The sequence below is a fragment of the Magallana gigas genome, chromosome 5, assembly GCF_963853765.1.
Source record: "Magallana gigas chromosome 5, xbMagGiga1.1, whole genome shotgun sequence".
NCBI classification, from domain to species: domain Eukaryota; kingdom Metazoa; phylum Mollusca; class Bivalvia; order Ostreida; family Ostreidae; genus Magallana; species Magallana gigas.
The window spans coordinates 25,317,264-25,456,016 of record NC_088857.1 but is presented as its reverse complement, the minus strand read 5'-3'; the positions used below and the strand labels follow the sequence as shown (position 1 = coordinate 25,456,016).

Here is a 138,753-nt window from a genome sequence, read left to right as displayed (position 1 = left end):
TCTCGCACTGACCATGAAAGTACAACTTCAGACCGTAAAAAGTTATATAATTATGTCAATTTCACGTGTTAGTTCCAGTCAAAACGATGTGTATTGCCTCAAATGTTTATTTTAAGAGATAAATGCGGCTGTTCCTAGCACCTCCCTAGCACATTTTCACTGCGTGTTTTCACATAAAATATACCGAATAGCCTAACGTGTAGTAATAATCGTATTAAATTGCCCGTATAATATTAGGAACATGATTCAAAGATATTATATAAATAAGTAAAGAGTATTAAAAATCCAAAGAAAAATTTTGTCGTCTGCATGTGATTCCTTTGATCGATACACATGTAAACATTAGTATAACAAAATAAATAGTGCCTGTTTGGGAGGATAACAGTTGAAATTAACACCCCTCGAAAACCATTGTTAACCTCCGCTTCGCGTCGGTTGACAATGGTTTTCTCGGGGTGTCATTTTCAACTGTTACCCTCCCAAACAGGCACTATTTATATAGTGTTACCCGTTGCTAAGTGTGTTGCTAACGCTGAGGGTAATAGAACGGATTGTCAACTGTGTCTTAACCAATCAGATTTCAGTATTTAACATGAAAGTATAATAAATATTATATATTTATATGTTCACCAGTGCTGGCTATGCCGAATCATTGTATACTCCACATAAAATGTAATGTCCGCCATAATGTGTACACATGCACTTCCAGGCGCTCTGGTCACCTACCAGCTGTCTGTTTAAACAGTAACATTTTAATTTAATTATGCAATATTTTTTGCTCATGCATGGATCTAGAGGGGGAAAATTTAATCTTATTAATTTTATATAATAAATTTTCCAAAAATATGCCTCGGACCCCCCTCCCCTCCCCAATAAATATAATTAACTCTCGACCACCTGCCCCCCCCCCCCCCGAAAAGTTGCGTAGGCTGTTGAAAATATTTTCTTAAAAGTTCGTCTTCTGCCTCAGATGTCTTTTTATACAGCTAAAATCGTCTTTAAACGATAGAGAGCTCCACAAATTATAAAAAGGCGAAGGCGAGATTGCGAAGTTGCAAAGGCGAAGGAGCTATAATACATGTAGTATCGCTCCGCACTTCGCACTTTCGCCTTTGCATCTTCTCCCTTCGCCGTCGCATCTTCGCACTTTCGCTCCTTCGCCGTCGCACCTTCGCCTTCGCAACTTCGCATCTTCGCGCTCGTCGTCGTATTGTCATGTTGTAAATTTTGAATTTACTGGGTGGGTGTAAATACAAAATTTACAACATGACAACTAATTCAAAATTTACAACATGACAGTATCTTCTCACTTTTGCTCCTTCACATCTTCGAATTTTCCCCTTCGCAACTTCGCACTCTCGCATCTTCGCCCTATAGGCGAAAGTGCGAAGGTCGAAGTGGCCCCATCGGAACACCATAGTTCTCAGAAACTAATTGACCTGTTAATCCGCATTTTGTTTGAAATCATCTTCATACAATTGAGAATCAAAAGTGAAACATTATGATTCCCGAGGATTGGGTGTGGTCACAATAAGAGGTTGAAATTTTAGAGAGAAATGATGCAAAACATTGTTCTCATAATCTATTTGTAATCATTATCATAAATTTTAGACTCAACTGATAAAAACTATGGTCCCCAGTGTTCAGGTTTGGTCGCTCAATTTTATCAAAAACAAAAAAAAGGGATTAAAAAAATGTAAAACACTGTTTTCAGAAACTAACTGACCTGATAATCAGAAACTTATGTAAAATCATGCGTTTCTGAGCATTTAATTGAATACTGTAGATACAAGACATTGATTGTTTAAATGTAATAATGTTGCACATATTTGGAAATTACATGTAATAAAAACATATTTTTGTCTATTGATATAAAATGATTTGGAGACTTGTCATTTTTTGGTTTTTATATGGAACAGAATGATAAAGTTGAATATCTTTGAAATTAGGTTACTTATTTCTTTTACAGCATAAAGAATATATGAATACAAAATGTACTGTAAAATTGAATCTATAAAAAAAGATTGTAACAAATCTGCTACTTAGCATAAAACATGATCTTATTCAATACTCTTCATCGATCAATGTTGCCGCATGCTGGTGAAATAAAACAACTATCGTATATTTTTTAAAATTATCAGGTATTTTGTAATGAAAACTTGTATATATTCAGTTTCTTAATTTTATTATAATATAGCAACAACTATGAGAAAACGGTCTCTGATAGCATTGTCCATGGGGAAGAGTTGTGAATAACTTCATTAAAACAACAACGGAAATGTATACACGCAGAAACTCTTTTTAATTAAAATAAGATTCATTTAAACAATAGTTAAACAATTTGATTTTTTTTCTCAGTTCAGTTCATTTATTCGCTCAAAACCATTTCAAACATATGGTACATGAGGACAAAAATAACATTAAAATATACATATAAATTGGTCAGAGGTAAACATATATTAATATAAGGGTTATAGAGTTAGGAAAAGTTATACAAAGTGAAACTCATGGAGGACAGACTACCTCGTATATCTTTGTTATAAATATATCTCAGCATCTTCATGTTACATGATGTCATAAGATACGAAAATTTTAACACATTTGGTCTAGCCGAAAATGTTTTGTCTATAAACTTGTTCCGGACTTGTGATATTGCTACAAATTTTAGCATCTATGTTTACTGAATAAAATATCGACGATAAAAAAATCGCGTTTTTCACCAAAAAAAAAGAAGATGATCGTCAAACTATTTTAAAAAAATCCTTCACTACCTACAAAAAAAAAAACCCCGTTTAGAGGGTGTTTGAATCATGCGTATAGTAATCGCTTTTGTTCTAATTACTGGGCTTGAACATCCTTTTAAGTTAAACATTATTTATATTTTCTGATTTTTAATTCTTTCAATATGATTATAATAGAAAATATTTACAGATAACGGTAAAAATTTTTTTTTTTTTAAAAATCCGCAAGTACCATGTCATGTCATGTTCAATAACACTATCACCGACATGGTATGGGATCATGTTGTAATGTTTAGAAAACTATTTAAGAGATAAACAAAGGAGAAAAGTCAGTAAAATATATCGGAGTATGCATGCAATGCTGTAAAGAGACTTGGACACACATTACAGAGGTTAGAATTCTTTGTTTTGTAAACAAAGCTTGAGTCCTATTAATGTTCACATATTTGTTGTATTGGTATAAATTTCAATCTAATGTTGTTGCTTGTTGTGATGAAATTATTAATGAACCCACTGTATCAGTCTATTAAGTTATTTTGATAAAGAAATTTCTTTACTTTACAGTATTTGTAAACAAATATAAGACTCGAGCTTTGTTCTTCTTCCCTCTGTATCTCGCTTGTAACATGACTTCTTTCATTCAAACTTTGGTGAATCATTCAAAATACAAAAATAAACCATTTTATACATAGAAATCAAAAATAAAATGTGTCCAGGTCCCTTTAAATGTAAAATAACTTTATGAAAAAAAAGTACTTTGTCGTTTTATTATCTGGGTGCGGGGAAATTGACAGCACTTGTATGTGGAGGGTAATCGTGTTCAAGAATCCAGACATGTAAGCTTGTAAATCCGAATATGTAATCGTGTTGGTGTGTATGTCTGAGTATGAATATGTGTAATTCTGACCGTGTAACCTATAAAACTCGGGCATAAACACGTGTAAGATTTGACTCAGTTCCTTCGCATGATGCACAATTCGCAGCTTTATTGCTTTCATCAGTTAATTAAACCTTCAACTTTGCACACTTTCAATCCGTAGTTTCTGCATTTGTATCTTCAGACACGGCAATAGCACATCTGACGTAATGTAAAGTCTACAAATTTGTCGAATTTTGACATGACCTTATATGGCAAATGCTTTGCTGCGGGGAAACGGCATGCCGTAATCGCCGGAATGGATAAATCATAAACATAATATTCAGCTTAACTGTTGCAATAAGCTTTAAATGAAGGACACTTATCTATTTTATATCGAAAATACCGGTATTATTTTTAGAATTTTTATTTAGTTATGATTGAAACTGGACCAAACAGGAAGAGGGTCATGCACATAAAAATCGTCGCCGATGTGACGAATGCGCTAATTTCTGTAATTTATTCTCATGGTATTGTATGATAAGGGTTAAAAAGAAATGCCTAATATCTTATTTCTCTAAACTAATTTGACATGTAATTTAAACTGGAATATAAGTAAATGCGTACTCTTTTCTAGAAATGAGACGGATCAAGAAATTTCTTAAGGGGGTAAATATATTTTGAGCGGCATGAGGTTCGGAGACCGCCGTGAGGTCTCATGTTGTAACTCCATTGCTTCTGAATTCTAAGAATTTTTAGAGAGAATTTTTAACCGGGTTTTTCGATTATTGAAAAAGTGAAAATGGCGGGCGGGTGAGTGGCTGCCAAAAAGGTACCCTTATTATACCGATAACTCCTCGTACAGTTTTTGAGATAGGAAATTGTTCTTTTGCATAACACTTATACATAAATCAGAGGTATGCAAATTGCTAGGATTTTGATTTCTGATAATTTGTCAAAAAATATCAGCTGTTGAACTTAGTCATTTTTTGGCAAATACATTGCATATAGAGTACCCCATTTCTTTGGATAGGTAGTATTTATCAATTCAGGATTGACAAATGGATTATAATATGGATACTGTTCACACAAAAGAAAACCCGGTTTGCTGTTACATTGACAGCTTTTCTCTTGTTATTTTTCTGAATTAGTTAGAATAAACGACCTGCAAAGATTTGGTAATTTTTTGCCGAAAAATGTATGTAACTATACATGTATTTATACTTTTTTGGAAAAATTTCCAAGATTTCTCAGTCGAAACACCCCTGTTAGCTTATCAGGTTTAAATACAATGCTAAAAAATGTGTTTGTATTGCAGCAAGCCCGGATGATAACGTTAAAAATTGTGCGATGTATTCCGAGAGTATTCCGAATGGAGAAAAGATGTAAACATTCCCCATTATAAATCTCCGTAAGGAATCTGTTTTTATTCCTGTGAATTTTTCCGAGTGAAAGATGATAATGTGTCAATGAAATTATCTTGGAAATTATCCCATTCAACTATTTCAATTGCACTTCTTTCACAGGTATGTGTATTTTAATTAAAAAATCGTCCAAATATGCTGCATAAATATCTTGGGACAGACTATAGTTGCTTATGGCAAACAGTACATGTTCACAATTGGCTGTAAAGCTGTATTATAATAGCTCTCCGGGATTTTTTATCAACCAATTTCACAAAGTGAGTCTGTATTGAACCGACATTCAGGACGCAATGCTCATATTCCGTAATAATTGCTTGAAATTTTAAAAAATGCCAATTTTCACCTGCATGATAGGCTTTTTTCCCTACATATTGCTGACAATACAAAATGAAACATTTTTAAAAATAATTTATACACATTTTAATTTCACGACAGTTAACCTTATCTTTGGAATTTTTATTTATTTATTTTTAAAGGGCGCTTCTTATGTCTCATATTAATCAAAATCTGAAAACCAATACATGTCTTTATATTCTTTGTTTTTCTTATCGATAACTTTCCGAAAAATAGTACTTTCTAAGAAAAGTTGTTATCCAAAGATATTATGATTATAGACCATCCTTATATTTTTCTTATATTTATTCCGTCCATATTCCGGCGATTACGGCATGCCTTACCTGCAGCTAGCCTTTTTCTATCGGTGACGTCACTGTTTCCATATATGGTCATGTTAAAATTCGACAAACTTGTAGACTTTACATTTGTTGATTTGCAACATGTCAGCCATGATATTTCAGAAAACGGAAATACAAATGCAGAGACAACAGATAGAAAGTTTGTATTATAGTGGCAAGTTACATGTAAATAACAAACAGCATTTTACGGCTGCAATTAGCATCTGCAGGAAAAATTAGATTGAAGGCCTGCGGGGTCAACTCTAAAGTGTTCATCCCTGAGTTTTATAGGTTACACGATCAGAATTACACATATTCATACTCAGACTCACACACCAACACGATTACATTATTCGGATTTACAAGTTTACATGTCTGGATTTTTGAACACGATTACCCTCCATACTTGTACGCATCTGTCCTTATTCTTTTTTTAGAACTGGGCAGGCATAGCCTACATCCATGTAGGGTATGCCTGCCCACTTCTCAAAAGAGAATAATCTGTCCTTTTTAGATTACCGTGGCCGCCAGTAATTGGGACTTTTATTTTTATTTTCTAAAACAATTTTTTAGGAGTAACCCCCCCCCCCCGGGTACGTTTTCTCTTGGGTACGTTTTAACGCCTCATCTATTCGAGACAGCGATGGATTTTTAAAAAAATAATTTATTGACAGAACATATATTACCATTTTAAAAGTTAATTGCGTAAAAATTAGTTTTTATATGCAAATATATAAACCGCAATTAATAATCCAATTTTTTTTATTGGGGGGAATCAATTTGATCAGGGACGTATATACTAAGTATAGTTAGTATATACGTCCCTGATTTGATATTACCCCTAGATCAAAACGCGAGGTAAGCAATATTTTTATTTCACGATTTGGCGACATTTTACAACAGTTCTCGTATATTGGAAAGAAAATGAAATCCTAGGGCAAAAATACAAAAGTTATTGGGGAAATGTGAAAATTTAGGGCTTTTTCAACAAAATCTCATAGGGTCCTATTGTAAAAATTAATAACTTTCGAAACGACCCCCTAGGAAATCGGGCTGGTAAATGATTATGCATCTTCCCAAGTCAAGGGTTTCTGAGCCGGAAGATGATGATTATGTAGTTACCGTATAAAATTTGAATCTGAGAAATATATATAAATTATCCCCAATATTTACTTAAGCCATCAAACTAAAAAAAATGTTCTATTAGTAGCTTATAATATCAATTAATGCTTCTTTAGGATTTTCTTGAGTCCTTTTTGGTTTCTTTTGGGTCCTTTTGGGTAAATCGATGTATTAGGAACTCTCGTTCAACCAGACGCTCGGCTGTCTCCGTATATCTCCGACGCACTCGGAACTACTCGGATGTCTCGCACACTCGACATTTGTATGGAGCGTAGCGGAATCAGCCGAGGATTGCCGATTGTCTCCGACGAGCAGAGAGAGATTTACGGAGACTGCCGAGCGTCTGGTTGAACGAGACTAGGAACTTTGACAATTATACTTCCGGCTAATGTCTCTGAAAAATGTAAGCCACCCAAGAATATATTCATCTATAATATTGTCATTGATGTTCTTTAAGAAGTCATTATTTTTAAAGATTTTTTTTCAAATGAAATATTCTAATTTTGTTTAGTATCAATGAAAGTTGTTATTAAATATTTCAAAAAAAATATAAACATTGAAGTTATTCCGCGAATTTCAGGGACATAACTCATGTTGACTTGTGTCATGTGACAGTCTTACAAATACTTTTCAAATGGGTTTTCTGAGTCTGAATTAAAGCGTAGGTAAGTAATTAAATTGATTCGTTCATTCCAGAACACTTATGCAAGTTCATAGAAGATATGTTATGTACAGTTGATCAGCAATCATCATAATCAATGATAACATGATATAGTACTCCTTATAGGAGAAATTTTGTCATATGCTATACAGTAATTGTTATACTTTGATAATTTTTACACTATTCTTTGGCATGTCTTTCTCTTGTAATTGTAATAATATGCCATATACTTGTCTGCTCTGGACTCTGAATTAGAAATAAATGATGATCTATCTATCTATACTTGATAATACGGATAGCGAATCGTTTACCCCATAGGTATACAGTTCGTACCAGGACGATTCTGCTCCGTAAGACTTTGCACCCCTGAAATTAATTCCAGAGAATATAAATCTTATGTCTAGAAAACTATACATTATGCAAATATTGACGACAAGAAATATATATCGTATACTTTTAGAAAATATATCCTTTTCCACCCTGTGCGATATAAGGCCTAAATAAAAAGTTGTGGGTTTAGGGTAACCCGCCAATGCATCGTTGCATCATTATATCAAAACATAATTATAAAAATGACTAAACAATTAATGCACTGGTGAGAAATAGTGCTCGACGAAAACTGGTCGCACGTCAGTAGGGATGTGATATTATTACTTAGGCCAAAAAAAAAATATGTGTGTTTCCGGTTTCCCGACCGACCCTATTTTTTATGCGCTGACCCTAACACTTTTTATTCCAAATCCAGATTACCAACCGTAATTGGTTTAAACAATAGAGTCTTACAAATCAGAGTTCAAAAAACAATTACAGTCAAGTCGTACACAGACCAACTCGTATACAGGTCTACTCGTATGCAAACATTTCCGCATAAAAAACCAAAAGTCAGCTCGTATACAAGGTATTTTTGAGTGATTAACGTTAGCCTATACTAATCACCGTTCTAGACAATGAAAGTCATCTTTTGCTGTAACATATTATATAATATTCTCTTAAATACATCATCTGTTGTAAGAATATTTGACTCATGACTGGCGTGCAGCATTTGTTATATTTATTATCATATTTAATATTTGACATAAATTATATAGGCATATGAAATTTTTGTATACGAGTTGACTTTCGGTTAAACACACTGGGAATTTTTGTATACGAGCTGATTTTTGGTTGTTTATACGGAAATTTTTGTATACGAGTTGACCTGTATACGAGTTGGTCTGTGTACGACTTGACCGGACTCCCAAAAACGCTTGTAACTATTCAATAGAAAACACCACTTATCAAAGCGTTTTAAAGATTTCTAAGTGCAGATTGACAGTATGGATGAAAGTTATCCTTGGTTATTTTAGCTTAATTATCAATGCAATAAATAGTTTCATAGGGCAGTGATGTGTTGAAAATTAATATAAAGATGTACAAGAAAAAAGCAGAGGCAAAGTTTTTTTTTTATATATTTCTGGGCGTGGAGACTGCAGACATCGTAAGTCTTTGAATAGGCCCAACAATCATTCACATATTATAAATATGACTTTAAAATGCTGCAGTTCAATTGCAAATGAAATTTTCAAAATTAGTCTTAAACCATTAATCATGTATTCATTTCTTTTGGAATTATTGAAAAGATTTAATTCTAAGGCTCTCGTCTGATCAACCAGAATTTCCTCTGTTTCTGAATTCAACACTTACAGTTACGATATTAATGTTTACTGTTATGTCAGTTGACCAGGAAAATAGAACTACTAACCAATTTATGATATATTTGTGGTAATGAGTATTATACTCTGTTAATTTATAGTGGCTGTCATATTTATATTTTCTATTTACATGAAAATAAAATCTTCGTATACATTCTAAATAAACCTTAGATTAAAGAAAGCTTTAATTCTGTAACAGTTGTCTCTATCCACGATTGCTCCACCTGTAAAATACATTTTCTTATTGTATAGAAAAATCATATGCTAGGAAAGGGAAAAACTTAAAAGCTCATTTATAAAAAAAAAAAAAAAAAAAAAAAGCCGACCTACCTACCCTATTTTAAAATTTGATGAAATTTTTTGGCCTTATTAGGTTTGTTAGTACTCGCTGACTACAGAAATATATTGGGTTGATCAATCTCATAGATGGCAAGGCGAAGCAATATCATACTATATTATACATTATAATATGTAAACGGTGGGACCGTTGGACCGAGCGCAGATTTAACACAATGCAGTTTGATTTTTGTATGATAAAATCTATTTAAAACGCACACAGTAGGATCCGCCTGCATGGTTGCCTACTCATACCATTCGTCAAAGTTAAACTAAATGTTGTGTGCTCAGTCTACATTGTGACGTCATATTTCAGATGTAAAACGTTCAAGTTTTGTCTTCGGAAATAGTTGAAGAGAGTTACGTGATTCCAAATTTTTTTATTTCTTCTTTTATTGTTTATCAATTTAATTCATATGAATGCCGCTGTAATAAAATTGCATACTTTGTTCAGTATCTAAAAGTTCCTTGACGTTAATGTTTTTATTTTCCATCTGATAATTTGATAAGACATACATAAAACAAGTTGTGTTTCTTGATTGAAGCACTATTGAAACTTATCTGGTTTCCTTTTTAATTTCTTTAAATTCAAATTTACTTCTATTGAAACACTGGAACTTATTTAATCGAGTTTAGGGGCAATAAACATCGATAAGTACCAGTCAATCAATGATCGAACTAACTTTTTAAAAACAATTTAAATGGCTGCCAATATGGCGGCGCCCAGGGCTGGAAGAAATTTTTTTTGGCCTTAGTACCCCTGATTCAACATTCATTTTTCACTGATCTCTTATATACACGTGTCACCATAAATCCTCTCTGCGCTCGGTAATATCATAGTTACAATATTGTGATGTATTATGTGATATGATATATCATATAATACTTTATTATATTATGTAATGATATTGTATAATGTGATCAAATACAATAATGTTTAATAAGATACAATGGCATATCAATATCGTATTGCATCATTATTTATCACAGTATTACATTGTATTATATGATATATATAGATTATATTACATGGCAATTTTTATATCACATCCTATATTGGCCCAAGGTCGCTGTATATCAGCCCGAGAGCCATCAGGCTTGAGGGCTAATATACAGCGACCGAGGGCTAATATAGGATGCGATATAAAAATTGCTGTGTTATGATTTTTATATCATATACTTATAGAAAATATCAAAGAAACAATAAATAACATCATGTAATGAATGATTATTGTTTACAAATCGCTCTGTGTCTAATTCCATATCTGATAAACTTCCCTGGAATTTTTGCGCCAGTAATTGTTTGTATACCAAGTTGACATCGACGTACTATTTGACGTCATACTCGGAGATCGGAGTTGAACGACGCATACCGAACTCTACGTCATAATAGCTGATGATTAACGGAAAGGGGTGTGATATAACATCCGAAGATTTCCAGAGATGGGTGTGATATAAATCTAATATGACACTCCTATGGTTTATATCACAAGGGTAGGCGAATTTTCTGCTTTTATCGCACAAGGCGGAAAAGGGTATATTTTCTATTAGTATACGATATATATTGTAAGAATCAGAGGATGCAATATTGTATTTTATATTATTGTATTGATAAACATTGTATCTTATAATACCGTACGAAATGAATATTATGATAATCATACAATCTTTTAACATATGATATACGATATTGTGTCAAAACAGTATCCATGAATTTCCAAGATCATTAACTATGATTTTCATATAATATGATAACAGTGGTCTCATTAAGGTGATGATTTGTCTTGGTGAGCTTTGTAATCTGTGATTACCTGTTTTGTTTCTGTTTGAATATACAGAAATTAAGGCAATCACTAACAAGTATGCAGGGGAGACGGTCGGAGTACCCAGAATATGGGGCTGTTAGGGAATATCATGATGATCCATATTACGGTTGGTATTAAAAGAAAATTTTTGTAAATTATATTAAATATTTTTAGCTCACCTGAGCCAAAGGCTCAAGTGAGCTTTTCTGATCACAATTTGTCCGTTGTCTGTCGTTGTCGTAGTCTTCGTCGTTGTTGTCGTCGTCGTTGTTGTAAACTTTTCATATTTTCATCTTCTTCTCAAGAACCACTGGGCAGATTTCAACCAAATTTGGCACAAAGCACCACTAGGTGAAGGGGATTCAAGTTTGTTCAAATGAAGGGCCACGCCCTCTTTAAAGGGGAGATAATTGAGAATTTTTGAAAATTTGTTGGTATTTTTCAAAAATCTTCTTCTCAAAAACTATTCGGCCTGAAAAGCTTAAACTTGTTTGGAGGCATCCTCAGGTAGTGTAGATTCAAGTTTGTTCAAATCATGCTCCCCGGGGGTAGGGAGGGGCCACAAGAGGGGGATCAAGATTTACATAGGAATATATAGAGAAAATCTTTAAAAATCTTCTTCTCAAAAACTATAAGGCCAGAAAAGCTCAAATTAAAGTGGAAGCATCCTCAGGTAGTGTAGATTCAAGTTTGTTCAAATCATAGTCCCTAGGAGTAGGGTGGGGCCACAATGGGGGGATCAAGTTTTACATTGGAATATATAGAGAAAATCTTTAAAAATCTTCTTCTCAAAAACTATTAGGCCAGAAAAGCTCAAATTTGAGTGGAAGCATCCTCAGGTAGTGTGGATTCATGTTTGTTCAAATCATAGTCCTCGGGGGTAGGGTAGGGCCACAATTGGGGGATCAAATTTAACATAGGAATATATAGAGAAAATCTTTAAAAATCTTCTTCTCAAAAACTATTAGGCCAGGAAAGCTCAAATTAAAATGGAAGCATCCTCAGGTAGTGTAAATTCAAGTTTGTTCAAATCATAGTCCCTGGGGGTAGGGTGGGGCCACAAGGGGGGGGGGGGGATCAAGTTTTACATAGAAATATATAGAGAAAATCTTTAAAAATCTTCTCAAAAACAATTAGGCTAGGAAAGCTCAAATTTGAGTGGAAGCATCCTCAGATAGTGTAGATTCATGTTTGTTCAAATCATGGTCCCCGGGGGTAGGTAGGGGCCACAATTGGGGGATCAAGTTTAACATAGGAATATATAGAGAAAATCTTTAAAAATCTTCTTCTCAAAAACTATTAGGCCAGGAAAGCTCAAATTTGAGTGGAAGCATCCTCAGGTAGTGTAAATTCAAGTTTGTTCAAATCATAGTCCCCGGGGGTAGGGTGGGGCCACAATTCGGGTATAAATTTTATACAGGAATATATAGAGAAAATCTTTAAAAATCTTCTTCTCAAAACTATTAGGCCAGGAAAGCCCAAATTTGAGTGGAAGCATTCCCAGATCATATAGATTCAAGTTTGTTTAAATAATAGTCCAGGGGTAGGGTGAGGCCACAATTGGGGATGAATTTTTACATAGGAATATATAGAGAAAATCTTTAAAAATCTTCTTTTTAAAGACTATTTGGCCAGAAAAGCTCAAACTTGTGTAGAGGCATCCTTTGGTAGTGTAAATTCAAGTTTGCAAAATCACAGTCCCTAGTGGTAGGGCGGGGCCGTGATGGCGGTTTGAATTTTTACATAGAAATATATAGAGAAAATCTTAAAAAAATATTCTGGGAAAATTTTCAGTCCAAAAGTCAGTACTTAGTGTGAAAGTACAGGTTATGCAGATTAATGTTTGATGAAACCATGATTCCCTAGAGAAAAGTGGGGCCACGAAATGGGGGTAGGGGTATATAGGATAGAGAAAAATCTTCTTACAGGTACAACAACAAAAGGGGCTTGGTATTTACCCAAAAAAAGAGGTGGATAAAAATTTGCAGATTTTCAATTTTTTTTTGCAAGATCTACTGTACTTAGTTGTCAAGATATTTTGATACAGTAATGCTAATTTGATCAGAATTTTAAAAGACAATTGTTGCTGAGGTGAGCGATGTGGCCCCTGGGCCTCTTGTTTAATATTTAGAAGGGTTTGTTATGTATTGTAATCTCATTAACAATGAAATCAAAATCTGTAATATGTATTATAGTTTTTTTATTTGTCTTTTTTTGCAGGAAAGGGTAATACCAAATTTTCAAAGATATGCGATCAGATAAAAACAAACATTTCAAACATTATCGTTGGAGGTAAGAACATGTCTGACATTTCATGCTCATGTTAATTTTCCTTAGATTTGAAAAATAAAAATATTTTACATAATTCATGTAGTTAATCTTAAGATTTTGTGTAATTTAGAATTTTAGAAGTTAATGAATATATATTTTTTGAAGCAAACTCCCTGGAAAAATTAATGAAAATGATAGGAACTGAAAGAGACAGTGTGGAAAGTAGAGACAAAATGTAAGTTACCAACTATCAGTTGTAGATCTATTCATTAATTCTTTCAAGCCATCATTTATATATGTCATTTATCTCATACATGTGGTGTGTACTATCCGCTTATTAACACCTTAAAGTTTGCTTTATAAATTACTTCCAGCCAGAAATATTGTTGACACTTCACTCGCTTTAACTTATCGCTTCAGTGACCTAGTTTTAGAAACTTAATTTACCTGTTTACCACATCCCTATATAAATTCTGCAACCAAAATTTGATTTAGAATAGGTTTTGATGAGTATCATAAAAAAAAAATTAGAAAGAAAAAATATTACAGTCAAACTTTGTTATCTCGAACTAGATGAGACTTTTTAAAAACTCATCTATCTGAGTATTTGAGATATCAAGGGTTAAATACTTAAAAGATAAGGGGTTGGGAATTACAAATCACTTCAACATATCCATTGTATTTGAGATATCAGTGTTCAAGATATCGAAGTTCAGCTGTATGTAGATATTCAGACTGATCAATGCAAATCATGTTAGCTATCAAGAATTCTGATGATTTTAAATTGAATGCATAGGTTTTGATTCTACTCATAAAATTTATTGTACAATTATACCCTACAAAACTCACCACCAGTAAGCATCCTTTTCAATGACTTTAATTTTGAATCGGTAATTTTATTTTGTTGTTTATCAAACATGAACAACTGTTTCAGGTACAGGTCAATTTAAACTATCTAGCATTCTCAACTTTGTGCATGTCAACAAACTTGACTTAATTCAGATCTTTAATATTAAGTGATATAGCTCTAAGAAGGATAAAAAATTATTTCAATCACTGTGATACTTTATGTTAAACCAGCTATATCTGGTAATTATCTCTGAAAAGTTGTACGAAATTGTATTGTGCAAGGTCACAATTAACGCATTACACAGCGATGCACCATCAATTATGTTATAAGAAATAAATTTATTATTACTGTACATTAAACAAGCTGTTGAAAAAAAAAATGGTAAGAAACTGCAGGGAACATATTCAAATCTTGGTTCAAGGAAGCCATATCTTCTTATTGTTCTCATTATGTGTGTAGTTATAGAAAATTTTGCTCAATAACAAAAAAAAAATCTAAGTTTCTTAAACAAGAGGATTGTTTTCCCCATTTTCAGCCATGAAGTTTCCACAAAGACAAACAAAATAGTGCAGGAAACAAGCAGACAGATGAAAACCATTTCTTCAATGACAGGCCTAGATAGGGTCAGTTCTAATATTTAAATTAACACAATGTATAGTGTTGGGTGATGGGGCGGTTAAGCTTATATCTTTAATATACCAGTAGGTCTGCATGCTCAAAAACAGGGCTGCGTTCAAAATCGTAGCTGCTACGTAGGGCTATGTAGTTGAACGGTTGACTAGCCTAGCCGCTACGTAGATATTCGTAGCCTAAATATTTTAAGCTAGGCATCAAATTCAAGATGGCCACCTTAGTTACCTCTTTGAAACAAACATGAAATCTATTTATATAGTGATATTTTGTTCATCCTTTAAATTAAAATGAATTTTAACATGCATATTCCCGCTTGAAATTAACAAATTATGTCAATATAATTAGTCTTTAGTTGAATATTTCCAACTTCAAATCTGAGACCTAGCGGTCCCTTCAATAGACCTAGATATCCACGACCTAGCGGTTAGGCTAGCTGCTACGATCTTGAATGCAGCCCAGGGCTTCATAGGATTTGATCCACCAACCAACCAAGTTCATTTCCTGATAAACTTTTTATTAATAACATTGTTATTTAATTCTACTGGTACTATACCAGGTATTTTCTTTTTAGAAAAAAGTCAAATACTGTTTTTATTAATAGTTGAGAATTTAAAAAAATAAATGTGTTTTTATTTCTAAAATGCTTTCTTTGGAATACATGTAAATGCATTGAGATCACCAGAATAAAGTCTCTCTCCCATGGTATGTAAGATCTAGGCCACTGCAACGTGAAATTGTGATGTTACCTAACATCAGTTGTTAGTTATTTTTGTCAGTAAAATAATAGATTTTAAACTAATAAGAATTGTTTATTTAAACAAATTTGTTTTTTCAGCAACAAAAATTTCAAGTGGACCGATTAAAGAATGATTTTCAAGAAGCTGTTCAAAGATTTACATCTTTACAAAAGGTACTGCCAATGTATGATTTTTAGGGATCAGAATATTTGGAAAAACTTTAAATTGGACTTTAAACTGTTAAATTATCTCTTTAACTGAGAGGGAGGAGGGAGAAATGGAATTGTCATTGTGTGTGGTATTTATCAGAAAGAAACTTGTAAGACCCATAAATAAAACTTCAGTATGGCATTCCAACTTGAATATTTAAAAGTTCTGATGATAGGTATGTGTGTCAAATATACATTCTGTATACAGGGTAATTTTTGTATTGTGTTATTTTCGCCCTTCAATTGCTGTTGGTTTCGCCCTCTCTTGAATTTGCCCAGTCAAAGTTTTGATTAAAGAGAGATGATTTGAGACATTGTAATTTGCCCAGTCTTCCACTTGCCAGCTGACAACGAGGGTGAAAGGTGCAAAAATAAAACTGGGGCAAATATTTCCCTGTATACATTACATGTATTATAAACAGTATGAATTGTATAAAATGTACTGAATGATATAATCACTTCAAGTTAAAGATAACAATAATCATTAAAATGTTGCTGTTATCATAAATAATTGAAACATAATTATGACATTGATTTCACAATCCATGCATATCCTATTTCTAGAGAGCAGCGGAACAAGTAAAGAAGACTTTTAAATTATCCAGCCAAAAACCCAAACCAAAGTCCAGTGGAGGCTGGATGGATGTGAGTACTTTGAACTGCAAAAAATATGAATATGCAGATATTATTCATCATGTACATTGATAAGTTTTATAGAATACACAACTTCTATAAACAAAACTGACTCCGACTTGTTGTTCACTACAATTCTACAGTTCTGACTATATATAACGCCTCTGTATTGTAATATCCATTTCACAAGTAGTTGTCCACTTGAACGTTAAAATGTGCATATTCTCCAGTTATGGTTAAGGAGAGTTTGCCTACTACTTATAATTACATTTATATAAAGGCCAATGGACAATGTCCTCGCTTCTCATGCTGCAACCCGAGTTTGATCCTTGTAATCGACTGTGGTTGTATGTGAAAGGGTATGGTTATCATCTGCTTGGACATGTGGGTTTTCTCTGGGCACTCCAGCTTCCTCGTGCATCAATGACCCCCTCGCGCTAACATCAGTGCCAATGATAGATATTGTAAAATAAATGAAGTTCAGGGTCAGATATCTGTTTGTAGGTTTGAACTTATTACTGATATTTAGAAATACACTGTTTTAGGATGATGATGATGAGGTAAAATTCCTAGAACAAGAACGCAAAAGAGAGGAACAGCAAATACAAGACCAAATCATCGAGGATGATCTGACTCTGATCCGGGATCGCGAGGAGAGGATTCGACAGTTGGAGGTAAAATATAAAGAAATAGCACAAGAACACCAGACAGCTAATTCATAAACATTGTTAAGAAGATTCTTTCTCCGCTTTAGTGTACATGATGCAAGACTTTTGTTTTGGTTGATTTTCGTAATTTATTAAGCTGCAGATAATGGGTTTTTTAAAAGTCAACAAAAAGCAAGCAGATCATGTCATTGTGGAATTCTACATTAACAAATAAAAATGTATGAACTAATTTTGAAAGTTTAACCTCATTCAAAGTGACCTAATAGTAACATTATTTTTATGCCCCCTTCAAAAAAGGGAGGGCATATTGCTTTGCTGCTGTCTGTCGGTCGGTCCACCAACAGTTTCTGTTCATTTTCTTCGCAGAAGATGAACATATTGAAATGAAGTTTGGTATACAGGTTTATCATGATAATATCTAGGTTAAGTTCGATATTTGGTACGATCAAGCAATTTTTGACAGAGTTATGGCCCTTGGACGTAGAAAAATTCCAGTTATTTGCAGTTTCTGCACATTTTCTTCACAGAGGATGAACATATTGATATGAAATTTGGTAAACAGGTTTATCATGATAATATCTAGGTCAAGTTTGATATTGGGTACAATCGAGAAATTTTCGACAGAGTTATGGCCCTTGGACGTAGAAAAATTCCAGTTATTTGAAGTTTACGTTCATTTTCTTTGTGGATGTTTCAAAGGGAGGGGGGTATAAGTGTTTCACAAACATCTCTTTTTTTTTTTTTTTTTTTGCTTTAGGCATAATTTTGGTAGCAAAATGAAAATGGATATTAACTATTTTGTTTCAAGAGTAGCTGTCATCAAAGATTGTATCGTCATTCAGTTTCAATAAAAAGGGCTCAGCATTCCATTTCTTTATAACCTAATCAACTCGGGGGCAAGTTTCTTAAGAAGTCTTTAGTTTTAGGCCTAACTTAAGTTCAAGGACTTAGCAGAAACTAAGTCAGATATATTTTGGGTTTTATTTGGGGGGGGGGGGGTTAGCTCATAGGCCACTAATGTTACATATTTATTCTCTTTAATTTCAACATTGTGTGTGAAGGTTCATTTGAAATAATTTTCAAATTCACTTGTACATTCTATTACATATCGCCTTTCGGCTCTACGAGGGTATCATGTAGCATTATCTCCGAGTGCAGCGAGGCGTTACTCAATTCAAAGAAGTTAAAAATGACCTGTGTGACGTAAACACACCTGTGGTCAGTGGTATATAAAGCACAGCTCCACGTGCCGAAATCATTCTTGAAAGCTTGTTTGTGACAACCAAAAATACATATCATTACATAGAATGACCCTCATCCTTTACATCCTAAAGGATGCTTGGAGGAGGGTCCATTCTTTAGAAAACATCATTTTCATTGGAATTATTAAAAGATTTTTACAATTGCATGATAAGCTATTTACTTTTTTAATGTGTTTGTATATTGCATATTTGAAAAACACATAATTCCTGAAAAATTTTTCCTTGCAGTCTGACATCTTGGATGTAAATGAAATTTTTAAGGACTTGGCAACCATGGTAAATGAGCAGGGAGAAACCATAGGTACAGTGTTTTAAACGTGTTGAATAAATTTGGTTGGCTTGTAAAGCTAACCTGCAAATTGTAGCTCCACAGGAATTTCGGGTTGCTACAGTTCCATTCTTACAAAAAACTGAATATTTATTGCGCACATAAGGTTGTAACCTTGGGAATGTAGCTTCACAATCCGTCAAGTCAAATATTGCGTGGAGCTTTATTTATGCAAAGCTCTATTGTTTTCACTATTAAAATTGGAGCAACAATTTTTTGTGATTTGTATGCCCATTTCCAAAAAGCAGACATTTTGTTTTGCACATGTTAATGTAACAGTTACCGGTAACTTTACAATACAATTAGACTACTGTAGATTCTTAATTGTATTGTAAAATTTTAATATTCGCGTTTGCGAGAAGCAACCCTCGCAGATTTTAAAACATCGCTTTTATTTTTCAGTTAGTTTGAACTATAGTAAATTTATAACCAAAAAAGCGATTTTATGTTCTCGCGATTTGATACAAAAAAGTGCAATCGCAGATTTAAGTACTCAAGTAAAATAAGGAATTTACAATATTAGACACTGTTTATATTTCACAGATTCCATAGAAGGAAATGTAGACAAGGCATACACAAATGTTGAGACAGGAACATCTCAATTGGCCAAGGCAGCAGAATATCAAGTATGTCTTATTTGTTCTGTCTATATTATAACATCCCTTATTGCCAAATTCAGAATTAAAGCAGTTATTTAAGATATAAGACAAACACTGTGAGAAAATGGACATGTATATTGTGTTTCAAATGCTTTTTAGCTCACCGTCAAGGGGAGCTTATGCTTCGGCGTCCGGACCTGGTTAAAGTTTTTGTTGCAGGTCCTGTATCTAAGCTGTTACTTGTCCTATCTTCACCAAACTTGCATGGATGATGCATCTGGACCTACTTATGGACTTGAAAGACTTGGATGCTGAATCTGAGTCCTAAATTTCAGATGCTGGAGGAGGTTAAGGTTGTTGGACCAGGTTAAAGTTTTTTTTGCAGGTGCCCTTTGATAGCAATATCTAAGTTACTGCTGGTCTGTATTTCACCAAACTTGCATGGATGGTGTGTCTTATGATACTGATGCACCAGATCGGCTTGAGTGCTGAATCTGAGCTATAGGTTTCGGATGCTGGAGGATGTTAAGGTTTTTGGAGCAGGTTAACGTTTTTGTTGCAGGTGCCCTTTGATAGCAATACCTAAGTTTCTGCTGGTCCGTACTTCACCAAACTTGCATGGATGGTGTGTCTTATAATACTGATGCACCAGACAGGCTTGAGTGCTGAATCTGAGCCATTGGTTTCGGATGCTGGAGGTTAAGGTTTTAAGAGCTGGTTAAAGTTTTTTGAGCAGGTGCCCTCTAATGATTATATCTTAGCTACTCCTTGTCCTAACTTCATCAAACTTGCGTGGATCTTTCGTCTTATGCTACTGATGCACCTGACAGGCTTGAGTGCTGAATCTGAGCTATAGGTTTCGGATGCTGGAGGAGGTTAAGGTTTTAAGAGCTGGTTAAAGTTTTTGAAACAGGTGCCCTCTGATGATTATATCTTAGTTATTACTTGTCCTAACTTCACCAGACTTCCATGGATGGTGCGTCTTATGATACTGATGCACCCGACAGGCTTGAATGCTGAGTTTGAGCCATAGGTTTCGGATGCTGGATAAGGTTAAGTTTTTTGGAAAAGGTCACATGTTTAATAGATAATAGTACTATTTCAAACTTGCATAGTTGATTAAACTGTAATATGAATGAATTGCAGAGGTAGCTTCAGATGCAGAGCTTGATCTCAATTATCAAGGATGCTAAAAAATATATCTTATATTAGTTATAACTGGTTCGAACATCACCAGACTTGCATGGATGATGCGTCTTATGATACTGATGCACCTGACAGGCTTGAATGCTGAATCTGAGCCATAGGTTTCGGATGCTGGATGAGGTTTAGTTTTTTTGAACAGGTCACATGTGTTATAGATGATAGCTTGCATAGTTGATTTAACTATATAATAAATGAAACGCAGAGATTGCTTCAGATGCAGAGCCTGATCTCAATTATCAAAGATTCTAAAGAAATCTCCTACCTCACTCCAACCTGCTAAATAGATAGATGTGTTTGTTGATAAATGATATAACATGATTCCTATAATATAGTATTGTATGATATGAAACAATATTATTTAATATGATACAATATAATATCATGTTATATTATAAAAAGTTATATGATATGATGTGATATTGTATCAATTTTTTTGATATTTTCTTATATGATATTGTATCATCATGATGATATTGTTATGTATAGTATTGTATATTGTGATACAATATTGTATAATATTATATTGTATTATTAATTTGTTATTTTATCACATGATACTATTACATAAGATATTTCAAAATATAATATTGTATCCTATGATACAATATTGTATGTTCTATAATATTGTATCATACGAAATTGTATGAAATGATATTGGTTTCTGCAATATAGAATTATATCACATGAAATTGTGTGGTATGATATTGTAATATTATATTATATCGTATCATACGATATTGTATAATATGATATCAGTTTATAAATAGGATATATTATCATATCACATTAAATAGTATTATATGATATTGTAATATATGTTATTGTATCGTATGGTACAATATGTATAATATAATATTGTATTGTATAATATTTTACTTATCACATAATATTGTATCATTTGATATGATACAATTTTGTTTCAAATTATATTGCATCATATGATACAATATCCTATTATGTATCAAAAATGATACAGTATCATACAATATCATACTATATTATTCAATATAATATCATATGTTTCAATGTTATGTTGTATTATGTAATATGATATTGTAATATAATACTATATTGTATTATATATTATGATATTGTATTATGTGATCAAATACAATCAGAATAATGTATAACACAATACAATGTCATATCATAAGTTACAATATCATATCTTATCATTGTTTATTACGGTATTTTATTGTATTTAATGATATTTATTGTAAATATGATAGGATGCAATATTAAATTTTATATTATTGTATTGATTAACATATGAACATTTGATTATCATACAATTTTTTAACAGATGATATATGATATTGTGTCAAAACAGAATCCATGAATATCCAAGATCATAAAGTATGATTTTCATATAATATGATAAAGGTGGTCTCATAAAGGTGTTGTCTCATAAGGGTGATGTCTCAACTCGGTGAGCTTTGTAATCTGTGATAACCTATGTTTGCTTTTGAGATAGCATGAATACCTATTTGTGCATTTTTATGGCAATTCTGACAGTGCAATATCTTTCTCTTTCAGAAAAAGTCAAGGAAGAAAATGTGTATTTTACTGGTGATCTTGGTGATAATCGCTGCTGTTGTGACTATTATTATTGTGGCATCCGTAAAGTCGTGAAATCCAAAATTACCACATATCTAACTGGAAAATTGATTTACAGAGTGAAAGGTTGCTCATACAAGCACATTTTCTTATTTGAGATAAATGTCTCAAGACATTGAAGAAGGCTTGTCAATGACCAAAGTGTGAAATTTATGACCTTTAAGTGAGAATTCTGGTTTAGAAGCTTGGCTTTATTTATAATTTAGGGAAAAAATCATTTGTGATTAAATTATTTAATATCATTTAATTCTCTTCTAGGATCAGTCTGTGTTACATTCTGTGTCTATTCTGTAAACCAACTGTTCTTCGCGACGACTTTATTTCGCGATTTATTGCAGATGAACTGAATTGCGACGACTATTTTTCGCAACCACACTCGTTTTGATATATAATCCATACGGCAAAGACTAGGTCGTGACCGAGAAACTCTCGCAAATCTCGCAAATATTTTTAGAACATGAAAAAAAATGGTTTACAGTACTTTCAACAAAGGTGTTATTCTTGGATGTTTTTCTTGTTCACATGCATTCCACTACGGTTGTCAATAATGAGTTTATTTTTAGGAAGTTTTCCCTCTCTACATCTTTCAAAGATAGTGCAATAGATTTAGCCTGCATGCATGCTGGCGAGTTCAAAATAGTCTAAAAGTTTCTCCTGTGGGTTATAATTCATTGAATGCAATCAAATATTTTAAAACTTCATTTATACATGACCATTTAATTTATTTTCTTGATCTTTCTTGTTTTTTGAGCAACGATTTTTGTACAACTATAAACATATTATAATTAAATTGCCATGATGTGAATTATTATAGGGTTTTATCATTCTCAGGTGATTGTTAAGGCCGAATGGGTCTCTTTTTATATTTTACAAAACTATTTCGTCGCTCGTGAACGGTAGTTCCTTTAAAGGGGCATGGTCACGATGTTGGTCAGATTTTATTTTTCTGTTTTTATTATATGCAATGCTTTAGGAATGCATTTCTAATGATGAAATGAAATTAAGGTGCCATTCGTTGAGTTTTAAGCAAGATACAGGGCTCACAATTCTTCGTCAAGTAAACAAGGCTCGTGCCCTGTTTTTGTTTACATACGTTCAATATACCAGTAAAAAATCTTTTTCAAGCAGGCTTGTCTATCTTATTTTTCATTTTAAGCATAAATAAACAGTTCCTAACGATTAACACATTCATTTTAGGTCTAAAACTGGAATTTTTACTTCAACATTCAAAATGTAAACAAACGCTTTGTTTACATAGCGAAGAATTGTAAGCTCTGTAACTCGCTTTTGACTCATCAAATGACACTCAAATTTTGGTGGCCTATTAAAAATGCCTTACTGAAGCAATGCAAACATTAAAATCGAAAAAATAATTTTTGACTAAAATCGAGACCATGCCCCTTTAAAATGTAATTTCCTATATTGTACATTCCTTGCTTTGCGCGAGAATTTAATTCTGCGACTCCACTGTTTTTATTTTTTTCAAATCGCGATAATATAAAATCGAGAGATCCAAATTTTTATCGTAGTTTCATTAGTTTACATCTGTTCGAAAGGGTGTATTTGTGCATTATTTAAACAATAAAATGCTTTCTTTGGTAATTCATTCGGGATATGAAGGGAGCGACATTGCAGAAAAAATACATAATCCGCGTTAGCGGGTTATGTAAATATTTTCTGCAATGATCGCTACCTTCACAATCCGAATGAATCATCAAAGAAAGCATTTTATTGTTTATATTAACACCTTTCTTTTAGCTGACTGATAAATTTATCATGAAAAGTAAGTAAAATTCACTAAATTACTGTTAATGTACGTAAGTACGTTAGCTAAAAGAAACAGCCAAATCGTCTCCTGTGAGACTTTGAGTCTGACATCGTCATGATTAGTTCGTGCAGTCCGTGATTTTTCCTAGGTCGCTGTAGGTTTGGACCAATCGATAAACAGGGGGTGTCGATATCTGTCCTGTCATTTTCTTGTCAGTTTCAGCCGCTGTAGATTTTGACCAATCGATAAACGGGGCGTTTAGATTTCAGTCTGGCTGTTTCTATACAGCTATGAATTAAATATAAGTTTCCGTAAGAAATAGAGGGAACAATACTTGGTAGATGTAAATATAGAAATTTAGATCTCCATCATATGGGCGCTTGTACTGCATGAATAGTGTGAATTAAGATACAAAATGTATATGGAACAATTTAATGTTTAACTTAGCAAACGCTTTTATAGCAACAAATAAAATTGAAATATATTGTTTTCTTCTGTTTCCTATGACGTTGACTGATTAAAAAAATTCACATGATTAAGAACATAACTTCTTCAATGAGAGTCAAGTAATGAAATATCTCTCTTTCAAAAAAAATGCAAGTACAATATATTGATACATGTACTATGAAATACTCCCTATTCTTAACTGATGGACATCTTTACTGATACACAAGTTTCAATGAGAATTCAAGTCATTTTTATTTTTATATCAAATAATGATGCACGCACGCAAATACACAAGAACAATGAAAGGAATGGTTTGCGTTAGATTAATTCACCATTTCAAATGAATTTTCTAAAGAGCCTTTTAAAAAAAATCAACTGATTAGAATATCGTCATACAGAATAAAGAAATCATTTATTTATTCGCACGGACATCGAAATCTTTGTTGCATTAATTTCACCATATTGTAGGTTGTAGAGCCGAACAAAACAAATTAGGATATTAATATTTTCAAAGAAATTATATACATCCTCCAAAAAAATGAATACGCGAATTTTGATTCTCCAGGCAAATATGGGTAAACTCCAATTGTAATGCAATAATACACGAAAAAATAAAGTAGGGATTGATGATGGGTTTTCTTCTTGATATGATATATGCATACATGTACGTTATGTGTTCGAATACTTATAACAAATTCGAACATGTTATATATTGTCATATTTTTCATTTATCTCACATGTTTAAAACAATGCTAAAATCATGCATAGCTAAACATCTGAAATACCAACTTTGGATGCTACATGTATTATCATTATTAAACGTGATTCAAACTTAATAATTAATCTATATGACGGGGAATTTTTCATTATAACAAAAAGCTGTCAGTGTACATGTTAGTTTTTTTTAAATGTAATGATAAATCAAAGTACCGAAGAACTGACGGGAGTTGATTTTCGTTTATATGATTATAGTCTCGTTCAACTCGACGCTCGGCTGTCTCTCTTGCTTGTCGGGGATTAACGGCGACAGCCGAGCGTTTGGTTGAACGAGACGAGAGTTCAATATTGCTTGGATCCATAAATTTTCCAGAAATATTTCTATACTGATACATAGTTTGATTGAATTTATTCTATCTTTAAATATTCATATGGGGTTTTATCAAACATTCTTGTGTCGAAAAAGTCCGAAAATTCATATTATAAAATTGTGCGTAATTCAAATACAGATTAGAAATTACCTGTATGGTAATTTTAATAAAATGCATATTTCTTTTTTATCAAAACAAAGATTTTAGTATATGCTGCCATCATATAATTATATATACAGAGAACATAATTAAATATGAAGAACTGGGCTGACTGAGAAACAATATTTCTGCCAGTCTGAACTTGATTATAGGTTTCATTTGGCAGAATATACTATTTTAGTCTTGAATATCAATCATCTTTATACATTTTATTCTTATCACATTTATCTAACACCTACATGTGACTGGGTTTTGGGTGAAAAATAAAGATAACTGATAACACTACAGCATTGCATATGAATTTATATTAAAACTCTTCAACATATTTTTTTAAATGAAAGATATATTTATAAACAACATTTAAATAATATACATGCATGTGGCATGGATGCACATTGAGAGCTGAAATATGATGTTTGTTAACTGAATTCTTGAATGATTTTTCTTATTTTAAAATTGATGCATTTGATCTACTTATACACAAACCATGTAAATCTCTATACCTTTAAATTGGTGTATAGTACGTACTGTAACTGGTATTATAAAATATTAAAACATATTTTAATTATCATGCGCTGTCAAAATACAAGTATATACATTGAATATAAAAACTGACACTGCAATCAAATAGCATAAAATTGTAATGGTAACGGTCATTTAATTGAGGGTTTTATGCAAGTAATCGTAATTTAATTAATTACTTTCCAAAGTAATTAACCCCATCCCTGTCAGTATAACCGTCCATCTGTCTAGCTGGCTGTCTGGTTGTCCATCCAAGATCACTTGTCTGGAGCTTATCTTTTCTCCCCTTGGTCAAATCTGGCTTATACTTTACCAACAGAGTTTTGTTGGGTAACGGTATTTAGTGACCTTAAATTAAGTTTCTAGGACAAATGTTAAGGTCATTGCAGAATTATGTTAAAAAAAACCTTGTCCAGAGCATATATTCTCTTACATTGGCCAAATCTAACGTATACTTCACCCACAGAGAGAGAGAGATAGAGAGAGAGAGAGAGAGAGAGAGAGAGGTAAGGTCATGGCAAATTATTTCAGGGAAAAGTCCTTGTCTGGATCACATTTATCTCCCCTTGGTTAATGAGGGCTCATACATCTCCCACAAAGTGAGTTTGGTGAATGGTTATGCATGATTTTTTAAAATGAAGTTTCTAGGTCAAGTGTCAAGATCAAATCAGGCCCTGCAGAAACCATTTGTTCAGACCATATATACTCTCCTCTTAGTCCTATTTAGCTCAAACTTCACATAAAAAGTCCTTTTGAGTAAATGTTGTGCAGTGACCTTGAAGTTAGTTTCAAGGTTAAACGTGAAGGTCATAGCAGATTTTTTAATTATCTAGTTTATTGAAAACTATTTTCAAGTACTAAATAAGTCCAAAATTTCTAATTACAGATGCCCAAAAAATACAAATGCTTCCTATGCTGTAAATTTCATGTACGAATAAGGAGACCAATCAAGCAGCCTTCCCTCAGACAATACGTATCCAAATTATCTGGACGAGATCCTGGAAGTGATGATGTCATATGTAATAATTGTAGAAGAATCTATTACATGTATAACTCACTAAAAAAAAAAATCATCTTCTTCCCTAAATCTACAAATATCAGATAACAGTGATTGTGATTTGAATTTGCATACAGCTAAAACATCAAACAACAAAAAGAGCAGTCCTAGAATAATTCAGCTGACGATCCCCTCAACGCATTTCTCTCATAAGTACTGTGTAATCTGTAGAAAGAAAAGCAACAAACGTGTGAAGTTATGTACCATACCACTGACGGCCAGAACACAAGCTTTTATCCACAACGGAATTTTCATTAAATCATCAGCCCGATGCTGTTCATCTCACTTAAAGGGACAGAATTTGCTGCAGAATTCACTAACAAAACTAGAAGCAAAGTATGACAATTCATTTTTCAATCGCACAGATTTAGTTGATCTTCTTGAAAATGTCCGTTTAACTTTAAAAAAGTCATCAATTTTGGACTTCGACAATCCTGAAAGTTTAACAGATGAGGAGTACTATAACCTAACTGGTTTATCAAAAGAACAGTTTGAGGATTTGGCATGCTCTGCATCATCAATTCGCCAATCATCAGTGCGCTCTGTAAGAACATGTGTGGCCATCTTAATGACAAAATTTCGAACTGGATTACCAAACCATATCCTTGGAACCATATTTTCCATGAAAAAATGTCAGATTCAAAGATGTATACACAGTGCTCGAATTTCCCTCAAGTATTTTGTCTCTCAAAATGTTGGATTTGAACATATTAGCCATGATGATTTTGTCGGAAAGCATACTACTCCTATCGCCAAAAACTATTTTGTGACGATAAAGATAAATCTGCAATTTTAGTCTTAGATGGTACATATATCTTTATCCAGAAAAGCTCAGATTACAAGTTTCAACGCCAGTCCTACAATCTTCATAAACATCGGCCGCTTGTAAAGCCAATGGTTGTTGTGGGTACAGATGGGTACATTTTATCGGTCCTGGGCCCCTACCTGTCAAATGCGAAGAATAATGACGCTGCAATAACAAGACATATGGTAACCAGAAACTCTGAGGGAATGAATGATTGGCTGCAAGACAATGACCTGTGTATTGTTGACAGAGGATTTCGAGATGTTGTTGAGTTTTTAGAAGAACGGGGTCTATCAGTAAAAATGCCTGTTTATTTGAAGAAAGGTTCCAAGCAGCATACTACAGAAGATGCCAATGCCAGTCGCCTCATTACAAAGATAAGATGGATAGTGGAAAGCATTAATGGAAGATTAAAACAGTGGCGCTTTTTTGATAAAGTTGTGTCCAATCATTATATTCCACATCTTGGAGATTTTCTGCGAATTGTAGCTGCAATATGCAATAAGTATCGTTCGCCTCCTGCTTCTTCACAATGTGATATACAACTTGCTAAAGAAATGTTGAAGAAGAGTAGACAGGGAAATCTAGTGAAAGCCATGGTTGAAAATGAGGGGTTATTAAGAAAAGAAGCATTTATACAGATATAGATAGCTCATCCTCTATCCTGAATGATTTCCCAGTGCTGTCAGAGGACAAACTGAGACAGATTACACTTGGTGTATATCAGCTAAATAAGCACCATTGTATGCAAGAGAGCATATGGATAAGGAAAATGCCTACCAACTGCAGGTTTGCAAAATCAAAGAAAATCTTCTAAGAGTGAAAATCCAATCTCGTCACTGCAACAATATTTCGCATATATCGTTTATAGAATACAATTTAGATGGAGAAATAACAGGATGGTATTGTACATGCAAGGTTGGAGCAAGAGTTGTAGGGTGTTGTGCACATATTGCCAGCATTATCTGGTACCTAGGATATCAGAGATTCCAGCAGCAAAATTCTGATTGTTTCGGTTTCTCTAAGTCTGTATTGGATGCGGATGATATTCCTGACTTTGATACTTTGTCTGAGTGCAGTTCGTCTGTAGAGGAATAGACCTTGAATCATTCATATTTATATGTTTAGTACAAAATGATTTAATTTCCAACATTCAATTACTATGTATCTTTATTCCGAAATTGACTAAAGGTAAACTGATAAATCTTGGATTATACGAACTGTCATATATATACTGTAGCATTATATGTCTCTAAATCTCCATCTACAATTGTATGCATTCATTTAAAATGTTGTTATTTAGTTTTAAAAAAAGATAACATTTTTTGGCCAACTCATGTTGTTAATCTCCTTTGTGGGCGGCTTGATTGGTCAGAAATGTTCATCTCTTTTTTAGCTCACCTGAGCTGAAAGCTCAAGTGAGCTATTCTGATCACATTTTGTCTGTCGTCCGTCTGTCCGTCTGTCCGTCCGTCCGTCTGTCCGTAAACTTTTCACATTTTCAACATCTTCTCAAGAACTACTAGGCCAATTTCAACCAAACTTGGCACAAATCATCCTTAGGCAAAGGGGATTCAAAGTTGTGAACATTAAGGGTCACACCCGTTTTCAAGGGGAGATAATTAGAAATTAATGAAAAATTTCGAGAAATTTTCAAAAATCTTCTTCTCAAGAACCAGAAAGCCAGTAAAGCTGAAACTTGTGTGGAAGCATCCTCAGGTAGTGTAGATTCAAAGTTGTGAAATTCATGACCCCCGGGGGTAGGGTGGGGCCACAATGGGGGGTCGAAGTTTTACATAGGAATATATAGAGTAAATCTTTAAAAATCTTCTTCTCAGAAACTAAACAGCCAGGAAAGCTGAAACTTGTGTGGAAGCATCCTCAGGTAGTGTAGATTTAAAGTTGTGAAAATCATGACCCCCGGGGGTAGGGTGGGGTCACAATGGGGGGTCGAAGTTTTACATAGGAATATATAGAGTAAATCTTTAAAAATCTTCTTCTCAGAAACTAAACAGCCAGGAAAGCTGAAACTTGTGTGGAAGCATCCTCAGGTAGTGTAGATTCAAAGTTGTGAAAATCATGACCCCCAGGGGTAGGATGGGGCCACAATGGGGGGTCGAAGTTTTACATAGGAATATATAGAGTAAATCTTTAAAAATCTTCTTCTCAGAAACTAATCAGCCAGGAAAGCTGAAACTTGTGTGGAAGCATCCTCAGGTAGTGTAGATTCAAAGTTGTGAAAATCATGACCCCTGGGGTTAGGTTGGGGCCACAATGGAGTGTCGAAGTTTTACATAGGAATATATAGAGTAAATCTTTAAAAATCTTCTTCTCAGAAACTAATCAGCCAGGAAAGCTGAAACTTGTGTGGAAGCATCCTCAGGTAGTGTAGATTCAAAGTTGTGAAAATCATGACCCCTGGGGTTAGGTTGGGGCCACAATGGAGTGTCGAAGTTTTACATAGGAATATATAGAGTAAATCTTTAAAAATCTTCTTCTCAGAAACTAATCAGCCAGGAAAGCTGAAACTTGTGTGGAAGCATCCTCAGGTAGTGTAGATTCAAAGTTGTGAAAATTATGATCCCTAGGGGTAGGGTGAGGCCACATTGGGGGGGGGGGTGTTAAAATTTTACATAGGAATATATAGAGTAAATCTTTAAAAATCTTCTTCTCAGAAACTAATCAGCCAGGAAAGCTGAAACTTGTGGGAAGTATCTTCAGGTAGTGTAGATTCAAAGTTGTGAAAATCATGACCCCTGGGGGTAGGGTGAGGCCACATAGGGGGGGGGGAGGGTGTTAAAGTTTTACATAGGAATAAAGAGTAAATCTTTAAAAATCTTCTTCTCAGAAACTAATCAGCAAGATGATTCTTTATAATTGTTAAGACTTTGGCTCCAGGACAATTCTTCGGCCTCACAAGAAGGTTCAGAGTTTGATGTAGCGAAATATCCCATATATAAACAATTGTAAAGGATCTTTTTGAGAACTGCAATACTCAACATGTGATATGACTATAAAATTGAAGCAGGCAGCTATTTTTTCATTAGAATCTTTTTGTATTACTGTTTTGGGTTATTGCCCTTGATTTATTTATTCTTGATTATTTTAATTAATGCATCCACTGTTAACCAATTATTGTGATGATTATTTTTATACAATAATAATATTCAATGTATATAAGTTCTTTGGCATAAGTAGTTTTGGGTTAGGCTGGATTAGTTTGTTTATTTTTGATTTCCAATTTTTAGATACTATGAATTATTTTAGGCCGGCACATATATAGGGACAGTGTCTATTGCTTTGTACCGAGCGACTGTGTGGGGTTAACTTGAACAGGTACAGAGAGATTGAGGGTGTTAACATCCCTGGTCTATCTAATCTTCGTGTTTTTCTAACCAACGATACAGAATGTGTGGTCATTTCTGCCCTGTATCGCATTAATACAAGTGTGCGGTCATACCTGCTTGTATTGGTGGTGATTGCGGCGCCTGCGTTAGGTTGAGCTGTTGGCGCAAGTGTGCGGTCATCCCTGCTTGCGTTATCTCTGCTTGCGTTAACGTTGGTACCTGTTGAGTTGCGTAGGTGTGCGGTCATCCCTGCCTGCGTAACGTTGAGTCCCTATATATGTGCAGGAGCGGTGATTAAAGTCTGCTCTTGTAAATATTGGCAGAAATCAGGGCTATCCGAGTTCCAAGGGGGAAAAATGGATTTTATTTATACAGGATCTACATGTATTAATGTACATTGTCCAGATTGTATTATGACTCCATTAAGCTGACTTTATCATACCGGTTGTTCCTCAGGTGAGCGATGTGGCCCATGGGCCTCTTGTTTAATATATACTATAGCTGTAACTTGACACAATTTGAAATGTTTTTCTTCTGTGTTTACTGTTCTGAAATTTTCATTTTGAGATATTTTTAAATTGAAGCTATATTTTATCAAAACATTTTGCATAGAAGTTCCTTTTTTAATATTCTGATATCAAATTGTTGTTTTTATAGAAAACATCACTTCTACTTAATTTGTAGTCTTAACAGAGACGCATGCTATTTTGGAAAACAACATTATTTTACTTCTAAAAAAAACCATTCAAATAAGTTGCCAAATTGCCATTTTTTTTCGTTTATCAAGGTAATAATTTTATAGCCAATTCATAGTTATGTTTATCCTTCATGGATGTCATGATTGGCAATGCATGTATGTTCATTTCTCGTTTACAGTGCACATATGTACATGTAATTGTTATATGTATTTGCTAATGTACATAAATGTACCATACATTCTGTTGATAGTACGATAAATTCTGTTGATTTTTACATGTACATGTAGCCTAGATTTTTACAATTTACATGTAGCCTGTTGTGAAGAATTATTTGATGTGTATACAACATGTGTACATGTACAATCACAATGTTGTTGACTATAATATGATTTCTTGAAACCATTACATTAATATGAATACTATATGTTATGTGTGCTTTTCAAATACTAGGTACCTTTTATACTTGTGCATGCTGTTTGTATTTGGGCTAGAAATATTATTTAATTGGTTACCGAAAAAAGTCATTGAATAAATGAATTTCTGAATTTAAATTCATTTTTTCTTTTGATGTGTTAATGTTATTGATAGTTTTAAATTTATTGTAACTACCATATAAGTAAAAGGACAAGGTGTTTCCTTTATCTATTCAATAACAGAACCCTCACTCATATCTTTTGAATTGCACGATTCTACATGTATATGTAAATCAAATGGTTACCAAGAAAATCCTCTTAGGTGTCGAGAACTAAGGTCAATGCTATGTTAAGCACAAACAACCTTACACATTTGCAGATCTATCTATATTCATATGGTTGCTATGGAATGTTTTTTGGTAACAGGAAACACAATGTAATGAACATTAATGTAAAAAAAATATGTTACATTATTTATTTAAAAGCTTTTTAAAGCTTTTTATTAACTTGTATACTTCTCAGAATGCAATCGGGCTTGAAATAGAAGTTATTTAGTTGGTTACTAAGGAATTCCATGGTTGCCATGGAAACGCTGAGTAAATAATTTTAGGCATTTAATGCATTAATTCATGTTGGTACTTCAATTAAATAAACTTATGCTAATCAAATAACAGTAACTTAAGATTTCCCAATTGAATGAAGAGATTTTTGTCTTGATTTAGAACGAAACCATGGTCACGTTTGTTACGTTGCTAGGCAACTATACTGAAGGGTTACCAAGAAAAAAATCCTACCATGTTGATTACTGAGGTCAGTGCTATGCATGGTAGTAAAATGAACATTTTTGCTGAGGGGGCAAAAAATGGTCCTTATCCTATCTTGTCCTTTGAGTGGAAGCATCCTCAGGTAGTGTAGATTCAAGTTTGTTCAAATCATGGTTCCCGGGGGTAGGGTGGGGCCACAATTAGGGGTTCAAGTTTTACATAGGAATATATAGAGAAAATCTTTAAAAATCTTCTTCTCAAAAACTATTCGGCCAGAAAAGCTCAAATTAAAATGGAAGCATCCTCAGGTAGTGTACATTCAATTTTGTTCAAATCATGATCCCCGGGGTTATAGGGTGGAGCCACAATTGGGGGATCATGTTTTACATAGGAATATATAGAGAAAATCTTTAAAAGTCTTCTTCTCAAAAACTATTAGGCCAGGAAAGCGCAAATTTGAGTGGAAGCATTCTCAGATAGTATAGATTCAAGTTTGTTCAAATCATGGTCCCCGGGGGAAGGGTGGGGCCACAATTGTGGGATAAATTTTTATATAGGAATATATAGAGAAAATCTTTTAAAAAAATTCTTATAAAAACTGTTTGGCCAAGAAAGCTCAAATTGGCGTGTAAACATCCTCAGGAAGTGTAGATTCAAGTTTGTTCAAATCATGGTCCCTGGGGGGAGGGCGGGGCCACAATGGGGGATGAATTTTTATATATAGAGAAAATCTTTAAAAGTCTTCTTCTCAAAACTATTAGGCCAGGAAAGCCCAAATTTGAGTGGAAGCATCCCCAGATCATATAGATTCAAGTATGCGTAATGGACAATGCACTCGCTTGTCACCGCTGCGACCCGAGTTGGATCCCAGTGATCGACAGTGGTGGTATGTGATAGGGTATGGTGGTCGCCCGCTTGGACACGTGGGTTCTCTCCGGGTTCTCCGGCTTCTTCCCACACCAATGGCCCCCTCGCGCTAACATCCGTGCCAACGAGAGATATTAATATAAGTTGCTTAAAACTTAATTATCAATCGTTGTGAAATAAATAAAGTTCAATTTTTTTATAGATTCAAGTTTATTTAAATAATAGTCTAGGGGTAGGGTGAGGCCACAATGGGGGATGAATTTTTACTTAGGAATATATAGAGAAAATCTTTAAAAATCTTCTTTTTAAAGACTATTTGGCCAGAAAAGCTTAAACTTGTGTAGAGGTATCCTCGGGTAGTGTAAATTCAAGTTTGCAAAATCACAGTCCCTAGTGGTAGGGCGGGACCGTGATGGCGGTTTGAAGAAAATCTTTAAAAATATTCCGGGAAAGTTTTCGGTCCAAAACTCAGTACTTAGTGTGAAAGCACAAGTTATGCAGATTTAAGTTTGATGAAACCATGATTCCCTAGAGAAAAGTGTGTGGGGGGGGGGGGGGGTATATAGGAATAGAGAAAAATCTTCTTACAGGTACAACAACAAAAGGGGCTTGGTATTTACCAAAAATAAGAGGTGGATAAATATTGGCAGATTTTCAATTTTTTTTAGCAAGATCTACTGCACTCAGTTGTCAAGATATTTTGATACTGTAATGCTAATTTGATCAGAATTAAGGCAATTGTTGCTCAGGTGAGAGCGATGTGGCCCCTGGGCCTCTTGTTTATGCTAGACCATGCTAGTGTTAATTTGCAACATATCCGCACACCTAAGTTTGCTGATGGATATATGAATTTCTTTAAAGCCGATAAACATCCCTGTCAATGTTGTTGAAGAGAAAATGTTCCCCTTTCATAGAACTTTGAATTAGCACTTGGTTCATTTCATTCACTGATATGGTGTAACACAACTTCTTATTTCTACAGCATATCGAGAAAATCGACATAATAAGTGAACAGAAACAAGTATGAAAAGGGGAATTAACTGACCAGAAAATCAAAGAGTTCGAGAAATTCTTTAGTTATATGGATAACCAAGACACATTGCGCACTGACACAGTTTAATTTGTTTTCTTCATAAAATCAAAGCCCAGGAATATATCCCAACTTATGATTTGCCTTACGTTGCTTATGAAACAAACACACACCAAGGTAATGATAGGGAGATAGGCATATATAAGCATGCCAATATTACCATGCCCAGCCGAGATGGGATTAAAAAAAATAAATGATAGTTGTTTGTTGCTGGTACTAATGACCTTAAGTTCTTATACCTAAAGCTTTTTTAGATTTGATAGCTTGCAACTGCCCCACAGGTTGCAGAACCTTTATGTGTGGATGTAAACGTGCCTACTTCCCGGGTAAAGACATTTGCAAATTTCAGATCACAATCTTATCATTCAAAAACAATTGTATAAATAACATAATTATATACTGTAGCTTAATAAGAGAAAACGGAATTTTTTTTCCAAATAAAAAGCTGGTGGAGTTTTTTCTATTAATAAATGTGTTCAAATTTGATTGTCAGTTACATCATTAGTATTGAAATTATGATATTCAAACATTTTTTCCATTTTTAAAGAGGCCTTTATTAGTCTATATAGAGATTAATGAAATTTGGCTACTAGTATACACCAATTTGAATTGCCATTTTGACAAAATTAACGTCATAATTAGACTATTTGCAGCTATCGCACCATTCCTCAACGCCACATAAGGAGAAGAACAATGTTTATTGCTTGAATATGTAGGACACCAAAGTGCGGTGGGACTCCAGTGGTCAGCACCAAACTCTGATGGTTTGATATTATAACTTTTTTACTCAATTCCGTTGGAAACGGAAGACCTTCTTGTTATTGTTTGTTTCTTTTTTCCCTTATTAGGGTCTTCCGTTTTCAGCGGAACACCGGAACACCGTAAGGCCTTCTCTTATTCTATTCTGTTGTTTCTTTTTCACTATTCTTATTAGGGCCCCGCTCTGCGGGCGCCCTATAGTGATCAGTCTGTCTGTCCGTCCGTCTGTCCATAAACTAATCACATTTTTGACATCTTCTCCGAACCACTGGGCAAATTTTAATTAAACTTAGCACAAAGCACCCTTTGGGAAAGGGGATTCAAAAATATGAAAATTAATGGTCACACCTTTTTTCAAGTTGAGATAACTAGGAATTATTGAAATTTTGTTCAACTATCTTCTAAAAAAACCATTAGACTAGGAAAGCTGAAACTTAGGTGGGAGCATCTTAGTTAGTGTAGATTCAAAGTTGTAAAAATCATGACCCCCGGGTGTCTCTAAGACCCGTGAGGCGGGGAATTTCCCCGCCTAAAATTGCCCGGCAGTTACTGCATTTCAAACACAATTTAGCTATAAGCTAGACCCCAAGACCCCCTTCTACTACTTCTTCTCAGAAACTCATTAGCCAGGAAAGCTGATACTTGTGTGGAAGCATTCTCAGAATAGTGTAGAATCAAAGTTGTGAAAATCATGACCCCCGGGGCTAGGGTGGGGCATCATGGGGAGTTAAATTTTTACATAGGAATATATAGAGTAAATCTTTAAAAATCTTCTCAGTACATTGTAACTCATCAGCCAGGAAAAGTTAAACTTATATGGAAGCATCATCCTCAGCTAGCGGAGATTCAAAGTGTTGTGAAAATCATGACTCCCGGGGCTAGGGTTAGGCCACAATGGGTGTCGATTTTTTGTACATAGGAATAGAATATAAAGGGTAAATCTTTAAAAATCTTCTTAAACACCCGATTGGCCAGAAGAGCTGAAACTTGTATTAAAGCATCTTCAGGAAGCGACTGGGTAGATTCAAGTTTGTTCAAATCATGATCCCCGGGGGTCACATCGGGGGGGGGGGGGGTATAAAGGGGGGAACAAACTTTTACATAATTTACATAATCTTTAAAAATCTTTTTCTCAGAAACGATTTGCCTATAAAAGCTGTGACTTTAGTGAAAGCATCCTTAGATAGCGTAGATTCAAATTCGTTTGAGGATCTAATTTTACAAAGGAAAACATTTTAATTCACAAAAAACTGAATTGTTTTAATATAAGGTTTTTCTTATATGCAAGCATTTGACAAATTTGTGATTCTTTAAAATTGTTTATACTTTGACCATTGGTCGATTTTTGGGCCTCACAAGGAGTTTGATGTAGGTTATATCCTATATATAAACTATTATATAAGATCTTGTTGAGAGCTGCAATGTTCAACATGTGATATGACAATAAAATAATCCTGTTAGAAAAGGGACTTGATTATGAACATGAGAATATCCAAGGGGAAATGGATTTTTATTTATACAGGATCTACATGAACCATACTACATTATACCAGATATTTTGTATAATGACTCCATTTAGCTGATTATTATTGCTCAGGTGAGCGATGTGGCCCATGGGCCTCTTGTTTTATTTTGATTTTCAACGTAACCTTCCAAAAATGGATATCTTGAGAAGAATTTTATGGTGGCATATCTCTGCCCCTTGTGTGCAAGTTATATTTCTATCGAGTATGTCGACATGCAAGATAATTATGTTGACATGCAGCAATTACTATGTTGACATGCAACAGAACTATGTTGACATGCAAGAAAATCGAAATCAAATAAGAATTACATGTATAGAAAATCTCAAATATCGCCTACATGTGACATCCAAGATGCTAAATGTTACTAATTTATGTCGACATGCAACCTATTTATGTTAACATGCGAGATATATATGTTGACATGCAACTTAGTTATGTTTACATGTTTACATGCTACTTATTTATGTCAATATGCAACTTAGTTATGTCGACATGCAAGATAAATATGTTGACTTGCAACATATTTATGTTGACATGCAACTTGTCTATGTTAGCATGCAACATATTTATGTAACATGCCACTTATAAGTTGCATGTCAACATATTCATATCGCATGTGAACATAACTAAGTTGCATATCAACATATTTATCTCGCATGTCAACATAACTAAGTTGCATGTTAACATAAATAAAAAGCATATAAACATATATAAGTTGCATGTCAACATATTTTTTTCGTATGTCAACATAACTAAGTTGCATGTTTACATTAAAGAGAAGCACGAGAACATACCTAAGTTGCACGTCGACATAAATAAGTAGCATCTAGCATCTTGCATGTCATATGTGGGCGATATTTGAGATTTCTTGTGATTTTTTATAGTTCTTATTTGTTTGCAAGTTTCTTGCAGGTCAATATAATTACGCTGCATGTTGACATAACTATTTTGCATGTCAACATATTTATCTTGCATGTCAACATGTTTGATGGAAAAAAATTGCATACTAGGGGCAGAGATATGCCACCATAGAATTTAGATTTGGAAAAAACTTCTTTTTCTTTGTGGGCTGGGGATCTGTGATACCTGGCTCACCACAAAAATGTCCTTCCCACTCATGTCATAGTTTGAAACCTTGTAAGTGCTGCCTTTAAAAACTTCATTAATTATCTTTTTGACATTATTAAATACATATTTTATACATATTGTTGACAATTTTATTCAATTAAAATCTGATAATAATATACTAGTAGTTTTCAAAAAAAAATCTTAAAATAATTTTACTGATCTCCCATTTTGTTTTCCAATCTCTTCTGTCCGCTGGATGGTAAAGGCAGAAGATCTACCGGAAGTGATTTTTGATAAAACGAATAAGTTTTCTTTAAAAGGAAGACTCTTCTCCCGTGTGTAAAAGAGCAAATCGAACCAGCCTAATGTGTAGCCTTATTTGTACCGCGCTGGGGTAGAGTGGGGTCACAAATTAGGGAAGGGGTATATATTTTTTTACATAGGAATCTTTAACAAGAGGCCAATTGGCCTTAATGGGCACCTGAGTAGCATATATATCCCATACACAAACTTGTCATGGAGTCTCATATATGCATCTAATTAATTAGGTTTCATACTGGAGTAGAAAAATTATAAATTTGTAATGACGACCACATTTCAAAAAGAACTGTGAAACCTATAATTTTGGTGAAAAACTAAAAGATCTGGTCTACAAAATCATGAATTCAGTTTTCCTTTCAGGTGTGTGGGAGTAAAGTAGATAATTTTTTAACGCTATATATATGCATTAACATCTATACATCCATTTTGGCCATGCCCTAGAGTCAAAACTCATCCTTGAGGGGACATGAAAATTAAAATTTCAGTAGATGACTTCCTGGTAAACATAATTATTATACCCCCGCTCCGAAGGAGAGGGGGTATACTGTTTTAGCCTTGTGTGTCTGTCTGTCTGTCCGTCCGTAACAAAAATTTCTGTCGCATTTATCTCAGCAGCTATTTATCGCAGATGCTTGAAATTTTTACACAGTGTTTGTTAAGGCATGCCATATCGTGGGATATATTTGGGAACAAAACGGACGTCAACTTCCTGTTAAATGAGTACTTTGTATATTTTAGCCAAAATTTTCAAACAAATTTTCCTCAAAGATTTCTCAGCAGCTATTTATCGCAGATACTTGAATTTTTTTTGTTTTGTTTTGTTTAGGCATGCCATATTGTGGGATATATTTCTGTACCAATCGGATGCCAGCTTTCTGTTAAATGTCGACTTTGCTTATTTTGCATATTCACATCAGAGCGGGGGTATCACTAGTGAGCATTGGCTCACATATATCTTGTTAGTCAGTTTTTTTATACAGATGTGTGAGAATAGAGAAAAAGATTTTTAAACATTATATGCATTTTAAAACATAAAAAAATCGTAACGATTGGCCTGGTAGTTTTCAAGAAGAAGTTAAAATTGTTAACACACGACGCACGACGACGGACGAAGACCAATTGCAATAGGTCACCTGAGTGACTCAGGTGACCTAAAAATCTTCTCAAAAACCAATTTGCCAGAAAAGCTGCAACTTAGGCGAAAGCTTACTCAGGCAGTGTAGATTCAAGTTTGTATCAAATCATGTACCCCGTGGGTAGGGTGGGACCTCAATGGAAGGGCTCCCGTGGGTAGGGTGGGACCTCAATGGAAGGGCTAAGTTTTTGCATTGGAATCTTTAAAATCTTATTCTTAACTAACAGCAAAAAGAGGTCAATGTTTAACTTGTGGTGGTATCGGACGCCTCTATATTGTGACGTACTTCCAATCAAAATAAACAATAAAATCAAGTATCATTTAATATTGTTTTTTGTTATACTTTCATGTTAAATACTGAAATCTGATTGGTTAAGACGCAGTTAATAATATTTTATATTACCCTCAGCGTTAGCAACGCACTTGGCAACGGGTAACATTAAAAAATGTTACATGCGCGAAAATTATGCGCGTACGGTTCGCTGTAGAATTCACGTTATTCCTATATAAAAGCAGTAAAATTTTCTTAGGAATTTTAAAAAAGACATTCAGTATAACAAAATAAATAGTGCCTGTTTGGGAGGATAACAGTTGAAATTGACACCCCTCGAAAACCATTGTCAACCTCCGCTTCGCGTCGGTTGACAATGGTTCTCTCGGGGTGTCAATTTCAACTGTTACCCTCCCAAACAGGCACTATTTATATACTGTTACCTAACAGCGTAGTGCAATGGGTTAGATGGTTAACAGCGAATCTGCAAGTCACGAGTTCAAATCACGCTGGGGTTTTTAATAATTTTTTCCTTTTCAAAATATTTGGTCAAATATTTTAAATTCCAAAACCATGATATTTTGATTATAATGTACTCCTATCTCCCTTAATATCGACAGGTCTCCAATACCACCGTAAGGATATGCTTGAAATCTTTTAAAATCAAGATCACCCCTGCGAATGTGTTCGGAATGTTTTCTTTATCGTTGCTAAGTATGTAATAAATCCAGAGGTACTCGAATGAAAGTTCACGAGACTTCACCGAGATTTGTTCAGTTCCTGTGAAATTTTGAGCGGAAGTATAAGTGTTCGGATAATATTCTCAAAATACGTAAGTACTGGTCGATTTTCATATCATATTCTACTTTGATTTATGTTAAAACATCAACATCTTTTTTAAAAGATGTATGTCTTATTTCACCATCTAGCTGTTTTTTTTTTTTTAAATCAAACGATGATATTCAGAACAGAGTTATCGTTCGTGTTCAACCACGTGTCGAGTGGTTAATAATTTAAACATTAGGTTGCTTAATAAAATCATAGCCATGTTTGATGCTTAATTGTGGTGTGCAATACCATTTTTAAAAAAAATTAATGGGTGAATGTTTTGCTTAAAAACTTATCGAGCCATTTTCAAGGAACATTCTGCATAAAATAGTAGAGTCTGTTTCACTATTGATGTTATTACTAGGTCAGGCGCGGATCGAAAATTAATTCTTAGAGGGGATCTCTACTACGCATGTTAATTGTCGCAACAGCAGAAAAAACTATTTTTTGTATTGTTTTGTTTATTTCTAGAACACATTTTATCCACCAATTAATGAAGATAGAGTTTAAAATCAATAAACCTCTAAAATTTATATTTGACTACAAGTGCCTAGATTCTCTTAAATAGACTATAAACACGAGGCACGATTTTTACTGCGAAACAGAAAGGGTCAAATAAAACCACGTGGTCTAAAATTTAAATGACAATAACATTCGCAGGGATGAAGATATCCTCTTCTAAGTTGTCTAGATACATTTTGTATTTGATACTCTAAAGCGTTTGTTGCTCGGTTGAGGCGTGGTCAAATCCAAAAAAAGCCCAAAGAGCTTTATGATAGATTTGGCCACGCTCCGACCGAAATTATCACCTAATAATATTCAAAGAATGATTCCTTATTTCCTATATTTATATTATTTCCAATTTGTACACTTTAAAACATTATTTAAAACTTTTATGTAGCACATGCTACACCCCTGCGAATGTTATTGTCATTTAAATTTTAGACCACGTGGTTTTATTTGACCCTTTTAGTTTCGCAGTAAAAAGTCGTTCCTCGTGTTCATAGTCTTTTTCATAGAATCTAGGTACTTGTAGTCAAATATAAAATCTAGACGTTTATTGATTTTAAACTTTATCTTCATTAATCGGTGGATAACATGTGTTCTAGAAATGAATGTGACAATACAAAAAATAGTTTTTTCTGCTGTTGCAACAATTAATATGCTTATTAGAGATCCCCCTAAAGGTTTATTTTTGATCCGCGCCTGACCTAGTAATAGCATCAATAGTGAAACAAACTATACTATTTTATGCAGAATATTCCTTGAAAATGGCTCGATATACTAAGTTTTTATGCAAAACAGAAACCCATTATTTTTTCAAAAAACATGGTTTTGCACCCAACAAGCTTCAAACATGGCTATGATTTTATTAAGCAACCAATGTTTATATTTTCAACCACTCTACACGTGGTTGAACACGAACGATAACTCTGTTCTGAATATCATCGTTTAATTCAAATAACCGCTAGATGGTGAAATAAAACATACATCCAACACGAATTTCATGTTTTAACATAAATCAAAGTAGGATATGATATGAAAACGACTATTACTTGCGTATTTTGAGATTATTATCCGAACACTTATACTTCCGCTCGAAATTTCACAGGAACTGAACAAATCTCGGTGAAGTCTCGTGAACTTTCATCCGAGCATCTCTGGATTTATTATATACTTAGCAACGAAAAAGAAAACATTCCGAACACATTCGCAGGGGTGTGCTATGTATTACTACGCGGCGCAGCCAATGCCGTTATTCGGTAATGCTACAAGACACGCCCATTTTGTGTCACTCATGGTTTACAAGTTATTGGGTTTTAGGGTTCCAAATTGATTCGTAATGTTATCGAGAAGGCTACATCAACGCAGCTACAATATTGCTACATGTACCGGTATTTCTTTTATCTTGCTTGTTACATTACATTCAAATTTGGTTGATCAATTAAAGTTCACAAATGGAAAAACTGTTTTAAGCTCAAGTAGAGGCTCATTACCAGATTTAAGAGAAGAACTTATTGAGGACATTTTTTTTTTTTATACATCTGTTTTACATCTCTATTTGTCACTTTTACCAGTTCCTGTAGATGTCTGATTTTACTATACATAAACAAGAACAACAAATCTCTTCCCCTATTATTTATTTATTCATCATCCTCAGAGCGTAAACGAGCATTAGGATTAGTCAACTTAATAGACAGCTGCTGGGCACGCTCCACGATGTCCTTCCTTTTCTTGCTGGAAACATTGTGGGCAATTTCTGCAGCAAAAGTCCTGTTCTGCATCAGAAGTACCTCTAATTCCTGAAAAATACAGACATCCAAGTGAATATCAAAGAATACATCCACGAATACATGTACGGTACTTTTTAGTATACCTGGGTAGTTGGGCTGAGGTTCAATTTTTAGTTAAAGCTACATCCTTTTTTTTTTTGGTTATCTCCAACTAGCTCTCAATTTTTACTGTTATTCTCATCACTAGAACACACTATCTAGGGGTATGAGGCTATAGCACTATTCACTCTCCACTACATTCAGGAATATAACCGTTGCGTGCAACATTGAAAACTGGTAAAAAATGACTGCCAGTACACAAATAGGGAATACATGAAGAGACCCCCCCCCCCCCTCCCCCTGGTTATTATTATTTTGGTAATAACTCAAATTTGGAATAAATTAGCCCTTAATTTAAAATTTTAGTGTTAATATTACTATTAGTTGGTAATTTGTAATTAGTTAATAATTCGGCCAAATTAATGCTAAAATAATCATAAAACCGTTTGTTTACAGTTATCTTTAAAACTTTATATATAATGGTTGTAACTGGGTCAAAGAGTTGGACTAATACCCCAAAAATACACTGAAATACAGAGACTAATAATTTTATTTGTCATTTAGCTAACAAATGTATGAATACAATAAGAATTAAATTTAACAAGAATAGAATTCCTGGGTCCCCCACCGGTCAAGCAGTATACTAGTATCGAGTCTATCGACCAAGGCTGATTTAGGAACTTGACCAAGGTATTAGTGGTATAAACATTTGGTATAAATTTAATGAAAATCCATTAAAATTTGTAGGCATGAGAGCACTTACAAGGTCAATTTTTGGATAAAACGGAGTCATTATTGTGGTCAAAGTCCCATAACTCCAACAAAAAGTTTCGACCAATGCTGATTTTCAAACTTGACCAAGGTAATAGTGGTATAAACATTTGGTATAAATTTAATGAAAATCCGTCAAAATTTGTAGGCATGAGAGCGCTTACAAAAAAGTGTGATGGACGGACGCACGCCCGGCATTTCTATGTCCCCGCTCCGCGTTGCGGTGGGGGACAATAAATTGGATCTAATTCAAATCAATAATGACACTTAACAATTCCTATTCTACTTGTATATATTTTGATATTATAAACTAACTTCATTGTGAATATTAGTGGGCCCCTATAAATTATTGTGGGCTTGTATAAATTGAAAAGTTGGGAGCCTACATGGCCCCTGGGTTTGAAAATGTTATTTGCAACCATGAGCCTTAAAAAACAATAAATAAAATCCGCCCACCCGCTCCATATTTTTTGCAAATCAGTGTGAGAATCTAAATATTAATTTTATGTGGCCTTATAGATATCCTCTATATACACACAATCATAATATGATTTACTTAACTTTCTTCAATCTTGAAAATTGTTTATCTTTGACTTATTTGTAAATAATCCCAACAAGATATATACCTTAACATTGTGAATAAGGAATTTCTTGAAACCATCGGGCATAACATGTCTTGTTTTCTTGTTGGATCCATAACCAATGTTTGGCATTTTGTATTGTCCCTTGAATCTGCGACGGACTCTGTTGTCAATTCCTTTTGGTTTCCTCCAGTTTGACTGAAAATAGATTATATCTTCAATAAATATAGGAACTTGCTACTACATGTACTGACAAATTCATGGCATTACATAAGGATAACTAAGATCCATGACCCTGAAATTTAAAACTAAAAGTAGTATGCAATTACTGAATTTCAATCCCGATGGAGTGACTCTAATATTAGGATCCACATTTAATTTTCATTCACCACTTCCTTCTTTGAACAATTAATAAATTGAAAAGCCCTGCTAAAACCTCCCCACTAGTAACCCCAGAATTTAAGTATAGATAAATTACTGCAGATCTAAAGTCTATATCTTTTTATCTGTAAATTCTTAATTTAAATGGCAAGGGACACCATCTGTAGTGAAAGGGATTAAAATTTGTGTAAAATCCTAAATTGCAAGTTTTCTCCAAGTAATTTTTCCTAAACGGTTACATATTAACAGCAAAATGACTACACGTTCTACAACTAACAAAGTCAGTTACTGTATGCAAGAGTGTTAATTTGATATATATCCTACAAAAATAGCCCTTTCATGAGCTAGTCTAGAGGTCAATACAATTATATTTTTATAAACATAATGAGAGTATAATGCAGAGGCATATTACATTAAAACAGCCTGGTCCTATTTTATTTCAAATTTAATTAAGCTACAATTCAATTGAAAATTGATATACAAAATTTGTTTACAAAACAAACTTAATACAAGGGTACCACATTATTTCAACCCTCATTAAGATTTGCTCCCAATGTTGAGGCAGGTATGAATGATGTGTTATGACTTCGAATTTTTCTATAAATAAAATTTGATTTCAAAATTGTTTTTGCGGATCAAAAAAATAATCTGCATGTGTACACTTCATCACTAATGTTTCTGAAGTTTGTTTTGTTTACAATTGATGCATAATATGGATTGAATAAATTCAATCAATTGGGGAACAAAACCAAATGGTCCCCTTTTCTATACACACCAATGAATTAGTTTTTGTGTGTTAATTCCCATTTAGGCCTAAAAAAAAAATAGGTTTGTTTCCGCTTTCAGGCTGAAAAAAATTAGGGTCGGTCGGTCGGCTTTTTTTTTTTTTCAATCTTTTTTTTTTCCCTCTCCATCTGTTCAATTGTGCATATTAAACCATTTATCTATTAAACTGGGTAAGATAAAAAAAACACCAAGTATTTGTTGTCATTATTTAAATGATGTGATGAACTTTTTCCTGTTTTGTTTACAATTGATGCATAATATGGATTGAATAAATTCAATCAATTGGGGAACAAAACCAAATGGTCCCCTTTTCTATACACACCAATGAATTAGTTTTTGTGTGTTAATTCCCATTTAGGCCTAAAAAAAAAATAGGTTTGTTTCCGCTTTCAGGCTGAAAAAAATTAGGGTCGGTCGGTCGGCTTTTTTTTTTTTTTTTTTTTTTTTCAATCATTTTTTTTTCCCTCTCCATCTGTTCAATTGTGCATATTAAACCATTTATCTATTAAACTGGGTAAGATAAAAAAAAAAACAAGTATTTGTTGTCATTATTTAAATGATGTGATGAACTTTTTCCCCGGCTGGTGGGAACATTTCTCGAGCTCAACTGGCACGACATGTGCTGCCATTTGTAAATACCAAACATCTACACAACACTGATGACATCTCAATAAGTTCTATAAGCGTTTTTACGACTTAAATTTGGAGGACACAATAAATTTTTTAATCGGATAAAAACGAAATTTTAACAAAAAACGGATAAAAACGGAAATTTACGAAAAAACTCGAAAAATTTTTTTGGGTCGGCGGGTTTAACGAGGCCGGGTCTAATTTGTTCTGCCCTAGATTTTTGGATGAAACTTTTTACATGAATTTCTACTGATATAATTATTATTTTAAGATTAAAAAATAAGACATTTACCACACCGTTTGTTTAGGGGGTCATCTCAAAGTTTGTTCATCTTTAACATAGGACCCTATGGGATTTTGCTTGAAATGTATCAATTTTGCATGTTTTTAAATTTTTTCAAAACTTCTGCCCTAGGGATTTCTTTTTCTGTTCTACATATTAAAGTTATTGCTAAAAGGCATCAAATTGTCAAATAAAAAAAACCTGTTACCTCCTGGTTTGTTCCAGGGGTCTTATCAAAGTTGATTTTTGCATGCCCAATTTCCCAGATTCGTCAGATAATGGCTATTTTTTATTTGACAAAGGCGGAAAAGGTGATCTTCTTAGTATTATTAAAACATTCAGACATATTTAAGTAATAAAAAATATATAACATCACATATTAAGGGTCATTAATATAAAATACATGGTTACTGTCTTGAAATATATGAATTAAGCTATATTTAGGCGGGTTAAGAAAACGTGACAGAGGGCTAGGCTTTCTGAACTCTCTTCACGTTTTCGACCCGAGCCCAAATATAGCGTATACTTCGAGATATTTATGTTTATTCCACAATATAACATTATTTTTACGCATCAAACGAGATATTTTCAACAATTTTCACTGAATATCTGCAGTTGAAACTATCGCGCCATGGCGTCAACCAAGCAAAAAGATGACGTCACAATACAAATGAAACGCTGCGCGAAAGCGTGCGTACTCGTTCTGTACTCGGCCTCGTTAAGTTAGGGTCGGTCGGGAAAGCGGAAACAAACCTATTTTTTTTTTTAGGCCTTAGTTGATATTTTTATTTACTTTAAATATTTTCTAATTGAAAAGAGACCGATTCTTGGTGTAAATTGGTTTAAATCAAGAACTTTTTGAAGATAATTGATTTGTATGGAAAATTGTTTGATACTATAACAGCCATAAAATCAGACCAAACAGCTTTTACATTTGCCAATTTAGAGTTAGAGGTTCAATGACATGAATGCAAAAATTTAATACAAAGAAGACAAAGTATCAGGCCATTGTCTCCCACCTCATTGAAATAACCCTGCCGATAAAATTTTGTTAGCAAAAATTCAACCTTTTTTACAGGGCCTAAAAAAAAAAGTTGTGTGTTTAGGGTAACCCGACCTAACCTAGAAAAATGCCCCGATCCTACCATTTTTAGATGTCTGTTTTTATCCGATTGTGAATTTTATATTATTTTTATTAAAAATTCTGTTTTTAAATATGACACAAAAAATCATTCTTAGGATTCATGCAGAAAAAAATATGATAAAACTAGACACGATCTCGTTGCGAGCAACGAGGAGGTCTTCCGTCTGATTTTAGAAATTGAGATTTATGTTCGATCTTGATTTTGCTATTTAACAGCTATACATGATTTAAAACAGGAAAAGAGGATCTTCATTTTAAGTGCCTGATACTATTTTGTTTCTGGTGTAAGAGCTTTGTTCAACAAGTGTTTAGAAATTCGTCACCGTTCTTGAGATATCTCAGAAAGAATATTTTAGGGGCCGGACCTTATCTCCTTATTGGGGCCGCTGAAAAAAAATTGTAAGGTTGCATGTTATTACATGTAGGTACATTATTTTGAGCATCTTTTCTTTTATACTGCATTTCAAAATATTTTTTCTTTTTGAGATATAGGTTATTACATTTTTGGACTTTTGACCCCTAAAAATCCTTAATTACTTAACACATGAGAAAAATCATTATAATGTTAGGCTACACAACTGTTAGATAAACATCTTTGCTTCTATAATCTATTACGAAATACCCCTCGGTAATGAACTATAGGAAAAAGACTTTAGAGCCCTCTAGGTCCCTAATATTAGGGGCTAGCCCCTTTTTCATGGTATCAAATGAAAGGTCATTTGATTATAAAGACATTTTGTTCAACAAGTGTTCAGAAATCCGTTACCATTCTTGAGATATCTCAGAAAGAATATTTTAGGGGCCGGTCCCTTATCTCCTTATTGGGGCCGCTGAACCAAATTTTTTAGGCTGCATGTTGTTAAGTACATCATTTTGAGCATCTTTTCTTTTATACTGCATTTCAAAATATTTTTCCGTTTTGAGATATAGGTGGTCAAAGTTTTGGACTTCTGACCCCTAAGAATCCCTAATTACGTAACATATGAGAAAATCGTTATACTGCTTGGCTTCATAACTGTAAGATAAACATATTTGCTTCTATAATTTATCACAAAATATCCCTCAGTAAAGAACTATAGTAAAAAGACTTTATAGCCCTCTAGGTCCCTAATATTAGGGGCCAGCCCCTTTTTCTTGGTATCAAATGAAAGGTCATTTAATTATAAAGACATTTTGTTCAACACGTGTTCAGAAATTCGTTACCATTCTTGAGATATCTCAGAAAGAATGTTTTAGGGGCCGGTCCCTTATCTCCTTATTGGGGCCGCTGAACCCAATTTTTTAGGTTGCATGGTGTTAAGTACATCATTTTGAGCATCTTTTCTTTTATACTGCATTTCAAAATATTTTTCCGTTTTGAGATATAGGTGGTCAAAGTTTTAGACTTCTGACCCCTAAAAATCCCTAATTACGTAACATATGAGAAAATCATTATACTGCTTGGCTTCATAACTGTAAGATAAACATATTTGCTTATATAATTTATTACAAAATATCACTCGGAAAAGAGTTATGGGTAAAAAACTTTAGAGCCCTCTAGGTCCCTTATTTGAGGGGCCAGCCCCTTTTTCTTGATATCAACAGAAAGGTCTTGTAAATATAAACTTTTTTTACATTACATGTTTTAACAAAATATTTTCCAGAAAAGAGATAAAGAGAGAAAAGCACAAAAATTCACGAGGCTTTTTTAATGTCAATTTTCGAGCCATAGCGAGCTTTGGCGCCAGTAGTGCTAAACATACAAAACAACAATCATGCAAAACTTCAATCTTTCCTTTACCTACCGTAAAAATTTGAGCTTGATATCTCTTATAGTTTAGGAGAACAACAGAAGACAAAATACCCCTATAAAAATTAGAAAAATCTCAATATCTCAAAAACGGATGTGACGTCATCAATACAAAAAATTTCCAATCAAGTTCAGACCACTATCTATCACATCCTAAAATTTGATTGAGATCGGCCGAGCCGTTTCTGAGAAATCGCGTGCACAAAAAAAGGAAGAAAAAAAATAATAATAACTAGACACGATCTCGTTGCGAGCAACGAGGAGGTCTTCCGTCTGATTTTAGAATTTGTTCTATCTTGATTTTGCTATTTAACAGCTAAACATGATTTAGAATTAAAAAAAACAGGGTCTACATTCTAGGGGGCCAGATACTATTTTGTTACAGGTGTAAGAGCATTGTTCAACAAGTGTTTAGAATTCTTCACTGTTCTTGAGATATCTTAGAAGAAAAAGTTTTAGGGGCCGGTCCCTTATCTCCTATTGGAGCCGCTGAACCAAATTTTGAAGATTGCATGTTGTTAAGTACATCATTTTTAGCATCTTTTCTTCTATACTGCATTTCAAAATATTTTTTCTTTTTGAGATATAGGTGGTCATAGTTTTGGATTCTTGACCCCTAATGACCCCTCATTACATAACACATGACATTATATTACTTGGATACATAATTGTAAGATAAACATATTTGCTTCTATAGCCTTTCACAAAATATCCCTCACTAAAGAGCTACAGACGGAGACTTTAGAGCCCTTTGGCCCCCTAATTTGAGGGGCCAGCCCCTTTTTCTTGATATCAAATAAAAGGTCATTTAAATTTTAACACATTTTTTTTAACAAGTGTTCAGAGATTTGTTACCGTTCTTGAGATATATAGGAAAGAACGTATTAGGGGCCGATCCCTTAACTCCTTATAGGGGCCATTTAACAAAATTTTGAAAATTGCATATTATTTAGTACATCATTTTGACTATCTTTACTTCTATACTGCATTTCAAAATATATTTCCTTTTTGAGATATGGGTGATCAAAATTCTGGACTTTTGGCCCCTAAAAACCCCTAATTAAGTAACACACGATAAAATCATTACATTGCTTGGATAAATAACTGTAAGATAAACATATTTGCTTCTATAACCGTTCACACAATATCCCTCAGTAAAGGGCTACAGATGAAAGACTTTAGAGCCCTTGGGTCCCTTAATTTGAGGGGCCAGCCCCTTTTCCTTCATATCAAATAAAAGATCATTTAAATCTCAACACATTTTGTTCAACAAGTGTTTATAAATTTGATGCCGTTTTTGAGAAATATAGGAAAGAACATTTTAGGGTTAGGCCGATCCCATAACTCCTTATAGGGGCCATTTAACAAAATTTTGAAAATTGCATATTATTTAGTACATCATTTTGAGCATCTTTACTTCTATACTGCATTTCAAAATATTTTTCCTTTCTGGGATATGGGTGATCAAAATTCTGGACTTTTGGCCCCTAAAAACCCCTAATTACGTAACACGCGATAAAATCATTACATTGCTTGGATAAATAACTGTAAGATAAACATATTTGCTTCTATAACTGTTCACAAAATATCCCTCAGTAAAGGGCTACAGATAAAAGACTTAAGAGCCCTTGGGTCCCCTAATTTGAGGGGCCAGCCCCTTTTTCTTGATATCAAATAAAAGGTCATTTAAATCTCATAACATTTTGTTCAACAAGTGTTTAGAAATTTGTTACCGTTCTTGAGATATATAGGAAAGAACATTTTAGGGGCCGATCCCATAACTCCTTATAGGGGCCATTTAACGAAATTTTGAAAATTGCATATTATTTAGTACATCATTTTGAGCATCTTTACTTCTATACTGCATTTCAAAATATTTTTCCTTTCTGAGATATGGGTGATCAAAATTCTGGACTTTTGGCCCCTAAAAAACCCTAATTACGTAACACATGATAAAATCATTACATTTATTGGATATATAACTGTAAAATAAACATATTTGCTTCTATAACTGTTCACAAAATATCACTCAGTAAAGAGCTACAGATGAAAGACTTTAGAGCCCTTTGGTCCCTTAATTTGAGGGGCCAGCCCCTTTTTCTTGATATCAAATGAAAGGTCTTTTAAATATAAATCTTTTTTGCATTACAAGTGGTAACAAAATATTTTTCAGAAAAGAGACAAACTAGGAAAACCATTAAAAATTACGACGTTTTTTTAGTCTCAATTTTCGGGACCAGGCGAGCTTAAACGCCTTTTGAGCATGACAAATATGAACGCCAAATAGCACATCTACAATCTCTTGTCTACAATCCCTGAAAGTTTGAACTCAATATCTTTTACCGTTTAGGAGGAGATCCCTGGACAAGCTGACCCTCTGAAAATCGTTAAAACGTCATTTTCTCAAGAACGGAAATGACGTCATCAAAATAAAAAAATGTATATTAAGCTCGGATTAATATCTATTAGATCTGAAAGTTTCACGAAAATCGGCTGAGCCATTTTCGAGAAATCGCCTGCACAAATTTTGTAAGAAAAAAAAAAATAATAATAGGGAAAAAGAAACCGAACGAAAACAATAAGGTCTTCCGTTGGAAAACGGAAGACCTTAATAATAGGGAAAAAGAAACCGAAGAATAACAAGAAGGTCTTCCGTTGGAAACGGAAGACCTTAATAAAAAAAAATCCCTACCTACCTAATCTAATTTTTTCATCAATGTTACCCTAAACACACAACATTTTTGTTATAGGCCTAGTTAGTTTTTTATGGTACAATGTTTACATGTTAGTTCGTCAAAAAATTTTTGTTAAAATTTGGTTCAATCAAAGAAAAGAAATAAACAATTCTTCTGTTAATTGAGATTTTTATTTTCATTTTTGTTGTGAAACAAATGAATCCCCTCTCCCTTGAAGGAAATGAACGGAAACTGCAAATAAATATATATTTTTTTTAATTCAAAGGGGCATAACTCTGTCAAAATTTGCTTGATCATACCCAAAATCAAACTTCACCTAGATATTCTTAAGATAAATTTGTATACCAACTTTCAATAGGTGAGACCTCTGTGAAGAAAATGAACGGAAACTTATGATGGACCAACTGACTAAAAGACAGCAGCAAAGCAATATGCATTCCTTTCTTCGAAGAAGAGCATTACAAGAGCTTAAATCTTCAATGGGATGTCATTTTCTAGTTTGCTCCTCTAATATTGAGTAATTTCTTCCTTATTTGCAATGAGAAACTCATCGATATTTATACATAAAATCAGATTTTTTTTTCAAGAGTCGATCTTCTCTATTGCGTAAAATTGATGCTGTTTTAGCTAAAATATACAACCCTGAAAGTTTGACTTGTGTTGTGTTCAATGAATTCACATACATTAGCCAATGAGAAGACAGTTACAGTCGTCTGACCAGTTCCGAATAGTTCAATAGTTAAATAGCAAAAAATCAATGGAATAAAAAATGGAGAAAAAAATCAATTTCTTAATATAATTACGTATTAATGCTTGTTTGAATTCTGCAGTAGTTTCATTTTTGCTGTAATGTACGTATTTGTTATCGGTCTGAGATTAGCCGACCTACTTTCGCTTTGTAATAAATCCAGGTCATTGCAATGCTAATATGCACATAAAATCGTCTGTCGGTGTCTTAAATAAACACTTGTAACAAGATCTATTTTATTAAACGTAGGTTAAGTATGTATTCTAACATACCCAAAAGTATACAGGATAAAAAATAAAACAAGAGGCCCAGGGGCCACATCGCTCACCTGAGCAACAATTGCCTTAATTCTGATCAAATTAGCATAATGATTACAGTATCAAAATATCTTGACAACTGAATACAGTAGATCTTGCTAAAAAAAAAAAAATGAAAATCTGCCAATTTTTATCCACCGCTTATTTTTTGGTAAATACCAAGCCCCTTTTGTTGTTGTACCTGTAAGAAGATTTTTCTCTATTCCTATATACCCCCCCCCCATTTCGTGGCCCCACTATTCTCTAGGGAATCATGGTTTCATCAGACTTAAATCTGCATAACCTGTGCTTTCACACTAAGTACTGAGTTTTGGACCGAAAACTTTCCCAGAATGTTTTTAAAGATTTTCTCTATATATTCCTATGTAAAAATTCAAACTGCCATCACGGTCCCGCCCTACCACTAGGGACTGTGATTTTGCAAATTTGAATTTACACTACCCGAGGATACCTCTACACAAGTTTAAGCTTTTCTGGCCAAATAGTCTTTAAAAAGATTTTTAAAGATTTTCTCTATATATTCCTAAGAAAAAATTCATCCCCCATTGTGGCCTCACCCTACCCCTGGACTATTACTTAAACAAACTTAAATCTATATGATCTGGGGATGCTTCCACTCAAATTTGGGCCTTCCTGGCCTAATAGTTTTGAGAAGAAGACTTCTAAAGATTTTCTCTATATATGAAAATTTATCCCCAAATTGTGGCCTCGCCCTACCCCCAGGGACCATGGTTTGAACAAACTTGAATCTACATTATCTGAGGATGGTTACACGCCAATTTGAGCTTTCTTGGCCAAATTGTTTTAAAAAGAAATTTTTTAAAAGACTTTCTCTATATATTCCTATATAAAAATTTATCCCACAATTGTGGCCCCACCCTACCCCCAGGGACCATGATTTGAACAAACTTGAATCTACACTACATGAGGATGCTTCCATTTTAATTTGAGCTTTTCTGGCCTGATAGTTTTTGAGAAGAAGATTTTTAAAGAGTTTCCCTATATATTCCTATGTAAAACTTGATCCCCCAATTGTGGCCCCACCCTACCACCGGGGACCATGATTTGAACAAACTTGAATATACACTACATGAGGATGCTTCCATTTTAATTTGAGCTTTTCTGGCCTGATAGTTTTTTAGAAGAAGATTTTTATATATACTATTTATATATATTCCTATGTAAAACTTGATCCCCCAATTGTGGCCCCTCCCTACCCCCGGGGACCATGATTTGAACAAACTTGAGTCTACACTACCTGATGGTGCCTCCACACAAGTTTAAGCTTTTCAGGCCGAATAGTTTTTGAGAAGAAGATTTTTGAAAATACCAACAAATTTTCAATAATTCTCAATTATCTCCCCTTTAAAGAGGGCGTGGCACTTCATTTGAACAAACTTGAATCCCCTTTACCTAGTGGTGCTTTGTGCCAAATTTGGTTAAAATCTGCCCAGTGGTTCTTGAGAAGAAGATGAAAATGTGAAAAGTTTACAACAACGACGACGACAACAACGACGACGGACAAATTGTGATCAGAAAAGCTCACTTGAGCCTTTGGCTCAGGTGAGCTAATAAAAACATAAGTGGATGAGGAATTTTATTGAGCCGTCATTTTACGAGTTCCGAATACCCAATTTGTTTCCGTCTGTTTTAGAATTAAATGAAGGGATGGATTAAACATGCAAAAAGAAACAGTTATGCTATTCGGAACCCATCGGCTTATTCGCAACTGGTAAAATGGCTTCCCGCGTAATTTGCTGGAAAAAATTTTACATTGAAAAATTCAATGCAGCAATGTTGCATTAATATCAGCAGGGATATGGTGTATATCGGCCAAAAAGTCACATCTAAAAATAACACCCGGGAACATTTTTCGTACCGCCAAATCTGTACCCTATTCGGAACTGGTCAAACGACTGTATTTAAGGTTGTCTTTGTCAAATTGTTTGACACATACTGCCCCAAAGTCTTAACTTTTGTTATAAAATGGCTCAATGTATGCCAATAATTTATGATTAAACAGTTATACAAACCTTGACTCTGAGGTACCGGTCAGACTGATGCCTGATAAACTTCTTTGTCCTTTTCTTGACACATGTCCGTTTTACTAGGGGTCGGATAGCCATTGTGACTATCTGAAATACACAATATGCAATTATGTTTAATATAGCGACACATGACAGTGCATGACACCAAGCTAAGTTATAAGTAGAATTTACAGGCATGGTCTAATAATTTATAATTTTTTACATTCCATATCTATATTCTTTCGTTAATAAGCAATGTTATAACTTTACAAAAACTGTCAGTTCGACAGAAACAGAAGGCCAAAGTCCCCTTGAAAATCATCAATGCTAGAAAGAGATGTTACACATTATTTGGGGATATATTTGTTTATCGTTAACAATTACGAAACAGTGCCATATTATTGTTGTTTAAATGAAATTAGGTGTTAAGAATCAGCTTAAGTCTCAGGATATCAATGTTTACATGATATATGTTGGAAAATAAGTGTGGAAAATGACTACTACAACGGCTAAAATTCATTATACGCCAGAGATTGGTGCATTAAAGAATTGTCATTAGAATGATTCTTTTCTGTAATATGATTTAACAATTATTGAACGATTTTTCAGGATTTTAAAATGGAAAGTCATGTTTTACAACCTTATGAGAGAAAATAACCGGAAAAAGGAAGTGTAGAAGGTTGGACTGTATACCCCAAACGTGGTGTATACTGAAATTAATTATCAAAAAACATACATCAAATGAAAAAGGCTTGTTTTGCTATTAAATACTATTATGATTCTAACTAAATGATTTATTGATTTATTCTATGTTTTTCTATTCAAAAATCATTTTATGAATTTTATTGAATATGAATATAAAAACTTTAAATCTGAGAAATTATTTTAGTCTTTTGCATCATTGATTAAAAGAAGGCTTTCTTACTGACATACTCGTTCAAATCTAATATTAACTTTTTTTATTATCAAAACTTTACTGGAGTACAAAACTGACCGTATGTGTATAAATAACGGAATATTTCGAAGAATATAATCTATATTTGTGGCTTCGTTAGCTTTCTTCTTTAATTAGTAAACGCTCAACACACCCGCGCACCTGCTTTGCGCACATAGAACTATGTCCGGTGTTTGATGATAAAATAATAACTAAACTGCTTCAAGAATTGTATTCGTAATATATGTGAAGATGCAATCTTTTTAATATTTTATGCACGGAGCTATACATTAGTTTTTCATAAATATAGTATCTGCTATATGCCCACACTGAGATAAGATCACATAAGTGAAACAAAGAGTGATAAACAACATTTTTACTGTTTTCATTTTCTGTCAGCCACGAAAGTGTGTCAAGCCTCGCTTTCGTAACCAATGGATGACTTCACGAGAGAAGATCATGTGCAGTTTTTACGGAAATAATATTTATTCTTGACGGAAGACATTATTGGATTTTTTCTTGTTAAATCGGATCACATTTCTACATACTGGAAGGGGAATATATTTTCTTGAAATATTCCAAAAACGCAGCCATAGATCTCTCTTATTCTTTTATTCGATGAAGATGAATCATTGAAGATGAAAAGTTGACAACACGATAAGCCACTTGTAACAAATTTGAAAGAGCATTTGGTTTCTTTTGTTAAGGGGAATATCTCAAACTTTTTACCATGACTTTATGTTTCATAGTATCAGTTACATCAGTTTAATTGGATTACATTATTGCCATTGCATAATATTTAATGATAACGTGAAATTTCCTGGTTTATCCGTAATCATTTGGAAGACAGTGCTCTTAACCGGTGGTAATTACCCCGAACGTTAGGAACTGTATGTACTTTCTGGTGTTTATGTCCAGAATTTGGCTTCACAAATTTTCAGTGAAATACATACAGGAAGACTAAAATGATTTCGTTTACGCTGGCTATTTCGATTGGGAAACACAAACAGTCAATGCGTTCACACACTTATTTTCCAACTTTGGAAACAAAGTATGTCGCGTAGACCAAAACAAGGAAACTCAACAGCTGCTGCAAGAATGGCTAATCATGATCTAATGGACAATCCTCCGTACTTAGGAGCTGGAGGTGCAACAAATGTTGAAGTAGAAGATGATTTATCTGGAAACATGCTAGAGACATGTATTGATGACACTGTGTCTTTAAGTGACCCAAAAGAAGGTGGCAAGCATGTGAGTTTTGAAATTTGTGATTCAGTTTCCATGGTCTTGAAGAGGTTAAGAGAATTAAATGCAGTAGTCACCAATGTTAGGAATATAATGATTACAATCATTACATTCTGCTATGATATGTGGGGATGGGACCTACTTTATATTGATTTAGGGCCTACATTATTGAAATAGAATTTTGAACCCTGTATCATTATGAACATGTACAAAAAAGGCATTTAAATAACGCCTTTCAGTAAGCTGAGTGAGTGAATTCAGAAAAGAATTAAGACTGTTGATATTTGAAAGTGAACAGAGTGATTATAAAAGTTGCAAAAATTCATTTAAAAAAAAAACAAAGGAAAATATTTGAAACACAGAAAAGTCAAGATGAATTGACATGACCCGTTTTACAATTATAATTTGAAATTCGATGTAACTTTTAAAGTCATACAGGAAATTAAAACCCTGTCATTACTGTCCATGTATTCCAGGTGTTTTCAAGCAAGAGCAGTTAAACACTAGCATCTTGACCATCAGTTAATACTTTTAAAAATGATTGTATTAAAAATTAATAAGATTGTAAGAATATCCATAACAAATTAACTTTTGGCAGGGCATTAACCACAGTTTACTCAAACAGCATTACTATGTTTAATTACCATGGCTTTACAACATTAAATGTAAATACATGTATATTCATACATGTACCTAATTGTTTATTTAAAAAAAAAAAAGATTCAGATTGAAGGCATTAGACTAGAGTTAACAGTAAAACTGCTCCATACAGTCATTTCCAAACTTATTAAATTTACTTCACTCATCACAAGTGACAATAAATCACTTGCATTCTATCAAATTATCAACTCAATTCTACATCATTTCCATCAGAGTTAAATAGCCATGACCAATAAATATCATGGTTAGAAACAACATATTGAAAATGTTAGTTGATGAACACATTGTGGCTGGAGTTTTTTGTTCATAAATTGTTGATTTACACATCCTACATTACTTGGTATCAAGATCGGAGACAGGCACTTATGTTTGACATAAGTATGCGTAGTCATGTTTAAAAAATTTTGTTTTAGCAGTTAGCACTTAAATGTACTCCCAGGATGTATGTTGTATATTCAAATTAAATAAAAGAAATGTAGAATATATAGTGAAGATACTTTATTTAGATAGGCTCTAAATACTCTATGCTACATGTACAGTATGTCTGCCTATTTAGGGTTTCTGCAATGCCTTAATCAAAGACAAGATCATCATTTGTAAGCTGTTCACAACTTGGATTTCAGAAGACTTGCAATTTGCCTGAACAAATTCTGATTTTTAATGTAGCTATTTTTTTTTTAAAAAAGCTACATTTTTTTTCTTCATTTTTTTCAAATGTTAGATCTACATGGTTACATATATATAAGTTGAATTATGTATACCGGCCCAGGGAACTGCATTTTTTTCTAAATTGATTTTAGGGTTTCCCAAATGACTTTCTCTTGGTTTAAAGCATTTAAGTTACATTTCTGTTCAAAATGTTGTTAAAATGACACCTATTTGATTTATTTCTTAGCATTACAATATGGAGTAGCGTATTATTACTATGTGAGTCATTTACAAATGTATGTACTAGTTTTAAAATCAATTATGAATATATTCATTGTATTTAAGTTTTTTAAGTGTTTTTGTATGTGTATGCATGCTGGATATTAATCAGAAGTCCAGATCAAATTTTTTTTAAATTAAAAACTTTCTATATTTTTTTTTTAGGAAAAGAAGGGCAGTACAGCAATGATTGCCGATCAAAGAAAAGGTGTGGTTATCCAGGATAAAGGGGAACAGCACAAGCCACGGAAACTCAAACAACGCAAAAACAAACCAGAATTTGTGAGTACTACAGTTCACTGGGTTCTGACTGTGACCCAAGTTGCAGTATAGTTGCAATTCAGATAAACTTAGCTGATTGATTGAAAAAGACAAACTGCTTTGTTCAGGGTGTACTGGTTTGGGCATCTAGTTCAATGACACAGTCTGTTGATATATAGAATGCTACTTGCTCCATATAACTCAATGCTATTCCTATTTATACTCTATCTCAAGATATCCTCAAATCAAATTTTACTCAATTATTCGATATTAATAAGTACCCCAGGCTTAAAAAACAATTAATGTTCATTCAATGATACTATAAAAAAATTCCAAAATTTCCTCTTTGAAACGCCATGTCTAGCATGGCAAGTTTAAAAACAGCTAAAAATGGAATGTCTAGGAAATTTTGCATTACAAAGCCATGAAAGTACCCAGATGATAACATTGAAAAATTTTGCGAAGTGTCACAAGTACCTGTACATGTACCTCCGAATAGAGAAAAGATGTCAACATATCCCATCATAATTCTCCATAAGAAATTCGTTTTCATTCTTGTTTTTAATGATTTCTCTGCATGGGTAAAAATACATGAATTTTCATTAATGAAATCTAGAATTTTTCCCCCTGTATTGATTTCATATTGTACCTCTTTGACAGGTATGCATGTTTTTTGTTAAAATTTGTCAAAAAGGGATTGAAACAGTAACCTGGGACAGACTATAGCCACTAACAACTCAATACTTTTTCTTCACTTTTAAGTTTATTTGAACAATAAAATGCATTCTTAGGTGATTCATTCGGGATATGAAGGTAGTGACATTGCAGAAAAAACACAACCCGCTATGTACAGGTTATGTAAATATAGGGAATAGAGGGAATAATACTTGGTAGATGTAAATATATTACAATAAGGTGTTTTGGATTTGACTTTAAAAAAGAAATCTCATGTCAAAGGCAAACTCAGATTTAGGATATTTCTTAACTAAATATATATTTATAATTTCCATACATGCATAAGCTAGTTTACATTACATGGATATACTTATAAATTTTACATTACATGTATAAGCTAGGTTATTTCTATGTGAAATTTTGATTTTTTTCAACCAATGAAAATGCTAGTTGTATGTATCAGATAAACCCAAGTGTTACATCCTGAATTAAACATGTTTTCTTCCTCCCCATTTGTATGACTGTATTTTTTGTAGATGCAATAAAAAATTATTAGTAATGTACTCTCTAATTGTTACCAGTTTATAAGAGAGACTTGAATCAACTAATACTTGATTTATAATTATTTAGCAAAAAACAAATATCTACCTATAGAACACAGTCAAGGTACCAACATATACCAGATAATGTAAAAACATTATGAACATTATTGCTTTATTATTTTGTGCTTAAATTACCACATAAATATAGTAGATTATTTTTTTATTGTTATTTTAAAGGATGTGGCAAAAGAATTTAAAAAGTGCAAAGAAGAGGAAGCAACTCGTTTGGATCTTAGCAAATCCCAGGTACAATTTTAAGTTCACCGGAGCGAATATGCTATTCTGATCAAAATTTGTTTGTTGTCTTTTGTGGTTGTGGCTGCCATTGTCACAATCTTTTTCACATTTTCGACTTCCTCTAGAATAACTGTCAATTTTTACCAAATGAAGCACAGGGCATCCTTGTCTAGATTACTTTACTTTTTAAATTGAAATGATAAAGGACCAGTCCCCAACCCCCCTTTTTCAATGGAGATATCTATTAGAACAAATGAAAATAGGTTGGGTTGTTTTGAAAATCTTCTCTAGACAGAGCTACCTTGTGAAAACGATTGACATATTCATAAGCTTCCTGATTTACAGCAAAAATGGATTTAATGGGTCTTAAAAAAAATTCATTATAACTACTAGTTGTATTTAGCAAATTAGCTTTATAGCTAAGTGGAATAGTTGCATTAATTTTAAATATGAATTAATTAAACACTATTATCATATTGAATATAGAAAAAAGAACTTGGTGTATACAAGACAGAAATAAATTTCTAAATCATAATGATTTTATTTCTTTATAAAGGCTAGCAACGTAAAGATATATACATGAAAAAAATTACTTGAGATTTTGGATGTTTTTGGGTGTTAATTTTAATCAACTCTCCTACGCAGATATACTCTGGCAAACCGGAAGTGAAACAGTGTTTGGACCTAAGCACAAATCAATACCGCTGACAACTCTTAGTTCTTGAAAATAAACAATAAATTTAATGTAATGTATTCTGAAACATTGTTTTTCAAGGAAACTTATTTATAAATACCTTGAAAATAGTCAGATTTTAAATGGTACGAACAATTTAGATATTTTTTGTAGTCGTTTGTATTCTAACGCTAGATTTCAATAGATATAGTCTCGTTCATCCAGACGCTTGGCTGTCTCCGTAAATCTCCGACAAGCAGAGAGTCCCTCTTGCTTCTCAGAGATTAACAGAGACAACTGAGCGTCTGGTTGAATGAGACTTGAGTTCAATATTGCTTTAACCCATACAATTTCTCAGAAATATATTCAATTACTGATATGTGGTTTGATGGAATTAATTATATCTTTAAATTTTATACAACATGATTCATATGGGGTTTTCTCAAAATTCTTGTCGAAAAAGTCTGATAATTCATATTAAAAAATGTGCTTAATTCAAATACATATAAGAAACTACTTTAGTACTTTGATTTGTATTGTATGTGTTTAACTTTGTAAAGCTGCTTGTGTCAGAGATATAATATATATGACTGTTATTGCTCATATTGATAATATGAGATATACAACATTTGTCTGTTAGTGCATCTATAACCCTGTGTTATTTTCTTTTTGCAGATTACTGTGATACCAAATACAGTGAAAGACGTAAGTAATAGGTTTTTTAGTTCAATTCAAGATAGTATTTTAGGAGTGAAAAGTCTGGGATGTTATGCATAATTTAACTAAGCGTTCATGTTGATTTTTTTTGCTTGTCCAGTTGTCACAGTTACAAGAATTCTACCTGTATGGGAATAAGCTGGTCACACTGCCGCCAGAAATAGGGGCTTTGACAAATCTGACAAAGTTAGGATTGAGCGAGAACTCATTGACTACTTTGCCTGACACTCTTCAGAATCTCAAGAATCTCAGAGTGCTAGATTTGAGACACAACAGACTAAATGAGGTGAGCAAATATTTGTTTAAGGTAGCTCCATACTCGTAAAATTCTCTGAGGAAAGTTGAAAAACCAAACTGATTTCAACTTAATAGACTTAAATGTCATCACTTGTTAGAAAAAATATACATGTCATTGCACTTTTTGAGATGCCAGATAAACATAAACTAATGCATATTTTAGCATTAGAAAAATGTATTTTTTTTTGTTAAAAGTCAAATCTTGTAGGCAGAAATTTGTTTTTCTTGTTTAATTTTAATGTCAACTTTATCAGAAAACTAGAATTACAAAAATATTTGAAAATTAATCGTTGGATTAAGAAAAACTATAGCATTTAGACATACAACTGAGAGAAAAGTCAGAAAACGAGTTATTTCCCCTTTGCATAGATAAAATATATAAAAATTTGGAAATTTAGTATAAAATTAAGTGCAAAAATATCTTGAACCTATCAATAATTCTAATTACATCCATGTGATTATATCCACATAAAATAAATAAAACTATCTTGCACAATTTTTAAAGAATTCAAAGTTTTACAAAAAAGTGTGACATCACAGAACACTGGATCTACTTCAAATCCTGTGAAGCGCAAAACCAACATCTTTTTCACAAATATGCCAACTTGTCATTTTGATGGAATTTTGAGCACAATGTTAAGATTTTTAAGAAAGTAATCCAGTCTGATGTTTTTGGTTGCAGAATAGTGACTGACTTTCGGTCTCATTTACCAAAACCTGAATTGAAGTCACAAATGTTATATTATTAAGTCCTAACTTTGAGTCAAAGTATCTATTTCATATTCAAAAAGCACTCATTTATATGAACAAAGTATAAAGCAATGACCCTTTAACCATTAAAAATTATGTTTAAGTACTGACAAAATTTGTACCTCCGAATCGATGTAAAAATTATAGAAATCTGTACAGAGAACAATACAACATTTTGTTACTTGAGATTGTAGTGACTGGTATAAGGGTCCCCTTCATCCATGTGTTGAAGCCTTGTGATCATAGACAGTACAAGTACATATACATGTATTATGAGTATTTTTATTTCCTTAGATTCCAGAGGTGGTGTACAACTTGAGGTCATTAACAACTCTTTTTCTTCGATTTAATCGAATCAAGCATGTTGATGAAGCTATTAGAAATTTAACAGTAAGTGTTCTATGAACAGGGTTTATTTTTTTTAGTAAAATTTTTCATTCTAGTTAAAAAAAATTTCAATCATCTTTGAATCAAGTTTGTTTTGTTTCACTTGAGTTAAAAAAAGGTCATGCTTAAAGTATGTCACTCATGCTTTCGTGAAATCTTTTGTAGAAACTAACAATATTTAGCTTGAGAGAAAACAAGATTTCTAAGTTGCCTCAAGGAATTGGCCAGCTGGTGAATTTGCTCACGTTTGACATTTCCCATAATCACCTGGAACATTTACCGGAAGGTAAGACCGCTATAGAAACATGTACCGGCCATCATGTCTTCCATTTACTGTAGATTCCTTATTTTTTGTGAATATCTAACTCGGCAATACTGTGAACGTTGGACTTGAAAAGATTACAGTTAGATGAGATATTTTTTACTTACCAAAAAATGTTCTCACAATTTTATTATTAATGTAATTTAATGATAATATAATTTTATGTTATATAAATAGTGCCTGTTTGGGAAATTGACACCCCGAGAAGCGGAGGTTGACAATGGTTTTCGAGGGGTGTCATTTTCAAATGTTATCCTCCCAAACAGGCACTATTTATTTTATTATACTGAATGTCGTAATATTAGAGAAAATTTCACTGCTTTTATATATAAATATTGTGAATTCTACATTGAACCGTATGCGCATAATTTACGCGCATGTAACAATTTGTTGTGTTACCCATTGCCAAGTGTGTTGCTAATGCTGAGGGTAGTAGAACGGATTATCAACTGCGTCTAAACCAATCAGATTTCAATATTTAACATGAAAGTATAATAAAAATAAATATAATATTATTATCATTAATTTTTTTTAATTCCTTGAATTTAATCTTGACTCTATAATATTTGTAGGGAAAATATTAAAAGTTGAAAAAATATCTTTCTTTCAGAGATTGGAAACTGTGTAATGCTGAATTCTTTAGATCTTCAACACAATGAACTTTTAGACATACCAGAATCTATTGGGAACCTCAAGTCACTTTCCAGACTTGGTTTAAGGTACTTTTATCCTACTGTTATCTCTGTTAGAATTTGCTTGTCGACATCAGTTTCAACTCTGATTCCAGTCTTTAAGAGTAAACACCGATCAGATAACTATTTCTTTTATTCACTCTCTTGATGCAGTTGTTGATGAAAATTTACTTTAAGTCAAAACATTCGTAGTGATCTATTCACAAAATCGTATGTTCAATTGTCGGAGTAAGATTGACGTACAAGTTTTTCGTAAGATTTTGGTTTTTCACAAATAATTGTACGTTTGACGTTACATCAATAAACCAGTTGTAAGTTTATGTCTTTTATTGGGTAGGAGTAAATATATGATGCTATTGCTGTTCTACGTTTATTTAACTAATAGAAGAAACTCCCATTCGATAATGCTCAATGGTTTACCATGAAAGGACAGTGCAAAGCTCCTTTTGTATCCCGTGTTGCAAAACATATATATATGGTGGTTGGAATTTAAATTTTCTTAATCTTTATTTAAAACATTTATATTCCTTTGAGTATACAATTCATTACGTGTATTACCATTAGAAACTACTAGAAACTATGAACTTATAAGTGTAGAGATATGTGCACACTTAAAATCATTTCACCTCATAAATGATAATACTCAAAGAATAATTCCTTATTCCTTTAAAAATATAGACTTCTTTTATTCATACCTGTGCATTAAATCAGTAACACAATAGTCATAAGCATACACACTGATTAAATACCAGTATGTAATGCAATCAGCGTACTACATATCATGCACTGATTTAGAAAAAGGGGGAGACACAGACGGACCGCCCTTAAAGATTTAACTTATTTAATTTTTATAGAACATTTACCGAAAATACCGTAGGCAAACAAAATAATTCATTGGAACCTCCCCATGGTTTTTTTTTTGCTCCATGCATTGCAAATATAGTCACAGATACATATTTGAGCACAAGCATTAGTGTTTGAATTATTTATCTGTTACTCCAAACCTAGATCAACTTTTCTAGCTTACTCATAAACTATTGCCATATCATTAAAAAGCAATTGAACAAAAATATTGGTGAAATATGCTAATTTATAGTCTGATGATGTTATTCAATGTTACTTTTATAATTCATAATACAGTAGAGTCAATATTTGTTTTGTTATATGAAAACAAATATAAATCTGTTCCTTTAAGTCATGGTTAGCTATAAGGTGTCTACATGGGATTATCAGTTTAGACAAAATGTTTTTGGGATGATTTTAATGCATTTCTTCATCATTCTTCAATGGTCAAAAAGTTTTCATAACACCCTGCAAGTGCACAAAATGATAAACAACCAGTTCGACCTGATTATAAGATGTGTTGTAAATATGATTTTAATTCAAAGTCAGGGCTATCAAATGATTATTCCATTTCGTTAACAACCCCAGGGGTAGACACTAACTTAAAAACCATAGTTGCCTGCAGGGCTACCAAATTTGTTTTCTCACTAGCTCTGTCTGTGAGTTAGTAGCTCAGCAGCCATGACTGCTGGCTGAGTTGCGTTGCGACCAGGAAGTAGATGCATTAAGGGGTTTCCAAATAGACGTTTTTTTTTTCAAACCAACTTTGCAAGTTACTCATGTAGCAGTTCAGCGAGCAGCTTATTCAAAGCGTGCAAGGCAACCTATAGTGAAAGTGAAAGAAGAAAAATCGTTAGCCATTGAGGGCTCAATTAACAATTGAGGGGTAGCTGGCAGCCAATCAAATGAGGTCCATATCAAGGTTCTTAAATCTAATAATATGTTACTATTATAACTCACGTACGACGAAGACATTATCTTACGACAGCTTTTGTGATATCCCCTTAAACGTAAACGTACGTTTGTTGTAAGTTTAATCATAAACGTACAATTTTATTTTTGTGAATAGGTCGCCTGAATTTAAAGTGTTTTGACAAAGTATACAGATTTTTTTTTTCACAGCATTGTTTAAGGGTTACAATGAAAGTCATGTTACTTAAGCAATAAAAAATGTACAAGCTAAAAAAAAAGCCTCTCTGTTTTACAGGTATAACAGGCTAACAAGCATCCCAAAAAGTCTAGCCAATTGTGTCATCATGGAGGAATTCAACGTGGAGGGGAACAACATAGGTCAGCTTCCTGTACGTATACACTATACACTGTTAACTTTTTACACTGTGTACACTATACACTGTGTACACTTTACACTAAACCTTTGAAGAGCATGGACATTATACAGGTATTGAGAAGGGATGAGTGCAACATATGATTTGTTAGACGTGAAGGCACAAGTGTTGCCAAAAGCAGAGGTGTCTTAAGTTCCTACAAATCATGTTGCCCAAATTCCAGGCAGGGTTCAACACGAACATTAATCTGTTGATAACAGACTACATGATAATATATTTTATGTTGGACTAACATAATCTGTGTCTAGTCAATCCGATCGAATAAATAAAAAGCTCTGCTACAAAAAATTGTATATATTAATTAGGAATTTGTTAGATTGAATTAAGATCGGTTTTATTAAACATTTTGTTGGTAAGAACTATATAGAAGAATTAAATGTAAGGTAGTGCTTGTTATGATGTGTGTGTGAGATTCGGTGAACTGATATTTTAGGAAGGACTCCTCTCCAGTCTGACCGGTCTACGCTACATCACCCTGTCAAGGAATGCCTTTCAGTCCTATCCAAGTGGAGGCCCTGCACAGTTTTGTTCTGTCTATGTAAGACTGCTGTATTTTATGATCAAGTCTGTACACCAAATTGGAAAAACTTATTGATCTTGTTATGTGTATGATTAATAATATTCATGTGACATTGTGTCAAAGAAGTTGTTTTGCTATCAATTATTTGTCTTTTTGGGTTGACGAACAATTAAAGTCTTCTAATTAATATAAGGTTGCACTTGGGTTTTATGTTTCTCGCTAATATCTCTAAACAATGTTCTGTAGAATTTGAATATGGAGCACAATCAGATCAACAAAATCCCACTGGGAATTTTCTCCCGAGCATCGAGCCTCACCAAGCTGAATATGAAGGATAATCAGCTTACTTTCTTGCCATTAGGTAGGTAAAAGATGGACTAGATTTTGATAATGCAAAAATAAGACAGACCTGTAGTTTTATCTATGAATTTGATGACGCTTTAGTAAAAAAAGTATGCACTAGTAGTCTAAATAATTGTGACCATGCTGCTGTTTGTTGTTCAAATCCTATGATTTAACCATGATGCAAGCTGCAAAAGTATGTGTTCTGGTTCTCTCAATCTCTCTTCATCAAACTTGTCTGGATGGTGCAATGCATCTTGGGAAACTTATGGAATTAACAGACTTTGATACTTATCTGAGCCATAAAGGAGGAGGTTAACATTTTTTGGAAAGGGTAATTTTTATTAGAGCAGGTGCAATCGTGTTGGCATTGTTTATAAGTTATTACTGGTCTTATTTAACTTCATCAAATTTGGATGGCTGATGCACCTTGTTAGTGATACATATGGAATTTAGATAGTTGTTTTAGGAGGTTAAAATTTGTAGAGTTTTTATCATTTTTACAAACATTTGTATCATATCATTCAATTTTGTGCGCTGTATTTTTTAAAGTTGCTTATATGAGTGATGTATTTACACAGATATTGGTAGCTGGTCAAACATGACAGAACTTAATCTGGGAACCAACCAGCTAACAAGAGTTCCAGAAGATATACAAAATTTAGAAAAATTAGAAGTCCTTATTCTAAGTAATAACTTATTGAAGGTATGTGTCCAGTGTCAAATGCATTAATGTTTTGATCAGCAAATTCCATAATCCGGTGAATATAATACGCAGAAGTGTACAATATGCACCCCCCAATTTGGGCCTGAATGTGGTTAAAAAAACTTGTTGGGATGTATAATACGCATCAAAAAAATTGACCAAACGGTAATCCTGAGTATCAACAAAGCAGTTGTACTTTGTATGCACGCTCAACTTCATCGTGGGAATACGCTACCGGAAATAAGAAAAACACAATATTTTCTTAGATACGGATTTATTGTAACTAATACATTGCGGTAATATCTTTATTTCATTATCAATGTTTTAAAAAGACCTAGCTAGTATTAAATACTCTACCGTAAATAAAATCAACTACTTTTAACAAGCTTTGTATAATTGTTTAGTCATTACAACCCCTGTGTAGTGAAAAACGGACGATGTACAGGTATGGAGATAACGGACCAACATTGTAATTAAATTCTTAAATGATGCCGATCAAAGTGATCAATTAGAGGCCTGAAACATAATAAAATATGTGCACAAATAGTTGTGTGGTGTATAGTACACTTATAGCCTAAGGGGAGTTTCTGAGATACCCAAGGTGCCAAGCGTTAGCGGTGGGGGTCACTGCGGTTGGGAGCACAACAATAGCTTCAATTAACGGAATAGGTTATAGAATTATTTATATTCATAATTATTTGCAATAAATCAATAAGCATTACATGAAATTGGTTAAAAAAGAGCCAAATAATGTGTAAGCTGTTTTTAAAGATCGGTTACAAATAGCACGTGGCCATCCAAGCCCGCATTCTATTAATAACAGCTGTAATAGCGGCGTACATGGATCAGTTCAAATTAAATTTTAAAGGCCATTTTGAAACAGTTTTTTTTTTAAGAGACTTAAAGTATACATTTTCTTTAATTACATGCTATAAGAATGATTTCCTAAAGGTTAAATAATAATATTATATGTGATAATGAAGGAATGTTACAATGATTTGCGGGGTATCGTTCCTGTCTGTGAACAGCATAGGTAATACGGCAGTATGATACCCCATGCTTCTGCTAGGGAAAAAATACCGGTATGTCCAAAGCCCATAGGGATGTATACCGGTAATACGCACCCCTTTCTCACAGTAAAAAATGCTGGAAAAAAAAGTGCGTATTCATTGGATTACAGTACTCAGCTCTAGATGTTCAATCCACACTTCACACTGTCATTATAGCGTACAGTTTGCTGTAAAAATTGTTTAGTGATCATTTGTATTAAAGTCAGATATTTATACCACTCTGACACCAAAATTGGATTTGGCTGAAATGTGTGTCATCAAGTTTCCCTTTTCTTTATGGATGAATCTGATTGTGAATGATTGAAAATTTTCAGCGTCTACCACCCAGCATTGGAAACCTAAAGAAATTGAGAGTGCTTGATTTAGAAGAAAACAAACTAGAATCACTACCTCAAGAAATAGGTAAGAATGGACATAAAAGATCTTTAATTTTTTTCACATAACATTTCTTGCGTGATTTGTTTAATATAACAGATCTACTGTTAGCATCCATATTTTAATATTTCTTGTGGCTTTTTTCGCATTGAGCGTAATCTATTTACTTTATAAGTGAAGAAGGAAACTTACAAGATGTGTTTTTGTTTTGTAGGACAGCTACAGGAGCTGACTCGACTTGTGGTTCAGTCCAATCAGCTGACAAGTCTGCCCCGTGCCATCGGGTAAGATGTCTCACTGGTCAATAAGATGTCTCACTGGTCAATAAGATGCCTCACTGGTCAATAAGGTGTCTCACTAGTCAATAAGATGTCTCACTGGTCAATAAGGTGTCTCACGTACTAGTCAATAACATGTCTCACGTACTAGTCAATAACATGTCTCACTGGTCAATAAGGTGTCTCACTGGTCAATAAGATGTCTCACTGGTCAATAAGAGGTCCCACTAGTCAGTTAAAGCCCCAACTTTATAGAATGTGATTGTGAGAAAGGGGGTTAAAATTCTGTGGGCATTCATGATCATTGTAAAAAAAAAATATATATATATATAAAAAATTAAAAGAATGATGAAAGGAAAATCATTTGTATTATTCCATAACTTAATTATATAAAAATTTTGACAATTTCTATTTTATGTAATATTAATCATGTATACATAATGATATGCTGCTGTCTTTGTTAGAGAAAAAAATTGTTTATTAATGTTTGTTTGCAGTGCTAGAGTTACTTCTCCATAGTGATTTGGTGGGGAAAATTCTATTTTTAGAAACTACATACCCATACCTATTGAATGAATGTAAAATATGTAAATAACTCACCAGGCATCATTTTGGGGTAATTTTTACATCTGATACTTTAACCTGCTGTCGTGATTTTTTACTAGATGCCTGTCGAAATTGGAATATCTTGGCGCTGGAGAAAATAATCTGACCTCTCTTCCTGCTGAAATAGGTAAGATACTGAAGACCTTCAAAAAATAATGAAATAATGTAATTTAAATAATGGAGAACTCAGGATCAAAGCTAGCTGCAGATCTGTAGCTCTCTGGTTGAAAAAATTCGGATAGACAAACCAGAGAGCTACAGTTCCAAGCGTTGTAAAAACCTCCGATTTACGCCGCCGTTTTTGTGTCGCTTGCTTCGGGAATTATATCTGACTTTAAAAGCATTCAACCGCCTAAAAAATTGGATTTATTAATTAAACATATAGTTTACCCTAACTCTGCTAACTTTGTTTTCCTTTCAATGGTTCACAACGGCCATCCTTCGCTTTGGAATGTCATCGTTTTAAAAAACTCGCCTCATGACAACCATGTTTACCTAGTAACGAGATCTCGGGTGCGTCGATTTACCTAAATGGACCCAAATGGCGATTAAAGTGGAAAACAATTATAATAAAATCCTCATAATTTAGGGAAATTTGGAAAAATAAAAGCCGAAGGTCCATAACAATAATTAAAATTATTTTAAAAAGTTGTTTTATTTTTATATAATATATATATTTATATTATTTGAATATAATTACATACATTATATACTTTTACAAATCGAGATAAAATGCTCATCTTTATTTTTCAAAAACAATTTTTAAAGATATACTGAAATAATTTTAATTATTGTTTTGGACCTTCGGCTTTTATTTTTCCAAATTTCCCTAAATTATGAGGATTTTATTATAATTGTTTTCCGCTTGAATTGCCATTTGGGTCGCCATTTGGGTCTTTATTTTTCTTAATAACGGCTAACAACCCCATGAAATTACTAAAACAAGTGATAATATTTGTAATAAGGATTTTATTATAATTGTTTTCCACTTTAATCGCCATTTGGGTCCATTTGGGTTCAAGGTTTTTACAACGCTTGGAACTGTAGCTCTCTGGTTTGTCTATCCGAATTTTTTCAACCAGAGAGCTACAGATCTGCAGCTAGATCAAAGCGCAAGGTCACTACCATGGGTTCCACTTAATATGTCTGCAACCAATTTGGAATATCTAGACACTAGAGAAAATAAATTTTGTTTGTATCATTTTGTTGAATCTGATTACAGGCACACTGGAGAATCTGGAATCTCTGTATATCAATGACAATCAGGAGCTCCACAGCCTACCATATGAACTGGTTCTCTGCAGCAATCTACAAATAATGAGCATAGAAAACTGTCCCCTCAGTCAAATTCCACCAGAAATTGTCGCCAAAGGACCCTCTCTTGTAATCCAGGTATCTACTCTTTCTTTCTTCACCATGAATATACAGGGAGCATGCAGTGTTTGTCCTGTCCGACTGTTCAAGATAGTTTACAAAACTTAGTTAATTATGATGTGAGAGCACATCAACTGTCCAAAATTTAGCTCTCCAAAGTTGAAAGCTCATATATTAAGTATGATATGGAACAGTTCATGTCAATGCAATTCTGCCTCACAGAACTTTGTTTTGTAAGTATTTAGGACACAGTATGTAGATGTGCATAAGATCAGAAAATTCAAATTGCATTATTTTTTATCAGGAATATTGGCTTATTTAAACTTGAGAGTTTAGGCCATATATTGAATAAGGTATTAAGGACACAATAGGGATCATTTTTTATCAGGAATATTGGCTTATTTAAATTTGAGAGTTTAGGCCATATATTGAATAAGGTATTAAGGACACAATAGGGATCTACATTAATTTTTGTTGCCCTAACTGTCATTTTTGACAAGTGATGAAGATATTTATGATATTGTATTTAATACAGTTAAACTATCCATTGAAAATACAGTGTACGTAGCAGTATATGCTTGGATCAAAAAGATGTTACTGCTCAAGTGAACCGTTTGGCCCATAAGCCTCTTGTTTGGGTTTCTGATGTTCTGTAAATTCCTTATTTTACGCGAGTAGTTTATTTTGCGATTCTGCCGTTTTGTATCAAATCGCGAGACCATAAAATTGCGATCACGAATTTTTTTCTTATAATTCCCTATAGATCAAAACTGTCTGAAAAATAAAAGCGAGATGTTAAAATTTGTGAGGGTTGCCTCTCGCAATAATTAATTCCTAGCATGTAATTAGGAATCTACAGTAACCAATAAACATCTCTTTGTAAATAAGAATTTGTTTTGTTGTACATGTATAATAACATTTTTCATATCTACTATTTTTTGCAGTATTTACGGATTCAGAGTCCTTTTTGTCCAATATGACGGTCAAGTCGCATCCCTAAATGTGATATCATCCACTTATTAGAGCGTCACATTCATGTTATGGAAAGCAAGAAGTCGGCCATTTTGGTGTGTTTTGACATGGGAAATCCAGAAGACAATCACAATTGATTTCATTTCTTGAGGAGGTTTCTATTGAACTCGGCAACAAAAGCTGAAAAAGTCAAGCATTGGCATCCAACCAAGTGGTCATTTTGGACTGATTTTGTTATTACTCTCTAGCTTTTTGACTGAATGCTTCCCATTCATCCTGGCATAATCCCATCCTAGATGTATTCCAATTGCTGGCCTGTGTTCAGACAGACTGACCTAATAGGTGTCCCAGGCATAATAAAAAGACATCTGTGTGTGGACTAGTTACAGGGGAGATGCCAGGGGTACCTGTTGATCTGTCACTACAGACAATTTCCTTTAGTGTGTTTAGACGTCATGTTCGTACCACTGTGATAAATTTTAGGTTTGTTTTTTTCTGAGGAAAACTTTGGAGATAAATATATATTCTTGTCCTTTGTGCTAATTGTAGTTACGTCAAAACATTTTGTCAGATTTAGTCAGTATATGTGTTGTTCTCTTGACTTAAATATTAAAAGGTTTAATCTGTGTGCAAATAAAAGTACCGTACTTTTTACTTTATATGGACAAGGTCATGATTTTGGTCAAATTTATTTTTTAATTTTTATTGTTTACAATGCTTTAGTAATGCATTGACTAATGGTCAATCAAAATTTGAGTGTCAGTCATAGAATTTTAAGCAGAATATAGAGCTCACAATTCTTTTGTTATGTAAACAAGGCTTGTGCCATGTTTTTGTTTACATGTTCAATAAACAGTTAAAAGTTCTTTTTCAAGCTGATTTTTTTATCTGCTATTTCGTTTTCAACATAAATAAACAGTGCCTAGTGTTTGTCACATTCACTTTAGATGAATAATTGGAATTTTCTTGTTAGCATTCAAAAGTGTAAACAAAAACCTGACCTGAGCTTTGTTCACACAATTAAGAATTGTGAGCTCTCGCTTATAACTTGATGACTGACATAAAAATTATGGTTGAATATTAGAAATGACTTACTGAAGCATTGTAAACATAAAAAAACCCAGAAAAATATATTTTTTATCAAAATGGTGACCATGCCACTTTAAGATTTTGATATGTTCATAAGAAGCTGAATTTTTTTCATTTGTTTTAATAATTTTGTTGTTATTATAGGTGCTTCAGAGTTATTTTTCCCTTTACTGATCTTCAATATTTGAAGTCAAGTCATGGTATGCCAGAGGAAAGAATGTTTAATTATTAGTTTCTGTCAAAGACTCAAATTTTTATCGGCAGTATTGTTTGTAGCCTTGGTATATAAATGTATGATTACTGTATTATATATTTACCTTTGGAGTTTATTTCCTCTTAATTATTGACATTTGTGTCTCGAGCCATGTTATTGGTCCTCTCTGTGCTGATACCAGTCTTTAGCTCACCTGAGCCAAAAGCTCAAGTGAGCTTTTCTGATCACTTTATGTCCAGCATCTGTCTGCCTGCCCATAAAGGATTTATGCAAGTTAATCATAAATTTTTATGAACAGATGTTTAGATCATCTTGTGAACTGCAATGCTCAATATGTGATATGACTATAAAATCATTCTGTTACAATTAAAAGGGGCTCAAAGTTTAGCATGAAATACCTGGAGAAAAAATTGAAAATCTTTTTATACAGGATGTATTTTCCTACATCGCCCATATAATTTGTATGTGACTCCATATAGCTGATTTTATTATAGTTATTGTTGCTCAGGTGAGCAATGTGGTCCATGGGCCTTTTGTTTTTCTTTAGCGATGAAGTGTTTCCCAAACTACACCAAAAGCATGAGCAACAAAGTTGTCATAAGATTAACATTGAGTTAATGTCTGTCTAGGTTTGATTATCTACTTGTACTTATATGAGCTGAGTAAAAAAGCTAACACAATTACTTGAGTATTGTATCTCTATTGAAGGGTACAGCACAGCGTGCTTCTCTTCGAATTGACATCTCTGTTGGGTTTATATGCTATGAAAGCATATTTTTTGGGAAGCACTACATATAGAGCATGTGTATGTGTTTGTACCATGTGGACAGGGTTAGGAATATTAAATGATGTACTTGTATATTAATTTTGTTTCAAATTGTTTCTCAATGAAAACATGAATCAAATATAATTAATACCCATACCAACCCAAATCATGTTTTAGTAAATACTTGAGTTAAATGCCCTTATAAACATTCAGACTGCAATAAACCTAATATGATTTTTTTTTTTATGAAGCAGAGAAATTTATTTATACATATAATGTTGCTTGACAAACCAATATATTATTTGATGGATTTAAAATTATTTTTATTGAAATATGATTTGACATATAAGTACCGTAATGTAAATATATGATAATTTTGGTTTTCTTGTGAAATCATAAATTGATACTTTATAAGATTCATTAAAAAATACATTGGTGTATTGAGCCATCTTAAAGCTGACACGAATTCATAAATACACATTATTTCCCTTTTATCTCAGACTACCGCCATATTAGTTGTTGATTTCTATTGTTCTGCTCATCGCTAAACACCCCCTATATAAGGCAGAGAGCACTATTCATGCTTCACCGCATTCAGGTATTTCATACACCTGAACACGTTACCTTGGACAAAAAGACGTGTAGAAATGCGTTTTGAAGAAAAATAAAATGACAGCCACTGTATGGCAAGATATATCCAATAAACGAAGAAACAAGACAGACTGAAATCCTGGCGCATATACTTAAAAAATTCCTCGATAATTGTGGACCCTTTTCCTGTGTATGTTATAACATCGCACATGCGCAAAACAACACACTGTGGCAGATCGAGCAATGTCGATGATCGCATGGGTTTTAGAAACAGAGCGTTTTTGTAGGAACAGATGGAAACAATGTTACGTTGTTATTTTCTTGGATTTACTATCATTTATTGACTGTGTTGGATGTAGTGCCGCCGGGGTTTTCAAAAAGAGAGGAGCGTTCAATACTTATATAGCGACCAAATACTTTTATTTACCAGTAACTTAGGAGCACTAGTTACACCTGACTGTGCTCTTATCTTACTTGCAATGGAAAACTTGTAATTGAATTGTACAAAGTCTTTAAAAATACAGTATTATGGTAAAATGGTTCACACTTAATGTGAGAATAAAGAATTACATTGCACCATAGTTATCCAGGAGAAATTGTTAAAACAAATAATATTTTCACAGTTGTTCTGCTAATGAATTCTTAGTTGCAAGTTTCGTGTGTTCTCTAAAGCTTAATGTTGATTGGTAGATCATCCTTTTATGGCCAGCAAGTTGGGGGTGGTTTAAAAGTTTTACCAGTAAAGCATCTTTTAACCCTTTTATCACAGATAGCAATATACATGTAATTATGTTTAAACACATACACTGGAGCAGACACAAAATTCCAAATAAACCAAATAATGATTGAACTACTCTTGATTCAAATTCAAGATCCCATTTCATTGTACATGTACACTACAGTAGTCTATTGCTTCCTTGGATGTTTTGCTTGTAAAGCCCAGTAACATGCTTTGGAGTTTGCGACTTAAGTATACTGTATAAATACGGTAGCATATAAGTTGAATTACAATCCAATGTGAAAAGTAGGGTGTATTAATCTTTTCCATCTCTAAAAGTGTTAAATTGTTAGCTTTACTTATGTAGGTTTTGAATGACTTGTGCATATACATGTACATTGTATCCTCAAAAAAGAAGTGTGCACAAATTAATAACACACTTTACTTGATGCTACACACAAATGTGTAATTAACAATAATCACCAAATAAAACCTCAGTTTGTCTCAATAAAATCATTTTAATAGTCAAATATAAAATGTATACATGATTGCTATTTGCATAATTCTAGTGTCAATTTGACATATATGATTCCAGTTACTGATAATGATCCTTTTGCAAAGCTTGTATGCAAATAATGAATGCCTGTCACTTTTTATCAAATTAATAACAAAATAAAAAGCACGTAATTTATAAAAGAACTAAAATAAAGATGAATAATTTTTTTTTTTTAATTAGAAGTTAAATTCATTATATTGCATTCAACTTATTCAAGACATAAAGGGATATGCAAAGGACTTCTATTCATTAACAAACATATATGGCAGGAAAAATATTTAATCTTTTACAAATGTAAAGGACTATCACAGATCTAGTACATATAAAATGCAAATCAAATGAAAGGTCAACTAAATCTCCTAATGTACACAAATAAATATGTGTCATGTATGTGTACATGCATGTAAATTCATTTCATACAGCACACTCACAAAAATACCATTATGATTTAACAGAGATCAAATTTTTTCCATCCACCATATTAAATTGGTGATTATGCAAGATATGCAAAATATCTGTGAGCCAAGGCTCACTAGTAATATCCCCGCTCTGATGTGAATAAACAAAATAAGGAAAGTCAATATTTAACAGGATTTAAAATTTCAAGCATCTGTGATGAATTAAGTTGCTGAGAAATCTTTACAAAAAATTTTCTTGAAAATTTAGGCTAAAAATAAACACAGTCTTAATTTAATAGAAAGTTGACATCTAATTGGTACAAAAATAATTCTCAATGTATGGCATGCCTTAGCAGATAGTGTGTTAAAATTTCAAGCATCTATGATGAATAGTTGCAGAGAAATCTTAATGAAAAATTTGCTTGAAAATAAAGGCTAAAAATAAACAAAGTCGACAGCTGATTGGTACAAAAATTAATCCTAACGTGTATTATAATTTCAAGCATCTGCAATAAATACTTGCTGAGGAATAATTGATGAAAATTGGTTTGAAAATTAAGGAAAAAAACAAAGCCATCATTTAACAGGAAGTTGACGTCCGATAGATACAAAAATATACCCCAACCTATGGCATGCCTAAAAAAAGAGTATGTTAAATTTTAAAGCATCAGTGATGAATAGTTGCTAAGAAAAATGTGACAGAAATTTTTTTTACAGACAGACATGCAAGAGTAAAACTGTAAACCCCTTTCTCCTTTGAAGCGGGGGTATAATAACCAGGGTAAATATTAGCACAATGTTATGAGAAATAAACAAAATATTTTATGATATTCCATAATTCATGATGGAGTTCTTACAGTGAAACATTATTAAAATTGATGACCTGACGAACCATAATAATTGAATGGCTGGTTTAAAGAGATTTTTGGTTTACAAAGATTTCTTGAGAATTCTTAAAGAAGAATTATTTCTCTTTATTAAACTTTCAACAAAATTGGGAAAAAAACCAAACAAACATCTGGTTGTTGGGAGTCAGAACTTAAAAACTGTCTGAATGTGAGGGGATTCTGATTTTCATTTGGTGAAAAGAATTTGTATTTTATTGAAACTTTGGGTTGAATGTTTGCTGTGCAAGATCATGAGATATCTACATCTAGTAGATGAAAAAGTGGTTGTCATGAGGCCTGCATAGCAAGTACATCAAATCTATTGTAAATTCCTTATTTGATGCAATATTTTTCTCTGTCGAATTTATACAAACATAAATTCCTTGCGTTAAATAAGGAATCTACAGTAATTGACCAATAAACAAAGATTAGACTATACATTGGAATGTTGCATTTCATTGTAATTCTTTATACCATGTATTCCCATTTCAAATTAAAAGCAGAGAGTAAAGAAATGTCAAAGCAATGTATACTGGTAATAATGAATTAAATATATCCCTTAAAAAATTCTACACCCCAAAACAGACTTTTCAGAATGCCAATAGATGCATAATTAGAGAGGTATTCCTGATAATAATGCTTAACTCATTCTTTTAACAAAACACCCAACAACTTTGTACAATCAACAAATCACTAAAGGGCAGCAAGACCTTAGAAATTTGCTGCTTTGAATTCCACTTGTCTATTTCTAACCGTCTCCGCCTTAATCCACACTAAGCTTTCTATAACTCCCCATCACACACTCCATGGCATCCTGACCAGGCTTCTGATCCACAGAGGACCCAGACACTAATCCATATTTGGCCTCATCATCGAATTCAGCATCACATTTTAGAAGCTCCTCCATCCAATCCTGGTGAAAGAATAAAACCGACCAAAGATTTAATCATTCTGATGGTTAAGTGTCACAGGTTGTTGGCTGTGAACTACCAGTTACCGGAATTACATGTGTTTTCCAATTGCAATGATAACTGACAACAAGGGTACTTTTTAAACAATTTTGATTCGAACAAAACAAATTTTCTAGTATCCTAAAAGAAAGTTAAGAACTTACTTTATTTGAAAATGGAGGTGCTTTTCCTCCATACTCCTCCGGAAGATATTCTGGGTCAATAAACTCGGTCAATTCTTGTACATTTTTCCCATGAAAATGCAGCTAAAAAGAAAAGCTTTTGATAATTCACACAAGCTTATACATGTACCTGACAGTTAAATATGTACATCCTCAGAATGTTGTGCTCTTGCACAAAGGAAAATTAGTTTGGATCTGTACAGATTTGTAGTTGATTGAGTCAAAATGTTAATTATTAATAAGTAATATCTTAATTCATACATACTCGACTAACAGTCTTTTCTTTCATGAACTGCTTCACAATGGCAAAAATGTAATCAAACACTGCAGGTTCATTCAGATAATGAAGGCCTTTGAATCTTGCAGGGAAGGCATCCTACAGGGGAAAAAAATATTCATATTATTTTATCAACATTTAATGCAAACAACATCAAAATCCATACATTTGTACCATTAATTTAGCTTTCTTCAAAACACAGTAAAGTAAATAATTGTTAAGGTTATGACATAACATAATTTTTCACAACTTGTTGAGAAAGATAATTATTGCATAACTTATGGCTTCCAAAATGGCTATCAAAACAACAAAACAGATTTTGATTATAAAACAGTAGATTGTCAAATAAAAGCGGTAGGTGGGAGACAGAGTTTAAAAAAAACGGTAGACTTCCAAATCATAAGGCAGTAGAGTAATTACTCATGTGCATAAATCATCACAAATTCCATTGATTCCAGTTATTATATATTGTTATACTTTCATGTTAAATACTGAACTCTGATTGGTTAAGACGCAGTTCATAATATTTTCTATTACCCTCAGCGTTAGCAACACACTTAACAACGGGTAACATTAAAAATTGTTACATGCGCGAAAATTATGCGCGTACGGTTCGCTGTAGAATTCACGTTATTCCTATATAAAAGCAGTCAAATTTTCTAAAAAATTTTAAAAAAGACATTCAGTATAACAAAATAAATATTGCCTGTTTTGGAGGATAACAGTTGAAATTAACACCCCTTGAAAACCATTGTCAACCTCCGCTTTGCGTTGGTTGACAATGGTTTTCTCGGGGTGTCAATTTCAACTGTTACCCTCCCAAACAGGCACTATTTATATAATATCCAAAAGTGAAAAGTGCAGAGATTGGTTATATGATACACATGTAAACACTGGCAGCAGTCAGGAAGCAAAGTAGACAGGTGTTAACATTTATTATGCGGTAAGAAAATACTACTGAGCATCAGTTACAAGCCGTTTCCTTAAACTGTTCAAATTCAGATTTCGTAGATTCCTAATTAAACATAAAGAATTAATATTTGCATAAAATACCGAGATGCACATCTTATGGATTTTGAAATCTTGCTTTAATTTTTGGACAGATGTAAACTTAATGAAACTTATAAAATTCTGGGACGGCGATATTTAAATTCTCGTGTTTTGATGCAAAACGGTTGAATTGCGGAATCATGTAGTCATGTCAAATAAGGAATCTACAATACTGTGGTTTCATCAATATTCGTTGAATACTAATTTTCGTGGATTTCGTTGTTTAGTTGATCCACGAAATTAAATGTTCATCGAAGTGCAATTTCTAATAACATTTTGTATTGATAGGGTCATTGGCCACGAATTTACCTATCCTTGAAAATGTGATTTTCACTTCATCCACAAAAATTGACACCCTTGAATATTAATGAAACCACAGTTTTATAAAACTTCTAATGCACTTTTTTATTCAAAATACTGTCTATTGGTTACAAATTTGACAGTTTACATTTATGTGCATGGTGGCACTTCATTTACAAAGTGTATTTTTGCACCCTACAAATGGTACCATTTATAGTTCCACAATAAAAACCATTGCAAAAAGAATCCCCCTGAAACACCCCAATATATTTTCATTTCCTAATTATCTGGCACGTCGGCCTTCACTGACCAGACTTGAAAGACATTTATCCAAGAATGTCAAGTTTGACTAAAATTGGCTGAGTGATACTGAATAAGTGGAAAATGTCAAGCTCAATTATGGTTCAGCTGAACTATCAACAAAGAGAAGAAATAAATGATACAGCTATGTCTATATTTAGGAGAATTACATATCGGTACATGCTAATTCAAAAGATTGCATGATTCAGTGTCAATCACAAACTTCACTAGACGCCGAGACTACCTCTTACTTGTAACAGGCTCATCATTCTTTTACTGTACAAAGGGGAAATATTCTTCACATGTTTCCAACCCACACGCTTTAAGTCCATTATCATCAGTATTCCATTTATCTGACTTTCCTCATCCTTTTTATTCCATATAATATATAAAAGCACTAGGTCAAAGATTAATATTGTTAGCTGTCATACATGCAGATACCCTTGTAAAAGAAGCTTCTGTATGGATGGGTGCAGGGTCATCTGCCAATCTGATTAAAATACAGAAGTCTACAATGGTGCAAATTGTAGAGAGATCTAACTGATGGCAAGTTATGCTTTTCTGTAAGTGATCTTTTCATACAATTAAGATTGGTTGATAAATTTATCTTTCATGCAAATGATAATTACCGGTAAAGTTCATTCTGATGTCACTGAACATAACCCTAAATGGGTCACTGTCAGATCTTTGTGCCTTTTGTGTTATTTTAGAGAGGTATATTTTAATCAGATTGACTTGATCCTCTTCATAAGCTGCTGCACAACAAAAGCTGGTTACTTGGGAAATGAAAAGCTCATGATAGCTATTGTGGTTTAATCAATATTTGTTGGATGCAAATTTTTGTGGCTTTCGTACAGTTGATCCACAAAATCAACACTCATTAATATAACTGTTCGTTGAAGTGCAATATCCAATAAGAAAAGTCAGTTTATTGATAGTGATCATGAATTTACGTATCTTTGAAGCTGAGATTTTCACTAAATCCACAAAAATTTAATAAGTCCAAGAATATATAAATGAATTAAACCACATTGGTCAGCTAACATGGTTAGTATGATCGAGCACTAACACCCCACGGTAATGGCACTACTAGCATAAATTGTACTTTACAAAGATCTATTCTAAATTTTTTTTCAATTTTATCTATTGCTTTACTTCATTTTTAGTTGTTGAAATTTCAAAAAGGTAAAATCAAGTTGTACAAAGTATTAGTAAAAGATTTATGGGTATATATATCTCAATAATATGTCAAACTTTTTTAGACTGTTTAATACCGATTTAATACCGTATTTAATACCGTAAGGAAAAAAAAGACCAGGGATATTTACTGGTAAAACGAATTATCCACACTCCTCAATAAATTATCCACACTCCTCAATGAACTATCCACTCCCCCACCCTCACTGGGGTTTATTCTAGAAGCAATGGTTTCTGATAAACTGTGTAATAAACATGATCGATAAATAAGAATCTGCAATATCGTTGTCTCACTCAATTTCAGATGTACTTTAGAGAGCCACAGTGATTTCCCCTTTGATGAGACTAAAAAAAAATTAGAAGTGATCTTTGAATGTACCTGGCTGTAATGGCATACTAGTAGAGAAAAATGTGAACAATGTACCTGCAACAAAGATGTGACACGTTTTGCATACAAAGGAGACATGTTCTTGGCATGAGCCCATCCTATGCCATTTAAATCTGTGACCATAATTAGTCCATTGACTTGAGTAACTTCATCCTGTGAAACATGATATATATACTGGTACATAAAACTCAAAACTTGGATTATCTAAATAAAAAAATTAACATTAATTGAAACTCATAATAACTCATTAAGGTACCTCACTACACCAACAATTATACTTTTTAAGACTCTACGTCACAAGTTGGCGATTTAAATGTTTTGTTATAAACTGTTTATATTGTTCCTGTGGGTTGTATATTGTCGTAGCTCAGTGGTTAAAGTATTGGGCTTCAGAGCCGCAGATCATGAGTTCGAATTCGGCTAGAGCTTTTGTTCATGTTAACTGATCGAATTAAATTTTTGAAAATGTAATTTTTTTTATCCAAAATTGCACATTTTTTGCCCATTGGACTTAAATACTTCTTATTTATTATGATATCTATCATAATCAAGTAATTTTCTGTTGATTTGAGAAAATATTTCACGGTGTAGTTAGCCACCAGGTGACCTTAAATATAAAATGGCACTCCAAGTAATGATATAATGATATACATGTATCAAAAATGTATAAGATTACTGGTAAATATTTACATTTGCAAATATGTTTCCTTATACATGTACATGTGTAGGAACCTATAGAATAGCAAAACATTCATTTCTGTGTGAACTTTTTCATGATGTCACAATGATGCGATTATCGCATGTGATTAGTTTGACTATTGCAAACATAAAAACATGATAATGTTCATTATTCTGAACGATTCGGCTTTCTCAAACATAAATACAAGTATTAAACAGCTGTTGAAAAGTTCAACGGGATGTGAACTAGGTTGGTACATGATAAAATCTGATGAGAAGCCCTTTGGGCTTCATGGGATTTGATTAAGTGACCAACCATGTGCATATCCTGCTGAACGATTTAACTTCCTGTTTATTTCTTAACTAAAGGTAAAATAACACATCTTTACAAAATGGCTGACCGCTGATTGAAATGACATTTTGTTTTATTAAAACGATTTTATGGAATGAAACATGTAACTCACTCCATAGCCGAGTGGATAAAGTGTCGGACTTGTGAACCGTACATCCCGAGTTCGAATCCCGCAGGGGCTTTTGTTGTTACTTACTGGATTAATTATTTTTGATATTAATTTTTTATCACAAAACTGCAAATTTTTCGCTTATTTGACATTTGAACGGTTTATTTATCCTTATATCTTTCAGTTTTAAAAAATGTTCTGTTAATTTGAGTGACTTTTTCCAGGTGTTTTATTCCATCATAATTGTATATAATCAATACACAGCAGACCATCTTGTATATGCACACAAACATGAATTTTTGAAAAATCTATATGTATTTTTTTTTTTAATTTATCTATGCTACAGTTAAAGGCTGGCAACTGGTACATATACGTGTACACAAAGTCAAATTGTACACATGGCATTTAAATATCTCTTGTGTACATACAAGTAAAAAACTGTCATAACCACAATTTATTTTAGTATTCATTTCATTAGAAAAATTAAAATCTTCATCTGATTGGTCTTAAGATGTTTTAAAAGATACAGTAAATCTTATCATATGTTTTAAACAATTATTCTGACTTAGGCCTACCTGAAAAATATCAATCAACATAAAGTTATGCATTAGTTTTGTTCAATTTCTTAAATTCAGAGGCAAAATTCATTTTTATTTCTGAACTTGTTTTAAAATTCATGCTTTATGAAAAAAACAAAAATCATTTATTCCAGTTATTTCTTTGATGAAAGTTTATATGATATGGTTGTTCATAATGTGTACACAATCTACTGTAAACCAACTTTTATTTGCTCGTGAACCAGTCCTTAATTGACATATGATTGTTACAACAAAACGAGTCTGGATATAAGGCTTGGTCTTAAAAATCAGTTGTCGCAAACCAGTTAATCGGAAGTTAATCGCGAAATAATGTCGTCACGAATTGAAATTGGTTTACAGTATTTGTTCACAGTTTTTAACAAAAGAGCTGCATAACTGATAACATTATATTATCAAAGAAACATGAAATCAACTTCTGTTTACATCTTTTTGGAGTCCTCTCAGACTGATTATGGTACACATGCTTATGATTTGAGAAATTACCTGTATAATCTTGGACAGAGTTAGTAAGTTTGTTCTGAATACATCATCAATAGGAAATCGACTTGGGTCCCAAAGCCCTGTAAAGAATGAAAACTATGCATACAAAGGTTTTCTAAACATTTTGTTACAATATGTTTATACCCGGTGTCATATAATATTTTGAACCCCGCGATATATTGAACCCGGGTTCAAAATATCGCTGCGATATATTGAACCCCCCCATAAAATATTGAACCCAGGTTCAATATTTTATGGCCGCGATATTTTGACCCCCACTCTATTTTTCATTGGTATTGGAGAGGGGGTTCAAAATATTATGGCCGCGATATATTGAACCCCCTACCTTTTTCCAATTCCCATTGGATAGGGGGTTCAAAATATTATGGCCTGCGATATTTTGAACCCCCCTTTATTTTTCATTGGTATTGGAGAGGGGTTTCAAAATATTATGGCTGCGATATATTGAACCCCCTACCTTTTTCCAATTCCCATTGGAGAGGGGGTTCAAAATATTATGGCCGCGATATTTTGAACCCCCCTCTATTTTTCAATGCTATTGGATAGGGGGTTCAAAATATTATGGCCGCGATATTTTGAACCCCCTCTATTTTTCATTGGTATTGGAGAGGGGGTTCAAAATATTATGGCCGCGATATATTGAACCCCCTACCTTTTTCCAATTCCCATTGGATAGGGGGTTCAAAATATTATGGCCTGCGATATTTTGAACCCCCCTTTATTTTTCATTGGTATTGGAGAGGGGCTTCAAAATATTATGGCTGCGATATATTGAACCCCCTACCTTTTTCCAATTCCCATTGGAGAGGGGGTTCAAAATATTATGGCCGCGATATTTTGAACCCCCCTCTATTTTTCAATGCTATTGGATAGGGGGTTCAAAATATTATGGCCGCGATATTTTGAACCCCCTCTATTTTTCATTGGTATTGGAGAGGGGGTTCAAAATATTATGGCCGCGATATATTGAACCCCCTACCTTTTTCCAATTCCCATTGGAGAGGGGGTTCAAAATGTTATGGCCGCGATATTTTGAACCCCCTCTTTTTTTCATTGCTATTGGAGAGGGGGTTCAAAATATTATGGCCACGATATATTGAACCCCCTACCTTTTTCCAATTCCCATTGGAGAGGAGGTTCAAAATATTATGGCCATGATATTTTGAACCCCCCTCTTTTTTTCATTGCTATTGAAGAGGGGGTTCAAAATATTATGGCCGCGATATTATGAACCCCCCTTTATTTTTCATTGGTTCAAAATATTATGGCTGCGATATATTGAACCCCCTACCTTTTTCCAATTCCCATTGGATAGGAGGTTCAAAATATTATGGCCGCGATATTTTGAACCCCCCTCTATTTTTCATTGCTATTGGAGAAGGGGTTCAAAATATTATGGCCATGATATTTTGAACCCCCCTCTATTTTTCCAATTCCCATTGGAGAGGGGGTTCAAAATATTATGGCTGCGATATTTTGAACCCCCCTCTATTTTTCATTGGTATTGGAGAGGGAGTTCAAAATGTTATGGCCGCGATATTTTGAACCCCCTCTTTTTTTCATTGCTATTGGAGAGGGGGTTCAAAATATTATGGCCGCGCTATATTGAACCCCCTACCTTTTTCCAATTCCCATTGGAGAGGGGGTTCAAAATATTATGGCCATGATATTTTGAACCCCCCTCTATTTTTCCAATTCCCATTGGATAGGGGGTTCAAAATATTATGGCCGCGATATTTTGAACCCCCCTCTATTTTTCATTGGTATTGGAGAGGGGGTTCAAAATGTTATGGCCGCGATATTTTGAACCCCCTCTTTTTTTCATTGCTATTGGAGAGGGGGTTCAAAATATTATGGCCGCGATATATTGAACCCCCTACCTTTTTCCAATTCCCATTGGAGAGGGGGTTCAAAATATCGCAGCCATAATATTTTGACCCCCCTCTCCAAAGGATATTAGAACAGTAGGGGGTTCAATATATCGCAGCCATAATATTTTGAACCCCCTCTCCAATGGGAATTGGAAAAAGGTAGGGGGTTCAATATATCGCAGCCATAATATTTTGAACCCCCTCTCCAATAGGAATTGGAAATAGGTAGGGGGTTCAATATATCGCAGCCATAATATTTTGAACCCTCTCTCCAATGGGGATTGGAAATAGGTAGGGGGTTCAAAATATCGCAGCCATAATATTTTGAACCCCCTCTCCAAAGGAAATTGGAAACAGTAGGGGGTTCAATATATCGCAGCCATAATATTTTGAACCCCCTCTCCAATGGGAATTGGAAATAGTAGGGTGTTCAATATATCGCAGCCATAATATTTTGAACCCCCTCTCCAATAGCAATAAAAAAAGGAGGGGGGTTCAATATATCGCAGCCATAATATTTTGAACCCCCTCTCCAATGGGAATTGGAAATAGGTAGGGGGTTCAAAATATCGCAGCCATAATATTTTGAACCCCCTCTCCAAAGGAAATTGGAAACAGTAGGGGGTTCAATATATCGCAGCCATAATATTTTGAACCCCCTCTCCAATAGCAATAAAAAAAGGAGGGGGGTTCAATATATCGCAGCCATAATATTTTGAACCCCCTCTCCAATGGGAATTGGAAATAGGTAGGGGGTTCAAAATATCGCAGCCATAATATTTTGAACCCCCTCTCCAAAGGAAATTTGAAACAGTAGGGGGTTCAATATATCGCAGCCATAATATTTTGAACCCCCTCTCCAATAGGAATTGGAAATAGGTAGGGGGTTCAATATTTCGCAACCATAATATTTTGAACCCCCTCTCCAATAGCAATAAAAAAAGGAGGGGGGTTCAATATATTGCAGCCATAATATTTTGAACCCCCTCTCCAATGGGAATTGGAAATAGGTAGGGGGTTCAAAATATCGCAGCCATAATATTTTGAACCCCCTCTCCAATGGGAATTGGAAATAGGTAGGGGGTTCAAAATATCGCAGCCATAATATTTTGAACCCCCTCTCCAAAGGAAATTGGAAACAGTAGGGGGTTCAATATATCGCAGCCATAATATTTTGAACCCCCTCTCAAATAGGAATTGGAAATAGGTAGGGGGTTCAATATATCGCAGCCATAATATTTTGAACCCTCTCTCCAATAGCAATAAAAAAAGGAGGGGGGTTCAATATATTGCAGCCATAATATTTTGAACCCCCTCTCCAATGGGAATTGGAAATAGGTAGGGGGTTCAAAATATCGCAGCCATAATATTTTGAACCCCCTCTCCAAAGGAAATTGGAAACAGTTGGGGGTTCAATATATCGCAGCCATAATATTTTGAACCCCCTCTCCAATGGGAATTGGAAATAGGTAGGGGGTTCAAAATATCGCAGCCATAATATTTTGAACCCCCTCTCCAAAGGAAATTGGAAACAGTAGGGGGTTCAATATATCGCAGCCATAATATTTTGAACCCCCTCTCCAATGGGAATTGGAAATAGGTAGGGGGTTCAATATATCGCAGCCATAATATTTTGAACCCCCTCTCCAAAGGAAATTGGAAACAGTTGGGGGTTCAATATATCGCAGCCATAATATTTTGAACCCCCTCTCCAATGGGAATTGGAAATAGGTAGGGGGTTCAAAATATCGCAGCCATAATATTTTGAACCCCCTCTCCAAAGGAAATTGGAAACAGTAGGGGGTTCAATATATCGCAGCCATAATATTTTGAACCCCCTCTCCAATAGGAATTGGAAATAGGTAGGGGGTTCAATATATCGCAGCCATAATATTTTGAACCCCCTCTCCAATAGCAATAAAAAAAGGAGGGGGGTTCAATATATTGCAGCCATAATATTTTGAACCCCCTCTCCAATGGGAATTGGAAATAGGTAGGGGGTTCAAAATATCGCAGCCATAATATTTTGAACCCCCTCTCCAATGGGAATTGGAAATAGGTAGAAGGTTCAATATATCGCAGCCATAATATTTTGAACCCCCTCTCCAATAGGAATTGGAAATAGGTAGGGGGTTCAATATATCGCAGCCATAATATTTTGAACCCCCTCTCCAATAGCAATAAAAAAAGGAGGGGGGTCAATATATCGCAGCCATAATATTTTGAACCCCCTCTCCAAAGGAAATTGGAAAAAGGAAGGGGGTTCAATATATCGCGGCCATAATATTTTGAATCCCCTCTCCAAGAGCAGTGAAAATTCGAGAGGGTTTCAAAATATCGCGGCCATAATATTTTGAACCCGGGGTTCAATATTTTATGGGGGGGTTCAATATATCGCAGCGATATTTTGAACCCGGGTTCATAATATCGCATAATATATTGAACCCGGGTTCAATATTTCGCGGTATCAAAATATTATATGACACCGGTAATCATTAACTGATGAACACTGGTTACTTACTTGACTTAATCAAATGTACATGTCATGTTTAATCAATCTAATAATCTGATTTCATGACTTTTGTTTGAGGTTACTTTCAATTGGGAATGTTTTTTTACTCTTTTACATCTTTAAGCCTTAATGAACGAAACCAATTAGAGGCCTAAATTTGTGAAAACACCAGACTATCTAAGCTTTTATGAGCAAAACCAACTGACTTTGTGAGTATTTTGTATTTTTTACACCTCTTCACTGCACTCATTAATTCTACATATAGGTCTTAATTAGCAAAATCAATTGACTACTGCAGATTCATTTTCATACATGGGGGTAAATGTTCGTGGGTAGCCAAAATTTTCCAGGTTCATAATTTCCTTGCTTGCAAGTTTGGGATAACTTTAATAAATATCAAATAAATGCTTGTATATATATGTTCATGGGGATGTAAATTCATATGGGGAAGGGTTACCCATGAAAGCTTGGTCACCCACAAACAATAATGATTCCACAGTATGAGTACGATATATATATATATATATATATATATATTTTTTTTTTTAATGAAAATTAAGCTGAGTACCTGGCCTGAAAATGATCACTCTCCGCCCCTCCTTGTCTCTATGAGGCAGCACTCCAGTAACTCCAGCTTCCAGGACGTGTTTCACTGCCGAGGGTCGAAGATTTTCGAACAACTTTGGGTTTTCCTTTTTCATTTGGAAATGGGACACAAGAAGATTGTATGCTCTGTCATATTCAAACTTTTTGGCTCTCAGAAAGCGCAACAGGAATGCATCATCTGTCCTAACGTGAAGATCTGCAAAAGAGAATACATACTGTTGAAATCCATTTAAGGGTCCTCCACAGACCTGGAAAAAGTTCTGCATACAAGCTCATTCTTCTAAATTACTTAAAGATATGGATTTCTAGCATGTGTTTGAATTGAAAATGACAGGAAAAAATTCAATTTTGGGGGGAAAAATCAACTTTTTAAAATTTTACCGCTATTCATGAAAATAAAAGTCCCTGCAGACCAGTATTCAAACTCAGGACCTGCGAGTCGGTAGGTCTAAGCTACACCCATTGTGTCACAGAGAAAGACATCAAAGATTGGTGATTTAAACTGTTTAACAATGCGTTAAAATCGCCATGTTGTGGCGTACTGTCATAAAAGTGGAAGTCACTGGGTGTCGAGGATCCTTAAGGAGCAAATATATTCTCTGTACACACCGTAAACAACCCCTAAGCGGGAGAGTCGACAAAAAGTAGGGGGGAGTCGATTCCATTGCATGGGGGAGTCGATTTTCTTCGCTTTGAAGACGGAAGGAATTTAGGTCACGCCTTTTGTAGGTATTTATAAGAAGTATTTCCAAAAAGTATATACCGCACGGAAGACAGCGATAGTCAAACTTTGTGTCAGTCATTAATCCGAGTGCTCTATGCATCTAGTAGTATCAAACACTTAGAAACTATTTGACAGATTTCAAATTCACGGTGATCGGTTGGTCAAAATATGCATGACTTGTAAAATATGTGACTTACTTTGGGATACAGACAGTTGAAACAGTCGAACAAATGATCAACCTTGTAAGTGCAATAATCAAATCTTGACAAACCTTAGGGAAAAATGAGTAATCAAGACATTTTCTGTTCAGATGTAACGGTAACGTAGGGGAGAGTCGATTTTTGAAAAACAGAACGCATGGGGGAGTAGAAAATATTGCTAAAAATGCAAAATATGCGTTAAAATAAAACGATTTATCTTCATAACTTTACTTTTTCTCTTTTCTTATGATTTGTGTATCTCAAACCATATCAAAGACACATAAGGTACACAACAATATTCACAAAACTCCATTTATCTTTTGTTTTGTCATTATCCTGTGTGTGTGGTTGTTTGTTTGTTTTGTCTTTTGTTGCTTTTTTGTTGTGTTTTTAAAACTCGTTGTTTTCATTCATATAAGCACACTAGTAATACAGAGGATATAATTTAACATGCCATATTTTTTTGGTCATCTGTATATCACGTGTGTATTTGCTATTGAAGGGTGGTTGGTGGGTGCTCTTGTCAATATGATTATCTAGTAAGGTCGCGGCGTCGTTGAGTTGTTAAATTGGGGGGGGGGGGGGGGGGGGGGGGGTCTGCAAAATAGTTGTCTTTGGACTGTATGTGAACAGAATGCCTGCTTTTCTTTTTGTGCTGATTGAAGCATCTGAAGTTAAATCATAAATTTTATATTTGACTGTTGAATTATATAATTATCCATATTTGTACTCCTATTGTACGCAAAATAATACAGTCATCAACTGTGCTTATCTGAACAATAAAATGCTTTTTTGGTTATGTATACGGGTATGATGGTGATTAACATACAAGAAAAGAAACATAAACCGAGTTATCAATTTACGTGTGTATATATCATGATATGCTTGCTACTATCATAGCCCTATGAATCACTGAAGAAAGCGTTTTTACCGTTTATTTTGTGATAGTGTATATATAATAAGCTCAGTACTGCTACGCACTGAAGGGTCACGGGTTCGAGACTAGATTTGTCATTCCTCCTTTTCTATAACTATATATTTACATACACCAAGTATACCTTCCTCTATTTCTTACGGGCATTGATTGTGTAATTCATAGATCTGTAGAAACTGACAGGACTGAAGTCTATCCGCATCGTTTATCAACAGCTCGAAATCTTCATCAAGCTATGAAAAATCACAGACTGCACGAAATGATCATGATGATGTCAGACTCAATTTCTAATTAAATACCATTTGGCTGCTGCTTTTATATAGCGTATAGATGTACATCGACCATAATTTAGCTAGTTTTACTTTTTACGATCAATTTAGTTATCTGTTAAAAGAAAGATGTAATTTATATAAACAATGAAATGATTTATTTAAGGATTCATGCAGTTAACGAAGGTAGCAATCATTGCAGAAAAAAATACGTATGACTGTATTTCTTTTCTGCAATGTCGCCATCTTCATATCCCACATGAATCACTAAAGAAAGCATTTTATTTTTTATTTACTAGCTGTCAAAACGTTACACATAAGTAACAGCCATATAATGTATATGAAGATGATTACCATAGTAATGAGAACTATAGCTACTTGGAAGTTTGAACTTAGCCATTGTAAGTACTTATAGTCAGTGCTTTCCATGTAGCTTTACTAAAATGTAAAATCGCTCAATCAAGAAAGAAAAAAAGCCACGCAATTTCAACATTAAAAGTACAAAAAGACATCAATGACCGATGTAAAAAAAAATCAATATAGATCTTCAAATAATGTTATTTAAATTTGATCAGCTAAACAATGGATTAAAAAGTAGTTCTTGAAAGTCAATTAAAAGTTTACGAATACGTTCAAACACATGTGGTTCGTTTCAATGGGTCGCGTAACTGTAAGAAATTGAAAGAAAATACCTTTTAATAAATGTTTTCTCTTTTAATTCATTCAAATAAAAATGAAAAAAAAAAACGAAATTGAATGGAAACAAGAGGCCCAATGGGCCACATCGCTCACCTGAGCAACACCGGCTTTAAATGAGCGTTCAAAGGATATTGTTCCATGTGGCCCCTCGGTAAATTAACCAAAAATGAATATCCGAATTTTCACTTATTTTTGCATATACTTAATCTTTGCCATATTTACCTTCATGGAATACCATTTTTACCGAAAATAAGATCATATGCAATATAAATAACTAAATTTTCAGTTGGTGTTAACGGTTAACTTCCAGTTCCCTTTATTTTTGCCCCCCCCCCCCCCAAAAAATCACTATAAAAAACGATTAAAATACATGAGAGCATAAAGGTACATTTTCTCCCTCCACTACTTGCTAGTTATTGTATTTTAAAAAATTCTATATGTGAAAGAATAAAAGTGTACCTCGATGCACAAGAATGAATGCACTCAATTCCTCAAATTAAAAACATTGAAAAATTTAATTGGCTTTCTCCATTATAGACAATTGTCATTTACCAGACATGAATTCATTTCGTATGACCTTTGAAATTCATATCCTTACTCACTTGATTGAAGAAAATAAACTTAACTGAAAATGTTGTCACATATGTTAAAGAGCTATAATTCAAATTAATGTATTGGCAGGCATGTCGCTCTATTGTACCAAGGCCCTTCCATTATTTTCATCTTTATTAAAAAACAACAAATGTGTACAAACAAAGATGATTTTTTTTATTGCAATAATTTTTTAAGAACACCGATAATGCTTTTATCCTCGTAATAATAATGTGTCAGGCCTATGGAAACTGTTTAAAAGGCATTGTTTTCATTTACTTGTGTTCGAAAAAATATCAAAAATTTGTGTAGATTTTATGCAATTCATCGTTGAAGAAGGGGCACTAGAAAGTAATTACAGCATATCATCCTTTTAGCAAGACATTTTTATTGATCAACCAAAATTTCAGTGCCAATCATAGAATCATAAGCAAGATTCATAGCTTGGTTTAAGTCATGTTTTTGTTCACATGAGTTTATTACATTCAACTTAAGAAATTTAAACTTGGTATTTCCTATTCAGCATAGCTGCATTTAAAATATAAACAAACTAGAGCATGACCTCAGCTTTGTGCACAAACATATAGTAGCATTGTGCACAAAGCTCTGTATCTTGCTTATAACTCGAAGCTTGACTCTCAGGTTAGTAAAATTATAGGAATTTGTAAACAATTAAAACAAGAGAAAACTGCTCTAAAACAAAGAGAAAACTCAATTTATTTTTCATCATATATATACTTTAGTTATATATTTCTAGCAGCGAGAATAATCTCCGTTTAGATTGAAATTGCTGAACATCTTAATAGAACATGTTGCATTAATCAACTATTACGATGAAATCATGGTTTGAAAAAAGTAGAATGAATCAACACTACCTGAGGATGCTTCCACACAAGTTACAGCTTTTCTGGTCAATTGGTTTTTGAGATGAATTTTTTTTAAAGATTTTTCGCTATGTATGCCTATGTAAAATTCGACCAACCCACTTTGGCCGCACCCTACCCCGGGGATCATGGTTTGAACAAATTTGAATCTACACTACCTGAGGATGCTTCCAAACAAGTTACAGCTTTTCTGGCCTACTGGTTTTTGAGAAGAATATTTTTAAAGATGTTTCTCTGTATATTTCACCTCAGGTGAGCTAACAATTATTTCCATCAGCAATATTAATCTCCATTTTTTTCTCTATGTATTCCTATGTAAAATTTCGACCCCCCCCCCCCCCATTGTGGCCCCACCTTACCCCCGGGGATCATGATTTGAAAAATGTTAATCTACACTACCTGAAGATGCTTTCACAGTTCCAGCTTTTCTGACTAACTGGTTTTTGAAAAGAAGATTTTAATGATTTTTCTCTATACATTTGTATCTAAAAATTTGATCCCCCATTGGAGCCCCACTGTACCCCAGGGGATCATGGTTTGGACAAGCTTGAATCTACACTACTTGAGAATGCTTCCACACAAGTTACAGCTTTTCTGGCCGATTGATTTTTGAGAAGAATATTTTTAAAGATGTTTCTCTGTATATTTCACCTCAGGTGAGCTAACAATTATTTCCATCAGCAATATTAATCTCTGTTTAGACTGAATAGACGAGAAAATACTTACAACTAGCCTAAAACACATTGCAGTAATCAACTATTGCGCAAAAACTATACCGTATTACCATTAGAATTTGCATTTTAGTTGTTAAAGTACCGTACCCGTTAATGTATCTTATTTTCCGCAGGTAACAGTCAGCTGTCTTACTTTCCGATGTCTATATTTGATTGATACATAAAAATTACAAAATACAGGCGATAGTTCCCCTAAGTTATAAACCGTAATTCATGAAAACGAAAATCAAAACAAGCTAAAACCACCGTCAAAGGTGAAAATGTCAACGCATTGGAATATTTAAACTCAATTTACTTCACAAAATCGGCATTAATGTATCTTGCACGTTTCAAATATTCCTTTCGCACGCAAACTGTTCCACAACAACCAAATTCATCTTTGTCAGATTGACCCATTTCTTATATGTTCAAAATGGCCGCTTCTTTGTTTCAAAGAGGGTTTTGAGATATGGAATACCGAACCCGAAGTTAAACTGATTGACCCTCATTCTCTCTGTCTTATTATCATTTTCGTAAATAACTCAAATTTGAAACAGAATTAGCCCTTAATTTTTGCAATTTTATATTTTCCTTCCCATAAGGATAATTTATGCTAAACTACGTTGAATTTGACTAAGTAGTTCTTGAGAAGAAGATTTTTAAAAATTCACCCCACTTTTTCTACAGTTTCGAGGTTTTCTCAGCTTTGAATAAAGATAGGTCTTTCATTTCTGCAATTTATATTTGCCTTACCATAAGGATGCTTTGTGCCAAATTTGGTTGAAATTGGATAAGCAGTTTTAGAGAAGAAGTTCAAAATGTAAAAAAGTTTACAGACGGACAGACAGACGTCTGGACGGACGGACGGACGACGGACAAAATGCGATCAGAATAGCTCACTTGAGCTAAAAATGAGTAGTACATGTACCTGTCTTTATTGCTTAAATATCTGTGAATAAGTAAAACCATTTTATTTATTAGATGAAGTCGACTTTTATAGACCTCGTCTGAATGCTATTCACTATGGAAAAATGAGTTGAACATTCCCGATAGAGTGAATTGGATTTCATTTTTCTTCTCCCCCGTGCGGTCTGTTTTCCGAAAATCGACTCTCCCCTACGTTACCATTACATCTGAACAGAAAATGTCTTGATTATTCATTTTTTCCTAAGATTTGTTAAGATTTGATTATTGCACTTACAAGGTTGATCATTTGTTCGACTGTTTCAACTGTCTGTAACCCAAAGCAAGTCACATATTTTACATATATATTTTGATCACCCGATCACTGTGAATTTGAAATCTGTCAAATAGTTTCGAAGTGTTTGAGACTACTAGACGCATAGAGCACTCGGACCAATGACCGACACAAAGTTTGATTATCGCTGTCTTCCGTGCGGTATATATTTTTTGGAAATACTTCTTATAAATACCTACAAAAGGCGTGACTTAAATTCCTTCCGTCTCCAAAGCGAAGAAAATCGACTCCCCCATGCGTTGGAATCGACTCCCCCCTACTTTTTGTCAACTCCCCCGCTTAGGGGTTGTTTACGGTGGTACAGGAAATTTGACTGTAAAGTTCAATATAGCTGAAAAATTCTAATCTAGTACTAGTTGAAATATACTTTTTATTTTTCATAATCTACCTTCCAAGTTTTGGTGGGAAAAGTGAACAAAATGAGATATACATGTATTAGTGCAAGAATATTTTGGAAAAATAGTAGTCTCTGCAGAAAATCAAATTTCTTCTTTCCCAATTTGTGCCTCTGTCTCAGAAAATCAAATTAAATGAAATAATCTTAATCAGTCATTACACTCAGTTTGTTTTCTTTTTAAAAGAAATCCATCTCTTCAAAAAGTTTTTTGGGATAATATATGTTAAATCTCTAATGATAAGATGGATATCTTTACCAAGCATGACAATATTTGTAGCTATTTCTTTAATTTGAAAAAACAAGAGGCCAATTGGCCTTAACGGTCACCTGAGTAGCATATATCCAATACACAAACTTGTCATGGAGTCTCATATATGCATCTAATTAATTAGGTTTCATACTGGAGTAGAAAAATTATAAATTTGTAATGACAACCACATTTAATTCAAAAAGAACTGTGAAACCTATAATGTTGGTGAAAAACTAAAAGATCTGGTCTACAAAATAATGAATTCAGTTTTCCTTTCAGGTGTGTGGGAGTAAAAAAGATAATTTTTTAACGTTATATGCATTAACATCTATACATCCATTTTGGCCCTGCCCTAGAGTCAAAACCCATACCCCAGGGGACATGAAAATTAAAATTTCAGTAGAGGACTTCCTGGTAAACATAATTATTAGTCGGGTTTTTTTTATACAGATGTGTGAGAATAGAGAAGAAGATTTTTAAACATTATATGCATTAACACTTTATTGCCATATTGCCCCCTCATGTCCTGAACCCCTGACCCTGGGGCCATGAATTTCACAATTTAGGTAAAGGAGATTGTGGATATCATAACCATGTATTCAGTTTTTTGCCCACATGTGTGGGAGTAGAGAAGAAGATTTTTTAAGATTTAAATCATTTTTACTACCGGTATATGGCCATATTGGCCCCACCCTAGAGCATGAACACCTAACAAAAGGGTCATGAATTTCACAATTTTAGTAGAGAGCCTCATGGACATCATAATCATGCATTTAGTTTTTAACAAATATATATGGGAGTAGAGAAGAAGATTTTCTAAGATTTAAATCATTTTTACTATTTGGCCATATCGGCCTCACCCTAGAGCCTGAACCCCTGACCGAGGGGTCATGAATTTCACAATTAAGGTAGAGGGCTTCATGGACATCATAACCATGCATTTAGTTTTTAACAAATATATATGGGAGTAGAGAAGAAGTTTTTTTAAGATTTGAAACATTTTTACTATTTGGCCATATCGGCCCCACCCTAGAGCCTGAACCCCTGACCCAGGGGTCATGAATTTCACAATTAAGGTAGAGGGCTTCATGGACATCATAATCATGCATTTAGTATTTGACAAATATATATGATAGTAGAGAAGAAGATTTTCTAAGATTTAATACATTTTTACTATATGGCCATATTGGCCCCACCCTAGAGCATGAACCCCTGACCCAAGGGTCATGAATTTCACAATTGAGGTTGAGGGCTTCATGGACATCATAATCATGCATTTAGTTTTTAACAAATATATATGATAGTAGAGAAGAAGATTTTCTAAGATTTAATACATTTTTACTATTTGGCCATATTGACCCCACCCTAGAGCCTGAACCCCTGACCCAGGGGTCATGAATTTCACAATTTAGGAAGAGGGCTTCATGGACATCATAATCATGCATTTAGTTTTTAACAAATATATATGGTAGTAGAGAAGAAGATTTTCTAAGATTTAATACATTTTTACTATATGGCCATATTGGCCCCACCCTAGAGCCAGAACCCCTGACCCAGGGGCCATAAATTTCACAATTTTGGTAGAGGGCCTCATGGACATCATAACCATGCATTCAGTTTTTTCCTCACATGTGTGAAATATTCCGATTTTGTGAAATATTCTGAATTTTTCCTGGTAAATCCTTTATTTGGATCTACAATGCTTTAGACATGTTGTACATGTTGTAAAACATTCTCACTATAAAAGTCACTTCTAGCTACACAATCAGATTAAGATACACAAATGTAAAATTGTGTCCCATTGAGAGTATTTTACCTTAACAAAGGTATTTTCTTTTAGGAAAAGCAATGTTATCCACATATGTCATGAAGAAGTCTATATTTACATTTATAGTTGAATTTAAGCATTTTTATTAAGGTAGTCCTATACTCGGCACTAAATGGGCTCAATCATTAAAAGCTTAGCTTTAAATGATAAATATACATTCTAGCAATACATATACAAAAGAAAATATGTATGTTTACATGCTAGTTTGTTTGTTATCACCTCTCAGACGGGTGTACCCCCTTGCGAAAATTATTGACAATTATGAAATTTGCCAGACGTCCGTTTTTCCTAAAAATAATTACCAATTTTGGGAAAATTAGAACTGAAGATACAAAATAGAGTATAAATATTTATTTAAGCCATATCTCATCAATAATTTTGTGCAAATTTTTGTAAGTAAGTACGCTTTATGGACCTGATGTATCAAAATAGAATACAAAAAATGCAATTCTAGTATCGCGTTTGGTCATTTTTTACTATTTTATGGACTCAAACTTAAATTCATGGATTTTATTCTATAGATTGACATCTTAGAAAAAAGATTTGGTAAAATAAATTATATGTTGACGGATTACTTTTCACGCTATAAGCTCTAAACCAAGTAGACCCTGACGAAAAAATCCATAAAAATCACATTTTGCTACAGTTTTCTGCCTAGATCTGTCAACAATGTTAGATATGATTTAAACATTAATTAATTGACGATTGATTAAATTCGAAATAGCTTCTGTCTCTAAATTTAAACCGGTTTTAGTAAAAGAAAAATTCGGGGGGGGGGGGGTCAAAACATAGAAGACATAAGCATACCTGAGATCCTGGTTAATCAGAAACTTCGTTTTTCATTTTACTTTAACAGAATCGAGTTTCTCAACATTAATTATTTCTATCTCTCATAGAATACATATATTACCGTTCTAATTGCTTATTATTGCCATTGTTTACAACAGCGATGTAGAGCAACATCAATACCGGCTATCTAAAACGCTTTGTAAAAGTCGAACCAATATTGTAAAATCCGTATTATGACGTAGTGCGATACTCGGATTACTTTAAGGCTCTTTCTTTTGAAAAATCATCTTATTTATGCTAGATACAATTAAGACAGTTGATAAATTGCACAATGTGAAAGTCTAATTGGGTTTTCTAAAAGATACAACTTTTGAAATAGAGAGCACATATTAAATATAAAATTGGGACCCAACCACTTAAATCATACAGTTATTGCACTGGTTGTGTTAATAAGAATTTCAAAAATAAAATAATATAAATGGATATGATGGAGGATTTTTTGTGTGTGATTAAGTAAGAACTCTATAGCAATTGTATAACACTTTATCAGCTACTCTCACTGACTAATTAAGTTTTATAATAATGGTTTAAGATTCCTATAATGTCACTTTGTATCACCTTTATTTTTGTTCACCATATCTCTAAGTGCTTGAATATCACGGCTCCTCCATTCAGCTTTCTCGTTTAACTCTCTCTCTGCTTTCTGTATAAGATCTGGTGGTAGGGTACATTGATAATCAGATGAGTATTTTCCCTCTTCAGTCATGTTTTCTATAAGATGACAGAAAGTAATGTTAAATGCTTTGGTAGAATATAAATTCATAATGAAGAATATTCTTCATAAAAAATTATCTTGATCGAGATACCTGTCAAATTCACAATCACTGAATAGACTGCATTTTAATTAATTTTTTTTAAATAAGCAATTAAATAAAAAATTAGAATTTTAGCTCCTATCACAGTGAATGCTTCAAGTACATGGTTTTTATTCTTTCTGCTGTTTAAGCTGACTGGAAAATTTTTTAAAACTTTTTAAATTTTATTTCAAATTAGGAAGTAAGTTTATAATGCGTCATATCCGTTTTCTAAATTTTAATTGTTCTTTCAGGTTATGGTCCATACCCCACTAGATAAATAAAATGCGTACAGAATTTTTTCATATTTTTCAGACATGTATCTGAGGATATGTTCTTAATATCAAATTTTACCCTGTTGGGTGGTCCATTGGTATTATAAAAGCTAGGGTCGTTGCTAAAAATAGAACCGATTGCGGAAAATGGCGCTTTTTCATACATAAAGAATATAAGCCTAAGCCTGAAATTTGAATTTGACAAAATCATTTTTTGACTTATATCCTATGTAAAATAACGGAATTATTATTTCAAAACAAAAAATTTTATGTTACACTTGCTTTTTTATCAAAAATAGATAAATCTGCATACAAATGAGATAAAATGAAATAAATTTTCAAAGAGAATTCAAGCTCTTATAATTTTAATTACGTACAGAATTCTCAAAAATTTTGATATTATTTAATCCTTAATGCCCTTAATCAATTGGAAATAAAATTACCCAAGGGACCGGCCATTTCAGGATCACAATGGGCATATATTGGGTAAAAATCATTAAATTAAATATATAATTTGAAACAAGAGGCCCATGGGCCACATCGCTCACCTGAGGAACAATAGGTATGATAAAGTCAGCTTAATGGAGTCATAATACAATCTGGACAATGTACATTAATACATGTAGATCCTGTATAAATAAAATCCATTTTTCCCCCTTGGAACTCGGATAGCCCTGATTGCTGAAAATATTTACAAGAGCAGACTTTAATCACCGCTCCTGCACATATATAGGGACTCAACGTTATGCAGGCAGGGATGACCGCACACCTAGGCAACTCAACAGGTACCAACGTTAATGCAAGCAGAGATAACGCAAGCAGGGATGACCTCACACTTGCGCCAACAGCTCAACCTAACGCAGGGAGTGCCGCACACTTGCACTAGAAAGGCCAGAACACCAGCAGGGATGACCATACACTAGTGCTCCGCCGCAACCACCACCAATACAAGCAGGTATGACCGCACACTTGTATCAATGCGATACAGGGCAGAAATGACCGCACATTCTGTTTCATTGGTTGGAAAAACACGAAGACTAGAAAGAGCAGGGATGTCAACACCCTCAATCTTTCCATATCTGTTCAAGTTTAACCCCAAACAGTCACTCGTTGCAATGCAATAGACACTGTCCCTATATATGTGCCAGCCTAAAATAATTCATAGTATCTAAAAATTGGAAATCAAAAATAAACAAACTAATCCAGCCTAACCCAAAACTACTTATGCAGAACAACTTATATACATTGAATATTTATTATTGTATAAAAATAATCATCACATTAATTGGTTAACAGTGGATGCATTAATTAAAATAATCAAGAATCAATAAATCAAGGGCAATAACCCAAAACAGTAATACAAAAAGATTCTAATGAAAAAATAACTGCCTGCTTCAATTTTATAGTCATATCACATGTTGAGTATTGCAGTTCTCAAAAAGATCCTTTACAATTGTTTATATATGGGATATTTAGCTACATCAAACTCTGAACCTTCTTGTGAGGCCGAAGAATTGTCCTGGAGCCAAAGTCTTAACAATTAAAAAGAATCATCTTGCTGATTAGTTTCTGAGAAGAAGATTTTTAAAGATTTACTCTTTATTCCTATGTAAAACTTTAACACCCCCCCCCCCCCCCCCCCCCCATGTGGCCTCACCCTACCCCCAGTGGTCATGATTTTCACAACTTTGAATCTACACTACCTGAGGATACTTCCACACAAGTTTCAGCTTTCCTGGCTGATTAGTTTCTGAGAAGAAGATTTTTAAAGATTTACTCTATATATTCCTATGTAAAATTTTAACACCCCCCCCCCCCAATGTGGCCTCACCCTACCCCCAGGGATCCTGATTTTCACAACTTTGAATCTACACTACCTGAGGATGCTTCCACACAAGTTTCAGCATTCCTGGCTGATTAGTTACTGAGAAGAAGATTTTTAAAGATTTACTCTATATATTCCTATGTAAAACTTTGACCCCCCATTGTGGCCCCAACCTAACCCCAGGGGTTATGATTTTCACAACTTTGAATCTACACTACCTGAGGATGCTTCCACACAAGTTTCAGCTTTCCTGGATGATTAGTTTCTGAGAAGAAGATTTTTAAAGATTTATTCTATATATTCCTATGTAAAACTTCGACCCCCCATTGTGGCCCCACCCTACCCCTGGGGGTCATGATTTTCACAACTTTGAATCTACACTACCTGAGGATGCTTCCACACAAGTTTCAGCTTTCCTGGCTGTTTAGTTTCTGAGAAGAAGATTTTTAAAGATTTACTCTATATATTCCTATGTAAAACTTCGACCCCCCATTGTGGCCCCAACCTAACCCCAGGGGTTATGATTTTCACAACTTTGAATCTACACTACCTGAGGATGCTTCCACACAAGTTTCAGCTTTCCTGGCTGATTAGTTTCTGAGAAGAAGATTTTTAAAGATTTATTCTATATATTCCTATGTAAAACTTCGACCCCCCATTGTGGCCCCACCCTACCCCCGGGGGTCATGATTTTCACAACTTTGAATCTACACTACCTGAGGATGCTTCCACACAAGTTTCAGCTTTCCTGGCTGATTAATTTCTGAGAGGAAGATTTTTAAAGATTTACTCTATATATTCCTATGTAAAACTTCGACCCCCCATTGTGGCCCAAACCTAACCCCAGGGGTTATGATTTTCACAACTTTGAATCTACACTACCTGAGGATGCTTCCACACAAGTTTCAGCTTTCCTGGCTGATTAGTTTCTGAGAAGAAGATTTTTAAAGATTTACTCTATATATTCCTATGTAAAACTTCGACCCCCCATTGTGGCCCCACCCTACCCCCGGGGGTCATGAATTTCACAACTTTGAATCTACACTACCTGAGGATGCTTCCACACAAGTTTCAGCTTTCCTGGCTGTTTAGTTTCTGAGAAGAAGATTTTTAAAGATTTACTCTATATATTCCTATGTAAAACTTCGACCCCCCATTGTGGCCCCACCCTACCCCCGGGGGTCATGAATTTCACAACTTTGAATCTACACTACCTGAGGATGCTTCCACACAAGTTTCAGCTTTCCTGGCTTTCTGGTTCTTGAGAAGAAGATTTTTGAAAATTTCTCGAAATTTTTCATTAATTTCTAATTATCTCCCCTTGAAAACGGGTGTGGCCCTTAATTTTCACAACTTTGAATCCCCTTTGCCTAAGGATGATTTGTGCCAAGTTTGGTTGAAATTGGCCAAGTAGTTCTTGAGAAGATGTTGAAAATGTGAAAAGTTTACGGACAGACGGACGGACAGACGGACGGACGGACGACAGACAAAATGTGATCAGAATAGCTCACTTGAGCTTTCAGCTCAGGTGAGCTAAAAAGAGCTGTAAAAATTAAATTGTGCATAGGTTCATTATTTCACCACTCTAAAAAATATGTTTAGATTATTGTTAAATAGAAAACATGATTTAAACAAACTGTTGATTAATCTGTATTATTTAAACCGCAAAAGATTGTATCTTTGGATATCGGTAAGTATTATGGATCAAGATCGGTATTTAGAAATTGCAGTCACACGCGTGGATAATGCTAACTACCTGATATGCCTTTAAGACAAAACCTCTATTCAACCTTTTTTTTACTGGTTTTAAAGACTGTTCTTAAAGTAAATCCACCCTCCTGTGATGTCATACATTTTACATAGGTAAACCATGAATTCATTAAAATTCTTGCAAGTAGATTTGTAATTTCTATGTTATCATAGGTGCACATCAAAAACTCAAATTATTGTTTACTTGGAGATATTTAATAAGCTTTTTTCATCCTTATATTCGACATAATTCAATAATGACAAAGGGAAATAACTCTTTTCTACTTTTCTCCAAGTGATATATCTAAATGCTATAATTTTTCTTATGTAAACAATTTTTATTTTTTATTTTTTTAAAATTAATTTTAGTTTTCTGGCAAACTAAGCAATAAAATTTAAATAGACAAACAAGTATCCATCCACTTATATTTAATTTTTAAACAAAAAAAAAGTGATTTTCAGATGATAATTTCAGCTTTTGGTTTTTAATACCTTAAATCTTAAATAGTATGGATACATATATATTTTATTCATTTTTTGATAAACTTCAAGTCAAATAAGTTAAAAAAAAGTTAAGTTTTTAACTGTGAACCCATGATTTTATAGGTACGGAGTTACCTTATTAATAAAATGAAATAACTTTTCCTCAGCGCATGATTTTAATTCTAAAAACATTTTATTCTGTGGAAAATATATCTATGCTAGTTGCTAAGCGAATATAGGATAAAGATGAAATATGTCAAATTATTTCCCCTTGTGTTTTTATCTCCCTTATGCATTATTGGAATAAAGAACTCGGTTAGGATTTCATTTTGGATGTTTATGGACTTTCAGGGATTAATGTTCAAAGAATTGGATTAAGTTCAAGCTTGTAATGAATTGGTTTATGCAGGACAAAAGTAAGCGGTCTATATTTTCAAAACGAGTACTCAATTGACACAACCCAGTCAATTTTTCATTTCGCTGAGTAACAGGCTAATTGATTGCAGTTTTCAGGATTTTTAATAGATTTGTTTTGAATCAATTTCTAGGTCAGCTTGTTTTTTTTGTTATGAAACTCGTGTACACCTTTTAGCGTTAGGTCTCGATTAGATCAGGCACAGAAAAGACGTAATAACGCGTGAATTACGTCAGATGTTGTTTTGTGACGTATGGATAATTACCTTAACAGGTCATCTCAATATATTAATATAACTCTAATCACTGTCCCAAATAAGAATTTCAGAAAAAAGACTGTCATCCTCCCCTCCCCCACCAATTCCACTTCGAATCCCTGTTCTATATATACATACTTAATCTATTCATACCGACGTAGAGTTGTTAACACAATCTGTTCCTGATTCGCAAATTACCAGTAATGAATAAAGGGTTCACTACCAATATGTTGTGGTAAAAAATTGTTTATATGTATTTTGAAAATGCTAGTAGATAGGCCAGTACATTATTTTTGCATATCTTAAACCAAACTTGTCAGATCCAAGGTATTAACTGCCTGGTGATTTACTCACCCTACACTTTCCGTTGTGATGTAAATTAGTCAACCCACGTTCTTTGTTACCTCGTTCTGGAAAGTTTTATCCAACAAAACTTATATTGTGCATTTAAGAAACGAATTGGCTCATTTTATTAATTCAACATTTGTCATATCTTAATTTCTATGTATACCCTAAACAAGGGCACCACAAAGCGGAGCATCCCCTTCACCAAATGCAAATATTGTGCAGGGAAATGCATTACTTAGTAATAAACATGTAATTGAAGAGACCAAATATTTAACTTGTTAAAAACCACTTTGAATTAAAATATTTTGTTTATTCCTATCCCCATGCACGCTCTGGGGTGTATCCATGGGGAATGGGTGTATTTACATGGTTGTACAATTCCTCCCATTACAAGCGAAAACACACCACAAAAGTGTTAAACTTTAGTAATATAGTTTTATGAATTATCTTTATCCAGGGAAATGCATTACGCATAGACAACTAGTGTAGGCAAGTTTAAGTTTCATATTGAAAATGAAACGTAGCTAAGATCTGGCTATTTATAGCCTTCTCTATGAGAAACATCGTAATTTTAACCCCAATATTTCAAAAAGAGTAACGTATCTACAGCGATTTACATATGAAATGAATTACCGGTTCATCATGTTGACGATATTTGTCAAAGTCTCTTCTGAATTATGAACCTGTTCTTCTCTAAGTAATTCAATAAATATAGCCCTGAATTCGGCTCAGACGGCTGCTTGTTTTCATTAAATAAGGGTGAACTTAATCTCCTGCTTGCTTCAGTTTTTCACTATGGACATCCTCGTTACTACCCATTTCTTAAAAACGTTTGCTTCTTGCCTTTATAGGGCCTACATCCAGCAAAATATTAAGTTGTTGATTTGAAATGTTTACACTCACGAACCAGAAGTCATACATAAAATTTGTACAAGTGTTGTAATTTTAACGATATTTTGAAAAATATGTGACAGAAAATCCTTGAAAATATATAGGGTTTGTCCTTTATCAATGCTTATGACGTGTACGAATTTGTTAACCATGCATGCGAGGTTTTTTTTTTTAATCTTGCTAAAAAGGCTGAAATGGACACACATACATACATACACAAGCACTGCAGCAATGCTATATCCCCTTCGCAACAAGTTCCGTGAGGGGATAATAAGTAAATTTAATATTCACTCTTTACGTAATCACTTCATTCCTACTGACTTTGATCCACTAAACCGTGTCCACTACCTTACTTTTATTTTTGCTATTTCGGGTTGGATTACAAAATGAAAGTAGGTTTTTAATTTATCTTTCAAAAATACTTATCAGGTAAAATTCAGTTAAAGCTTACAGACATCAACTCGCATGGGATGAAATACCAAAGTCGTAAGCTGTTACTTTGGTGCAGGCATTTTGTAGTTTATTTGCAAAAGGTAAAGATATAATGAATTTCTTATAAATGCAGAATTAAGAATGGCAGTGGTCTACCCATTTAACCAACACAGATGATATGATAGTGAAAAATTGTTCAAGGAATCCTAAGAATTTCCAAATGGACAGAAGATGTCAGATTTTCCATTATAAATCACCAAAAGAAATTTATGTTTACTCCTGTGAATATTCCCTCCTCGTAAACAGGGAACATGTGAAAGAAGATATCTTAGAATTTTTGCCATATATAGGCTAGATATGATTTCAATCGTTTTTTAATAACAGGTATGTGTTTTTATCAAGAAAATCAATATAAAAAAGACCGTAAAAAAGTAATGGAAACGGAAACCTGGGACAAACTTGCCCTATAAAGTATATTGTATTCTATTTTCGTATGATTGTCTGATTGTCACAATGAAATTCAATTCATTTAAAAAAATAAGATTCATCAATATTCACGCTGGGGTCCTTTTTCCCCCCGTATCATCCAACCATAAATTGACAGACGGCGACAGAGAAAAGATTACTGAGGAAATTCAAGTTAAGTCTAAATGGATTAAATGTCTTATTTTTGTTTAATTCAACAATTATAAATTTAAAAACACAATGGGCGGCGAATTTCCTCCGTTCCAAGGTTTAATTTACGACTGTCAGTAAAGTGTAAAGAAACTTACCAGTACCAGCATTACAACTCGACAGAGGAAAAGCGGATGTCTGTATGATTTTTAGTTGAAGGTCAAGGAGAAACATGATGAACTAGAAACCCAAAAAATGAAAGCTTATTTTTTACGGACCTTAAAAATATTAAAATATGAAATTATCTGAAAAACTGATGGACAGAAATTTACATTTTACCCGAGATATACAATATTTCTTTGAGTAATAAAGGTGTGCATCACGTATGCTACAGATGCTGAAACACATGATGTCACGCCGAATGATTTACCGAGAAATGTCAGTAGCGAGATTATATAAGTGGTATTACGCTTAATATTTAGGATAATAGTGATGATGTTGATTTACACAGCAATATTTTATCTTAAGCAGTTTCATCACAATTTAATGCCTAATGAATATGTGAATGATTAATCTTAATTTTTCAATCTCGACGAATCTTGCAGAGATTAGTACCGGTATATGATATATGTATTCATGTTTTGATGCCTGTCTAGCTTATAGCTAGAAAACTGCACATATGTACATGTATAATCGATGAAACCTTTTTTTGTTTATTTGTCAGTTGATGTCTTAGATGACATGGCAGAGTTTGGATGGGGTTTGTCAGAAGAGTTGTTACTGAAATCTCAAAAGGAGCTTGGTGAGGAGCAGAGTCGACACAGTGAAGATATAGCGGATGTAAAGGAGCAGATTGAGACTCGTCCAGATATAAGTAAACAATCTAATGAGTATATATTATTTTCACATGTTTAATTGCTGTTATGTTCTTATTCGTTCCACTCAACCGAACATAAATTATTTACAATAATAACAAAACACATGATTATAGTCTGTCCCAAGATATTTATGCAGCACATTTGGACGATTTTTAAAAAAAATACAAATACCTGTGAAAGAAGTGCACTTGTAATAGTTGAAAGGGATAATTTCCAAGATAATTTCACTGACACATTATCAACTGTCACTCAGAAAAATTCACAGGAACGAAAACAGATTCCTTACGGAGATTTATAATGGGGAATGTTTACATCTTTACTCCATTCGGAATACACTCGGAATACATTGCGCAATTTTTCAACGTTATCATCCGGGCTTGCTGCAATACAAAATCTCCGTAGACATCACATTTTTTTAGCATTGTATTGAAACCTGATACGCTAACAGGGGCGTTTCGACTGAGAAATCTTGGAAATTTTTTATACTTTTGAATGAACATCGTTTGAACTCTGAGGTATTTATAAATATCAAGCAATTAAGCAAAATGTGAATCCAAGATGTCTTGGGACAGACTATAGTGAAGGAAGCGCTTATTTTGCTGCATTTATTTACACGTACAAATACATAAAGATTCTTCAAACTTCTTTCTGAAATAAAACATTTTACATATTTTACATAGTGCACAGTCCTTGATTTTTAAATGTCACTATATAAGTGAGTGGGTGGGTGGGTGGGGATTGTGCAAATGCGGCAAAGAAAAGCCTTCGAATGAGTGAAAATCGTGCTTAACTTGAATACCTGTTCTACAGGTTATACGCTATAAATAGTAGCCATTGGCTACAGGTTTAAATATATAAATCCAAAACATATAACATGTGTCATAGTACCTATGATAAATTAATACAGTATGACGTTGTGAATATATCGTGCATAAACCAAACTATACTCTGTCCCGAGTTTTTGCTTCCACCACTTTTTGCTTGATATCTCAATAATAGTTAATACCTTTGTGCTCAAATTACGTTCATCCTCTAATATGAAAAATGTCCAGATTATCTGTTTTGAAACGCCCCCTCTACTGCTTCAGGTTTCAATACACATCCAAAAATTGAAAGTCTACGGAGATTTTGCATTGCATCAGCCATAAATAAGCCCGGATGATAATGTTAAAAAATTGTGCGATGTATTCCGAGTGTATTCCGAATGGTGTAAACATTTCCCATTACAAATCTCCGTAAGAAAATTGTTTTCGTTCCTGTGAAATTTTATGAGTGAAAAGGGATAATTGTTCAATGAAGATATCTTGGATATACTGCAAACGTATTACATTTGGATGTGTATTCTATTTAGCATTTTTGGCGGAATGTGGCTTCCGCTAAATCAAGTACATTGCTAAATACCATGTGTATATATATATATAAGAATATTGTAAAATATATATCATATTATGTATATGATACAATATTGTATCATATGATATTATATTGTGTCATATATGATATATTATGACAATGTATTATCTGTTCAAATACAATAATGTATACATGATACAATACCAAATCATTATATGCTACAATATCATATCTTATTTAACAATATCATGATAATTCATTATATATTACAGTATTTTATTGTATCATATGATATATATTTTACAGTATCATAGGATGCAATATCATATTTTATATTGTTGTATTGGCTTATGATAAGAATTGTATCTTACAATACTATACAAATGAACATATAATTATTGAAAAAAAAATTTAACATTTGATTATACGATATGGTGTCAAAACAGTATTAATGAATATCCAAGATCATTAACTTACTATGATTTTCATATAATATGATAAAGACGATGTCATAAAAGGTGATGCCTCATAAAGGTGATGCTTTGTCAAGGTGAGCTTTGTAATCTAGCTGTGATTACCTATGTTTCAACAGGTCACCATGGATTTAATTTATTGCATTCCTGAATGTACCTATGTTTGACATTTGGCATTCTGCCAAAAACGCTTATTGGAATCGTAATTCATTAACACAGCCAAATATTGGTATTCGATTGCCAGCACCAGGTAGCTTATTAGGTAAAACACCTGACTGGAGATTTAAGGGGCCTAGATTCGAATCTTGATAGTCTGCCATTGATTTCTCCCATTTCGTTACAATATATATATTTGAAACAGGGTCACTTGTACATGTATAAACAAACGAAGTGCACTGCTGGGTTCGTTGATTTATTCAAGAAGAAAACAGGTCCTAAAAATAAATATAAGCAATACTAAATATTTGGCAATAATCTGTGTATAAATTCTATAAACGATTTACAATAAATGCATATATAATAAGGTAATAAATTTATCGAAGATTTAAATCAACCAAATCTAAATTACACTTATTATAATTTTACACATCTTTAAACTTCAATCTTAATCAAATAATGTAAAAATAATCATAGAAACATAAATACCCATTTGTGAAATGAAAACCCGCAGCCGGTGATCAGAATAAATTTCAATGAAAGATGTACATGTAAGCAACAAAAATATGGACACTCGCTGCGGTGAACACTATACCAAAAATGGCGCAAAATACAATAAACTGGTTTGACCAGGTGTAATTTCTGGGTAAATACGTAATACTCTTATTTAAATCACGTGATCAGAAAACTCCTTAATATATTTTTAGATATCGATCCACAGGTTCTCAATAATCAAAGAGAGATAACTCTTTTGGGAAAACAGTAAAATTGAAATGGAAGTAAATATGTTCTAGGTATTTAACAAATAAATATATTTAAACAATAAAATGCTTTCTTTGGTGATTCATTCGGGATATGAAGGTAGCGACATTGCAGAAAAAATACATAGCCCGCGTCAGCGGGTTATGTAAATTTTTTCTGCATTGATCGCTACCTTCATAACCCGAATGAATCATCAAAGAAAGCATTTTATTGTTTATATTAACATTTTTCTTTTAGTTAACTGATAAATTGATTATGAAAAGTAAGTAAAATTCACTAAATTACTGTCAATGTACGTAAGTACGTTAGCTAAAAGAAACAGCCAAATCGCCTCCTCTGAGACTTTGAGTCTGACATCGTCATGATTATTTTGTGCAGTCCGTGATTTTTTCTAGGTCGCTGTAGGTTTGGATCAATCGATAAACAGGGCGTGTCTATATCTGTCCTGTCAGTTTCTTATCAGTTTCAGCAGCTGTAGATTTCGACCAATCAATAAATGGGGCGTGTAGATTTCAGTCTGGCTGTTTCTATAGAGCTATGAATTAAATATAGGTTACCGTAAGAAATAAAGGGAATAATACTTTGTAGATGTAAATATATGAAAATATGACCCCTATTACATATTGGTACTGAATATATATGACCTGTAGGTGCATGAACCCCTGGACCTGACAGATTTGTTAGACTCCTGCCAGGAGAACTTAACACCTTCAGTGTTGATCTTTGAGGAAAAAGATCATTTTATGAGGAAAGCATTGTTTTCTCCTCTAATTTGTTTGTACGTTGCAGTTTAGATGTTGACCATTTCTGCAATTGACAGAAAAATTCTTGTTTTAAAAGTTTATTTTCTCGCAAATATTGCATGTCCTTAAGTGAAGTCATCCTTTTACTTTTTACATAAATCCTGCAATTTACCATCTGATAATTAGGGGGTACATATATTTTATTTTAATAAGTACATTGTTTTGACGGTTTTCATCTCATAGAAAACATGTATATTGCAAATTTGCAATACTTATTTAAACAAATTTGTTATACAGATAAAACAAATTATGGATATAATTATAGCAAAGTAAATCCACTAGTCCCTAAGACTTCGCTATAATCAAGATTTATTAACTTTTCCAAGATATAGTGACTGTCATACAAACATCTTGGAGGGTCAGGTCAGAAAGACTCAAAACAACAAGGTGGTGGGAGTGACACAATTTTCATAACTGTAAAAAGTGCATATGAAGAAAATGGAGAAAATAATTCGTGAAATAGATATGAAAGTACAGTACCGTCAGACCCAACCTAACACCAGAGTAAACCCCAACTAAACCCTGGTTTACTTTTGGGGTTTACTTTGGGTTTACTCAGGGTTTACTTTGGATATACTTGGAAATTGCTTTTGAGGTCAACTGTACGCACTGAAGTGTGAAGCAGACCCGTCTTTTATCTTAGTGCCCTACTGCCTGTTATTCTTGCCCCTTGTATGTTCCGAATACACAGTTAGCGTCTGTTTTCAGGGGTATCCTTCTGACTGGGTTTACTCTCTGTGTCCACTCTGGGTTTACTTTGGGTTTACTCTGGGTTTAGACCCGGAGTAAACCCAGGGTTTAGTTGGGGTTTACTTTCTGTTAGGTTGGGTCTAATCGGTACTGTAAGCAACAGTATGAAGAAATTTCAGTTATTTTTATACTCATAATCCCTGGGGGTTATACAATGGCCATAGGTGGGGGATCCAATTTAACATGCTATATGGTCTAAGGCTATATATACAATTTGTTATTATACCCCTGGTACTTGAATAAATTAAATGCTTGCTAGTTTGATATACGTGTTTATTGTAATTGTTACTTTGCTTTATAGAATTTCTAAGAACTGATGATGCTTTCGTACTGAGGTTCTTACGTGCCAGGAAGTTTGACACAGTAGAGTCCTTTAAGTTACTGGCTAGATACTTTGAATTTCGCCAGAACAACCCAAGTCTTTTTAAGAACTTTATTGCTTCTGAAGCTGGTATCAAAGCCTCACTGTATGATGGTCTTCCTAGCGTCTTACCAAACTGTGACCAGAAAGGCAGGAAGATCATTGTGTTGTTTGCTGCGAACTGGGACAATGGCCGTTACCAGCTTCCGTCGGTGTATAGAGCTATACTGCTGACATTGGAAAAACTTATTGATGATGAGGCATGCCAAATAAATGGATTTGTTTTCATCCTGGACTGGAGCCAGTTCACATTTAATCAATCAAGATCACTTAATCCAAAGGTTTTAAAGCAAATGGTTGAAGGACTTCAAGTGAGTACATGTTAAGAAATACATTGATACAAGCATAAAAGAACATCATAGAAGTAAATTAAAGATGGTTTTGCACAAACCTGTATTATATACTAAGCCTGTGTTCAAAATAATGATACACAAGTCAATGAACTAATACTGTACCAGCTATATTGGTTGAAATCAACAAAATGCTTTGATCCATTTTAATTATGAAAATTATAGTATACAATTTGACAGTTTACAGGATTTCCATGTTGATTCTTTTTTTCTGTCAAGTTATTTTAATTATTAGACATTTATAATGAACTTTTCAAATAGTCCTTAATTTAGAACACCACTTTTTGGCTCACCAGAGCTTTTCGGATCAAAATTTGTCCGTGGTCTGTCATTGTCGCTGTTGTTGTAAACTTTTCACATTTTCATCTTCTTCTCCAAAACCACTAGTCCAATTTCAACTTAACTTGACACAAAGCATCTTTCGGGAAAAGGCTTTCAAGTTTATTCAAATAAAGGGTCAGTTCCCTTCAAAGGGATTGATATCAATTGTAAGGAGAGTTAAAATAGGCTTAGGTGTTAAATCTTCTTCTCCAGAACCACTGGGCTAAATTAAGCTATACTTGGTACAAATGCATCCTTGGGGGAAGGGCTTTCAAGCTCGTTCAAATGAAGGTCCATTTTCTCTTCAAAGGGTATATATAATTAGAAAAAAGTGAACATTGGGTTCCATGTTTTAAAAAACTTCTTCTCAAGAATCACTAGGCCAATTTCAACCAAACTTGGTACAAAGTATTCTCCGAGGAAGGGCTTTCAAGTTGATTCAAATGAAGGGTTAGCTCACCTTCAAATGGGAGATAATTAAGAAAAAGTGAAGGTGTAATGAGAAAATTTAGAAATTTTCTTCTCCAGAACCATTGCTTTCTGATATTTTTATGGCAGATTTTAACCCCAGGGGTCAGAAATGGGCCCTAATGGGGTTAAAGTTTATAAAAGAAATAAGTAGGAAACAATTAGATAAGATTTGTTTAGCTGGATTACTCGGTAAACATTTCTGTAGGAAATTTTGAAAAAAATTGAATTGATTGGACAATTTGTGTGATTTCAAAGGTTGATGCTTGTGTATTCTCATCCTACAATTAGATAATTCTTCTGAAGAATCAAAAGGCTATACTATTTGTGCAAATAGATTGGAATAATGCTATCATTATACCAAAATCTAAGTTTATAAGTATCGCTTTTAACCCTGCAAACCATGATAAGGCAGTTTGAGGGGTGTTTAATTACTGTGGTTTCATTAATTTTCAAGGGCATCAATTTTCGTGGATAAAGTGAAAATCACAGTTTCAAGGATACGTAAATTCGTGGCCAATGACCCTATCAATACAAAATGTTAATAAAAAATGCACTTCAATGAATATTTAATTTCGTGGATCAACTAAACAACGAAATCCACGAAAATTGGTATTCAACAAAAATTGATGAAACCACAGTATAGGATTAAATATACAGTAGTATAGAAGAAAATCTTTTGAAGCAAACTGCTAGTAGCTGGGGCTGGCACATGATGAAACAAGGATTTTTGTTTATATGTAATACATGTATAATGTAAATTTTGATTTCAATGAATATACTGATACATGTACTTTGTTTGTGTTTTGATGTTTTGTGTGATAATTTTAGGACTGTTTTCCGGCTCGATTTGGTTCCATACACTTTGTTAACCAACCCTGGTACATAGAGGCAATATGTAAAATCATTCTACCATTCCTCAAAGAAAAAAGTAGAAGAAAGGTAGTTCTTGTTGTTCATAAATTAATTTTTCCCTAATGTAAAAATGTGGACTTCTATTTTGATATCTGTGCTAGTATACCATATTGTTTGTGTTGAAGAATAACATACTGAATTTCTTTAATTATGTTTTCAAATTACTTTTATATTTCAAATATTTTGTATGAATATAGATATAAAATTCCTATTAAGAATAAGAATATATTTGATTTAAAACTTCTTCTGACTACTGTCAAAAATAATTCGGCTGCTGACTTGCAAACTGTGACTTGAAGTTGAATGCATGATTAATTTTTGGGTAGATACATATGCATGGAATAAACTTGGGACTACTTCACCAGTTCATCAGAAAAGAAGTGTTGCCTGCTGAGCTCGGAGGAACACTTCCTGAGCACAATATCACGAGCTGGGCAAAGGAGCTGGTGGGAGACGAGAACTTTAGCTTTGGAGACAAGCATATATACTGGCCAGATCACTGTTTCTTCAAGTAAGAAAAGATGCATACAAGTACATGTACAGTATACCCTATTTAATATGTTTACGGTGCTACCGTTCTGGCGAGCGCAGCATACCTTGCATCATTGTCAACTTATAGTTTTATTTAGGTATCAAGGAACTCAAAGAATTTTTGAGAGAGTATTGCTCTACAATAAGTATGCCAAAGGTACTAATTTTAATGGTTATGATACATACAGCGCAACCCCCTACCCAGAGAGAGAGAGAGAGAGAGAGAGAGAGAGAGAGAGAGAGAGAGAGAGAGACCTGTACCTGTTTGTAAGTGTGTAATTTTTCCCACTTTTAAATCTAATGGTCTGACTATATGCAATATCTACATAATTTTTTTTACCTGTTTATTTTTTCATTTTATTCCTTTTTATTTAGTTCAAAATCACAGGCACTTGTTTCTGAGAAAAAAATTACCCTATAGTATAATAATAACACAAGGTATCTAACTCCGAATGAGGTAAACCACCCCCTCCCGTGTGTTGCAGTCGTTTTCGCTTTTATACGAAATGCAATGCAAAAGTTTTTAGTACCATTTTCTTCTACAATAAATTATCTAAACAACCATATATAGCATGCTTACTTTTGTTGTATTCTAATGTGCATAATCTGCGTCAAAACATGATAGACTCAAAATGTCAAAATGTCCTATTGTTTATTTCCTCCCTACACATATACTTATACCTGCCTACTGTACATGCATGCACAATTAGTTTAAAAATGGATCGATATGACGGTAAAGCATGGCTCTTGCTAGTGTGTGTGTATATATATATATATATATATATATATATATATATATATATATATATATATATATATATATATATATATATATATAAAATCTCTATATTAAAAAAAGATTAAAAACAAATCATATGTCAATGAGGCAGGTATCGCAGACTATACTGAAATAGCCAGTACACTCATTACAGATGTTTGATCCACCTCTAAATTTATCGCGGGAAATATAGCGCGAATGCACTGTGACGTCATCCATGACTTTGTTCATCTTTGTTTACGTTTCTCAACTCAATGCGAAGGTATGGAAGCATGTAACAAATCTTTTGAGTCTTGCCAAAGCATATGCGGTACTCAAAACGTGTCTTCAAACTTTAAGTCACCGTAAATTACGAGTTAAAAGTCGGCCATTTTTGGCATAGCACCACGGGTGAAAACATTAGGGAGCATTATGGGACGTAGACAAAAAATTTTGTTTGATGAACTGCAGGTTTAGCTCGTTCTTTTTCCCGCGCACACTGGTTCTTAGAGCTCGCTTCGCTAGCCGGCGCTGCGCGCCGGCGAGCTGCGCTCGCTATAAGGTATTTCAGGAGACTTATTTATTAATGTACTATATACCCATGATTGTATATTTAATTAATGAAATATTTTCCATGTTGTTTCATGAAACACATGTTGTGTAGAAAAGTACATATCACATTTCAGGGTTATGGAAATTTTTCCTTCAAAAATCATTACCTCTTAACCCCATATGAGCTGGAAACATTAAAAGAGGAATTTCATTATATTTACATCTCTCTTTGAATATCTCCTCAGTTATCCATATAAAGTGAGTGTAAATGCAATAATTACATGTAATATAGTTGTAAATCAGTTGGTATAGTTCGCCAATGTATATACCAGTATAAATTCCCACAGGTGGTAATGCTAACATTAAGTGACATAGCTCCGGCCCAAATTTTCTTTCTGCAATGAGGGACCACTTGATCGGAAGCTCACTATCTCTCTCCTGTCAAAGTATCATGTGGAATCATGTCACATTTGTTTTCTGACAATGTTTCTGTACTATAAACAACTCTGAAAATAGAAGTTAAACTGGGGATTTTTCCTGTTTTGGATAATACATAAAAATAATAATCAAATATTTTAATTGTTATACATGTATATATAATTAACATTTTTAAAAGTTGCAAGTTTGAATTTAGAATTTGAAAATATTTAATGTGATTCCTAAAATGAATATCTGTAGCAAAATAACACCAAAGTATTTCTTGTTGTCACTGTACCCAATTTGGCTCTGATGACATTGTTGTGTTTTTTTTTCAGGACCAGGTCCAAGTCCTTCCCCACTTTTCACCTGAAACAAAATTTGGATCCGAATGAGATTAACAGTAGATTAGATGAGGAGTTCTTTCTGATCGACTAGTGAAGTGGCTCTTAACAACTAGCCTGTTCATAGAAGATTTGTTTTGACCAATTTGAGATTAAACAAAAAGAGTAGAATTTTTAAATGTCAAGTGTACCTTGTATTGCTAATATAATAGATTTTACAGCAATATCTCAGAGTGTGTGCATGTGTGTGTTGTATATGAAGAGTATCATTTTTGGAGATTTTATGTTCCTTGCTAAAAACTTAGTGCATGCTGAAATTTATGTTGTTATGTGTCACATATGGTATTGTAATTGATGATATTAATTGTGTATTATATGTGTATATTTACATTTTCCAGTGTCATTGCCTGTGATAACACTACGTATCGATTTTGTACTATAAAACCCATAACTACAAATTGGGGCGTCAGTGGGGTTTGCTTATTTATATTTAAATAGTTAATCGTACAATGGCTTAAAATAATATATTAAATATAAGTAATAACTAATCATTCTTTGAATATTATGAGATGATAATTCCGGTCGGGGCGTGATCAAATCTATCATAAAGCCCTTCGGGCTTTATTGGATTTGATCACACCCCGACCAAAATTATCATCTCATAATACTCAAAGAATGATTCCTTATTCCTTATATATTGAGAATATGGTAATTTAAGTTATTGTAAATAAAGAAGATGGGGGAATAAGATGGCGCAAATGCCCATCTGGTTTAGTAGTGAAATACAATATTGAATTTACTTTTTCCCAATTAAATCCATGCAAATACCGGTATATTATAATACAAGTTTGCAAAAGCACAATTTCTAACTATATTGATGTTTTAATAAATTTAAAAAAAGATAAGAAAAAAAAATATTGCCTGAAATTTTGGTAGCATCGAACCCATAACATAAAACCCTCGATATATAAAGTTAGCATATGTCAGGTACTCTAACCACTGAGCCATTTCAGACACATCAAAGTAGGCTGTTTAAATATTACATGTGACTTTGATCACGAATTTACAGACTTGTATTATTTTTTGAAAACGTTCAATTGTTGGGATACAAAATGATATTTTTATTGTATAGTGGGTCATCTCTCCACGTTTTTGTTGATTGAAATCGGTTTGTTTTCCGATAGACCTTATTCAGACTATGAGAAAAATATGAAGCACAGACCCACTCTATAAAAGAAAATGTCTTGAAGTTCTAAAAATTGACAGTATTTGCAGGTTTTGATACGTATACGCCTGTTTGAGTTGACATATTCCAAGTATTGAACATATTTATAGGATAAAATTCAATGATATGTTAAATATATATTGTTTTAAATGATTTTTTTAAAACAGTATCAGATTTATTCATATTTTAATTTTTCAGTAGCTTGTCCAACCGTGTATGGCTATTTTACACCCCTTATCCACCCATCTTCTTACAGCTTTTAGCATATTTAGGTACGGGTACTTCACCAAGAATAAATACTGGTATGATGAATTGTCTGATGTGTTGTCTAAGACAAAAAGTGTACAGTATTTTTTTGGGATATTGCATATTGGAAATGGGTACCAGTTTGCTTCTGAATGAGATTGTTAAAAATGCCACCAGCAAAGTTTACATTTAATACATATGTATTAGGTTTTTTTTAATCTATTGTTTTAATTCAAGATATATTCATAGCCTGTAAAATACACAAATCCATAACTGGTTTGGATATTAAATCCATGATATAAATACTGTGAAAAAAATATTTGATTCTGACTTGAAAAAATGTTTGTCAAGTCAAATGTTTTGTTAAAAAAAATTTGAACACTGTTAATCAAAAGGGCTTCTTGCTTTTTTCTGAACACATGTATATATCATGAAATCCAACATGTACCTTTATTGTGAGTAACTTTACAAAAGTAACTTTGCACATTCCAAGGGGTCTGCCCCCTTCCAATTAAGTCAGTCATGAATACTTTTTGTGTATTATGTAGTGTCAGTAGGTTATCTTTCATACATGTTCACTTATATACCTGTTAGGCTGTACATGAATGTACATGTTCACTTGTACAGTATAAGTCACTAGATAAAGAATCAGATAACTCTTTGTTCTCTCATCACTGACTGGTTCTGAAACTCAAAAATTTAAAGTTACTTTATATGTCATCCTAATATAAGTGTTGATAAATCTGTGTAGTTAGAGCACACATCTTCAGTGAAATTATGTTCCTGGGTCCCATTCCCTGTTTTCTTTTCTTGAACAACAGACTTCAAAAATTATGTTCCTGGGTCCCATTCCCTGTTTTCTTTTCTTGAACAACAGACTTCAAAAACTCATGGAGACAGAACTTATTTTATGATAAAGTTTAATACAATGAACTTTGGTAGTTTGGGCTGTTGACCATATCATTTGACAGCACTGCCAAAGCTACTGTCTTTTATCTCTCCAATGTATTAACTTTTAAGTAAAAAAAACCCCATGCTCTTTAATGTCTAATGTACATTAAGTAATGTATACCAATTTTATTTGTTAACTTACTACATATAAAGTTAATGCATTGGTTTGTTGTAAAACATACCATTATATATCATTCATATCATATTTATAAAACTTATATATTGTGCATTATGAAGGATTTTGTCATTGGTTTTTTTTATCCTATATTGCCAGGCAAGCAATAATATGTGTACCTAAGGCTTTGCTTTCTTACTGTTAAGATTATATTCTTTGATGAAGCTCTTAAAATTGTACTGTTGTGTGTTTGAGAGTTAGTTTTTAAATTCTGCATTGTTGCATGAGAGCCACAAGGATAATTATTATATTTTTTTCATATGGTTCAGTTACTGTGATGATTTAGTTCTTCATAATAAGGTCTCAGTTTTTTTAAAACAGGGTTTTACATGAATATAATCCAGTTATTGAAATGGCAGGTAGGTGGATGGCTGCCTTTTGTCTGGATAACTCCTCCTACAGTTTTCAAAATAAGACATTTTTTGTTTTGCAGATCAATTTAACCTATATCACAGATGTGCATACTACTTGCATTTTGATTTTAACCAGGTTTTCAAAAGAAAAATCCGGTTAGAGAAAAAGTTTAAAAAAAAATAAAGGCAGGCAGCTGCCAAAAAGGTACCCCTCTTGTACGCATAACCACTTCTACAGTTTTCAAGATAGGAAGTTGATGTTTTGCAGATCAATTGGACATATATAAGAAAAGTGCAATATATTTTGGATTTGGATTTTTGATAATTTATGAAAAAAATACAAGCTGTTAACTTAGTCATTTTTCTTGCAGAATATTGCACATAAGGTGCCCCTAGATCAATTTTACTTATTTCAGAAATGTACATACTGCTTGCATTTTTATTTTTAATAATAATTTTATTGGTAAATAATTTAATATATATATATATATATATATATATATATTTTATATATATATATATATATATATATATATATATATATATATATATATATATATATATATATATATATATATATATAAAACACCATCCCATTGCTAATACAGTGTACATGTACGAAAGATAAATACATTTTGACATTCTACTATGCACAAGGATTTGAGAAATGCAAGTGCATATTAATTTATTAATTTGGTAAAAGAAAAATTTAAATTTAAACAATGAAATGCTTTCTTTGATGATTTATGCGGGTTATGAAGGTAGCTTTCATTGCTATCGGGGGTTATGTATTTTTCTGCAATGTTGCCACCTTCATATCCCGCATGAATCGCCAAAGAAAGCATTTTATTGTTTAAATGATATAGCATACACGTATATTAAATATAAAAAGAAGAGAAAACCAAGGATGGGATCAAGGTTGTTTATTACAAGTAAATTGTAATAACACAATTATTGACATATTTCTCCAGCCTCTGCATCTCTCTGTGAGCGACTTCGATCTTCTTCTGAATAAGGGCCTCCTCCCTTCTCTGCTGAGCCAGCTTCTGTTTCTTGGACTGGACTTTTTCCTGATCGTCTGTGAAAGAAAAACCGTTACTTACACATATAAACATTTATTAAAATAGATGCTTGTGCATTATACAGATTAATCTTTCAACTAACATCTAACAAATTTCACTTTTGTTACATTTATTAAACATATGTAATCATATACATTCAGTGCTGCCATAACCCACAAAAAGTAACTTCACATTTAATTGTTATTTAAACAACAAAATAGTTATATGCTAATTTGGCAACAAAATGATATAGAAATCGGATGTTCAAATTATATATTTTCATAGAGTGGGTCATCGTACCATTTTTTAAAGAACGAATATTGATAACACATATTAACGTCTATCTTTTTCGATTTTCCAAAAAATGGTACGAAAACCCACTCTATGGTAAAAAGTAAATTTTCTTCTTTTAATTTTTAAGATTGGTATTTAAATGGCTAAGTCCAGTTGTTTGCGTAATACTGATAACAATACACTCAGCTATATTTAACCCTTTAAACAAGCGATTCGGTGGTGTAGTGGTAAACGAAGAGTTCTTTGAACAAATGTCGCTGTTAAAGCGGGTGTTCGAATCGTACGCGTTTTGGGGTTTTTTGTTTATCTTTTTGTTTACATTGTTAAAATGTAATTAATACTATACATTGTTAAAATATATTTTTCTTTTCTTTTCTTAATAATTAAAGATTTGCTAATAATAACTTGAAATTATTTGATATGCGTTTTTTACTACTTTTATAAAATATGAAATGTATGTTATTCTCTTTAAGATTGCACGATTTCATATTGTAAACCGATGGTTGTTGTGCATGCAAGAAACTATTAAATGGCAAGAAAAAAAATTTTCACATCTCTGAATCCTTGAGAGTCTTGTTAACACAACAGGGACATACGGTGGACAAAAGCATGTAATTGTGCTCAAAATGCAAAATACAAGCTAATTCGAACGTACAGTGTGCGCCTAATGAAAATTCAACGATTAACTAGGCATGTATTTCACTTCCAATTGTATCGGCAGGAAAATCACATTACAAATGCGTGTTTTGTTGTGAAAGAAAAAGCATAGTAGTTATACCAGAAGACACATAGACCACTCAGACCAATGACCAACACAAAGTATGACCAGTGACGAATAACAAGTCCCCTTGTTATACATTAGTGGTTTGACTACCGCTGTCTTCCGTGTGGTATATATCATAGGCGTCGGAACCGGGGGGGGGGGGGGGGCGCTACCTTTTTTTTGCAAATGTATACATACCAAAGACCTTTTTTTGCTTGTCAATATTTTGTACAAGTCTAGCCCCCCCCCCCCCCCCACTTTCAATTTGATTTCGACGCCTTTCATTTTTTTGGGGGGAAAACTTGTTTTAGATACCTACAAAAGGTGTTACCTAAATTCCTCCTGTTTCCGAAGCGGAAAAAATCGACTCTTCCATACTCTTTGTCGACTCCCCTGCGTTAGGGGTTGTATATGATGACTGAGGTAAATTAGTATATAAAATATTTTTAGAAAGTAGTCAACATTGTTGTATTTAAGGAAGGAGTCTTCTCGTCATCAAACATACTTCTTATATTAAGAAATTCATGAAATTTTGACACAGTCAAACGGATCATATTGCCAAATGATTCTATCAGTTTAATCAAATTTGACCTTTTTGTTTCCGCAGAAATGTCAGGTCAAGGTCACTACCTTTTTCCTCAACGTAAAGGATGGTAAAAATAAGTGTAGCTCTTTGTAGACCTGTAGAAATTTGTTTAAGATTTGAAGATTCTATTCTTCAATGAAATGATAGAGTATCAGAATGTCTATCAGCTTATACTACTAAATTGGAATAAATATTTATACTAAAACTGATATTGCTTAGCCCGCATTTCCTCTAATTTTCTTTAATTTTGAAGAAATTTTGATAATTTTTGTACGCTTCCAATAATAAGATATTTCTGATTTTTATGTATAATGAAGAATTTATATAAAGATATAAATTGACAAAAAAGTTAATATATTGACCATTTTATAAGAGAGAAAAACTGATTTTAGTGATTTTTTCACTAAAATCAATGTATAGAATGGGCGCTTTAAAAAGCTTATAAAAATGTAATTTGATAGGGAAATCATATCTTAAAAACATATTCTGAAATCCAAGTATCATGTCATAAGTTCACATTAGTAAATAAAATCAAACATTAATGCTATTGTTTTTAAAATGCTAAAACCAATTCATTAATCTGCAGCAATTCTGAATTGCGAAACATGTGATATTTTCCTACGCCAATATTACGCCAAAAATATAGTCTTTGTTAGATTGTAAACATTGAATATTTTTTCTATGCCAAGTCGTATGATAATAAAAAAGAAAGAAAAATATGCTATTTCAATTTCCTTTCATCTTGATTTAAAGGTCATATGAAACGATATCCTGACCATATTGAGTTATATACGGGAATGAGTTCATAAGTGCCTATTTAATAAGACTGATATTGTTTTTTGAATATTTTATGCAAAATGTGAGCGCCACAGTCGATCAAAATCACTTAATCGGGAAAAGGAACATTGACTTATGCGGCTTACCTCCCTTGCTTATGACGTCAGTAAGACCCAATAGCCTTATAAAGCTATGTTGTGAATACAAATATCCATGTCATTTTGCAGCATTTTAAAAGAAAAAAAAAACTATTTTATATAAAAACTTGTATAATTATAAGATAATCAACCACGTCAGTATTTTTTCTCTCAAGAAATGAAATCGTGTGCGTATATATATTTTATAGCGTGTATACATACTCAGTTTCGAGACTGCGCGGAGAATGAATGATTTTCTTCATAGATCCACATGCAAGTATAATATAATTTTAATATATGCATGTATATATGTTTTATTTCGATCAATTTACTGAAATTGACAAATTCAAAAATTACTGATCGTTTTTTTCCCATTTGCACGTTCATGCAATTCATTAAGATTTTTTTTTCTAAACAACTTATAGGCCATGCCGTGCCTCATTCGCTTCACGATTATATTGTTTGTCTCGCTTTAAAATTCACAAATATGTTACCATTTAATTTTTTTTAGTCTTAGAAAAATTTCTTCAAATGTTTTGATTTTGCAACGTGTACATATGCGAAGTTTACTCACAGATCCCTTCTACCTCACTTTCTTCTGCAATTTTTTCTTTCGTTTTTTTTTTTATCAATTTTGATGCTTGTTCTTAATAAAATCTGTTGATTATCTTCACATTCGTTCACGACTATTTTTTATCAAACAACCGATTTATTTTACCGATACATTTCTAAATCCTTAAATGCCATATTTCCGCGATCTAATTTAATAAAACGTTTATACACGTGTACACAAAGTATTTTCTAAAGATATTGCTACATGTATATATCAATAAGTCAGAAATTTATATTATTTCAAAATAAAATTTAAGAATAATTTTGCGGCATTTTACAGCAGCTCTTAAATACAAACTATGTACACAATGCCTCAAACATTTTCATTGGCCTGCCTTATACTTTTTTATGTGACAAAATAAATCAAATCAATTAAAATGCTTTAATTCCCTTTAAATGTAGCTCAATCATTATACCTACCGAAGAAAATGATGTTTATATTTCAAAAGGATAAGGATAATTCATTAATCAGCTAGCTGTTAATGTTGGAGTATTTCTTTCGTTAAATGTCCACTGCAGTACTGGGTCTTCATCATGATTTTACTCTGGTGAGAAGCTGATATTAGATTTATTCATTATAACGACCAATTAAAACTAAGTCATCTGTAGGCTACTGCGAAATCAAATGATCTCATTTGAAAAGATGCGTTCATATATGCAAAAATTACTAAAATTTAATCGATAAACTACTGTAAAATTTCGCTAGTTTTGATGCATTGTTTACATCGGTGGGTCTTTGTGACGTCATAAATCCACAAAATCAAGAACGATAAGCGGGGAAGAATTTTTTTAGGTGCTCAGTTTTCACGGTTATTTCTCAGTAATGCAAAGGCAAAAAAATCTTACATAACGTATTTTAACATTTGTTTATACCAAGCTTTATATTTATGAAAGAAAATCATAGTGTTAAAAATCGTTTCATATGACCTTTAATTAACAATTAATCAAATTTACGTTTGACAAGTCGAAAACCAGAAAAGACTCCTTCCTTAAACTCTTTAAATGAGTACGTGATTGTCATTTCAAATTTGCCCGTTTAAAGTATATGTAAATACTATAAAATTTAAGCACAGTGACGCCTTTTTGGACATTTTCATTTGGACAATACTGTCCACCGTTTAAATGCCCAGTTAACTCGTACGTTTATTACTTCTTGTTAGAGGTATGAGAAGGTCGTGGGCATTTGCAACGGCTTATTCCCCCAGATTCTTTCTTCTTCTTCTTCTTCCAGTACAGAGTCGGACTCTTCTTGAGTGTATAGGTGACTCTTGCTCGTACAATCATGAGGCCTTCCCTCCTCACTTAATAAAAAACTATTTACAAGAAAGTTATTTACAAATAAAACTATGAACATCTGGGGTCGAAGGAGTTCTAGGTGTGTGAAGCTCCTGTCAAGGCCTCTGGCAGGATGGTAAGGCTGGCCTTGAACTCTTCTAGTGTAGCTGCTGTTGTGGCTTTTTCCGGTAGAGTGTTCCATTCCCTGGTTGATCTTGGGAAGAAGGAGAACCTGTATTGATCTTTTCGAGTGCGCTGTTGGTATATGCGGTGGCCTCCTCTGGTTCTGGAATCTCCGGGTTTGTAATAATTAGAGGGGTCGATATCCACCAATCTATTGCGGATCTTGTATGCCATGGTGAGTCGGTCTTTGCAGCGGCGATCTTTAAGAGGCTCCCATTTTAGTCTATTCATTAAGGAGCTGACACAGCCTGGGGATACGTCTTGGTATTCATTGTACACGAACCTAGCTGCCCTTCTCTGTACTTGTTCTAGGTCTTTTTCAAGGTTATCTTGATAAGGGTCCCATACAGTGGAGGCGTATTCCAGGGTTGGTCTGACCATGGTGATGTAGGCGTTGGCTTTGACTTCTGGTTTACACCGTCCTAGGTTCCTTCTCAGAAAGCCTAGTGTCCTTGATGCTTTGCCTACTGTCTGGTTGATATGTGTCTTCCACTGTAGATCATGGTTTATGGTGACTCCCAGGTATTTCCCATGCTCGACTGCATCTAGTGTGTGGCCATGTAGTTGATAGTTCCTTATCAGTGGGTTTCTTTTGTTGGTGATCCGTATCACGATGCACTTCTCAGGATGGAAATTCATCTGCCATCGTGATTCCCACTCTTGGAGTTTGTTAAGGTCGTCTTGAAGTGTCTCGGTATCCTTCACATTCTTTATTTTCCTATAAACTAGGCGATCGTCTGCCTTGCCTCAGAAGATGTTGATTGTGGCAGGTCATTAATGTAAGCCAGAAATAATAGTCCGATGACTGTTCCCTGAGGCACCCCTGAGATGACGTCTAGGGGGCCGGACTTATGCCCTTCAAGCAATACGGATTGTGTTCTCTTGCTAAGGAAGTCTTGTATCCATTTGAGTGTTTCTCCACGTATTCCGTAATAGTCCATTTTTTGGAGGAGTCTCTTGTGGGGCACTTTGTCAAAGGCTTTGGAGAAATCGAGCAAGATGATGTCTGTCTGTTCTCCTTGGTCTAAATTCTTGCCAATTTCGTCTAGTGTTATCAGTAGTTGTGTTTCACAAGATCTTTTGGATCTGAAACCATGTTGATGGTCACAAAGGATCTGGTGGCGGTCACAGTGATCCATGATGGTGCTGTGAACAATGTGTTCCAATAGTTTGCAGCAGATTGAAGTCAAGGAGACTGGCCGATAATTAGAAGCTTTGTGTTTTTCTCCTTTTTTTGAAGACTGGGACAATGTTGGCAGCTCGCCAGTCGTCAGGAATGGTTCCATTGTCCAAAGATTTCTGGTAAATTATGATCAGATATGGTGATATGTGTTCAGCTGCTTCTTTGAGTATATAGGCTGGAATTTCATCAGGCCCAGTGGCTTTGAATGGTCTTAGTCCACGGAGTAGCTTGTAAACTCCCGCCTGGCTGACTCTGATGTTGTCCATAGTTCGGAATGGACTTGGTCCCATATGTGGCATGTTATGTATGTCTTCTTTGGTGTAGACAGATTGAAACTGCTGGTTTAAGATTGAAGCTTTAGTTGGTGTATCGCTGTGAAGAAGTCCATCTTTGTCTTTGAGTGTAACAATGCCTGTGGATTCTTGTTTCCTGCTCTTAATGTAGGACCAAAATCGTTTCGTTTCTTTAAAGTACCTGACAAACAATTCGATTGTTTATTGTAACTTACCCCTCAATTTCTCGAAGTCCTCTTTCTTGAGCTCTGTCAATCTGCGCGCGGGCAGCTTTGGCTCCTCCTCGGAGACAAACGTCAGACCGAAGACCAGCCCACCCTTCTTCTCCGTCACGTCCTCAGTGACCATGGCACGGCGCACCTTCTCGTACACCTCCGCCTCCTCCTTTATCACTCCCACCTTGTTTTCTTCGCAAAACAACTCTGCAACAACCCCATATCGATATACACAACTTGACAGTATCTATATCGCTAAGGCTATTAATGATTAGACATTGTGACGTCACAATAAGTTATCAATTATGAATTTAGGCATATACTGGATATTTTGATTATATTGACGTTATTACATTTCCCATGTAATATGTGTAGGATGTTTAAAATCAGCAGAAAGAGATAATATTTATAAATTCAATATTCGTAAACACTACAAATATTTCATATTAACAGTATATATAGATGTATAATTTATTATATAAATTGGCGCGGTTTTAAATGCTAGTAACTTTCATCAGTTAGAAAGTGAGGGTTATATGTACCTCATTGAAACACAGTTCATCATCATAATATATACTAGATATAATTTTTTGCTGTATTTGACCCTCTATTTCCCTTGCCGCGTGTGTTTTGGCGTCTCCATCCTGTTGTCTTGAGTCGGGTCGGCGTTGCCTTCATCTGCAGGTACTGGTAATAAATGGTAGGTTTTTCACAACAGAAGGTAAATGTTTAACGTGAACATTGAGAAGTTTAAATGTTATGTCCAATGTTAATCATTGAGAAAGTAAGTGGGACATACAACTGTACCAAGTTTTATAATAAATAGTGTGTCTTTCCCCTATTCTGCAGTCCCACTTCAAAAATATTGTAAAATTCTGTGCAGTGTCAGTATCATGTAGCTGTAATTTCCTACCATATTTCCTTATTTTCATTTCTAATATAGACGGATTTTGTTGTTGTTGTTGAAACAATCTACTACAATGTAATGCATAGATGCAAGTTGAAAATATCAGACAGCGCGTCATCTGTTATATTCATTCTGTATATTGTACAGTCTCTATACTAACACATCAGAGGTCACAGCACAGTTCTTTAAAATGTGTCTATTTCATAATGCCCCATTCCTCCAGATGGTCACTATTCAATAGTGTCTAGTTTATTAACATCATTTTAATATATGAGTAAACATTAACGGTAATTAAAATGTTTATGCTTTCCCCATTAGGTAAACAAAGAAGGTGGATTATCTCTAGGACAATTCACCATGAAAATGGCAATCAAAACTGCTGCCAAGAGAAAAACTACAGCGAGCAAAATAAGTGAACTTAAAAGAAATTTTTGTTTAAATGATAAAAAAGACATGTAACGAGCCCCTGCAAATTTTTTGATGTAGTATGTACAATACATATACTCTAGATTTGTTAAAATACATGTATATCTTGATCGGGATCAGGATTCACTGAAGACAGCTGGAACAGGTGCTTACATTATTACATGTATGTTCAACCTTGCTATGGAGTATACTGCAGCAGTTATCTTCAATAAATGGGATACGGTACAACCGGTAAACAAATTAGACATTACTAGACAAGTATGTTTAACATCAAGAGACATCAATTTAAAATTATTTTTTTTATTAAACTTCAAAATAAAACAAGGTATATCAATTGATTTTCACATCTAATTGGGAGTTGATTTTTAATCAACTCTCCTATGCAGTCACTCTGGCAAACCGAAAGTGAAACAGTGTTTGGACCTAAGCACAGATTATCACAGCTGACAAGATCTAGTTCTTGAAAATAATCGATAAATTCGATGTAATGTATCTTGAAGCATTGGTTTTTAAGAAACTTATTCATGAATACCTTGAAAATAGTCAGATGTTAAATAGTTCGAACAATTTAGATATTTTTGCAGTCGTATGTATTCATACGCCAAGTTCAATAAAGTCTCGTTCAACCATCGGCTGTCTCCGTAAATCTCCGACAATCAGAGAGTCATTCTATATTTAGCGGTCGCGTCATCAAGCTATCACGTGACCTGGTGTACACATGGTCTTGCTTGTTGGAGATTATCGGAGACAGCCGAGCATTTGGTTGAACGAGACTAGATTGCTTGGATCCATACAATTTTTTGAAATTTCGATTACTTATACATAGTTTGATGGAATCAATTCTATCTTTAATCATTACACAACACGATTCATACGGGTTTTTTCTCAAAATTCTTGTCGGAAAAGTCCGAGAATCCATATTATAAAAATGTGCGTAATTCAAATAGACATTATAAACTACTTGTCAAGCAAAATAACATATCGTTGATTTTAAGATAAATAATAATCGATAAAATCAACTCCCGTCAGTACTTCAGTACTCTGATTTTTTGTCTGTCGACAAGAGGACATATACGCTGTTTCATTGCACTGTACTATTTTCATGCACTCTTATCTATCTATATACTCTCTCGAAATACCAAATTTCATGACGTTCGTGACTGTATCGGCCTATATAAGTTTATAATCAGTGGTTGCGAGAGTACCAACCCTACCTAGTCTCAACAATGAAGGTGGCCATTCTTTTCGCTGTTCTGTGTGTTGTTCGTAAGTGGTTTTTTTGTTTTGTTAAGAATCATATTCTGGAATGTAATATTTTACAATCTTATATGTATATTCAGATGACGGTTTTTTTTAGATATGTCAAAACTGCAATGTTCGTATACAAATACATGTATATCGTATTTATCAAATTTCGAGCAACTCTATTTTAAGGTATCTAAAAATTATTTTCATACATTTCCTTTGGAAATACTTTGATATAAATCACAAGTGATATGATTATATTTAAACAATAAAATGCTTTCTTTGGTGATTCATTAGGGATATGAAGGTAGCGACATTGCAGAATTTAAAAATACATGACCCGAGAAAGAGGTTACGTAATATTTTTTTTTGCAATGATCACTACCTTCATAACCCGCATGAATCATCAAAGAAATCACTTTATTGTTTATATTAACATCTTTCTTTTAACTAACTTAATAAATTGATTATGAAAAGTTAGTAAAATTCACTACTAGTAAATTACTGTCAATGTACTTAAACAATAAAATGCTTTCTTTGGAATTCATTCGGGATATGAAGGTAGCGACATTGCAGAAAAAATGTATGTAATTTTTTTCTGCAATGATCGCTACCTTCATAACCCGCATGAATCATCAAAGAAAGCATTTTATTATTTATATTAACATCTTTCATTTAACTAATTTATAAATTGATTATGAAAAGATAGTAAAATTCACTAAATTACTGTTAATGTACATAAGTACGTTAGCTAAAAGAAACAGCCAAATCATCTCCTGTGAGACTTTGAGTCTGATATCTTCATGATTATTTTGTGCAGTCCGTGATTTTTCTCAGATTGCTGGTGGCTTCGACCAATCGATAAATAGGGCGTGTCCATTTTATTCCTGTCAGTATCTTGTCAGTTTCAGCCGTTGTAGATTTCGACCAATCGATAAACGGGGCGTGTAGATTTCAGTCTGGCTGTTTCTATAGGGCTATGAATTAACTACATGTTTCCGTAAGAAATAGCGGAAATAATATTTAGCAGATGTAAATATATACATGTAAGTACTGTACGTTAGCTAAAAGAAACAACCAAATCGTCTCTTGTAAGACTTTGAGTCTGACATCGTCATGATTATTTCGTGCAGTCCGTGATTTTTCTTAGGTCGCTGTAGGTTTCGACCAATCGATAAACAGGGCATGTCTATCAGTCCTGTCACTTTCTCGTCATTTTCAGCTGCTGTAGATTTCGACCAATCGATAAATGGGGCGTGTAGATTTCTATAGAGCTATGAATTAACTATAAGTTTCCGTAAGAAATAGAGGAAATAATACTTGATAGATGTAAATATTATGATATTTCTGATATGAAATGATTATCATATAATTGAAATCATATTAGAATTATATGATATAGGGATTATATAATTCTTATATGAATCAATTTTTATTTCATTCTGATATTATTTCTGATGTTATATCATTCTGATATGAAAAGCACTTCATACCAGAATCACATGTGGCGAAATTGCCTATGTATAATGGCAATTATATAATGAAAACAAAAGGATGAATCTGAAATCAAACCTAAGACTCCTGTATTTCTGGCCAGGTGCTCAGGAGGTATTGGCATTTACAGATAAGAAGTCAGGATAGATAAACCTATATTTAAACTAAATATCAGTGATACACAAATAATTAAAAAGTAATTTGCAATATCTCAGGATTACAAGTTATAGAGTAAAAAAAAAAGATGCAAAAATATCGACAGAAAAATGATAAAGAAATAATCGAAAAGTGATTTATGACAAAGTCGGAGATTTTCAAGATAGTGGGACTTCGAATAAACAAACTGAATTTATTCAATGTAAATCAGGTAGTATTTTAATCCTGATAATTAGAACAGATACTTTTTTTATCAAATTGTTCAAAGACTTTTCAATTCAATTCTTTATTTCTTTAAGGTCTTTAAACTACCACCTCATGTTATGCTGATAAGTGTAAAACTTATCGGAATAACATGAGTTGGTAGTGTATTTAAAGGAGATCTTGTGCACGTACAAAGAATAACATATACACGTACATCTATACATACAGGTTGAGATTTTTTTTTTTAAATTAACAATTATGTATTACAGTCGTCTCTTAATAGTATACTTTTTGAAATGGATTTACCAAGATTACAGAGATCTTAAACATTTTCAGTGTTAAAAAGTTGAATTAATTTAAACATAGAATGTTCCTTATAATAATGTTCTTTCATGTATAATTAGCGCAATGTTCTTTACAAATGACAAACAAATAAAAAATGAAATTCATCTTCAACACTAGTTTGGCAATGTGGACAAAATCTAATTTCTCTATTTGTGTTACTATATCTACCAGTTTCAATAGCCAGGCGATGTGACGATACTCGTAATTTAGTTATATATTTCTGTAATTTACAGGAATAGATTTTTTTTAAACAGTATTGAAGATTTATTCCATCGATTAGATATTTATAGAAAGAACATTTTTTTAAAAATTATCAACATCTGCAAAAATATCTGGTTTTGCCTGATCAAAAATTATTTGTTTTACAAGTTGTAAGTACCTTTGTTTATTAATTGTACGTGGTTAATCCATTTGTCAACAAAACGAATGTCCGACTTAAAAGCGGTAAATATCTTGCACATTTGAGAAAAAGAATGAAAACCTTTCTTGAACTGACTTGTTTCTGTCCGAAACTGGCCAAAAATGTTGCCAAAAGATATCAAAGCAATAAATATGAAGTCCTACGTCATTTTGTTTGAAAAGTATGCGTAAAGACACCAATGAACCCCCTTCATATTTTTTCAGATTTTTAAATCCTCAAAATAAGTCTGTACCTGCGCAGTTCGACAGCTGTTCTGAGTTATGAAAAAGGCCTTGTCCTGTTCTTGTATGCATACTTTTCAAAGACATACCTGTATGTTGCTCTATTTTCCCTTTTGCGCAGTGTATTAACGTTATGTATAAAAAGTCGTGTCTTGTTCAAAATCACAAAAATTTAAAAGATTTTAAAAAAATCAATTTTTCAATGACAATTACTTGTTTTCGTATACTGGGGTCTTATCTAAAATGATTAATTTTGACTAACACAATAGTATCTGTATGTGAATCAAACGTTCTTAGTCCATGCATGTACGCCTTACAGAAGATACCTTTAATGTCCATAATTGGAATAAAAAAAACCCAATTAAACTGATGATCGTAAAGATGATAATGATGATGATTTTTTCAGACTATACATGTGCTGAAACATGTTCGGCCACTGCCGATTGTCAGAATACCAAGTGTGACGCAGCCCATGATTTGGAGTGCCATCGTGGCCAGTGCACATGCGTCAATCACTCCACCTGTAAGCTATCTTAACTACAGATCTACGAAAAAATCATGCAAATATGAGAAAATGCAGTGACATCAATTTTTAAGCTTATTAGAATGTTTTCACAGTTTTAAAAGTGTAATTTTTGAGGGTCAGAACTATTTAAAATATTCGTTTCTGGTTGTTTTCTATTTCTAGTAACTGTTCATATTTCTTTTGGATCATAACCAGACAAAATTGATAATATAAATCAAAAGTCATCACAAGATATATACATGTACGCAAAAAAGACTTTTCATCAAAATAATGATTATGTTTACCAATCAAAGATTTAGAACTAGTGTTAGTAGCTTTACATGTATTTTTGAATTAAAGCAGTGAGGCATTTCATACTACAAATCAAATATAGCGAAGTACATCGAAGCGTTTAATAGGGGTTAACTCAAGAAAAGTTTTTATGTAGTGTTTTGACTGACCTTTGTCCAATCAAATCGTAGCTGGGCGGAGTTGAGACATTGCCGCTCGTGACTTGAATGAGAGAGAAAGAGAGAGAGAGAGAGTTAACTGGTTAATGGAGTAAATTATAGATTACGCAGATGAGCAAACTATCTATCAATAGTTATAAAGTGACAAATCAAAGTATAGTATATCATATAAATTTATGAAACTTTGAAGAGTTTTGAAATTCTTTAACCAGGGAATATCTCTCTCTCTCTCTCTCTCTCTCTCTCTCTCTCTCAAATTAGGTCACGAACGGTAATGTCTCAACTCCGCATTCTACGATCTGATTGGACAAAGGTCAGTCAAAAACATTACCTAACAACTTTTCTGGAGTTAAATGCCTATTAAACACTTCTATGTACTTCGCTGTAAAAATTAATTTAGTCTTTAGTAGGAAGGTATTTTTTCAGTGCATGGGAATTAGGTTTTGTTAGTTTTGGAGAAACAGTTCAGTTTATCTTAGGAAAGACTTAGATCAGTGTACGATGAGAGGGGTATGTCCAACGTTAGTTCGGGGGGGGGGGGGGGAGGGGAGGTGAGGGGGGAACAAAATTTTTTTATCGATTGATCAGCAGTTACATGTAGAGTCAATGGTCGGTCGACCGGGAACAACCATTTTTAAAAATTTTAGTGTAATAAAACGTCAATCAATTTAAGTTTAGAATACGATGGCATGTTTTACAACATATCTCTGATGATTTCAGCATGTACTACTGCTTCCGACTGCTCTGGAACCTGTCATATCTTTGGACGTAACGGAAGATGGCACTGTATTGATGCAAAATGCCGCTGCTTCTTCGTCTAATAAATTAGATATAACGTATAAGTTGTCGCCTTATTATTACACAACTATACACCGTTAGAAACATGAAGAGCATTGTATAATGTGTTCTTAATTAATTAACGATTACGGGCCTTAGTACTAGTATATATATACTCATTCCGAAGAAGAGCGCCGTTCGCCGGAGCAAGAGATTCTTCTAATCGTATGCAACTTCGTAATGTGTCATGTTCCTTTATTGAATTTTCTTATACGTTTTCCTGGAATTCTACATTGTTTAGCAAGTTTTGTTACGTTTATAAGCTTGTCCATTCTTTTAACCGTTCATTTTTACAATTTAAACTCCGGTTTTCATTTTAAGATGTAGCATCGTGATTCATTCTTCTCTATCCGCCATAATCCAAACGTTGTTTCTGTTACTACCCTTTGTATTTTTTTAGAAATGATATTTATTCGATTTTCATCATAAAACAAATATTTGTCGGCATACATAATGATATCAAATGTTTATGAGTGGCGTTTTAATCAGTATTTCACAAACTTGACTTGAACAAATAGAGGTGATGGGGAATTTACGATTCAATCGTAAGTGCGAGACGGAAATATCAACCCTGAGGGCGATACAGTTCTAGCTCGAGGACAATAACAAAAAGGAAAAAAATAAATCCTCAGAAAACCCAAAATCAATATCAGGTAATGAATATAGTATACTGTTAGCACCAAAAAGACAGTCTGGAATCATTTACTAGATCTTTACCTTAAGGACTGAATTTTAGTTTTAACGTCAAATATTCATTAAACTAGAAAAATAAGCGACTTTATCTTTGTCACTCTACTATAAGATGCAGAGCCTGATCTCCATTATCAAGGATGTTAAAAGATATATCTTAGTTATTACTGGTCCTAACTTCACCAAACTTGCATGGATGGTTCATCTTATGATACGGATGCACCCGACAGGTGTAAGCCTTCTGTCTTACGGATCCAATTGAGGGTTAGCTCAAACTTAGTGATCACAAGTACAGTATTTCTTTCTCAAGCGGTTTTATTAAAGCGTGATCGTATAGTCAAAGTTACAACAATTAAAAGCAGTCCAAATCAAAGAATCTAAGAATCTACTCAACCTCATTTCACATGTATATATATATAAGATTTTACTTTTGATGGACAGTTCTGACTAGTTCGGCCCATTTACGACGATCATGAGTGAACATTTAGTGTTCAAAATTAGGATTAATATTTTATTTCTAAATAAAGTAACAAAAGCTTCAAAACTGCCAATCAAAGAGTACTGATGCAGGGTTTGAGTCTCCGAGTCCTGAGTCTCAGAGTCCCCCACCTAGGTATGACGCATATCACTTACTCATAATACGTTCATTCCTACATGGCATAAAAGGATACAAAGGTTAATATATAGAATACACAATACATGACTCAATATAGAGTACCAGAGCTATCGTTGCAGACACAGAATCGCCAAATATGACACTTGTTTTTAAACTCTCAATTTGGATATTATAATGCCCGTATTATTCACCTGGTTTTATAACATCATTTAGGAATACTACGCAGTGCTACAAGACTCACAGAGTTCATTCTGTTAATTATCATTAACACCATTCAGTGCGCAGAACCTAGGTACACATAAGTATCATATTTATATAATAGTGTTGTGTTGTGCATGTACTATGCCTAAATAGTAGTCAGGGTTTGATACATGGTGCACGAGCCGGAGGCGAGTGCACTATGTATCAAACCCTGACTACTATTTAGGCATAGTACATGCACAACACAACACTATTGTTATTATTATGCCGACTGTTAAATATACTGACGTGCTTTGCTATAAGTAGCTCTGACGTTCGAGTGTTGACAAGTCCCTTAAAATAATCACCGGAAAAGCAAGCGTTTGTTGTTGTTTTCAAATTACGTGTACGGTAATCAATTGATTTGATTGTTTGTTTAATCAACAAGTTGTTGTACAATAAAAAGTCAACAAAGGTTTATGTTCTTTTTAAGAAATAGAGAGACGTTTTGCCTTACCGAGAAAACTCGAAATGTTTAGCAGACGAAATCTCAGTGAATTTTTTTTCTTGAACATTCTTTATCAAGCGTCATTTAAAAAAGCGTTTTTGTGATTCTCATGTAGAATTTCTTTGAAAAATGTTCAATCAATTTGTTCAAAAGTTTATAGGAAACTTTAACTTTAAAATTACCGTCAATAATGAAGTTTTTTTTGGAAAAATGAATAATATTTTAATTGCTTGATGTCAGTCGTATATATGTAGTTTTTATATACCTAAATACCGGTATTCATAATAACGGCTAATATAGCGTAGCGGTAACGCGTTGGGCTTCATGCTAGAATCAATGATTTTAGCGTCGTGAGTTCGAATCCCGCTGTCGGCGCTTGAAAGATTTTCGTGGAAAATATTCGCCGTGCTCTATTTCGGCATAGTATGCTTACGCTATATAAATCCTTTGATACTATGCGAAAATAGATGAGTATTGAATATATAGTGACAAACTGACAGAAGGCAAAATAATGACCAATATGTAATACTAGCAATTCAAGGTCATAGCATGGCTATCTGTTTACACAGGCTTGAATGCTGAATCTGAGCCCAAGGTTTCGGATGCTGGAGGAGGTTAAGGTTTT

General features: G+C 33.6%; 7 protein-coding genes and 1 pseudogene across 15 annotated transcripts; 5 read left to right on the top strand and 3 right to left on the bottom strand.

Annotated features, from left to right (window-relative positions):
* The first annotated feature begins 7,139 nt into the window (after positions 1 to 7,139).
* Positions 7,140 to 24,575, top strand: LOC105347221 (syntaxin-7). Of its 4 annotated transcripts, XM_034470938.2 has the most exons (12): positions 7,176 to 7,220; positions 7,398 to 7,482; positions 11,344 to 11,437; positions 13,531 to 13,602; positions 13,747 to 13,816; positions 14,967 to 15,054; positions 15,900 to 15,974; positions 16,575 to 16,655; positions 17,189 to 17,317; positions 18,802 to 18,874; positions 19,445 to 19,527; positions 22,243 to 24,575. In XM_034470938.2, exons 3-12 carry the CDS (start codon positions 11,368 to 11,370, stop codon positions 22,336 to 22,338), a joined length of 837 nt encoding a protein of 278 aa, XP_034326829.1. In that variant the 5' UTR covers positions 7,176 to 7,220; positions 7,398 to 7,482; positions 11,344 to 11,367; the 3' UTR covers positions 22,339 to 24,575. The 4 variants fall into 4 exon arrangements, with proteins under 4 accessions (XP_065940340.1, XP_034326825.2, XP_034326829.1 ...); XM_066084268.1 differs by lacking the exons at positions 7,398 to 7,482; positions 22,243 to 24,575 and adding an exon at positions 19,720 to 19,856 and having other exon boundaries at positions 7,140 to 7,220; XM_034470934.2 differs by lacking the exon at positions 7,398 to 7,482 and having other exon boundaries at positions 7,147 to 7,220.
* Positions 24,576 to 27,790: 3,215 nt separating this feature from the next.
* Positions 27,791 to 29,059, top strand: LOC105347240 (uncharacterized; annotated as a pseudogene).
* A 14,321-nt stretch (positions 29,060 to 43,380) lies between these two features.
* On the bottom strand, positions 43,381 to 56,473 carry LOC105337115 (large ribosomal subunit protein eL32). Its single transcript, XM_011441687.3, has 4 exons — positions 56,383 to 56,473; positions 55,749 to 55,850; positions 44,987 to 45,139; positions 43,381 to 43,559 (listed from the first exon to the last, which is right to left on the bottom strand). The coding sequence occupies exons 2-4, from the start codon at positions 55,839 to 55,841 to the stop codon at positions 43,401 to 43,403; spliced, it is 405 nt and encodes a 134-aa protein (XP_011439989.1). The 5' UTR covers positions 55,842 to 55,850; positions 56,383 to 56,473; the 3' UTR covers positions 43,381 to 43,400.
* A 370-nt stretch (positions 56,474 to 56,843) lies between these two features.
* On the top strand, positions 56,844 to 75,539 carry LOC105340227 (leucine-rich repeat protein SHOC-2). Its single transcript, XM_034470903.2, has 17 exons — positions 56,844 to 57,927; positions 59,674 to 59,790; positions 61,224 to 61,292; positions 62,632 to 62,661; positions 62,774 to 62,959; positions 64,015 to 64,110; positions 64,273 to 64,393; positions 65,040 to 65,148; positions 67,172 to 67,265; positions 67,744 to 67,848; positions 68,077 to 68,191; positions 68,754 to 68,878; positions 70,263 to 70,350; positions 70,538 to 70,607; positions 71,267 to 71,334; positions 72,430 to 72,599; positions 73,526 to 75,539. Exons 1-17 carry the CDS (start codon positions 57,730 to 57,732, stop codon positions 73,559 to 73,561), a joined length of 1,797 nt encoding a protein of 598 aa, XP_034326794.1. The 5' UTR covers positions 56,844 to 57,729; the 3' UTR covers positions 73,562 to 75,539.
* Positions 75,540 to 77,428: 1,889 nt separating this feature from the next.
* On the bottom strand, positions 77,429 to 108,577 carry LOC105335004 (alpha-tocopherol transfer protein-like). Of its 4 annotated transcripts, XM_034470884.2 has the most exons (9): positions 108,482 to 108,577; positions 100,799 to 100,951; positions 90,607 to 90,840; positions 85,638 to 85,714; positions 83,453 to 83,569; positions 82,083 to 82,199; positions 80,170 to 80,280; positions 79,887 to 79,988; positions 77,429 to 79,685 (listed from the first exon to the last, which is right to left on the bottom strand). In XM_034470884.2, the coding sequence occupies exons 1-9, from the start codon at positions 108,555 to 108,557 to the stop codon at positions 79,536 to 79,538; spliced, it is 1,137 nt and encodes a 378-aa protein (XP_034326775.2). In that variant the 5' UTR covers positions 108,558 to 108,577; the 3' UTR covers positions 77,429 to 79,535. The 4 variants fall into 4 exon arrangements, with proteins under 4 accessions (XP_034326775.2, XP_065941074.1, XP_065941075.1 ...); XM_066085002.1 differs by lacking the exon at positions 82,083 to 82,199; XM_066085003.1 differs by lacking the exon at positions 83,453 to 83,569.
* A 49-nt stretch (positions 108,578 to 108,626) lies between these two features.
* LOC105335003 (clavesin-2) lies at positions 108,627 to 121,732 on the top strand. 3 transcript variants are annotated; one of them, XM_011438663.4, is made up of 6 exons: positions 108,627 to 108,761; positions 109,048 to 109,197; positions 113,800 to 114,230; positions 115,890 to 116,000; positions 116,300 to 116,484; positions 118,569 to 121,732. In XM_011438663.4, the coding sequence occupies exons 2-6, from the start codon at positions 109,065 to 109,067 to the stop codon at positions 118,666 to 118,668; spliced, it is 960 nt and encodes a 319-aa protein (XP_011436965.2). In that variant the 5' UTR covers positions 108,627 to 108,761; positions 109,048 to 109,064; the 3' UTR covers positions 118,669 to 121,732. The 3 variants fall into 3 exon arrangements, with proteins under 3 accessions (XP_011436965.2, XP_011436964.2, XP_011436963.2); XM_011438662.4 differs by having other exon boundaries at positions 108,696 to 108,785; XM_011438661.4 differs by lacking the exon at positions 108,627 to 108,761 and adding an exon at positions 108,817 to 108,940.
* A 546-nt stretch (positions 121,733 to 122,278) lies between these two features.
* Positions 122,279 to 129,166, bottom strand: LOC105336513 (uncharacterized). The gene is made up of 2 exons (XM_011440858.4): positions 128,904 to 129,166; positions 122,279 to 122,602 (listed from the first exon to the last, which is right to left on the bottom strand). The coding sequence occupies exons 1-2, from the start codon at positions 129,034 to 129,036 to the stop codon at positions 122,451 to 122,453; spliced, it is 285 nt and encodes a 94-aa protein (XP_011439160.2). The 5' UTR covers positions 129,037 to 129,166; the 3' UTR covers positions 122,279 to 122,450.
* A 2,176-nt stretch (positions 129,167 to 131,342) lies between these two features.
* LOC109619486 (serine protease inhibitor Cvsi-2) lies at positions 131,343 to 136,139 on the top strand. The gene is made up of 3 exons (XM_034470867.2): positions 131,343 to 131,502; positions 134,729 to 134,845; positions 136,018 to 136,139. Exons 1-3 carry the CDS (start codon positions 131,463 to 131,465, stop codon positions 136,116 to 136,118), a joined length of 258 nt encoding a protein of 85 aa, XP_034326758.1. The 5' UTR covers positions 131,343 to 131,462; the 3' UTR covers positions 136,119 to 136,139.
* Positions 136,140 to 138,753: the final 2,614 nt, after the last annotated feature.

Excerpts from the sequence above, each read along its gene's own strand:
- LOC105336513 (XM_011440858.4), bottom strand. The coding sequence starts at position 129,036 with ATGGTCACTGAGGACGTGACGGAGAAGAAGGGTGGGCTGGTCTTCGGT. Across the intron at positions 122,603-128,903 it reads GGACTTCGAGAAATTGAGGG|ACGATCAGGAAAAAGTCCAG; the intron begins GTAAGTTACAAT and ends TTTCTTTCACAG.
- LOC109619486 (XM_034470867.2), top strand. The coding sequence starts at position 131,463 with ATGAAGGTGGCCATTCTTTTCGCTGTTCTGTGTGTTGTTC. Across the intron at positions 131,503-134,728 it reads CGCTGTTCTGTGTGTTGTTC|ACTATACATGTGCTGAAACA; the intron begins GTAAGTGGTTTT and ends TGATTTTTTCAG. Across the intron at positions 134,846-136,017 it reads ATGCGTCAATCACTCCACCT|CATGTACTACTGCTTCCGAC; the intron begins GTAAGCTATCTT and ends TGATGATTTCAG.
- LOC105337115 (XM_011441687.3), bottom strand. The coding sequence starts at position 55,841 with ATGGCTATCCGACCCCTAGTAAAACGGACATGTGTCAAGAAAAGGACA. Across the intron at positions 45,140-55,748 it reads ACCGGTACCTCAGAGTCAAG|TCAAACTGGAGGAAACCAAA; the intron begins GTTTGTATAACT and ends ATCTATTTTCAG. Across the intron at positions 43,560-44,986 it reads TCCTTATTCACAATGTTAAG|GAATTAGAGGTACTTCTGAT; the intron begins GTATATATCTTG and ends TGTATTTTTCAG.
- LOC105347221 (XM_034470934.2), top strand. Across the intron at positions 13,603-13,746 it reads TTCAAACATTATCGTTGGAG|CAAACTCCCTGGAAAAATTA; the intron begins GTAAGAACATGT and ends TATTTTTTGAAG. Across the intron at positions 15,975-16,574 it reads GATTTACATCTTTACAAAAG|AGAGCAGCGGAACAAGTAAA; the intron begins GTACTGCCAATG and ends TCCTATTTCTAG.
- LOC105335004 (XM_034470884.2), bottom strand. The coding sequence starts at position 108,557 with ATGTTTCTCCTTGACCTTCAACTAAAAATCATACAGACATCCGCTTTT. Across the intron at positions 85,715-90,606 it reads AGTGATCATTTTCAGGCCAG|GGCTTTGGGACCCAAGTCGA; the intron begins GTACTCAGCTTA and ends CATTCTTTACAG. Across the intron at positions 82,200-83,452 it reads GTGTCACATCTTTGTTGCAG|GATGAGGAAAGTCAGATAAA; the intron begins GTACATTGTTCA and ends TGGAATAAAAAG.
- LOC105340227 (XM_034470903.2), top strand. The coding sequence starts at position 57,730 with ATGTCGCGTAGACCAAAACAAGGAAACTCAACAGCTGCTGCAAGAATG. Across the intron at positions 70,351-70,537 it reads ATCACTACCTCAAGAAATAG|GACAGCTACAGGAGCTGACT; the intron begins GTAAGAATGGAC and ends TTTGTTTTGTAG. Across the intron at positions 71,335-72,429 it reads CTCTCTTCCTGCTGAAATAG|GCACACTGGAGAATCTGGAA; the intron begins GTAAGATACTGA and ends ATCTGATTACAG.
- LOC105335003 (XM_011438661.4), top strand. The coding sequence starts at position 108,889 with ATGATTAATCTTAATTTTTCAATCTCGACGAATCTTGCAGAGATTAGT. Across the intron at positions 108,941-109,047 it reads TCTTGCAGAGATTAGTACCG|TTGATGTCTTAGATGACATG; the intron begins GTATATGATATA and ends TTTATTTGTCAG. Across the intron at positions 114,231-115,889 it reads AAATGGTTGAAGGACTTCAA|GACTGTTTTCCGGCTCGATT; the intron begins GTGAGTACATGT and ends TGATAATTTTAG.